This window comes from Saimiri boliviensis, chromosome 6 (assembly GCF_048565385.1).
Source record: "Saimiri boliviensis isolate mSaiBol1 chromosome 6, mSaiBol1.pri, whole genome shotgun sequence".
In the NCBI taxonomy this organism is placed as follows: domain Eukaryota; kingdom Metazoa; phylum Chordata; class Mammalia; order Primates; family Cebidae; genus Saimiri; species Saimiri boliviensis.
The window spans coordinates 37757214-37893242 of NC_133454.1; the positions used below are offsets into that span (position 1 = coordinate 37757214).

The 136029-nt window shown below is 37.5% G+C and overlaps 2 protein-coding genes across 8 annotated transcripts; one reads left to right on the forward strand and one right to left on the reverse strand.

The window, feature by feature from the left end:
- Positions 1–6543: 6543 nt before the first annotated feature.
- ANGPTL5 (angiopoietin like 5) lies at positions 6544–23550 on the reverse strand. Its single transcript, XM_003923781.2, has 8 exons — positions 23436–23550; positions 22723–22867; positions 21088–21191; positions 20144–20237; positions 17989–18089; positions 16133–16253; positions 10939–11124; positions 6544–6981 (listed from the first exon to the last, which is right to left on the reverse strand). The coding sequence occupies exons 1-8, from the start codon at positions 23529–23531 to the stop codon at positions 6662–6664; spliced, it is 1167 nt and encodes a 388-aa protein (XP_003923830.1). The 5' UTR covers positions 23532–23550; the 3' UTR covers positions 6544–6661.
- Positions 23551–30523: 6973 nt separating this feature from the next.
- On the forward strand, positions 30524–121437 carry CEP126 (centrosomal protein 126). Of its 7 annotated transcripts, XR_012518015.1 has the most exons (12): positions 30524–30922; positions 38493–38612; positions 56718–56863; positions 61117–61228; positions 70912–71110; positions 75386–77540; positions 89291–89403; positions 92760–92835; positions 98040–98249; positions 104903–104967; positions 119161–119310; positions 119499–121437. XR_012518015.1 is itself a non-coding variant. In XM_003923780.4 (11 exons), the coding sequence occupies exons 1-11, from the start codon at positions 30795–30797 to the stop codon at positions 119541–119543; spliced, it is 3369 nt and encodes a 1122-aa protein (XP_003923829.2). In that variant the 5' UTR covers positions 30524–30794; the 3' UTR covers positions 119544–121436. The 7 variants fall into 7 exon arrangements, 6 of the variants coding, with proteins under 6 accessions (XP_003923829.2, XP_074256571.1, XP_074256572.1 ...); XM_003923780.4 differs by lacking the exon at positions 119161–119310 and having other exon boundaries at positions 119499–121436; XM_074400470.1 differs by lacking the exons at positions 89291–89403; positions 92760–92835; positions 119161–119310 and having other exon boundaries at positions 119499–121436.
- Positions 121438–136029: the final 14592 nt, after the last annotated feature.

The window sequence follows — 136029 nt, forward strand, 5'->3', positions numbered from 1 at the left end:
GCATGCTCATGTAGAATTAAAAGTTTAATTCAAGCACTCTTCTCCAGGTGGTACAAAACTGAATAAAGTACTTAATTTTCAGATTATCAGCTGCTTTGATATTTTTTTATTTATGGTAGTAAGTCTGTTTACTTCTTATAAGTCTGGTAGGTTTTAGGAGTCCTTCGTGCTCTCTATGCCAGTTTTTTAAAGTGTTTTTTGTAATAAAATGTTTCTCTAAATGTGAACTACAGTATTATTAAAGATATAAATTAAATGTTTTCAGACGTGTTTCTAAGAAATGTGTACCACTTGGGAGAAATCAAAGTTTTCATCATTCCATTTGTTTCACTTTCAGAAGACTAGCCTTGCTGAAATATAAAATGTCTCAGGCATTAGTAGAAAATGAAACATCTTATTTTATTCCCAGCTGCTTAATGCATTAAGTTCTTAAGCACCATGAAACAAGTGTCTGACTTCTTAAACTCTACTTTTATAGCAAACAAAAAGCATGAATATATTCATTGTATAGTACTCTGAACAATGAAATGAAAATAGCCATTTCCTATGCTTTGATATTACTGACTTTTCTCATTTCTATTTTTCAAAGCTTTTCTAGTCATGTTTATTTGAATTGAAAGCACATGTGAGCCTCTTAAATCATTCCTTGGATAGTGAGCAACAGCTATGAGCCTGATGGCAAGCCTGATTTAAGCTAATTTCAAGAGACAATAAAGTTTTGGTGTTTTGGTTTTGTTTTCACAAAACTTAACTCTCTATCTCCTGCTCTTACTCCTACCTAAACACCTAACTACCTGTCACCTGTTATTATATCACCATATGGCTTTGCAAACTCTTTCTTTATAACATCACTGAAAACCTATTTTAGAACTCACATAAGGATTCACTTGTCCTTAACTTATAAGAACATTCACGGCATAATAGCACAATAGGGACCACTAGTTAGAAGCAGCTGGAGCAGAGCGAGCCATATGGGAGCCACCACGCTGCCCACCACACCTGGCTGTGTCAGCATGGTAGATAGAGTTGAAAAACCTGAGTTCAAACGCCAGTTCACCTGTACATAAGTGGGATTGCTGTGGTTATAAATTGGATTCAATTGTCTTCCTCAGAAAAGTGAGAATACCTAACTCATAGGATTTTCTAAGGACTAAATGAGATCCATGCATAGTATTTAGCACAGTGTGAGGCACAGAGTAAACGCTAAATGTTAACTTTGATCGAATATTCATAATCATGTGTATGTGGCTCTGTTATATAAAATTGGGATAAGCTGTTTTCTCCTGGCTATTCCTCAAAGCTAGAAAAATATCAAATGTATCCTTCAACAAGGTTGTCTCAATTTCAATTTACATGACAATAAAAGTATGAGTAAGCCCACTTCTTGGCTTCTGTACAAACACTGAGTACTACCTCATGGAAATGCTGACATTAGATCTTATTTTTTATGGTAACTCATGAGATAATTTTATGTTTATTGACAATTATGCCAATTGCTGTTCATGTTGTTTGCATCTTTTGTAAGGATGTTCTTTCTTTATATTTTAGGGTGCATCATATATAAGAAATAGAATCTGTCACTTGTTCAAATACTTTTTCTAGTTTCTCCCTTATCTCTAATTTTCTTTACAATGTTTGGGGTATATGGAGCCTTCAAATATTCAAGTAATCAAATGAAATCTTTCTGCCTTTGAAATAAAAAGATTAACTCATATGTTTGCCTAATACTAATTTTGTTTTTTAGTGTATTTAATCGATCTGTAATTATGTTTTATGCAATACAGCGTTCCTTTTTATTTTCAAGTTTTTAATAATTTTCCCAATTACCATTTATCCATTTTTCTCTTCTCCCACTGATGTAAAACTCTACTTTTTCTATATTCTACATAACATATTTCTATCAAGTTATATATATAATCAAGTATTTTAATGACCTTTCTGTTCTCATTACACATATTTTAATTTTGTGCTTTTACTGTGTTAAGCAGAATTCTAAGATGAACTCCAGTAGTTCTGGCACATTACATATACACCAGTTATTCAATCAAACAACAATCATATACTGCCTTGGAGGAATATCCAAATGTAATTAGGTTTCCAAATCAGTTAATCTTAACATAGGAGGATTATGCAGGTGACGTGACCTAACCACATGAGCCCTTTAAAAGCCACCAGTTTTCTCTGGCTGATCTGGCTGGCAGCAGAGGTAGTGGATAGACAGATGTGTTCTGGCTGACCTGGAAGAAAGCAAATATTTATCTTGTAAACTGGAGATCCCATGTTACGGAACAGCGGGCAACTTCTAGAAGCTCAGAGCAGTCCCAGCCCACAGTTAGATAAACAAGGTTCTGAACCTTATAGCCACAAGGAAATGAGTTCTGCCAACAAATGAGCAGGAAAGAGGACCCTGGACCCAGAAGAGAACTCAACCTGAATGACACCTTGATTTAGCCTCATCATGCTCTCAGCAGAGAACCTACACAACCTTTGCTAGACTTCCGAGCTTCAAAACTGTAAGCTAATATCTGAGAGTCCTTTTAAGCCAGTAAATTTGTGGTAATCTGTCACACAGCAATAAAAAAAAAACTAATGTTTATAGTATACTTTCACAACCAATATAACTGAACACCATCAATTCCTATTCCATCATATTATTTGTTCTTGTTAATCACACTTACAAGACTTTTAAATTTCTCAAAATTAAAAAAAAATCCTATTGATCTTTCATGCTAAGTGTACGGATTACGTTGGAGACAGATCCAAGTAGCCTTGGAGGCTCATTGTCCCTCGTTTTGGAAGCTTACCAAAGAGCGTTCTCCAGGGATCTGTTGTGGTTAGACAGAAAGAGCAGCCTGCTATCAGCCACTGCACTTCACTGAGCTCCTCTTTCAAACCAAGCCACCCCCTCAATCACAAAGCCCATACTGCTACAAAACTGGCCCCCTCCAGAGCACAGTGCTCATTAAGATTAGTGGACTCCGTTAATGACAGACTGGATAAAGAAAATGTGGTGCATATACTCCATGGAATCCTATGCAGCCATAAAAAAGAACAAGATCGTGTCCTTTGCAGGGACAAGGATGGAGCTAAAGGCCGTTATCTTTAGCAAACTAATGCAGGAACAGTAAACCAAATACTGCATGTTCTCACTTATAAATGGAAGCTAAATGTTGGCTACACACCGACACATAGAGGGGAACAACACACGCCAAGGTCTATCGGAGGGTGAAAGGTGGGAGGAGGGAGAGAAGCAGGGAAAATAACTACTGGATATCAGGGTTAATACCTAAATGATTATATAATCTGTATAACCAACCCCCATGACAAACATTTACCTATGTCACAAACCTGTACATCCTGCACATGTACCCCCTGAACTTAAAATTTAAGTTAAAAAAAAATAGTGGGCTCTCCTACCTTCAAGTCATTTATTCCACACAGTTATTCCAGTTACACACACACCCACAAAAAAAGAAACCTGTTTCCTATCTACCTAGGATGTTGCTGGGGTGCATCAGCAGATCGTTAAGTAATACCCAAATCATCCTACGCATTGTTCCTGCATCTTCAAACCTCCCTTGGTTCTCACACACAACTCAACATCACACATCCGGAGTGCTTTGCATCAAGTCTTCTATTTCAAGACTATGATGTGTGTTGCTACTTAAAGTTATTATGTTTTTTTCTGTCATGTTTCAGAAATATTTTTCAATAGATCATCACTTGCCTTTAGTCTACCTCTGAGTACTATAGCTCCCAAAGCTATTATGAGTAAGTTAACTTTTTTTGTTTATAACTAATCTATGCTGGCATAGAGAAAAGCTATTGAATCTGTATATTTCTGGGATTTTTTTTCCTACTGGACACAGCGTATTTACTAATCATTAAAGTGTAAGTGGATGAAAGAGTAAAGCATTCGTATTTTAAAACAGGACCAGTTAGCCAGAGAAGTCTTCCGAATCTGAAAGAATGACTCTATAATGATGTCATTCAGACTAGGAGCATGTGACTGATACCTACTATGCCTACTTCTGAGGTACATGTGCATGCTATTGGGGAAAGAAGGAAGGAGTGAGGGAGGGAGGGAGGGAGGGAGGAAAGAAGAAGAAAGAAAGAGTAAGAAAGAAAGAGTAAGAAAAGGGAGAAAGGGAGGGGAGAGAGAAAGAGAAAGAAAGAAAGAAAGAGAAAGGGGAGGGAAAGAAGGAAGGAAAGAAGAAAAAAAGAGATAAAGAAAGAAAAAAGAAAAAACAAACAGACAGTGTCCCTTATCCCTTAATATCTCCTAAGAGTCAAATCTAGGTATCTGAGGCTCAGGATTATGACCTGAAATATATCTTCTCCTTTGCAATAAGGTTTGAGATCTCTTAATTATTTTATAGCTTCTCATAAGGCATCCTGGAAGTAATGTTGTCCATGGTTAGTCAATCACAAGTCAAATATGTCTTCCCATGCTAAAGCCCCCCAAAATTAAAAATTCTTACTGCTCTCTGGGTCTATCTTTCTCTTGAATATCCCATTGATTCCCATTCTGCTTTCATCCTCAATTTTTTCCAACATCTTCATAGCCTTTATGATGGGATGACAATGTGAAGTCCCTATCTCTTGTGGTACCATAAGGGAGACTGCCCCAGTCCCAGCTCAGCAAAGATTCAAGGCCCAGATTTGAAACAACAGATTGGCTTGCTAAGTGACAAAATTGCCTTAATTTGTAGGGGAATTTGCCCTGTGGTGCTATCATCACAGGTATAAAAGTCAGTACTAGGGCTGGGCGCAGTGGCTCATGCCTGTGACCCCAGCACTTTGGGAGGCTGAGGCGGGCAGATCATGAGGGCAGGAGAAGGAGACCATACGGGCTAACACAGTGAAACCCCATCTCTACTAAAAATATAAAAAATTAGCCAGGCATGGTGGGATACACCTGTAATCCCAACTACTCTGGAGGCTGAGGCAGGAGAATCACTTGAACCCGGGGAGGGGGAGGTTGCAATGAGCTGAGATCGCACCACTGCACTCCAGCCTGGGCAACAGAGCAAGACTGTCAACTTAAAAAAAAAAAAAAAAAAAAAAAAAAAAAAAAAAAAAGTCAATACTGTGCTCCTCCAACCTGGCAGGCATCTTACTCCACTGCCAAGACACAGAACCTCAGCTGTGCCCCATGATGAGCATTGGAGACCACGAGAATCCATGTGCACTCTCCTGCAGTCTTATCTCATGTAATCCTGTTCATGATTTATTCACTGCTTTGAGAGGATATCAAAGTGAAATCACCTTAAATAATGACTTTATTGTCATTTTAGCCCATCCCTGAACCCAAATCAGATTCTGTGTTCTATTCTGGGCTTAGCTTTGTCAAACTGACATCTATATCCTCAAACCTACTTTTAATTCAATCCTCTTTCCACCTAATTTTTCAGCCACTTTTCCCCTCCTTTGAGTATTATATAACCCTGACTCTGGACAAAGCACTTTCTATTCAAAACTAATTCTTTTTTTTTTTTTTTTTTTTTTGAGATGGAGTTTTGCTCTTGTTGCCCAGGCTAGAGGGCAATGTCGCAGTCTCGGCTCACCACAGCCTCTACTTCCTAGGTTCAAGCAATTCTCCTGCCTTACCCTCCTGTGTAGCTGGGCTTACAGGCATGTACTGCCACATCCAGCTAATTTTGTATTTTTAGTAGAGACAGGGTTTCTCCATGTTGGTCGGGCTGGTCTCGAACTCCCGACGTCAGGTGATCCACCTGCCTTGGCCTCCCGAAAGTGCTAGGATTATAGGCGTGAGCCACCATGCCCTGCCTTCAAAACTAATTCTTAATCATTTCCGTTGTCTATCTTATCAGTAACTGACACTTGGCCTTGTATGTTCCCTGCTGTTCCCTATGGAATTCTTACCATCCAATTCCCACCACCTTAGTAGACAAAGTAGAGAGGACCAGCTTTCTCCTAGCGTATATCTAGAACTGATTCATCACTCTTTTACCCACCATCCTTCACTTAAACTTCATACCATTCCTACTGGTTTAAAAAGAGTTCAGATATAGACATATTTTAGAATGCAACTGATAGGATATAAAAGTATAGTATATTTATTACAGACAAGAACCACGATTAGATATAAAAACAAGAAAAACTATTTGGGCAGCAAACACTAACAACTTTTAAAATGTTATGGCATCACCTAGAAATAGTAAGGTTTTTAAACCATATGTAGTTTACATATTAATCTGCATTAAAGTTATTTGTTGTAACTGTCTTCAGTAGAAATTATCTGTTGATTATATAATCATATAAAGTAAATATAAAATAAGTGAAATAGTCTCCTCAATTTTCCTAACAACTTATTATGGTTTTAAAATGCTTCAAAGAAAAGGCAAAATCCTTTAGAAACACTACGAATTTTAGGAAGACAAGTTGCAATTCACTTGAAACAAATTTCATTATATATTGTTAATATACTTAGAAGTAAAAACATGCAATGAGTCATGTTTTCTTTTATAGAATACTACAAAATTGAAATTTTCTTATTAAATCAATAACACCTGAATGCCATCTACAGTTAAATTTTGCCTAATATGTTTGAAACACTAAGTCAAAAGATAAACTTTCAAAAATCTTTAATATACTATCACAAATTATCGTAGAACTTGCATTACCATGTTAAATGAGATTATTTAAAATATGGATTATACATTCTTCTAACTTTCATTGAAACAGATTTAATCTTGACAGGTGAGTTGTTTTTGGTCCATGTGCCCCATTGAATTCCAGTTGCAAGCAATTTTCCAGGGAAATGATGAATGCCATTTAGATTTGCTAGACCGCATTGGTTAAACCACCAGCCGGTCTTGTTACTGAGGTGACTGCAGCTCTTCACAGACTGACCATTGACCAGGCATGCAGGGAGACATCCATCATTATCAACATCCGATGTGCTAAAAGGCATTGCATTTTGATTATCTTCTTTTTTGAAGCCCCGGAATGCATCACCTCGGAAAAAAAAATTTAATGATTAAATTTAAAGGAAATTTCTATTATTTTAATTAACCATCACCAGCATATTAGGCAAGAGCATCACATCTGGAAATAAGGTTTAAATTATTTTTCTACTGTTTATCATGTTAAAATCCTCCTACTCGAAGATTCAACATGCCAAAATCTGGTTATGAGTTCCGTAACATGACAGGCATCTTTAAAAGAATATTTGATATAAAAGTCACAACCCAAAATGGAAGTTTTGCTGTGTAGATATAACCAGATAATTTAGACCAAAAATTAGAGTGTGCAGACCTGTCATGTACTCTCTAATTGGGCAGACCGATATGATAATTGACAATTTAGGAAAAGAAAATAATTTACACAGGGTAGGTTTTCATACCACTACCATTTATGTCCCTTTAGCTAGAGAAACTTCTACCTTTAAGAAATTTAGACTTACAGCTGGGCATGGTAGCTCACGCCTGTAATCCCAGGACTTCAGGAGGCTGAGGCAAGTGGATCATGAGGTCAGGAGTTCGAGATCAGCCTGGCCAATATGGCGAAATCCCATCTCTACTAAAAATACAAAAACCAGCCAGGCATGGCTAGTTTTTGCATTTTTAGTAGAGAGGGGTAGCATGCACCTGTACTCCCAGCTACTCAGGAGGCTAAGGCGGGAGAATTGCTTGAACCCAGGAGGCAGAGGTTGCTGTGAGTCAAGATCACGCTACTGCACTCCAGCCTGGGCAACAGAGTGAGACTTCATCTCAAAAAAAAAAAAAAAAAGAAGAAGAAAAGAAAAGAAATTTAGATTTACAATTACAAAAGTTGGTTGTTTTTTTTTTAAGGGACCATCAACTTTATATAGAATACCAATGCCCTCAAGAAAAATTCAGGTATATTTTTGAGGTGTACCTTTTCTTCATGGCTCTTCACATGATTTATGGACCAATTGGATAGTAGTTAAAACAATACCATATTTAAAGAGCTTCTATTGAACATTGTTTTATTTTATTTCGTTTTGTTTTGTTTCTGAGACAGAGTTTCACTCTTGTCCCCCAGGCTGGAGTGCAATTGCATGATCTCGGCTCACTGTAACTTTCACCTTCCAGGTTCAAGCGATTCTCCTGCGACAGCCTCCCAGGTAGCTGGGATTACAGGCATGCACCACCACACCCAGCTAATTTTTGTATTTTTGGTAGAAACAGGGTTTCACCATGTTGGCCGGGCTGGTCTTGAACTCCTGACCTCAAGTCATCCGCCCATCTCAGCCTCCCAAAGTGCTAGGATTACAGGCCTGAACACTGTGTGTAAGGTATCCGTCGTATTTACAGTATCCTCGCAATGAAGCATCTTGGCCAAGATGACCAAGTTAGCTCAGTGGCAGGAGCGGGAGTGACATTTTGTTTCATAAAACTCCATAAAGGTAAAGATTCTAAGTAAACCCATAATACCTACATTTCACCTATATGTAAACTTTGGCTAGTGTTTGAAACACTAATTAAAAGAGAAGCCATATAAAATCTGTGGAGAAACCCAAGGTCTGTGTTTCTTTCATTATTTCCAAATGTTGGGCATCTCTTAAGATAATCTTTTGAAGAGTCTGAAGAACTTCATTAGCAGTGGTGGCCTATCCCCAGCTCTGCTTATCATTAAAGTCTCTGACTGTGCACTTCACTGGAAACAAAACACATGCATTGTAGGTATTACAGAGAATATATAATCTCCAATACCCACACAGTGTAATACCTTTCCAAAGTTCCAGTGAGAGAGACAATATTCATGGAGCATTGCCTGAACAATGTGATCATTCCATGGATACTCTCCCTAGATAAAGTCCAACCAGAAATAAAATCTATTGAGGATCCTGGACCATACAACACAACACGTAAGCTCCTCAGTAGATCTTATTTAGCTCACTGAAAAAATATATGCATAGGTATATTTCCTTAAAAATAGCCTATCAAAAATACACCCAACATGTTTTCTGTGAGAGTGTAGTTGGAGAACACGACACTTTTGTTTTCTCTAAGAATCCAGAGAAATTTATCTCAAGTCTTATAATCAGGAATAGCTGTGACTCTCATGGAACAAGTATGTTACTCAAATATTCAAATTTATATTTCTATTTTTTTCCCCAAGCTCAAAGCCAAATTTGTGACCTGCCTCTAAACACACGTGATTACATTAAACCCATTGTTTTTTATCTGTATTTCTATTGTTACATTCTGCTCACACCTTTTTCTTCATTCCTTTGATTGTACTATGTGATCAACATTTGAAGTTACTTAACAACTTTGTTGGGAAAATGTAGAGTACAGTATGGCAAAGTTTGAGAGTTCTGTAAGGAAAAAACTTATGTCATTATCAAGTTTATCCTTTAATTAGATCCTAGTCATCTTTCAGAGAAACCCCACATAAACTCTTCCTAATATAGTATATTCCATCTTTAGATAGTTCTTCACACTTTTAGAGAGGAAGAATTGAAAATCCTATACTGTAACTCTTTAAACTTTTCCCTATAAATCATGATTTGGGTTTCAGGCTTTCACCTAGTCTAAACTCCTCAGGTATCATAGATTCCAACCATATCAGACAACTTTCTGTGCCCTATAATTTTCCTCCTTGAGTTATGCCTTAACTCAAGCTGCTCTGTTTATCAATCTTCATTTGCCAAAAGCCTATCCATTCTTCCAAGACTAGATCAGTGCTTCTCAACTGCAAGTATGCCAACATGTCCATTTGGCTTAAAATAACTGAATCAGATTCTGCAGAAATACGTACTTTTAAAAAGCTTCCCAGGTTGAATCTGATATTAACCGCTTGTTGAAAATTGCTCTTCCATGAATATTTTTTGGGTGAAATCAATTGGAATCATTCTCACCCTCTTTCTGACCCCAAAAGTTCCATAATTATTCTGTATTTCCAGTGTTATTTATCTTCTCCTTTATACTGGGATCAGTTAAAGAGCTGGGAACATATATCATTTCTTTTTGTTGTTGTTGTTGTTGTTGTTGTTGTTGTTGTTTGTTTTTTGACGGAGTTTCGCTCTTGTTACCCAGGCTGGAGTGCAATGGTGCGATCTCGGCTCACCGCAACCTCCGCCTCCTGGGTTCAGGCAATTCCTCTGCCTCAGCCTCCTGAGTAACTGGGATTACAGGCACGCACCACCATGCCCAGCTAATTTTTTGTATTTTTAGTAGAGACGGGGTTTCACCCTGTTAACCAGGATGGTCTCGATCTCTTGACCTCGTGATCCACCTGCCTCGGCCTCCCAAAGTGCTGGGATTACAGGCTTGAGCCACCTCGCCCAGCCATATCATTTCTTTTTTTATTTCTAACACTAAATATACATAATGCACAAGTACCACAAACAGCAACAAGGGAGTTGAATTTAGTATTTTTTAACTCAAATGCCTTTACATTTTCAGTATTAAAATGCAAGTTTAACATCAAGTATTTGAAGTTCTAACAAATTAAATTTATTTGGAAATGAGTAGATGCATCAAAGTATAATGAAAAGAACATTAAACCAGCTGTTCTGTCAGCCTAGATTCTTGCCCTGGCTCAGGTGAGATGATCTGCGAATCTTGGGCAAGTCACTTTGACACTCACATTTTTTCACCTGTAAAGTGAGAAGACTACAGATCATCTCTAACATTCTGTCACATCTAAATGTCAGCCTCTCTGAACATGAAAAGGAAAATGCCTTCACAGCCTACTCTGCAGGCTCTCTATCCAAAGAATCAACTGAGATTACATATGGCAAATTGTTTCAGAGACTTCAGAAGCATAAGGTGGTACAATGATCACAGCAAAGTTTCAAAACTCAACACTTGGCCAGCTTTCTTATTCGTAATCTATTCTGTCATGTGTTAAGTATAAAAACAAATGCATTTTTAATCTTTGCTTAATAATGAGACAGTTATAATTTAGATCTGATAATTTTATGAATAAAAAAAAACTTACCAGCATTTCCTGAATACCGTCCTAAATGCATTTTAAAAAATCTTGTTTCATCTTCTAGCCAAAAATTATCATATGATGCATAAGCAAGTGTGTCATCTTCAGATTCCAAAGACACATACAGCATAAAACTGGTATTTTTCTGATTTACTATATAAAAAATCTTTTTTAGTCCTAGCCAAAATTCTCCTGTTAAAAAAAAATGCTTAGTTTTAATGTATTTTAATACAAATTAGAATAATGCTTTATTATTGAATGTTTGGTCTTGTTTAACATTTCAAAAACTCAGAGATGGCTCACATAAGTAATTAAGGGCACTGGATGGCCTCACTCAAATTATCAGTGTTTGCCTATTTGATAAAAGAAACAAGCTTCCTACTTCTACTTCACCAGACTGGAGAATATTAGACCCTTTTTCTTTATCATCTCCCCAAATTTTACTTAATTTGGGGAGAGGAGATAATAATGATCTCCCTAAATTTCATTTCCCAAAATTAAATTGGTCTTAATTTAAAGATTAAAGTAGAAAGTCAACTTTCACCTTAAGGCATGTCAACACAAAACCAACTGAAATATTGTGGCAGATAACCAAACGTTACCAGTAAATGTAAAAGGTTTGACTTCCAAAACAGTGGCTCCTAAAGAAACATTTCCTAAAATACTCAGTTGAAATTATTTTTTTCTGTCTTGGAATACTTTCTTAACAAACACTTCTTTGTTACAATACAGCTGTTCAATTTCCTATGCCTGGAACATTATGTAACAAGATGGGAATATCCCCAGGTTTAGGATCAATATTTCCAAGACGACTATAAATTCAGGATGAAATATAAAGCTCCTCACCTTAGACTGCATACTACTTGCTAACATATTTTAGCCAATGGCTTTCTAACTCTCCCTACCCACGTGACATAACCCAAATGAGATATATGCCTCTATTTGAATTATAAAATTATTAAAGAAAGTAAGGGTCCAGTCAAGACAAACTTCAGAGTTGGAGGATAATGTGACAGCATTCAAACTCTTAAAATTATAACTAAGATATTAAGTCCTTCTTCAGAGCTGACGGGGCAGACATTTTAGCAACACATTCACTTAGAATTAAAAAGTACGGAGAGAAAGTGGACCCAGTAAGAGGGGTCCATAGGGATCCATTGAGTCTCACACAGTATATAACACTTCAGTTCCCAGTACCCCACCCTCAAATTTAATACTTAAAAATACATTTTCTGTAATTCCGTATTTATTTGTTTGTTTATTTTTTTGTTTTTGTTTTTGGTTTTTTTTGGTTATTTTTTGAGAAGTCTCTCTGGCCCACGTTGGAGTGCAGTGGCTCGATCTCGGCTCACTGCAACCTCTGCCTCCCCACCCCTTTTCAAGCAATTCTCATGCCTCAGCCTCCCAAGTAGGTGGGATTACAGAGGCATGCACTATCACCCCCAACTAATTTTTGTATTTTTAAAAATTATACTTAAGTTCTGGGATACATGTGCAGAATGTGCAGGTTTGTTACATAGGTATACATGTGCCATGGTGGTTTACTGCCCCCATCAACCCATCATTACATTAGGTATTTCTCCTAATGCTGTCCCTCCCCTTGTCCCCCACTCCCACAACAGGCCCCAGTGTGTGATGTTCCCCTCCCTGAGCCCATATGTTCTCACTGTTCAACTCCCACCTATGAGTGAGAACATGCAGTGTTTAGTTTTTTGTTCCTGTGTTAGTTTGCTGAGAATGATGGTTTCCAGTATCATCCATGTCCCTGCAAAGGACATAACTTATTCTTTTTTATGGCTGCATAGTATTCCAAGGTGTATATGTGCCACATTTTCTTTATCCAGTCTATCATTGGTAGATATTGGAGTTGGTTCCAAGTCTTTGCTATTGTGAATAGTGCTGCAATAAACGTACATGTGCATGTGTCTTTTTAGTAGAATGACTTATAATCCTTTGGGTATATACCCAGTAACTAGAAATGGTATTTCTAGTTCTGGATCCTTGAGGAATTGCCACGCTGTCTTCTACAATGGTCAAACTGATTTACACTCCCACCAACAGTGTAAAAGTGTTCCTATTTCTCTACATCCTCTCCAGCATCTGTTGTTTTCTGACTTTTTAATGATTGCTATTCTAACCAGCATGAGATATTATCTCATTGTGGTTTTGATTTGCATTTTTCTAATGACCAGTGATGATGAGCTTTTTTTATATGTGAGTTGGCCACATAAATGTCTTCTTTGGAAAAGTGTCTGTTCATATCTTTCACCTGCTTTTTGAAGAGGTGGTTTGGTTTTTTCCTGTAAATTTAAGTTCCTTGTAGATTCTGGATATTCTCAGATGGATAGATTGCAAAAATTTTCTCCCATTCTATAGGTTGCCTGTTCACTCTGATTATATTTTCTTTTGCTGTGCAGAAGCTCTTTAGTTAAATTCAATCCCATTTGTCAATTTTGGCTTTTGTTGTCATTGCGTTTGGTGTTTTAGTCATGAAGTCTTTGCTCACACCTATGTCCTGAATGGTATTGCCTAGGTTTTCTTCTAGGGTTTTTATGGTTTTCGGTCTTAAGTTTACATCTTTAATTCATCTGGATTTAATTTTTGTATAAGGTATAAAAAGTGGTCCAGTTTCAGTTTTCTGCATATGGCTAGCGAGTTTTCCCAACACCACTTATTAAATAGGAAATCCTTTTCTCATTATTTGTTTTTGTCAGGTTTGTCAAAGATCAGATGGTTGTAGATGTATAGCATTGTTTCTGAGGCCTCTGTTCTGTTCCATTGGTCTATATATCCATTTTGGTACCAGTAGCAAGCTGTTTTGGTTACTGTATCCTTGTAGTATAGTTTGAAGTCGGGTAGCATGATGCCTCCAGCTTTGTTCTTTTTGCTTAGGACTGTCTTGGCTATATAGGCTCTTTTTTAGTTCCATACAAAATTTTAAGTACTTTTGTCTAAGTCTGTGGAGAAAGTCAATGGTAGCTTGAAGGGAATAGCAGCAAATCTATACATTTTGGGCAGTATTGCCATTTTCACAATACTGATTCTTCCTAACCATGACATGGAAGGTTCTTCTATTTGTTTGTGTCCTCTTTTATTTCCTTGAGCAGTGGTTTGTAGTTCTCCTTGAGGAGGTCCTTCACATCCCTTGTAAGTTTTATTCCTAGGTATTTAATTCTCTATGCAGCTATTGTGAATGGGAGTTCACTCATGATTTGGCTCTCTATTATTGGCGTATAGTGATTTTTGCACATTGATGTGTACCCTGACACTTTATACAAGTTCTTAATCAGCTTAAGGAGTTTTTGGACTGAGACGATGGAATTTTCTAAATATACAATCATGTCATCTGCAAACAGAAATAATTTGACTTCCTCTTTTCCTATTTGAATACACTTTTTTTTTTTTTTTTTTTTTTTTGCCTGATTGCCCTAGCCAGAACTTCCAATACTATGTTGAATAGGAGTGATGAGAGAGGGCATCCTTGTCTTGTGCCAGTTTTCAAAGGGAATGCTTCCAGGTTTTGCCCATTCAGTATGATATTGGCTGTGAGTTTGTCATAAATAGCTCTTATTATTTTAAGATACATTCCATCAATACCTAGTTTATTGAGTGCTTTAAGCCTGAAGTGGTGTTGAAATTTATTGAAGGTCCTTTCTGCATCTACTGAGATAGTCATGTGGTTTTTGTCTTTGGTTCTGTTTATGTGATGGATTACGTTTAATGATTTGCATATGTTGAACCAGCCTTGCATCCCAAGGATCAAGCTGACTTGATCATGGTGGGTAAGGTTTTCAATGCACTGCTGGATTTGGTTTGCCAATATTTTATTTAGGATTTTTGCATTGATGCTCATCAGGGATAATGACCTGAAATTTTCTTTTTTAGTTGTGTCTATGCCAGGTTTTATTAGAATGATGCTGGCCTCATAAAATGAGTTAGGGAGGAGTCTGTCTTTTTCTATTTCTTGGAATGGTTTTAGAAGGAATAGTACCAGCTCCTCTTTGTACCTCTGATAGAATTCGGCTGTGAATCCATCTTTTGTCTTTTTATAGAGACATGGTTTCAACATGTTGGTCACCCTGGTTTTGAACTCCTGGTCTCAAGCAATCCATCTGCCTCAGTATCCCAAAGTGCTGGGATTACAGTCCTGAACCACTAAGTCCGGCCCCAAATTTGTTTTCAAAATACATTAGTAAAAAGCAGGCTCAGCCTGCATGCAGTATACCTGCCTGAAGACCTGGTTAGTCAAAACTCATATTTTTTCCCCATAGAAATGAACTTGAAGGAAGGAAGATGGCAATTCAAAACCTGTACGTGGATATATAACTATTTAATTCAAGAAGCACTCAATGAAAAATCAAGAAGTAATGCTGAGAAAATGCAAGTATATTAACTACACTCCACAGCACGGCAGTTACCTGGGTATAAGTCAAATGGCTTCTAAAATTACTGGCATTCAGTTGCTTTTTAACACTAGGACTAACACCACCACTTACTGAATCCGTGGATGACATTATTATGAGAGGTTAAAGATTTAAAATTATAAAAACAGTAACTGTTAAAATAGCATAAACATTCACAAACTCAATGGCAAAAGTTCCAACTAATGTAAAACTCTGCAAAGTCCAGAAATATTGGTGTTTCTGTTTACCAGCAAAGGTGATGCTGCCATGAGGCAATAATGTAAACAGATTTTACATTCATCTAGGGTTGCAATTTTCAAATTTTGAACATAATGATGTTTACTGACATTTTAATAATATGCTCAGTTTAAATAATCTGAATTTGCATAAGCACACACTGTATTTCACCGTTTCACTAGCTTGTATAGATACAACACACATCTCAAGAATTTTAAGATCTTGAACAACACTCCCATTCAGTTTTTTCGTTCTGCAGATTGTTGGTGAGCACCCGCCAGAACTCTGCTGGGTCCATAGTAGATACATAATACATATCCCATGTAGAATTGTCACTCAAATCACATTTCATCAGATAAATCTTTATTTCACCAAATAAAGATTTCCAGATCTCAACTGAAGATCTACTTATTTCAAAAATTTAGCATATGAAAAGAGGGTGATTTAAGCATATTTTGAGATTTGCAAGCATCTGCTCTTTACTAAAGATCTAACCAATAGAGACTCTATAGATATAATACCAAAAAGAGTAAAAAATAGTAGAAATACAAAAAATTAACCTAAAAGGTCGCCAAATCCATCCAGATAATCACACCACAACCTCTGGAAATCAATTATCCCATCAATCCTTTTCTGTATCACAGTCCATCCACCTCCTCTGTAATCCATGTCACACATTACCTAAAACCAGCACAGGAAAGACCAAAATATACACTATTATTTTTATTATTTGATAATGTACCATTCATGCTTCATTCGCAAACCTAGAAAAAGAGGAGATACTGCCACTGAGTTTTGAATGCAATCCTATGCCATTAATTTATTGAGATTGTTTTATATCTCTAGAAATAATACTGTTTATTATAAAACAATCCTGTAATTAACCTAAACAATACTGTTTATTATAAAAGAAATTTGTAACTAACCTAATTACAGTCCCTATAACAATCATTTTTTAAAATATGTATTTGCAATATTTTAAGGTTATCTTTTTATTTCTCAACTTTATAAATATTCTTCAGTTTGTATAACAGTATTGCTCTGATGTGGCAGAGCAATGTATTTCTTTATAAACTAAACTTTTGAATGAGAAAACGTGTGTGTGTGTGTGTGTGTGTGTGTGTGTGTGTGTGTGGTGTGTGAAATATGTTCATGTGCTCGCCTTTGCTCTTTTATTCCACAAGCCTAGAAGGCCTGTGTTCAGACTGGCATTTTCAGAGAGAAAGGCATGATCTGTACCCACTCAGCAGGTGCTCATAGGCACATCTGTTGATGCTGTGTAAAATGCCCCTTAAAAGGACCCCCATAGGGGACTCATAGAAGTGATATAGGGAAGAAATCAGAGCCAAAATCTCCATCAGAAACTTCCCGCACTGAGACAGAGAAAAGGCAGTGTGGAGGAAGTTAAGGAACCAGCACTTTCCCACAAGAGGTGATTATGCATCCCACTCTTCACAAAATTAGAAGCCTTCCTTTTCCACATCTGTTCAGATCCAGTTTTGAATTTGTAGCTGAAGTAATTTAGGTAATTTTAAAATTACTTCCCAGCTAATTTCCAATTTTTTGACATCTTGTCAATAGATTTTATACAAAATAATGGTAGTAGCTCTAAGAAGAGAAACTAGCAGAATCTACTTAGGAAAAAAGTGACTTTATTATGCAATAAAGACTATCAATAAGGTATAACTATTATAAACTTTCTTCTGTACAAAGAAGTATCCATGAAAATATATGTATTATATGTTTTTATAAACATTATTTCTATAAATATTATTATATAAATATATACACACACAAATATATTTCATCAGTATGCATAGTCTCCAATAGAAATTTCTGTTAGATATCCTTGCAGAGAACTACTAACGATAGACATAAGAGTAATTTATTTTATCAATTTCAGAATGAATCAGCTTCTCAATCTGCCTTGCACCCCACTGAAAGGGTTTTTAAATTGTTAATTTCTTATATGATCACATAAAACCATCTATCATCAAAAGAAATTATAACCATATATAAGAAGGGAAATCAAAAGTGTTTTTAGTAAGCTCCAAGGCAAAGCACATAATTATTTTCTAATATCTAAAGGCTAATTAAAGCAAGCAAGTATTTATATTACATATTTCTGCCTGCTATAGTGCTGCCTATTATAAGGATAATAATAAGCTTTTACATCAAATGGATTTACTTTAAAGAGTGTAACCATGGAAACGCAAATAGAAAAGGGAAAGACAGACTCTAGCTCTTTTATTAATTCATGTTTTGGGCATTAGAATTCTACAAAACCAAAATTTTGAAACTAGAACTTTACCTAATTTATTTAAAATTTTCCAGGAAAAAATATTAAAACAATTTAAATTTTAATATAAATTAAATTGGTTGAATATTTATCCCACATAATAAGGGAAAACTTTACCTCAAATGGGTAGCTAGATCCTTCTGGGTGGATTATGTATAAACCACTCGGTGTTTTAGTGACAGAGCCAATGGTGTCCTTAATATCAGTGCAATCTAAACCTAGAAAAGCAAAATTATTTAATTGGGATTGTTTTCAAGTGTACATTTAAGGTAATCATTTTACTATAGAGAATTGATAGTGCTATTATTATCATTTCTATTAAAAATATTATTTTAACTTCTTCAAAATGAAAAATGATCACAATTTTAGAAATAAGAAGAAAATATAAGGGATTAAAGAATTTATGCTGCAATAAGCCTTCACTTATAATAGCACTGTTAGTGGTAAATTTTCTATACTGCTTAAAATTTTCATTTGGGATCTACACTTATTAAACATATTTTATAATTACACATTCTCTTTACCAATAAATAATGCCCTTTTAGAAATTTAGGTTTATCTTAGAAGATACAATGTGTAAAGGAAATCTACATAAATCAGGAGGAGAAAATTGAAAGCAATAAGCAGATGAAGCACCACAGACACATCTTTCACCATTTTATTCCCAACTTCAGAGACTGATGTGTTTGGGACCACTAATACCAGTAGCCAAAGGAAGAAAGGGGAAAATCACTTTCTCCACCAAGAAATTATGCCTGAGGTTAGAGCCTACTCTGTTTACAACAATTAGAACTATAGCACCCCATAATTACCCTCTCCAAAGCACTCATCTCCCCAGGATTATAAACATGTGTATGTTGATACAGATATTACATTTTCTGGAAGATACTCTACTCTGTAGGGTCTTTTATAAATGAAATAAATTCAACCCTTAGAGTGTCCATTATCCAAATGCCTGTCTTAACATCCTATTCTACTCCTACGACTTTACTTCATAGTGTTATGCTAACTATTTACATAGTAAGGTATTACATAAAGCACTTACCACCGTGCCCGGTACACCCAAACAATGCAGAAAATGCCATCTACAAAAAGTTAGCTATAAAAAGTCATTTGCTTTTTCCTTCATCTCCAGGAGACATAGATTTGTTGTCAGTGTCCTTAATTGTTAAGAGACAGTCTTATAATGACTTTATGTTCAGAGACATGATAGAAGTTCACACTGAAGGACTGATCTTGGTTGAAGCATCTGCTTTATCACTATCTTTCAAATTAAAGTGAACAGATTATTTTGGTATTTCTAGGTTAGATATTTCTTATCTGATGGTCTCGATCACAGCAAACCTTTATATTGCTCTTCCTATGCATCGGGCAATATTTTAAGAGACTTTCCTGTATTTTTTCATTTAATCCTGACTTCAACTATAAGAGGTAGGTGCTATCAGTTTACTGATGAGAAAACATATCAAGAGAGCAACAGGTCAGAAATTTGAAACCAAGGATTCTGACATCAGAGGCCATCCTCCTGACTACCACGTTATAGCTGCTTTCAGGCAGTTATGGGAAATAAATGAGACATAACAATCAAATTTTTTATAACAAAATAACGTTGACAAAGTGCCTATCTTCCTACCTACTATGTAGAAGATTTTCAGGCACTGTTAATTCTCTTCTTTTTCGAAGAAGAACATGAGGATCATTTTCTAGGCCCTCAATAATATTTATTTGCTTGAAACATATTGGAATAAAGTCATATTTCTAAAATTTATAGGGCATTTTTCTTAAAAGCCCAAGCCTCTAGGAATTAATATGCTGTATTTTAGTATGAAAAGTGCTAACTTTCAGTTTATTCTTGTCTTACATTTCTTTCTTTTCAAATTTTATGCCCCAATTTGAAACATTTCAAGCATGTCAGAAACATTTTTTACAGGTGGGAGGAACTTTGAAACTTTCTTTTCTATCTGAAGATGAATTATTAATAAGATGTAAACCGGGATCCCAGAATAAAGCTACAGAAAGCTATGCTATTTTCAACAGTTTCAGGATATCTTTATACAGCCACGGCTTTCAAATGATTGAAAAAGTCTCCCATTTTAAGAAAGTACACACTGTGTGGTGAAATTTGCTTAATGGCAGGTATTAGCCCTCCAGTCTGTTAGAGAATGATGAGCTGTATTTTTTAAAACAAAACTTTTAAATGCATCGACCTGTCCAGGAAAATTTTAAGCACTGAAAGACAAACATGAAAAGGCTGCAAGACCAAAGTTCTCACCATGTGACTGAACTGGTCTGTGAGGAAAAGGATCCAGTTGTTTTCTAAAAACTTCTGTAGTCAAAAGGAGAATGCGATTCATGAGCTCGTTCACCTAAACACATGCATACACATTTAAGTAAATTTATATTTTAAGAAATTGCCATCTGTAAGCCTCTTATAAACCCAGCTCTGAAATAGATAATAGTAATTATGTATTTCATTTTTCTAGATTGATTTCTTACTGCTTTAACAAAGAATAAAGGCAAAACTAAATAGTAATCATTAAATGTTATAGTATCTACCTCCTTAACATTGATTTTATCTACCCCTATTTCTGCCTTTGGCTGCTCTTGCACATCTGTCTTTCATACCTTGCCCAAACTATTGCTGTAGTTTCTTACCTCCTCCCTTGGCTCTTCCTCAAGTCATTCGCCGCACAAGTTGTTGATCAGATTGTGGCATTTCCCTGCTTAAACACTGCAGTGGCTCCTTGGTGTGGTATGATTTGGTTCCTGACAATTCCTATAGTCAGTTTTCCTTAATTACTCAGCCTCACCAGCCACTCCACCCTGCACCAACTCCAAGAAGTCTCCTCAGAATGGAATGTTCTCTTCTCCTTACCAAACTTTTATGACTTTTAAAACATTTATTCATCCTTCATGAACGTTCACAGACTCTCCTCTAGGAAGCTTTCTTGCATCTGAGAGTTCTCTTTTGTGCCATTCTAATAACAACCACAATTTTTTCATATGTTTTAATGCTCCACTAGACTGCATACCCCTTGAATGAAAGTTGACTTTTTTATTGCTTTTTGTTTGCCTGAAGCTTACTATGGTACCTCTAACATAGTATGTGCTAAATAGATATCTGAACATGAATGCATTAAAAAATAAATTATACCTCCAGCTAACTATACATCAAAGTGCACATACAATAATGATGTAATATTAAAACATCTATACCTGATTAGATAAATAATCCAAGGAAGCTTGTTGCTCATCCATCATATTTCTTAGTAATTTTTTGGTACTTCTTGTGTAGGAAACAATAGAACTTTGCAAATTTCCTTAACCATAATAAAAAGTGGCTGTTAAAGATTATATTGTTATAGAAAATGCTTGCAGTGAAAAATAGTGCATTTTACATGATTTTGGATATGTATGTTAACTCAGTAATATCTCAGTTTATCTTAATACTCAGAATTACATATTTGAGTTAGTATACATTTTGTTTAACTCAGGATTAACCAAGGAAATGATTGTCTCAATACTTCTTAATGAAACTATGCTTCCCACTAATATAGATTACCCAGAATAATTAATCTGTTATTATTAAGAGACAATGTTCTGATTATAAAGTCTCACTTTATAAGATGAGAAATACAGAGGCAGGAGGTATGGGATTTATCAATTCTTATTATATAAGAAAGTTAATGGTAACAATTTTATACCAGGCAGTTAATTTTTAAAATACATCTTTATTTTAATTTTTCTATTAATATTATATTTGTATATAATTAAATTGCTAGCACATGCACATACATACACAAAATAAATCTTAGTCAAAGATTTTGGTTATCTGGTTTCTGATTAAGCATTTACTATACATTTTCCTTTTAAAAATGTTTTTATTTTAAGAGAAAATTTCTTATAGAAATGTTGCGATAACGGTACAAATAAGCTTTTCCTAATGCCTCTGAGACCATGTTGCCATGATGTACCACCATGCTATCTCAGTGTGTAGTTCTTACACCAAAGACATTTCTAATAAAGCAACCATCAAAATTAGGAAATAAACATGGACTACCTGTATCTCTCAGAACCTATGCGAGTTTTACCCAAGATAGCAATAATGATGCCCTCTATAACAAAAGGGCCCCCACGTTATTACATATGTTATTCTTTTTTTTTTTTTTTTTTTTTTTGGAGACGGAGTTTCCCTCTTGTTACCCAGGCTGGAGTGCAATGGCGCAATCTCGGCTCACCGCAGCCTCCACCTCCTGGGTTCAGGCAATTCTCCTGCCTCAGCCTCCTGAGTAGCTGGGATTACAGGCATGCACCACCATGCCCAGCTAATTTTTTTGTATTTTTAGTAGAGACGGGGTTTCACCATGTTGACCGGGATGGTCTCGATCTCTCGACCTTGTGATCCACCCGCCTCGGCCTCCCAAAGTGCTGGGATTACAGGCTTGAGCCACCGCGCCCGGCCATATGTTATTCTTTACAAATGTATTTTCCTTCTAAATTTCTTTCCACCAGCAATAGAATCATATTAATAAATCTTGATATTTTAAATTCTACCTCATTCATCTCTCACTTTCTATTAGTTTTTTCCTGAATTTAGACATCTGTCTTAATAGGCCTAGAGCCCCATTCGTTTATTTGAGAAGCCTGAGACCCTTGTGCTACACATAGAATTAGTTACATGGGGAAAGGATCCATTCATTTACCAGATATTTATTAAGCAGCTATTATTGGCCAAACAATAAAGACAATAAAACTTCTGGCCTAGGATGATGATGTGTAGAACTTTTCAATGTGCACCATAAAAAAAAATAAATTATGTAACCTTATTATTGTGTTTATTTTAATACTTACTACACATGAAATGCTTTTCTTCGCGTGCAATTTTTTTTTTAACATCACATGATTCCTCACAGTCTTCCTTACAAACAGTATCATTACTTTTACTTTCATCATTTGCATTAGATACATCTTCTACAATGCTAACTACTGGAGAGTCCTTTACCTTAAAAAATAAAAATAAGAAAAAATACATTAAACATGTTATATGACCTAATACCTAATAAATAAGAGGACTATAGGGAAAAGCTTAGATTTCAGGAAAGGCAAGGCTTATCATTAGAGAAAAATGAGCTGTTTAATTTAAACTTCCACAAATAAACCTGATAAGTAAATAAAACATAATGAACCAGTTTCTTAATTTCCTAGGTAGCCACTCACAGGACGATATTTGAAATATGAAAGTTGTGGAAAGCTTTTTTTTTAAGCAAAGTGATTTTTTATTACCCATCAGATATTTCATCAAAAAGTTGTAGGCTAGTTTTTAACCTAGGCCTGACATACCTTTAAAATTTTTTCATAAGAAATTTGTTGAGTCAATCCTCGGTATTTTATAGTTTCCTTAGTTTAAAAATGGTAACACTTAAGCAATTTTTCAACATTTCTAAATCAATGTTTTAATTGTTTCATAAATTATATTTGGTAGTATAATCTTTTCAAAATTCTAATATATGTCTTGAAAGCTAATCATGCTTTCCTAGCTAATATAATATTGCTAAAATTCTTACCGTAGAATGATGTACACAGTTACCTTGTACAGCTTCTCCACAAATAAAAATACATACATTTAAGAATAAGAGTGAGGCTTGGGCTAGAGACATCATATTTTTCTTGGATGGATGAAAACACTTCTTCAAATATCAGTCAGCTCTCTGTGCAAAGAACTACAGAGCATAGAGTCTTCAGTTAAAAACCTCTGGAAAGCGTACAACAAAAACAGAAGCCAATACTTACTAGTTTCCATGCCCTCGTTTGAAACAACACCCTTCATATGCTTCATATGAAAAACAAGGTAGCCTCTGGAGATCCTGATATTTTAACTTGCACAATTCCTTCTTTATCATTTCATGTCTGCATTGGGAATCCAAGCTTTTGTAATATAGGCAACAAATAGATAAATAAGTAAACAAATAAATGATAAATGTAGATAGATAAATAAAGCATGAATTTATAAATTCATCCAATTTTGGGGAGCCAGTCTTTTTTTGCCTTGGGAAAAAAATGCTTTTGAAAAGCTATTCATCAATAACTGCAAACTGCTTGCAAAAAAAAATAGGAAGTAGAAATGACTGATGGAACAAGAAAAAAATTACCTTGGAACTATTTCTAGAAAATGCTAAGTAGAAATTTGATCAAGGTGGACATCCAGAGCATATAATTCAGACTTAAAATATACTTTTAAAATGCCAAATTTCTAGGACTGTAATTAATCTGTATGTTTTACACTGTATTGTTGAAACTGTAAAAATTCTGGACATCAGAGAAATAATGTTATTGAAAATGACCACTCTTTGAAGGTTGATAGATCAATGTCTTCAAATTTTCCCTTTCAATGTCTCCTTCCCTTCATTCTACAAACATGCCTAAGTCTTCATTATCCTAAAATTAAGAAGCAAGGCAAAACTTTCCTGCATCTTGCTCGGGTTCGAGATATTATTTTCTCCATCTCCTTTCCTAATCTGAGAACTACCATAGTTTTTATATTACTAGTACAATGCCTGATACACAGAAGCACTCAAATATTTTCTTTTTTTTTTTTCTTTTGAGACGGAGGCTTGCTCTGTCACCCAGGTGGTATGATTTCGGCTGACTGCAACCTCCACCTCCCAGGTCCAAGTGGTTCTTCTGCCTCAACCTCTCGAGTAGCTGGGACTATAGGGGCGCGCCACCACACCCAGCTAATTTTTGCATTTTTAGTAGAGATGGGGTTTCACCATATTGCCCAGGATGGTCTTGGTCTCTTGACCTCGTGATCTGCCTGTCTCAGCCTTCAGAAGTGCTGAGATTACAGGCGTGAGCCACTGCACCTGGCATCAAATATCTTAATGAAGAAACAGCTTAAAATAATTATCTGCTCTCTGACTTGACATCCTCACCACCTACTATTTAAACCTAAACAATCTTATCTCTTATTTGTGGCAATCACTTTCTCAGAGTTTCTCCAGTGAGACAGTATGAGATGGTTGGGAGTGCGGCCCTGAGACCAGATTGCCTAATTTAAAGATTAGTTTAAACACTTCCTTACCCTGGAATCTTGGACAGTTACCTAATATTGCTACAGCTCAATTACCTCCTTTGTATTATGGAAATTGTTGTATGAATTAAATGATTAATATATGTAACATTGCTGACGATATTGATGACCTTTATAATTTATATTAGTAAACAAATACATATGTTTTAATCTTAAATATCCAGTTGAAGACTTAATAAAATTGAAGTGAAAGTGGCAGAACTTTAGCAGAAGTTGGCAGAACTTTAAATCAGCCAGATGTTAAAATTCTTTGTTCTTTCACAGCTTGCCCAGAGACCAATTCAGGAAATTCTTACTTGAGCAAGAAAATACTTCAGCAGAAGATAGAAAAAAAATATAGCCTCAGCCAAGACAAGAGCAAAAACACAAAAAATTGTCCATCAAAGCTGCCACATGGTTACAATACTTGTTGAATTAAATAAGCAGGAGGCCATTGCCCAAGGCTGTCTCTGTACTTTGAGTTCCTCTGTAGCAAACTGCAGCCTGACTTAGGAATATATTTTTTGTAACAAATAGCTGAGTTTCAACCAATCATAGGCAGCCAACTAATCAGAGCATGCCCAAATGTGATAAACACCTAGCTGTAGTCAATCACATGATTCCTCTGCTTTGCTTCTGTGTCCTATAAAAGCTTGCTTCTCAAGCTGCTGGGTGGAGTGCTCTGAACTTCTTCTGGTTTTGGGTACGACCTAATTCATAAATCATTCTTTGTTCAAATAAATTCTGTTTAATTTCTGTTCTAGAGATTTAAAAAATAATATTCAAAGTAGATAAGTTATGGGAATATGCCTTATAACCATAAAGGGGTTATTACTCATTTCCTTTGTTAATCAGTTTATGACACCACATTAATGAAATTGCATATCTAATAGACATCTCACATTTAACATGTTTGAAGCCTAATTCTTATTCTTTATTCTACCCCTACCTATTCTTTCCCATCTTAGTAATGGCAATACACTTTATCCAGTCGTTCAAGCTCCAAATCTGAGAGTCACATTTGACTTCTCTCACTTACTGCAACCATCCATCAACACATCTTACTGGCTTAAGGTTCAAATTGTAAACACTTCTTGCCACCTCCATTGCTACCATCCCTGTCCAAGTCTACCATATCTCACCCATCCTGCACTGATAATCTTCTAACTATCCTCATTGTTTCTGGTCTTATCTCCTATACTCTGATTTTCCCTGCAACAACTAGAGGATCTCTTTAAAGGTTAAATAAAATCGTGTTACTCTTCTAATCAAAACTCTTCAATGGATTTCCTTTCACTGAAAGTTAGCTTTTACTTACAAGTCCCCTCTAAATCTGGGCCGTGTACTTCTCCAATTTCATCTGTTCACACACTTCCCCATGACATGGTTTGGATCTGTGTCCTAGCCCAAATTTTCTTTTTCTTTCTTTTTTTTTTTTTTTTTTTTTTTTTTTGATGGAATCTTGCTCTGTCGCCCAGGCAATGCAATGGCGCAATCTTGGCTCACTGCAACCTCTGCCTGCCAGGTTCAAGTGATTTTCCTGCCTCAGCCTCCCAAGTAGATGGGATTGCAGGCACTTGCCACCATGTCCAGCTAATTTTTGTATTTTTAGTAGAAATGGGGTTTCACTATGTTGGCCAGGCTGGTCTTGAACTCTGGTAACCCACCTGCCTCAGCCTCCCAAAGTGCTGGGATTATAGTCGTGAGCCACCATACCCAGCCACCCCATCCAAATCTTATGTAGAATTGTAACCCTCAATGTTGGAGGTGAGACCTGATGGAATATGATTGGATCGTGAGGGTGAATTTCCCCACTGATGTTGTTCCCATGATAGTGAGTGAGTTCTCATGAGATCCACGTTGTTTTAAAAGTGTGTGGCACCTCCCCATTCTTTCAGTCCTGCTCCTGCCATGTAAGAGCCTGCTTCCACTTTTCCTTCTACCATGAGTAAAAAGCTCCCTAAAGCCTTTCCAGAAGCAGATGCTGCCATGCTTTCTGTACAGCCTGCAGAACCATGAGCCAATTAAACCACTTTTCTTTATAGATTACCCAATCTCTGGTATTTCTTTATAGCAATGCAAGAACTGCCTAATACACCCTACCTCTCTCTTCCAGCCACAGTGGTCTTGTGCTGTTCTTTGAGCACAACACTGCAATTCTGTCCTCACAGCCTTTTGAACTCACAGCCCCCTGTGGCTTTATTCTTCATCCAGATACTTGAACGGCAACTTCTTTCCTTCATTCAGATGTCTGTCCTCATTTCCCTGCTTTGGGGGCCTTTCCTGAGCACTCTCTCACAGATAGGACTGACATTGGTCTCTGTCCACCCCCTCCAATATCCCACTTTCCATATAGCACTTTTCACTACCCTAATATGTTCTAGTGGGGAAGAAAAATAAATATAAGCTTCATGAACATAAGGACTTTGAAGTTTTATTCACTGTATCCCTAGCACCTAAGAAGTCCTTGGCACATAGTAGGTGCTCAATGTATATTTCCTTAACAAAAGAAGGCATTGTTTTATGGTTTTAAAGTGTGAAAGAATATAATATATTTAACTCAGATGCCCCTTTTGATAAGATATAGGGATTTTAGCGTAATATTCTTCTTTAATGCTTGAATCACAATTGCCTTTCCTGTCAAGAAATAAAGTTTATAAAATCCACAATTTTTTTATTATCCAAATATCTAATCCTAAAGCCTTTTCCCATAAGTAACACTGACAAAAAAGTCATGACAAAATCAAGAGTTACAATGCTCAGAGCCCCTTGGGCCCTGCCTGCCTAAAAGAATCTAGGACTATACAACTTAAATAGAAAGTGGAAAACCTGCTTAATATTTTGAAGAAATAAAGAACTTAAAGGTTAAAAAAAAAAAAAAAAAAAAAAAAAAACTATTTTTTTTAAAAGCTGGCAACATTGTTTGATACTTCTTTTCTTGTTGGTTGTTACTGTAAAACAATATTTGAATAAAGAATAATTATATAAGCCTAAACTGAAATAAAATCCTAACTCCCCCCCCCCCACTGACCGAATAGAACCCCTCTTGGCCAAGAAGACCCTGAGAAAATATTAAAACCGAGTTCCCTGCCATAATAGGATGAGAGGTTAGATACATCTCATTATATCCTCTTTCTTTTGCAGTTTAGGCACAACTGACCAGCATTAATGTCAAAACAGAGAGGTAAGACTGGCAAAACAGATGCTTGGTAGCAATAATGTATCAAATTACAAATAGGACCTAAGGCCATCCCAGGCAAGGGTTAAGTCATGCACCCCTACACTTAAAGAATAAACTATGTTTTAACTGCCACAAGGTTTCTGTTTTTCTCTAGCAGGTAAACAAACACTGGCCTTGAGATAAGCAATAGTAAAACAAGGTAGCTCACCACCAGACACTAACTGACCCCTGTTCCACAAGCCATAACTACAGCTTTGGTTGGACAGGAGACTGATTTCAATAACTTTCTCTGATAAGAAGAGCACTAACCATGAGGTGGCTCTGGACGGTCTAAGGGCACTGCTCTCTTAAGAGCATTTATGTTCTAAAAAATTTAGATGTAAGGCGGTGGCTCACACCTGTAATCCCAGCACTTTGGGAGGCCAAGGCAGGTGGATCATGAGGTCAAGAGATCGAGACCATCCTGGTCAACATGGTGACACCCCGTCTCTACTAAAAGTACAAAAAATTAGCCGGGCATGGTGGCGCGTGTCTGTAATCCCAGCTACTCAGGAGGCTGAGGCAGGAGAATTGCTTGAACCCGGGAGGCGGTGGTTGAGGTGAGCTGAGATCGCGCCATTGCACTCCAGCCTGGGTAACAAAAGCAAAACTCCGTCTCAAAAAAAAAAAAAAAAAAAAAAAAAAAAATTTAGATGTAATAGGGCATAATTGTAATGCAGTTAAATGTTAAATCTCTAGGCCAAAATGAACATGAATCATATGTTACATTCATGTTTGTTCAATACATATGCATCAGAACTACCTTCATAAATATTCATAGCTTCTCCTATAACCTATGAATTATGCATGGTTAGCCAACTTTTTCAGCATAAATCTCCCACCTCAGCCTCTCCTCCTTCAAAGTACCTGCCTCTCTAGGCTTCAGGCTGTAACCTTTTCGTCTCCTTTCTAGATTTATAAATTATGTGGTTTTTTAATTAACATAAGCAAGGATTTGTAGGCACTGAGAAACCAAATTATGCTTCTTAGTGCTAATATAACAAACGACAAAGCAGTGCTAATCATGCCTAAATACTCCAAATAGCAACCCTATATTCTCATACTCATCTGTACTTTGCACTGCCCTGCTTTGCTCAGATCAGCCACGGGGAGACAACTCGTGATGACAGCCTTGGGAATAGAATCAAGGCCATTGCCTGTGGCCAGGCCAATTAAAACCTTGCCAAGATAGTGAAGTGTCCAATTGTATACATTTAGGTTTTCATGTCAGAATTGTATGTTTTATCCTGTTAGTGTAGAGACTTAATGTGTTTTGTGTCTTAAATCGAAACTGGATTTGTGTGGCACTTTAAAATTTGTCCCCCGAGTACAGTCCAATTTGAGTCATTGCAACCAAGTTTGCAAAGATTGTTTTAAATACTTTCAACTGGAAAATTTTATTACTTGAACTCTAAAAATGAAAAAAATAATTCACAAAGGCAAAGACATTAGAATGGTGGGTGAATGATCTTTATTTGGTCTATACATTCTGCTTCCAATCTGGGAATTTTCCCAAGAAAAACTGACTGAAATACTGTCAGAATTTACATGTGCATTTACATTAGGCTCCAGCAATCAGATTCAGCCTTTTTCAAAATTTTCACTTGCATAGCCATTAAACGAGTGGCTCAAAAATCCATTTAATTTTCCTTACTTCCCAAAACCATTTCGATGCGATGCTCTCTTTTGGCATATCTTCCCAAGACAGTGCTAGGTTTGGTGTGATGGTCCATTTCCAGAACCTGGCAGCAAGGCAAGAACCATCAGGAGGCTTTGAAACGTAGACCTTATAAGTAGGGCAAAGGCAAGAAAGACGACTGCAGAAAGGGGATGCCAGAAGCATTACCGAGTGGATGAGAAAATGCAGAGAAGGAAAATTTCTACTTCACAAAAACATTTTAAAGAGACAGTGTTTGGGGATAGTGATGCCACCGAAAGACTCACGACTCAAAATGTCACGACAGGATTCAGTAGTTTAACAAATTCACCAAAACGTAAAATGCAATTAAAAAAAAAAAAAAAGAAAGAAAAAAAAAAAAACAAATTCAACTCCAAATTATCCCCCATACAATCATTGCAGAATCCTCCCGGGGGCAATTGCGTGCATCTGAGGATTTCACATCTCCCTGTCTTTCGTCGCTGTCCATAATGCCACAAAAACACTCTCATAAAAAGGGGCTAGAACTGGATCAGGCTCTAAAACACCGCTCAGCTCACCCCACCCTCCACAACGCGGGTCCCTAGGGATGCTCGGGCTGCCACCGGCCACTAGAAGCTCGCGGGGCCGCCGGCGCCTGCGATTGGCTTCCTCGGGCACATGGTCCCGCCACGCCCTGTAGCTCCACCCAGGTTTCCGTTGTCAAGGACGCAGCGTCGGTTGGTAATCAAGATGGCGGCTGCGGGGTGGCTCCCGCCCCTTCTGCTATTGCCAGGCAAGGTCGCCGCTGCCTCAGCTGCCAACGCCACTACAGGCACCGGTGCCGCTGCGCAGGAGCTCGGGCTCTCGCGGCCAACCCTTCCGTGAGGCGCGGCCTGAGAGACGGAGTGTGGGGAGGGGCCGAGCAGGAGGAGGACGCCAGAGCTGCCATGAGGCAGGCGCCGGGGGCGAGCGGGGAGGCGGCGCTGAGGTGAAGGATGCTGGCTGGGAGGCCCGGCGCCCGGAGCGCGGTCGGGGGACTGGGCACTGAATCGTCGAACCACCTCGGCAGAGCCTGCCTCGGCCCGCGGGAGGGCGGCGGGCATCACCGACCCGGCGCTTACCTGTATCCTTCCCGGCTTGTGGCGGCCAGTGTAGCGATGTTGAAACCGGGGCCCATCTTTTTTCCAGTTCGAGTCCCATTACCTTTGACGCAGGGTCATCAGAACTAGCAAGTCATCTTAGCGCAGGTATTTGCTTCCGCAACTGACGCGGCTCACCTTAGACCTGAAATCATGCCGTTTTCTCCAATTCTGTGGCTGCTTCCCCCACCACCCCGTTATCCGACTCCCGTTCTTCAACTTTGTCACGTTTTTGTGAATGTTAAAATACATCAACTACGTATTCTATGGGGATTATTTTTTACCTTCGAGAATTATGCCATTATGTTCGTTACTTACATATTAACTACTTCTAATTTATCGTACTACTTAGAGAAACTGCACAAATAAGTAAAATGTTTTGCTATCTTAAAGGGTCCATTTTAACAGTTATCCTAACATAGCCCTAAATCCCTTTATCAGAGCCGCTAAAGCCTACACAGTTTGGTACGTTGTTTTGTTTTCCATCTCTGCCCAGTCTGTTGTCACAGCGACAGAAAGGAGGAAATGAGAAGCAGGGGACCCGGACGCTTCACAATCTGGAATTTCTGACTTTTCTCTAAGAGTTAGTGAAGCCCAACTTTGATGTTGCTGTTGGTTGCACTGTAGAAAACGCAAAGAGGAGAACTATTTTGTTCTCAACATCTGTAAGTCATATTTATTCTTTTAGAGACCGTTATGATGATTAGAATTTAACCTTTGTATTCCCAAAGGATTTGATTGGCAACGATGGTGTTGGTCATCATCTTCATTCTTGTCAGACATGAATGCCTTCTCTTTCCAAGTTAACCCTGTTTTCTTATCCCCTTTGTCTCCAACTTCTAGGATGTTCTTTGTACTCTGTTACAATTTTAGCAGCAAGTCAGCAATTTGTATTGAGTGTCTGCTCCTTGGCTGACTCTGTTCTATGTTCTAGGGATATAGATCTAGTGAGGAAGACAAATATGAATAGAGCTTCACTAAAAGTAAAATATCTCTCCTCCGATCCTGCTTTCTTCAGGCCTCCATCCCTTCAGTCTTTTCTTTCTTGGGGCAAGTTCTCAAAATGGTAGCCTGCAATAGCAGCTTTTAGTTCCTCAGATCTATTCATTATTAACCCCATTCAGTTTGGCTTTTGCCCTTGCTACTCCCCAAAACTGCCCTCTTAAAGATGTTCTCAAAGAAACACAATCATTTTCTGTATGGATTTAATTCTGGCCCCTTGACGTTATATTTTCTTGGACACAACTGCTATTACACTGACCCTGATTTATATCTAAACCAGAAAATAGGGAAATACGGTAAATGGCTCATTGAGAGTGCATTTTCTATTATTTTCATTAATAAAATGGTTGTAGGCTTCATTTTTTAAATTTTATGTGGTATAAATTTTGATACAAATGCCAGATAAAATATTCATAAATAGAATCAAGCAATGCTTTGAATGAACATGAGCAAATAGACTCTATTCCAGAATTAGAATGGCATTTCCTATAAATAAATGTAACACTAAAAAAGATACTTAAAGTCCAAAGGTATAGTTAAAATTAAGCAAATTATAAATGATCATTTTAATAGATGACCAATAGACTTTGATAAAATCCAGCTGTGTGTGTGTGTGTGTGTGTGTACTGGTTTATGTATTTTTTTTGCTAGTTTGTATATGTGTATATATAAATATATAAGTTTAGATAATATATATTTAAATTGGAAGAGGAATTATTTTTTAACATAATAAAGATTATAACACTAAATCAAGAACATTACGTTTACTTGTTGGAAAAATACTAAAGCACCTTTTATATAAGTTTATGTGGAATGTTCTTTTTGTCTATAATGTTTCCCGTTGGATATCTGGTACAGAGTAGGTGCTCAAATTTACATGACTAAATGAAAAAAAAAAAAAAAAAAAAAAAAATGAAAGGACCATTGTCTTAAAATAAGCAAGTACTGTTGTAACATTTACATTTTGATTTTCAAATATCAACATGATACTCAGAAGCCATCTGGCTTTCTGTTGAAGATGGGTTCTCACTGGAGTCAGAATTTTCTGACTCTAAATTTAGATTATAAAACAACAAAACCTCATAAATTTTAATTAAAATTAGCTAAAGTTCTATCATTTCAATCTCTTGTGAGAGTTCAAATAGAAATAAAGATTAAAAAAAAAAAAGTAAGATCTCTCATGTCCCTTTCATAACTGCCGTTTTTCCCTCATAATTATCTCCAGTCTTCAACCCTTCCATTTCATCCTAGCACCCAACTTGCCTCTCCTTCTTTCTTATCCAGTTTATGCACTATTCTTTACTATTTGAACTTTCTCTCACCAACATCTTTGGCTATTTTTACCCCAATCATTCTGTCTCATCCACTCAGTAATTACTATAGTCCTGCTCCTTTACTCCTTCATTTGAATAATAATAATGCTGTCAAAGAAAAATGTACAAGAAAAGAGAAATTAGATCATAGAGGTGTAAGTAACTGATTTGAAGGCTAGCAGGCAAAAAGTATGGTATTGAATTCTGCTTCTTTGTCCTTTGTCTAGAATCATCTTTATGGCTTTAATTAACCTGTCTTCAGAATAATACTCCTTACTTGGTACTTATAACTTGACAGGATTACAGAGAACGGCCTTTAATGATGGCCACTAAAGATTGATGGTTTTCAGCTTCACCTAAACAGGAACAGGGTTCTTTCTTAATCCTATCAATGACTCTGCCATACCTTCTACCACACTCAATGGACTTACTACTTCATAAGACCTGGATGCCGTGAACTCCCTCAGGTCTCTTCCAACAAACAGCACAAACTCACACACTCCCACCCACTTGTCTTTTCTCCCCAAAGCTCGGTGATGGAATATTACTTTTACTGTAGAAAGTGAAGTGAACCCATTCAGCTGGGCACGGTGGCTCACATCTGTAAAGTACTTTGGGAGGCCATTGTAGGCAGATTGCTTGAGTCCAGGAGTTCGAGACCAGGCTGGACATAATGGTGAAATCCTATGTCTACAAAAAGTAATAAAAATTAGCCGGGCACTGTGATGCATGCCTGTAGTCTCAGCTACTTTGGATGCTGAGGCAGGAGGATTACTTGAGACTGGGAGGTGGAGGTTGCAGTGAGCCAAGATCATGCCACTGCACTCCAGCCCAGACAACAAAGTGAGACCCTGTCTCCAAAAATAAATATATATTATATTTTGCTAATGCATACATAATAAAACACAATTTTGTATCTTGTCTTTCTAAAAGATACTGTCCCATGCTCATGGGATTTTGAACTTATGTACATAATACATTTCTAGTGGCATATACATTTGTATGACCCCTTTAGGAGCCAATTTCTATAACACATTAAAAGCTATAAAAATGCATATGCCTTTTGTCCTCTTATATCTACCTTAGAGAATTTTCTCCAAGGGAATAATTCAGCTGGTTTTTATTAAATCATTACTATATTCTAAGAACCATGCCAGGCGTGAGAGGTACAAAAATGTAGAGAAGACACTGAGGATGTAGTCATGAAGGTTTCAAGTCATCTAGCGGAGGTTATAAAAGGCGTCAAGGGAAGGAACTGCTTGAGGTGGCCCTGAAAGGATGAGGAGACTTAGCCAAGCATGTGCCAAGAGATAATGGTATGGTACATCACAGCTTGTTTTGTTAATAATCATCTTAGTGTGTCTGGGCATAGGATTCATACAAGAGAATGTTGAGAAATGAAGTTGAAAAAACAAACTATATTAGAGAATGGTTCATATACAAGTCCAAGAACTTTGGAATTTTTCATGAAGGTGATAGGGAGCTTTTGGAGAACAACACAGAGAAACAATCAGATTTGAGTTTAGCTGGCTTTGTGCAGGTCAAGTAGAGGATGGCCAGTTTTGGAGTAAGATGAGTCGGAGGAGCACTGCGGTAGTCCAAGCAAGGAATTTAGAGCACCCGAGTTGAGGAAGATGGTACAGTAGAGGAGAAATAAAATCAACATAGCTTTAATAGATTTGTGAAGAAAATGGGTTATATAATACATAGGTGTTTGTGATGGTCACATTTTAAACAACCTCATTGGAGAAAGACTAAGTTGGGAGAGGTAGAAGTGAGGACAGAATGGGGAAGAATAAGCTATGCTTTAAATCACATGTTATAATCCATAGTATTCTTGTTTTTTTTTTTTTTATGTTAAGCATATAAAAAGTTCCCTTCTTTTGGACAGACATTTAGCAGTGGTTTTTACGAAAATACCTTCCTTTACCATACAGCTGTGTAAAAAACAAAATTTAACCAGCCATCTAATCTTTTTAACTTGAATACTGTGAAAAGATGCAAAAGCAGCAGGATTCTGTATATTAATAATAATTCGGGAAACCCTTATACTATGCTATTATACATATATAGATAGTAGAAAATCATTTAGTTAAATGGAAGACTATAGTTGTCAGATCATTACAAACATTACATTTGTGATTTTCTTTATACTCTCATGATAAGACTTGAAACGTGTCAAACAAAGAACAGAACTGTCTCCTTATTTTTTACATAAATCAAAGCATCTTCCTTCCCCTCAACCTCACGTTGGCCCTGTGTACCCTGAAAGGAAGTTGCACTTTACTGCCAAGTTGTCACTTTTAATACCTAACCATCTTGTTGAAGTCTGGCTCTTAATATTCTACCAAAGAAAACAGCTTTTCCCTACTAGCAAAAAAACAAAATTTCCTCCCTTTTGGTTAGATTTTTATAAATCCTTAAAAGAAAACTTTAAGTAAAAATGTGTGTGTGAGTGTGTTTGCGTCTTTGTCTTAAAGTAGTGTAAAATTTTATGTAAAATGAAGGTAAAATGAATTATGGCCTACAATATAAAGACAGTTAAATAGCAACATAAAAGAAAACAAATAATCCCCATCAGCAAAGGTCTAAACAAAATGTTCAAATAAACCTGTTACTCTAAAATATGTAATAATAGTTTCTTGATAATACTGATGCTAAAGAACTTTAGGATCCTGAAATTAAAACATGTTGAATTAACAAATTTATACCACATAGTGTATTATTGAGTGTATTTCTTTATTGTTTTACCATTAATAATCAATTTATGAGATTTTAAAATTCCTGAATAATGCATCTTCAAAGATAATTTTGAATCTCCATTGTAGAGTAAAAAGTTTTTAAATAAGCTGTTTATTCTAAAAAAGACAAGTAGATATACCCTACAATCTATAACTTCAGTGTAATCTCATTTATGTCTACATCTAATGATGAGGTACTAAATGTGATTACATGGTAATTGAATAAACTTTCTTTTTTTTTTTTTTGAGACAGAGTCTCACTGTGTTGCCAAGACTAGAGTATAGTGGCACATTCTGAGCTCATTGCAGCCTCAAGCCCCTCAAAGCTCAAGCGATCTTCCCACCTCAACCTCCCAAGTAGCTGGGGCTACAGGCATGTACCGCCACACCTGACTGATTTTTGTATTTTTTTTTTCTTTTTTTGGGATGGAGTTTTGCTCTTGTTACCCAGGCTGGAGTGCAATGGCACAATCTTGGCTCACCACAACCTCCGCCTCCTGGGTTCAAGCAATTCTCCTGCCTCAGCCTCCCAAGTGGCTGGGACTACAGGCATGCGTGCGCCACCATGCCCAGCTAATTTTTGTATTTTTAGTAGAGACGGGGTTTCACCATGTTGACCAGGATGGTCTCGATCTCTTGACCTCGCGATCCACTCGCCTCAGCCTCCCAAAGTGCTGGGATTATAGGTGTGAGCCACTGCGCCCGGCCGATTTTTGTATTTTTTGTACAGACAGGGTTTCACCATATTGCCCAGGCTGCTCTGAAACTCCCGGATTCAAGTGATCTGCCCACCTTGGCCTCCCAAATTGTTGTGATTACAGGTGTGAGCCACTCTGCCCAGCTAAATGAACTTCTTTTAATTCAAAATCTTTAAAAACAGAAAACTCATTAAAAACAGAAAATTACTCTGACAAATTTAATAAAGCTATTTAATAATGTCAATTAAAACACAAATAAATTGGAGAAATTACTCATATTACAATAATTTATTTAAGGAGAGTTTAATTTTATAAAATAAATTTCAAATGAATAGATGATTAGAATAACCAAAATATTCCTCTTTTTCTCTGACAACCTTCTCGATACACAGATGACTATGCATGGTTTTCCTAGTGATTTTTTTTGGTAATCAATAAGTAAATAATAAACTGTATTCCTAACCTTTCTAATTATATTGATATTTGATTGTTTAATATTTGAAAACGAACTTTCTGACTGTAGATTAAGGGATCTATTGAAACATTTACTTCATCTACTTTCTGTTAGTGAAATATAACCTTTTTATTTCATTTTCTTATATTCATGGCTAAGAAGGCAACTTGTTACTGAGTACTCAAATACCTATGTAATGAGGCTGAGCGTGATAGCTCACACCCGTAATCCCAGCAGTTTAGGAGGCTGAAGCAGACAGATCACCAGAGGTCAGGCGTCTGAGACCAGCCTGGCCAACATGGTGAAACCCTGTCTCTACTGAAAATCCAAAAATTAACTGGGCTTAGTGACGCCTACCTGTAGTCCTGGCTACTTGGAAGGCTAAGGGAGAAGAAACACTCGAACCCAGGAGGCTGAGAGGCTTAGTTGAGATCAGGCCATTGCACTCTCGCCTGAGCAAGAGAGTGAGACTCCATCTAAAAAGAAAACTGTGTAATGCATAATGATATGCAGTCTTCTTATCTGAGCTCATGATTTCTTTCTTTCTTTTTTTTTTTTTTTTTTTTTTTTGTAAGAGATGGAGTTTCATTCCTCTTGCCCAGGTTGGAATGCAGTGGCGTGATCTCAGCTCACTGCAATCTCTGCCTCCCAAGTTTAAGCAATTCTCCTGCCTCAGTCTCCCAAGTAGCTGGGATTATAGACGCCCACCACCATGCCTGGCTAATTTTTATATTTTTAGTAGAGACAGGGTTTCACCATGTTAGCCAGGCTGGTCTCGAACTCTTGACCTTATGATCCACCCACCTCAGCCTCCCAAAGAGCTGGGATTACAGGCATGAGCCACCATACCTGGTCCAGAATTTTTTTTACATAAAAATGTTTGCCAGTCATATACTGCTGTGGGCTCATACTAATTATTCCACACAAAAAAATCATCACATCAGGGCTGGGCGCGGTGGCTCAAGCCTGTAATCCCAGCATTTTGGGAGGCCGAGGCGGTTGGATCATGAGGTTGAGAGATCGAGACCATCCTGGTCAACATGGTGAAACCCCGTCTCTACTAAAAATACAAAAAACTAGCTGGGCGTGGTGGCGCGTGCCTGTAATCCCAGCTACTTAGGAGGCTGAGGCAGGAGAATTGCCTGAGCCCGGGAGGTGGAAGTTGCAGTGAGCCGAGATCGCGCCATTGCACTCCAGCCTGGGCAACAAGAGCGAAACTCTGTCTCAAAAAAAAAAAAAAAATCATTACATCATTTGCATGAGGCTGTAATTATATTTATCAGATAGCACTGACACTCGTCCACTAAAGATGTAAACCATTGTTCTTAACTTAATGCTATCATTAGAGATATGAAAATCCATCTGGAGAAGAATTTAGAAGAAGAGCGCCAGATATTACTGCAGCAACAAAAAATATGCCGAAATCGAGCACGTAAATATTTTGTGGAGTCAAATCGGAGAAAAAAGTAAGTAATTGCACTTTATTCAGAAGTATAGAAATTCAAAGTTAATATAAAGTAATAATTTCTCCACTTTGTAGCACTTAGATTTATGAATCTAAGTCATGGCAGTGTTATCTGTGAAACACTGATCAAGATTTGTGTGGCTTTGTAAATTTTATTATTGATTTCCTTCCCAAAGCCACAAGGATGGTGGTATATTATCTAGTTCTCTGACCATAGCTGTCATTTTTTCTGTGGTAGAACAGCTTATTGCATTGTCATATAAACTTTTTTAAAATGACTATGAAATGTATTATTTTCTTTGTTTTTTGTATCATTTCATGATGATCTTAAAATTACAAATTAATATTTAGTCTCTATCGGTATAGAGGAAGTCTGTTTAATGTCTTTAAGCCTCTGTTTTCTCATTTACGATTGGAATTAATAAGATCTGTTTCAAGGGATTTTTGTTTAGAGCAGAAAGGGTGGAAATAAAATGGAGTATTTGAGAATACATGTAAAAATATCAGTGTCTAACTCATAGCCTTCTTATTATTCATAAATGTTTGTCAGTTGTTGGTTTTACAATAATCGACATGCTTTGCGTAATAGCAAGCCTTACATGGAGTTTTATTCATAAAGTGTCTATTTATATTCTCTCATCAAATGTAATAATTTTGATGTAGAAAATAACAGAAAAGAAATTTTGGTTTAAAATTCTAAGAGGCAGGACATTTTCCAATACAATTTTATTGTGTTTTATTTTTCTCTTACCCTAAAAGTGCAGTTTCAACTTTCTGCATGTGGCTAGCCAGCTTTCCCAACACCATTTATTAAATAGGAAATCCTTTCCCCATTGCTTGTCTTTGTCAGGTTTGTTGAAGATCAGATGGTTGTAGTTATGTGGCGTTATTTCTGAGGCCTTTTTTTATTGTACTTTAAGTTCTGGAGTACATTTGCAGATCATGCAGGTTTGTTACATAGGTATAAGCACGCCATGATGGTTTGCTGCATCCATCACCACGTCATCTTCATTAGGTATTTCTCCTAATGCTATCCCTCTCCTAGCCCCCTACCCTGCAACACTCCCTGGTGTGTGATGTTCCCCTCCCTGTGTCCATGTGTTCTCATTGTTCAACTCCTATTTATGAGTAAGAACATGCAGTGTTTGGTTTTCTGTTGTTGTGTTAGTTTGCTGAGAATGATGGTTTCTGAGGCCTCTGTTCTGTTCCATTGGTCTAGTACTGTTTTGGTACTAGTACCATGCTGTTTGGTTACTGTAGCCTTGTAGTGTAGTTTGAAGTCAGGTAGAATGATGCCCTCCATCTTTTTTTTTTTTTTTTTTGCTTAGAATTGTCTTGGCTATGCGGGCTCTTTTTTGGTTCCATTTGAAATTTAGGGTGGTTTTTTCCAATTCTATGAAGAAAGTCAATGATAGCTTCATGGTGATAGTATTGAATCTATAGATTACTTTGGGCAGTATGGCCATTTCATGATACTGATTCTTCCTAACCATGAGCATGGAACGTTTTTCCATTTGTTTATGTCCTCTCTTATTTCCTTGAGCAGTGGTTTGTACTTGTCCTGGAAGAGGTCCTTCACATCTTTTGTAAGTTGTATTCCTAGGTATTTTATTCTCTTTGTAGCAATTGTGAATGGGAATTCCCTCAAGATTTGGCTCTCTGTCTGATATTGGTGTGTATGAATGCTTGTGATTTTTGCACATTGATTTTGTATCCTGAGACTTTGTACAAGTTGCTTATCAGCTTAAGGAGATTTGGGGCTGAGACAGTGGGGTCTTCTAAATACACAATCATGCTGTCTGCAAATAGAGACAATTTGACTCCCTCTTTACCTATTTGAATACCCTTTCTTTCTTTCTCTTGCCTAATTGCCCTGGCCAGAACTTCCAGTACTATGTTGAATAGGAGTGGTAGAGAAGGCATCCTTATTTTGTGCCAGTTTTCAAAGGGAATGCTTCCAGTTTTTGTCCATTCAGTATGATATTGGCTGTGATTTTGTCATAAATAGCTCTTATTATTTTGAGATACGTTCCATCAATACCTAGTTTATTGAGAGTTTTTAACATGAAGTGGTGTTGAATTTTGTCAAAGGCCTTCTCTGCATCTATTGAGATAATCATGTAGTTTTTGTCATTGGTTCTGTTTATGTGATAGATTACGTTTATAGATTTGCATATGTTGAACCAGCCTTGCATCCCATGGATGAAGCCAACTTGATCGTGGTGGATAAGCTTTTTAATGTGCTGCTGGATTCGGTTTGCTAGTATTTTTTTGAGGATTTTCGCATCGATGTTCATCAGAGATACTGGCCTGAAATTTTCTTTTAGGCCTATTGCACAACTCACATCCCAGAACTTTCCTTTATTGCTCTTGAGGGTTGGAGCCATAATTTTTTGCCTCCCATAGCATCCCTTGGTTGGTTTGTTGTTCTTTGCATTCCAGTGGTTTGCTAGAGTACATCCTCAAGTTACTTTCTAATATGCTTCTTTGTAGACCAAGCAATTTTAAGATACACACACACACACATGCTTGAACCTGGAGGTGGAGGTTGCAGTGAGCTAAGATTGTGCCATTGCACTCCATCCTGGGCAACAGGAGCGTAACTCCGTCTCAGGAAAAAAAAAAAAAGATACACACAAAGGAAATAAACTGGCTTGTTTCTCTTTTGGTAAATAGGTGAATGGCATTTATTCACTCAACATGGAGTTAAGTGAGCACAAATGATTCAACATTATGTCAGGAAAATAGCTGATTTTGTTAATCTATTCTACCGTTAAACTTTAGAAAATGGCAATAATCTGATTTATTGCAACTTCGTAAGGCAAAGAAATTGAAACAAATTTTAAAAAGTAAAGAGCTCAAAGGGAGTATTCAGTTTTAAAACACTATAATGTGGGCCTATAAAAGCTCAGATGATGAGACAAAATTCCTATATAATTAACTGGCAGAATAAGAGAAAAACACGACAAAATGGGGAAAATTGCACAGTGAAGAAGAGGGAAGAATACCAAATAACAGATAAGGGACAAGTACTTTGGAATGGCCACTAAAATCTACAATAAAAAAGACTCCTTAAATATCCTGGAGGCAGAAAAAAGTACTTAGTAAGTCAGTGAAATATTTGGTGGACATGAAGTGTGGGGTAGCTGCATTATCTGTTTATGAGAATTATAGAGTTTGGAATTTCTCATAAAAGTATAAAAATGTACTCTAGGGCCGGGCGTGGTGGCTCACGCCTATAATCCCAGCACTTTGGGAGGCCGAGACGGGCGGATCACGAGGTCAAGAGATCGAGACCATCCTGGTCAACACGGTGAAACCCCGTCTCTACTAAAAATACAAAAAATTAGCTGGGCATGGTGGGGCATGCCTGTAATCCCAGCTACTCAGGAGGCTGAGGCAGGAGAATTGCCTGAACCCAGTAGGCGGAGATTGCAGTGAGCCAGGATCGCGCCATTGCACTCCAGCCTGGTTAACAAGAGCGAAACGCCGTCTCAAAAAAAAAAAAAAAAAAATGTACTCTAAGAGTAATTAAGAAGGAATTATATGTTAAACAGTAACACATATTTATTGAACATTCATAGATATATATGCTATAAGCCAAAAAATATAAATAGATTCAAATTATTTTACATATCAATTTAAACCTATCAATATCAATAGGTCTAAATATCTATGGGCAATACATGCTATATATATTTTTTGTTTGTTTGTTTGTTTTTTGAGACAAAGTCTCACTCTGTTGCCCAGGCTGAAGTGCAGTGACACGATCTTGGCTCACCATAACCTCTACCTCCTGTGTTCATTCTCCCTGCCTCATCCTCTGAAGTAGCTGGGATTACAGGCACCTGCCACCATGCCCAGCTAATTTTTGTATTTTTAGTAGAGATGTGGTTTCACATGTTGGCCAGGCTGGTCTCGAACTCCTGGAATCAAGTGATCTGCCCACCTCAGCCTCCCAAAGTGCTGGGATTACAGGCCACCGCACCTGGCCATCCATACTATATTAAAGAAAATTTGGATATTTTGAAGTTATCTTTGACTACTTAAAATGTTGTTATGTAGGACAGTCATTTATCCACTCAACTAACATTTACTAGGAAACTCCAAGGTTTCATGTTCCAAAGGATTCATGTTCCAGAGCAGATAAAGGATAAAAAAAAAAAAAAAGCATGATTTCTGCCCTCAGAGTTTGATCATTCACTTATCAAAGGACATGACATCTCAGTCTGTGTCCAATTTGTGGCTATTATAAAAGTTGATTTAAAAACATTCACATATAGATTTTTGTATAAACATAAGCTTTTATTTTTCTATGGTAAATGACCATGCATCCTCTGATTAGGTCATATAGTAGTTGCACATTTAATGTGTTTGAAAACTGCCAGCTGTTTTTCAGAGTGTAAGCATGATCCAGCTTTTCCTCATCCTCACTAGCATTTGGTATTGTCACTATTTTTTATTTTAACCATTCTGACAGTTGTGTAGTAATATCTCATTATTGTTTTTAATTTGTATTTTCCTAATTGCTAATGATGCAGATTATCTTTTCATGTTTTATTTACCATTTGCTCTCTTTAATGAAATTTTCTTTGCATTTGCATTCATTTTTAATTGGATTGTTTGCTCTTTTATTGAGTTTTGAGAGCTCTGCATATATTTTAGATACTAGTCCTCTGTCAGATATTTTATTTGTAAACATTTTCTCCTACCTTGGAGAATGTTTTTCTATCTTCTTCTTAGAGTCTGTTCCAGAGCAGAAGTTTTGAATTTTGATGAAATTCCGTTTATTGGTTTTTCTTTTTATGGACTGTGCTTTTGGTATAAAGTCTAGGAACTCTTTGCTTAGCCCTAGATTCTGAAGATTTTCTCCTATTTTTTATCCTCAAAGTACTGTAGTTTTATGTTTTACAGTTAAGTCTGTGATCCATTTTTAGTTAATCTTTGTATAAAGTTATCAGATGTGTTTCAAAGTTTGGAGGTTTTCATAGTTTTTTGGGGGGTTGTTTTGTCTCCAGATGTCCAATTAGTCCAGCATTATTTGTTGAAAAGGCTAACTTCCCTCCATGAATTGTTTTTGCATCTTGTTAAAAAGCAGTTGAGCATATTTGTATGCACTATTTTGGGGTTCTTTATTCTGTTTTACTAATTTTTCTGTCTATTCTATCAATATCCCACAATTTTGATTACTATAGCTATATAATACGTCTTCAAATCATGTAGGCTGATTCTTCCCACTTTAGTCTTTTTCAAAATTGTTTTAGGTATTCTAATCTTTGCCTTTGAATATGAAATTTAGAATATATCATCTAAACCTGCAAACATTATTGCTGAAAGTTTTATAGAAATTACATTATGCCTGTGTATCAATGTGGGATGGGAGAAGACTGACATCTTCACTGTGTTGAATCTCCTAATAATCTACTGAGCTTTTAATTTCAGTTGCATTTTTTAATTTGAATTTTTTTATTTGATTCTGCTTTATATTGATTATTTACATCTTCTATTTATTTTCTGAGACTATTTTTTCATCTACAAACATGCTCATTGAAGCATTTTTATCATGGCCGCTGTTTAAATAATTGTCAAATAATTGTCAAAAAATTGTCAAATAATTCTAACATTCCTGTCATCTTGATGGTGGCATATGTTGATTGTCTTTTTTTACTCAGTTTGAGACCTTCCTGGTTCTTGGTATAATAAGTGATTTTCTATTGAAACCTGAACATTTTCATGTTATATTATGAGATTCTGTGGCTTATTTACACCTTCAACTTCGGCTGGCTCTCTCTCACACTGTTCTAGCAGGGGAAGGAGGGATCCTTAGATAGATGGAGGTAGAAGCCAAGGTTCATCACTCAGCCTCTGTGGACCCCAGACGAATAGGAGGATTTCTTTTTTTTTTTCTTTTTTTTTTTTTTTGAGACGGAGTTTCGCTCTTGTTACCCAGGCTGGAGTGCAATGGCGCGATCTCGGCTCACTGCAACCTCCGCCTCCTGGGTTCAAGCAATTCTCCCGCCTCAGCCTCCTGAGTAGCTGGGATTACAGGCACGCGCCACCATGCCCAGCTACTTTTTTGTATTTTTAGTAGAGACGGGGTTTCACCATGTTGACCAGGATGGTCTCGATCTCTCAACCTCGTGATCCACCTGCCTCGGCCTCCCAAAGTGCTGGGATTACAGACTTGAGCCACCGCGCCCGGCCGGAGGATTTCTTATTACTCCTGAGCAGTAGCAGGAGTTGAAGCTTCTCACATGGTCTCCATTGATAAGGAAGTGGCCTTATTTATTGCTGTATGGTGGTGAAAGTGATGTCTCTCTGTAGGCTTCCTCAGATACCTAACTAAGGAGAGGTAGGGCACCTCTTCCTGCTGAGTAGGTGCAAGTCCAGACTCACCACATAGTCTCTGCTAAAACTAGGGTGAGGAGAAAACCATGTTACCACCAGGTGGAGATAGAAGCCAGGTGTTCTACTCAGCTTCTCTGACACCATCCCTATAGGAGGGTTAATGGCACAATGTACAAGGGAGGCAAAGGCAGAAATCTAAGCTCTACATTCAATCTCTTCTGGCTGGATGGGAGCGGAGGCACAATTTTCAGTAGTGTTTGGATGGAGTAGCAGGATTATTTCTTAAGTTTTCTGTCTATCTAAATTGATCTTTTCCTTATCCTGAGGCTAGAGAGAACAAGCTTTAGTTGGGCCTTTTTATTTATTTTTATTTTTTGTCTAAACTTGATGCTTCTGGTTTCCAGTTTTTTCTCTTCTAAGTCTGGGGTATATAAAGCAAAAAGAAAACCCAGAGGATTTAAATCACCATGTCCTTCCCTAAGTCCCAAGGTCCCTAGCCTGCTGACCTCCTCTTCTTCACTTCTCAGGCTCCTCTTATCGGGGGTGGGGTGTGTGTAGTTGTCCATTGGTATCTGCTGGGGATTGGTTTCAAACTCCCAGGGATACCAAAATCCACAGATGCTTAAGTCTCTTATATAAAATAGTGTGGTATTTGTATATAATCTGTGCACATCCTCTCATATGCTTTAAATCTTCACTGGATGACTTAAAATATCTAATACAGTATAAATGTTATATAAATAATTGTTATACTATATTTTTATTAGTATTTTTATTGTTGTATTGTTATCTTTTACTGTTTTTTTCACAAATATTTTCAATCCAGGGTTGGTTGAATCTACAGCTATAGAACCCACAGATATGGAGGGAAAACTGTATATATCATACTCAGGAGTTTTAGCTGTACTTAGTGGGAGAAACAGAAAAAGTATGTCTACCTCCATTTTCCCAGAAGCAAAATTTGTTTCTTTTTGATGTTAGTATTTCTCCTTCTAGCAGCTCCTTCACATTTTTTTAAATATTTATAATACATTTTTACCTACTAAATAAAGGAATTTTGTTAGAACTGAAATCTAAGAATAAATGTGAGAAAGGACCTAAGGGATCTTGTTACTAAATTTTTGAGCTTTAGTTAATTGATATGTTTCCTTTCACTGAAACCTCAGCCTTTAGAGAAATGAGATACTTTTATATTTTTCCTTTGTGTGATGTACATTACTAATTCTATGAATCTTTATTGTTTGGGTGTTTTGCCTTGCAGCAGTGTATTAACGGTAATTTTCAACTTTTCATTTGTTTTCTTTTCCAGTCAAGTGAAAGACAATCTGTTAGAAGATATAATTTTCAATATATTCTTTTAGGACTTCAAACAATTTTAAGTCTCGGAAAGCACAGGATTGTAATCTGGGACACATGTTTCTTTGACAGGCAATGAAAACTCACAGTATATTACTGGATTTAGTTTTATTTCTTATAGGCTTCTTGTTGGCATTATTGTTTGTTTAAAATGGTATATTTCATTTCTAAAAACAATTTCTCCAATTGCATTCTTTAATTTGCAAGAAGAATAATTTATCCTCATTTTTAATTTTTGACTTCTAATTATCTCAAAGTATGTTGAGCTTTACAGTTTAATATTATCATATCTCTAGAAAGTTGTAACTACCTAAATCTGAAATATGGTTCCATCCGAAGAAAGAAACATATCACAAAGGGCAAGTTATTCAGTTCTGCATTTGTCTCTTGTGATCTCAGGTACTCTGAATACAACATCCTAGGTTCTGTTGTTAAACCGTTACCATGATGGTTATTTGCTCACTTCTTAAGAGTATTCTGAGCAGAGGAAAATGATACCCATAGCTGTAAACTCCTGGGAAACTAGAACAAATAGTTTGGCACATAGCTGTCATTTGATGAGTTGGCTCATATTAAGCCAAGGTGCTCTACATGTTTTATGAGGCAGAACTGCACATGTTAAGCAGACCCTTCAAAAGTTGCTAAGACAGACTCTGTTTCTTCTGTGAAAAAGACTAATTCCAGGGCAAATAGGAAACAAAAATGTACTTTCCCAACTCTGAATTCTACAATAGTAGAGAAGCTTTCTCATTTTTATTGCCAGTTTCTTCTATTCTCACAGCACTTACCAGTGCCTGGCACAGAATAGTATAAAAGGAGCTCTGTAAATAGCCATTGAGTAATGAAAGAAGTATAGTAATCATCACGATAATTGCTTATTAAAACTTTTTATTGTTGGCCTATCATTGAGTTCAGGAGTGGAAAATTCTGCTTACTGGTCACACTCCATCCCTGGTTTAATGTGACTCAACCTAACACCAGCTTTATTTTCTACAGTCCCAGAAGGTACTGTATGAAATTATTATTACTTTCTGTATACATTTTAGCTCAGAAAATAATATGAAATAATGGTGATTATAATTTGCTATCAAAATGACTTTGGGATAATAACAAGGAAAATATCACCTCTTAGCTTTGGAAATTTATCATCCATCATTGCCAAACATTGCTGAGCTGGTAATTAGTTTCTCAATTTCTCCAACATGCTAAGTTTTTTTCGCTCTCAGCTCATGGCCTTTGCATACTGTTTTTGCCTAGAGCACATTTTGAGCCTTTTGATTTTTTTTTTAATTTTTTTAATTGTACTTTGGGCTCTGGGGTACATGTGCACTTCCTACATCCTGCAGGATTGTTGCATAGGTATATACATGCCATGGTGGTTTCCTGTCTCCATCCCTGCCTCCCACTCCCCACCATCACCTACATCAGGCATTTCTTCCGGTGTTATCCCTCCCCATCCTCCCTGCCCCCCCAACTGTCCCTCCCCTCCCCCACCTCCACCAGTCCCCCTACCTATCCCTGGCAGTGTTTTTCCTTTCCCTCTGCCCAAGTGTTCTCATTGTTCATCACCCGCCTATGAGTGAAAACATGTGGTGTTTGGTTTTCTGTTCTTCTGTCATTTTGCTGAGAATGATGGTTTCTAGATTCATCCATGTCTCTACAAAGGACATGAACTCGTAGTTTTTTATGGCTGCATAGTATTCCATGGTATAGATGTCCCACATTTTCGTTGTCCAATCTATCATTGATGGGCATTTGGGTTGGTTCCAGGTCTTTGCCTGGAACAGTGCCACAATGAACATACGTGTGCATGTGTCTTTATAATAGAATGATTTATAATCCTTTGGGTATACACTCAGTAATGGGATTGCTGGGTCAAATGGAATTTCTATTTCTTAATCCTTAAGGAATCACCACACTGTCTTCCATAATGGTTGAACTAATTTACACTCCACCAATAGTGTAAAAGTGTTTCTATTTCTCCACATCCTCTCCAGCATCTGTTGTCTCCAGATTTTTTAATGATCTCCATTCTAACTGGTGTGAGATGGTATCTCAGTGTGGTTTTGATTTGCATTTCTCTAATGACCAATGATGATGAGCATTTTTTCATATGCTTGTTGGCCACATATATGTCTTCTTTTGGAAAGTGTCCGTTCATATCCTTTGCCCCCTTTTGGAGGGGTTTGTTTGTGTTTTTTTTCTTGTAACTCTGCTTTAGTTCTTTGGATTCTAGATATTAGCCCTTCGTCAGATGGGTAGATTGCAAAAATTTTTTCCCATTCTGTTGGTTGCTGATTCACTCTAATGATTGTTTCTTTTGCTGTGGAGAAGCTCAATTTAATTAGATCCCATTTGTCTGTTTTGGCTTTTGTTGCCATTGCTTTTGGTGTTTTAGTCATGAAGTCCTTGCCTGTGCCTATGTCCTGAATGATGTTGCCTAGGTTTTCTTCTAGAGTTTTTATGGTGTTAGTTCTTATGTTTAAATCTTAAATCCATCTGGAGTTAATTTTTGTATAAGGTGTAAGGAACGCGTTCAGTTTCAGCGTCCTGCATATGGCTAGCCAGTTTTCCAACACCAATTGTTAAACAGAGAATCCTTTCCCCACTACTTGGAAGGGGTCCGGTTTCAGCTTCCTGCATATGGCTAGCTGGTTTTCCCAACACCATTTATTAAACAGGGAATCCTTTCCCCATTGCTTGTTTTTGTGCAGTTTATCAAAGATCAGATGGTTGTAAATATGTGGCATTACCTCCGAGTGCTCGGTTCCGTTCCATTGGTCTATATCTCTGTTTTGGTACCAGTACTATGCTGTTTTGATTACTGTAGGCTTGTAGTGTAGTTTGAAGTCAGGTAGCATGACGCCTCCAGCTTTGTTCTTTTTGCTTAGGATTGTCTTGGATATGTGGGCTCTCTTTTGGTTCCATATGAAGTTTAAAGTGGTTTTTTCCACTTCTATGAAGAAGGTCAATGGTAGCTTGATGAGGATAGCACTGAATCTGTAAATTACTTTGGGCAGTATGTCTGTATTCACAATATTGATTCTTCCTAACCATGAACATGGAACGTTTTTCCATCTGTTTGTGTCCTCTCTTATTTCCTTGAGCAGTGGTTTGTAGTTCACCTTGAAAAGATCTTTTACATCCTTTGTTAGTTTTATTCCTAGGTATTTTATTCTCTTTGTAGCAGTTGTAAATGGGAGTTCATACATGATTTGGCTGTTTGTCTGTTGTTGGTGTATAGGATTGCTTGTGATTTCTGCACGTTGATTTTGTATCTCGAGAATTTGCTAAACCTGCTTATCAGCTTAAAGAGGTCTTGGGCTGGCCGGGCGCAGTGGCTCAAGCCTGTAATCCCAGCACTTTGGGAGGCCGAGGCGGGTGGATCACGAGGTCAAGAGATCGAGACCATCCTGGTCAACATGGTGAAACCCCGTCTCTACTAAAAATACAAAAAATTAGCTGGGCATGGTGTCGTGTGCCTGTAATCCCAGCTACCCAGGAGGCTGAGGCAGGAGAATTGTCTGAACCCAGGAGGCGGAGGTTGCGGTGAGCCGAGATCGCGCCGTTGCACTCCAGCCTGGGTAACAAGAGCGAAACTCCGTCTCAAAAAAAAAAAAAAGAAGTTTTGGGCTGGGACAAGGGGGTCTTCTAAATATATGATCATGTCATCTGCAGATAGGGACAATCTGACTTCTTCTTTTCCTAATTGAATGTGCTTTCTTTCTTTTTCTTGCCTAATTGCTCTGGCTAGAACTTCCAATACTATATTGAATAGGAGTGGTGAGAGAGGGCATCCTTGTCTAGTGGCAGTTTCAAAGGGAATGCTTCTAGTTTTTGCCCATTAAGTACAATATTGGCTGTGGGTTTGTTGTAAATAGCTTTTATTATTTTGAGATACATTCCATTGATACCTAGTTTATTGAGAGTTTTTGGTATAAATGGCTGTTGAATTTTGTCAAAGCCTTCTCTGCATCTATTGAGATGATTATATGGTTTTTGTCTTTGGTTCTGTTTATGTGGTGGATCATGTTTATAGATTTGCATACATTGAACCAGCTTTGCATCCCCAGGATGAAGCCTACTTGACCGTGGTGAATAAGCTTTTTGATGTGCTGTTCGATTCAGTTTGCCAGCATTTTTTTGAAGATTTTTGCATCAATGTTCATCAAAGACCAGAAATTTTCCCTAACTCTTTCTATGAGACTAACATCATCCTGATACCAAAATCTGGCAGAGACACAACTAAAAAAGAAAACTACAGGCCAATATCCAGAACACCTTTTTGTGCTAGTTTCCTTTTTGTGCTAGTTTTTTCCCATCTTTGTGGATTTATCTCCCTTTGATCTTTGAAGTTGGTGATTTCAGGAGGAACCTCTAAGTGGACGTCCTGTCTGTTGAGGTTGGAGCTATATCCTTTCTGGCCTGTAGAGGCGCTTCTGGGCTGTCTCGGATTCAGTCATTTTGCTGGGTGGGTGGTCCTTCCCTGGAGTTTGTTTACAGGTGAGATTAGCTTCCCCTTCCCAATGGCATCTCTCCTTCCCCTAGATTGCTCTTCCTGGTTGCGGTCAAACTTGTGTGTTTGCCAAGCTCTCTAGCCTGCGGGCTTCAGTATGAGTTTTGCAGTTGTAGGGCCTGAGAGGCCTTATGGCCTGTTTCCCTGCTTTCAACTCTGCCTCTTTCTATGGGACGGGTCGTTCCCCCTGGCGTTAGTCCAAACTTCGGCCAACAATTTGCCGCACCTGCAGGTGCCATTGCATCGACAACCCAGGGCGCCTCTCAGTCTGGTGGGGCTGCTGTGGGACTGTAGGTTGCAGGAGGGATGAGGTAAGCACAGGATCCAAATCAGAGCACCAAGGGGGTAAAGTCCCTGACCCTCCAAGTCGGCTGCACTTTCCAGGTGGGGACGCGCCCTGCATTGTCTCCCGTTCACCCTCACTGGGCGGCTCTCCCCGGCTGACTCTCGCCCTGCAGCTCTTTCTCTGGTCTATTTTTAGTGCCCTACCAGTCCCACTGAAGAGAATCCAGCACCTCACTTAGAATCATGAAGTCCTCTAGCCCTCTCTCTGCCTCTTATTCCCTGCGAGATGCACTCCGGTGTTGCCTCCTCTTGGCCATCTTGGCACACCTTCCTTTTTCCCCTTTTTTTTTGAGACGGAGTTTCACTCTTGTTACCCAGGCTGGAGTGCAATGGCGCAATCTTGGCTCATTGCAACCTCCGCCTCCTGGGTTCTGGCAATTCTCCTGCCTCAACCTCCTGAGTAGCTGGGATTACAGGCACGCGCCACCATGCCCAGCTAATTTTCTGTATTTTTAGTAGAGACAGGGTTTCACCATGTTGACCAGGTTGATCTCGATCTCTTGACCTCGTGATCCACCCGCCTCGGCCTCCCAAAGTGCTGGGATTACAGGCTTGAGCCACCATGCCCGGCCCCTTTTTCCCCATTTTTAAGGTGATTTGCCCCTGTGTATTTGGAGTTTTTGTAGCTTAAATATCACATCTCCAGAGAAATATTCCCTGTTTACCTTATTTAAAGTGGGTTCCCCTGGCTCCCTATCTCAAACTAGAGTTTCTTTACTTCCTAGCAATTATAACAATCAGTAATTCTTTGTTTACTTGATTTTCTTAGCTTGCCTTACTAGATAATAAATAACTGGATGAACCATATCTGTTTTATTTACTTTTATGTCCTTAACAGATATATTATTAGATAAAAATAATAGATAACTGCTTTTAAAAGTGCTCTGATTATATTTGAAGTTGAAATATGGTCAAACATTTATTAAGCAATTATTTATTAAGCATCCAGGTGTAAAGCATTGTGTTAGGAACAGGAATTCCAGAAATTAAAATTTCAGTCTCTTGCACTCAGTGAACTTAGAGAGTATGATGGGGAAGACAGACAGTTAAAATGCAATTAATTCTTTCATTTGACAATGCTATTGCATGCTGCCATGTTTCAAGCCCTATGCTATGTGCTGACACAGATACTGAACTTATGATACTTAGCATCTGATAAGCAATTCAGAAAAGTAAATAATTACAATTTAGTGAGGTAAATCCAATGGTAAGGTTAAACTTAGAATTCCATGGGAAAACAAATTTATTTTTTGTATTTTTTAAAATCCTGGAACAGACATCTCTGTTTTAAAAAATTCATAGGTATAAGTTGTTTTATGCAGTTACATGCTGCACTATCAGCGACAGTTGCCTAAGTTGGCAGTTGTAGTGCACTGATACTCTGAAACTGAAAAATGCATGGCATAGTACTGTTTACTAGAAATATTTTAATGTCAAGACACTAATTTCTAAGATCAGAAAAAGTTTTATTCTTCAGAAAAGCATATATATAATAAATGGATGTAATCCATTTTAAATAACATGAAGAAGAAAGTAAACAATTTTTGTTAATAAATATTTTTCCCCATGTCTACCAAATAAATGTTAACTGGTTTTTAAAATACTGACTTAAAGTTACTCTTCTGGTCATTTGCTTCTATATAACAAACCACCTTAAAATGTAGTAGCTTAAAATAATTTATTAAAAATCTGTGTTGAATGGTTGAGCTGGACTTTCTTGGAAGTCTCATGCTATTGCATTCAGATTTGTGCTGTGGTTGGTGTTACCTGAAGATTCTACTTCCTTGGACATCCAAGATGGTTTCTTCAGTCACATGTCTTGTGCTTGGGCTGAGAAGGCTAGAACAGTTGGAACCAAGCCAATTATCTTTCTCCATCCTGTCTCTCCTGTTAGCTAGCTTGGGCTTCTTCAGTACAGTGCTTTCAAAATCACTGAAATTCTTCTATGGGGTCTGGCTTTTCCTGGAGTGAGCATTCCAGAAGACCAGGTTGGAAGCTGCAAAACTTCTGGGCTGGGAAGTCATGCAGTATCACTACCAAAACATTCTGCTGGTAATAAGAAAGTCACAGGGCCAGAATGATTAAAGGGGAGGGAACTACATGATCATGCTTCACTGGACATTATGTTTGGAGACTGACTATGGCTACCAGAGGAGTGCACTCATACTATCTGCTTGACACATGAGCTTAATCTCAAGAGCATATGAATGTAGAATTTGGAACTTTTTGAGTTGACTTTACCAGCTTCTGCTAAGCAAGCTGTGATTTCTTCCTCCTAACAGAAAATAGAATACTCTATTGTGACTCTATTTAATCCCTTTTGTTTTCTCTGTCTTCAAAGACTACATTAAGTACATTCACATTGTTGTACAACCAATATCATTATCCATCTCCAGAACTTTATCTTGCCCAACTGAAATTCTGTACCCATTAAGCACTAACTCCCCATGCTACCCTCCCCACCAGCTTGAATTGGTAACCCTCATTCTGCTTTCTTCTCTATGAATTTGAATACTGTAGGTACCTCGTTTAAAATGAAATCATACAACATTTGTCCTTTTGTGACTGGCTTATTTCACTTAGCAGAGTATTTCCAAGGTTCATTTAGGTGTAGCACGTGCCAGAATTTCCTTCCTAAGACTGAAAAATATTCCATTGTATGTATATGCCACATTTTGTTTATCCATTCATCCATTTATGGACACTTGGGTTGCTTCTACCTTTAGGCTATTATGAATAATGTTAACTATAAAAATGGGTATACAAATATCTGTTTGAACCCCTGTTTTCAGTCCTTTGGGATATAGTCCCTAAAGTGAAATTCTTTTATCATATGGTAATTCTGTGTTTACTTTTTTGAAGAACTAGCATACCAGTTTCCACAGCTGCTACACCATGTTACATTTCTACCAGCAATGCATAAAAGTTTCAGTTTCTCTACATCCTTACCAACAGTTCTTATTTTTTGTTTTGTTTTGTTTTTTTAAATAGTCATTCTAATGGGTGTGGTGTGGCATTTCATTGTGGTTTTAACTAGCATTTTCTTAATGCAATTTAACATCATTAATGATTAATGATATTGAGCATCTTTTCATGTGTTTGTTTGCATTTGTGTATCTATCTTTAGAGAAATTTCTATTCAAGCCTTTTTCCCATGTTTTTAAATCAGGTTGTTTTGTTGTTGTTGACTTGTTGGAGTTCTTTTTATCAATCCTTATTAGATATATGATTTGGAAATATTTTCTCTTATTTTCTGTGTGGCCTTTTCACTCTGTTGATAGTGTCCTTGGATCCACAAAAGTATTTAATTTTGATGAAGTTCAGCTTCTCTATTTTTCCTTTTGTTTGTGCTTTTAGTGTCATATCAAGGAATTATTGTCAAACCCAATGTCACGAAGCTTTTCCTATGTTCTGAGTTTTGTTTTAGTCTTATATTTGGATATTTGATTCACATTTTGATTCACATATATTTGGATATTTGATTCACATATATTTGGATATTTGATTCACATTGTAAGGTGGTTTGTTATATAGAAGCAAATGGGGTAATTTTTATATGTGCTGTTAGGTAAGAGTCCAACTTCGTTGTTTTGTAGTATCTGGGTATCCAACACTATTTTCTATAAAGATTGTCCTTTTCTCATTAGAGGGTTTTGGCATCCTTGTGGAAAATCATTTGACCATATATAAGAGGGTTTATTTCCAGGCTCTGTAATCTCTTCCATTAATCAGTGTGGCCATCTTTATGCCAGTACTATACTGCTTTGATTACCATAAATTTGTAGTAAGCTTTGAAATAAGGAAGGGTGAAACATTCCATTTTGTTTTTTTTTTTTAATATTATTTAGCCTATTCAGTGTTCCTTGACATTTCATATAAATTTTAGAATGGATTTTTCTATTTCTGCAAAGAAAAAAAAATGTCATTGGGATTTTGAAGGGATTAAATAGAATCTGAAGATAGCTTTGAGTAGTGTAGACATCTTAACAATATTTTAATTCATGAACATGGTATGTCTTTACATTTATTTGTGTCTTTTACACAATTACAGTATAAATATAGTGATGTTTTACAGTTTTGGGTATATAAGCCTTTTACCTTCTTAGTTAAGTTTATTCCTAAGCATTTTTGTACTATTGTAAATTGAAATGTTTTCATTTCCTTTCTGGATTGTTCATTATTCATATATAGAAATGCAACTGGTTTATATGTGCTGATTTTGTATCCTGCAACTTTGCTGAATTCATTTATTAGTACTGGTTTTTGTGGAATCTTTGGGGTTTTCTAAATATAAGATTATGTCATCTGTGACTAGAGTTAATTTTACTTTTTCCTTTCCAGTCCAGATGCCTTTTTTTTTTCTTGCCTACTTACTCCAGCTACAACTTCTAATATTATGTTCAATCAAATGGTAAAAGCAATTTCTTATCATGACCTGGGGAAATTCTTGAAGGAGATTGTTTTGGGAACTAAAAAATCTCCCCCATCTCTGGCACTACATCACTATGTTCTACTTATCTCACGTGTTGAATGACTTGGAGATCTATAGTCCTCTATCACCTGGAAGTATATATAGTTCCCTTAATCTGAGCTATTCAGAGTAGAATATATTCTAGCCAGGAGAGGTCTTTAGAAAGATGGTTAACAGTAACCTATGGCACTAAAAATTCTAAAAGAGTTTTTACCAACCATCTCCTAACCCCATGCATTCTAAGGAGGTCCTTTTGGAAGTTTCTCTACCAGTGATTTGTAGGCTTCCCTTTTCATTTTTCTCATTTTCTAGCAAATAATTATTGAATCATACATGCATACACATGCACACACACAAACACATACACCACACACACACACACACACACACACACACACACACACAAACACACACAGTCTTTCAAGGACAAAATTGATTTTTTAAACAGTACAGTTTAGAGAACATAAATTCAAGTGTCAGAGGGCAATCAGAAATAAATAAGAAATTTAAGAAAAATAAGAATGGCAGGGATTAGGGGCAGGTGTTTGGAGCTGTGTGTGATTGAGAGCCCAAATTCGCCAGATCTTCCAAACTGGAAATCCACATTTTTATGTAAATTTTCTGAATTTTTAGCACAGTTCCAACTTAATATGACACAATTTTAAACTTGTGATCCAAAAGACAAATAAAAATATACAATATTTTCTTGAATGCCTCATAATTTTCAAAGCTACTTCTTTCACCAGTACGGAAAATGGCATAGTTTTTTTTCGAAAAGGCTTTTTCCACAGCACAGTTTGTGAGGTGAGAATAGGTATGCAGACCTGCCAGAAATCAGAAGGGGCTACATAGGAGAATCTTCTCTTTGTTGCAAGAGACTTGGATGAAGTTCTGAAATTGCCATTTACAAAGAAGTAAGTCTTTGCCAACTGCCTGTTTAAAAAAAATTTAAATTTGTTTTTAAGTAAAATTTTGAAATATGAAAACATTATTATATAAAAATGCATCATTTTGAAACTATTTCCTAAACTTACTACCTATTTCTGTTACCTACTTTGTCTTAAATATAGAGCTTTTGAGGAGAAACGAAAAGAACAAGAAGAAAAAGAACACCAAATTAGAGAACAGATACTTCAACAAAGAAGACAGAAGTTTGAAGAAGTTACTGAAAAATTCCAGCGTGCCCATATTCCTCTTTCACAGCGGAGGAAAGCAGGTGCCTTAATTTCTAGAATAATATGAGAACAAAAATTAAAGTTTTAATCTCATTTGACTTGAGTATACAATAAAATGATAAATGAATAAATGAAGTGGAAACAAACTAAAAAGACCAATATGACTTTTGAGTAAAAGCACTTTAACCAAATGAAAAATAGTCATTTGATTTAGGTTTAATTTGGAGAATATTTTGTTGGCTGTTTTAGGTTTAATTCTGAAACTCACAAGTTTGATTTGACTTCCAGCTGGTTACAATGTTTTGTCTTTTTAAAATTGACTTAGTAAGTAGCTTAGTACAAAGAAAATTTGACTTTTGAGTTCAGAAAATTAGTGTCACATTTATTCTAGCATTTTTTAACAGTTTGGTTCAAATTCATATTTGAGACACTGGCAGAACAAAAAGAAAGTCTATAGAGTAATATAATCCAACAATATAACGACCTGGAACGAGTTAAGAATTTAAGTATGATTATGGTTGGTTCTTTTGTATTATATCTACATTTTTATACTTTAAATAGTAAGACAATTAACAACAATATGTCAGAGCTTCATAAAGAAAAGTGACAAACAGATCCTTTATGTATTCAGCAAACATATGGTATACTGTGTTGTACTTAGCCTTAGGCTAAGCTGAGATATAGATAAATCTAATTTCATTCTACCATTCAAGATTTCACAACCTGTTTTGGAGATGAGAGTAGTATAAACAATGTCAATAATGTAATGATAATTGCTATGGTAGCAGAGTATGTAAAGTGCCATGAGAGCATAGAGGAAAGAACACTAAACCTATGTCAGGACATCAAGGACATCATTCTTGGAAAAACGACTTAAGTCAGATCTTAACAAATGAGCATATTGCGAAGCAGACAGAAAAATAAAAGGACATCCCAGGCAACAGGAACAGCTTGTACAAATAAATTATGTATTTCAGTGTATCTGAAGCATAGGATGGTTGGGGAGAAGAAAAATGGATGTGAAGCTAGAAAAAATAAGAGGTAGCCAGTTCTCAAAGAGCTTTATATGTCATGCTAGAAATTTCATCCTTATGCAAAATCCAGTCCACTTACAGTATTTTTTAACAAGAAAGCAAGCCATTGCTGTGTTAGTAATAAATAGGACTGTTAATAAGGGCAACTAGTGAAACTGCACAAAACAACATTAGCTTAAATGTGTGTGATAGGAGTTTATTTTTCTCCTGGTTTTGAGGAGAAAACCAGAGCTGGTTTGATGATTATACTAAGCTGAGAGACAGAAGGATCATCTGTCACTTGGCTCAACAGTCTTTAGTGTACGGTTTATACCCTCACTGTCATGGTCATATGGTAGCTGCTAGAGCTCAACCATTATACCAGTGTTCTAGGCAGTAAGAAAGAACAGGAAAAAATGGGTGCACTTCTGAGATCTCCACTTGGCAACTTTATTTGCAAGAAAGTCTGAAAAATCATTTTTTTTAATGTGAGTATATTGCTAAGCCTAATTATATAGGGTCTGTTACCAAGTAAAAAAGGGAAAATGAATATTAGGGAGGGAACTAGAGGGCTCTGCTATAGTTAGATTTGTTAGAAAGATAATTATAGTTACAAGATGGACTATAGACTGAAGTAGACACTTACTAAAGTTAGTAGACTAGTAGGAAATTATTAAGTAATTATGGTAAGAGATGTTAAGCTCCTAAATTAAAGCAGTCCATTGAATGTAGAGATAAGAGATACTATATTTATTCTTTCTTTTTTTTTTTTTTTTTTTGAGATAGAGTCTCACTTTTCTCACCCAGGCTGGAATGCAATAATGCAATCTTGGCCCACTGCAACCTCCACATCCTGGGTTCAAGCAATTCTCCTGCCTCAGCCTCCCAAGTAGCTGGGATTACAGGCACCCACCACCATGCCCAGCTACCTTTTGTATTTTTGGTAGAGATGGGGTTTCACCATGCTGGCCAGGCTGATCTCAAACTCCTGACCTCATGTAATGTGCCCACCTTGGCCTCCCAAACTACTGGGATTACAGGCTTCAGCTACTATGCCTAGCCAGAGATACTATATTCAAGAAATATAATCATGGCCAGCTGCACTGGCTTATGCCTGTAATCCCAGCACTTTGGGAGGTCAAGGCAGGCAGATGGCTTAAGAGCTCAGGACTTCAAGACCAGCCTGGGCAACATGATGAAACCCCATCTCTACAAACAATACAAAATTAGTCAAGCATGGTGGTACATGCCTGTAGTCTCAGCTACTGTGGAGGCTGAAGTGGTAGGATCACTTGAGCCCAGGAGGCAGAGGTTGCAGTGAGCCGAGATCACACCACTGCACTCCAGCCTGAGCAACAAAAACAGACCTTGTCTCAAAAAAACAAATAGATAAAATCAATAGGATTTATTTACTAACTTGATTGAGAGTGGTGAAAGAGGCTGGGCATGGTGGCTCATGTCTGTAATCCCAGCACTTTGAGTGGCCAAGGTGTCTGGACAACTTGAGATTAGGAGTTCGAGACCAGACTGGCCAACATGATGAAACGCTGTCTCTACTAAAAATAAAAAAGTTAGCCAGGCATGATGGTGGTGACTGTAATCCCAACTACTTGGGAGGCTGAGGCAGGAGAATCGCTTAAAAACCCAGGAGGTGAAGGTCAAAGTGAGTTGAGGCCACACCACTGCACTCCAGCCTGAGCGACAGAGCGAGACTCCATCTTAAAAAAAAAAAAAAAAGTGGTGGAAAAGAGGGGAGAAGGAAAGAGAACAGTGCCTCTATAAATTAGCAGAAAACCTTATTTTAAACATTCAATAAATACTTTTTAAATTAATTGATTACTTTGATAGACGCATCCTTTATGATGCAAGTATCAGCAGACTATCCCATAGCTTTGCATTCTTCTTCATGTAATCACCAGTTGATTAGGAAGTATATTGTCTCTAGAGTTCACATTTGAACTAACCCTTACATAAAAACATAATGTTTTTGCTTAAACATTTTAAGTAAATTAGAAATATTGTAATAATGGAAAAGTCTTATGACATGTTAGTGTTTTAAAGGAGAAAAGAGGAAAATAGTTTCGAAGTACCCATGAACAGCTAAAGCCAGAAAGTCACCCTAGGCCTTGAGTTATTCATAGTATATTATATACTGTAGATACCATGTATAGATAGTATAGTATATTTATAGTATATGATGGGAGGAAAATAATGTCTCCATTTGAGAGGGCTGTAGGAGAATTAATGTCCTTAAAAGACAGCTATGTTTCAATTTGAACAAGAAGGAGAAGACAATATTTAGAGAGAAGTAGGGGAAAATAGAGTATGTTGAGTACCAAAGTGCACAGTGGAAGGCTTTGAGAAAGTGGATATATATAGGACATAGGGTTATATTAAAGGTTGTGCAGGACAATATATGGATGAGTGTCCATAATAATATATGACCTTGAGCAAATTACTTGCCTTCTTTATGACTTTGTTTCCTCAGTTGTAAAATTCAAACATACCTCATAGGCCATAGTGAGGGTTAAAATAGTTTATGTGTATTAAGTGCTTAAAAATAAGGCCTGTGGCCGGGCGTGGTGGCTCACGCCTGTAATCCCAGCACTTTGGGAGGCCGAGGCGGATGGATCACAAGGTCAAGAGATCAAGATCATCCTGGTCAACATAGTGAAACCCCGTCTCTACTAAAAATACAAAAAATTAGCTGGGCGTGGTGGTGCGTGCCTGTAATCCCAGCTACTCAGGAGGCTGAGGCAGGAGAATTGCCTGAACCCAGGAGGCGGCGGTTGCGGTGAGCCAAGATCACACCATTGCACTCCAGCCTGGGTAACAAGAGTGAAACTCTGTCTCAAAAAAAATTAAAAAATTAAAAAATTAAAAAATAAGGCCTGTAACTGTTAGTGCTCAGTAAATGTTAGTTGTTGTTTTTGTTGTTCCCCTTTTCTTCATAGGAATATTTATAAATTGTGTCAGAAATTTGTGGGACTAGGAGATCAAATATAGGGGAGTTTGCATGCCAGGATGAATAGCCTGTACATTTCTCAAAGTCTCTTTTTTCCTGGTAAATATTCTTAAAATTGATGATGAAAACTTTGAGGTAACACATTCTCTTTTGGAAATTGGATGTCAAAATTTAAAGTATTTACACTATTCTGAAAATATTTTCTTTTTATAAAAGTTTTAAAGTAATATTTTATCATTGACCAATTAAATAATATATAAAGAGACCATTGAAGATAAAGCGATTCTGTACTATTTGATCTTTATTATCTGTTCAGTTCTCCGAAAACCAGTTCCTCCATTAGAAGAGGCCCTCACACAAATTCAGGAATCCAACTTAAAATCAGAAACAAACCTTCCCTTTTCCCATAGAACAACAGTACACTGGAGGTAAGTAATTTATGATTATTGTACATAATTATTACAATAATTGTATAACCATCTAGTTGCTGTGCTTATCAGCCTTTTCATCAGTTACTCCTCACCTCTGTTTTAAAGTTTATTCTTTTATTTTCACAGATTAAATTGAGGTACAATAGAATGTAAATTGCTCCAAGAATGGTCAGAATTCCAATTTGTGGTCCTGAAGTCTTTGGTATTACAAAATACTATGTATGTTACATAATTTTTTGTGGCACACACCATCAAAACTCTTTAAATATTGACACTGATATTTATAATATTGATATCTTTACTGAAAAGAGAAAATTATGTTGAATTGTAATATATTTAGGTAAAAACGGTAACTTTATGGTAGAAATGGGTTTTTCCTCACTGAAAATCTTTCCTGGATGTCTTGAAAAGACTACAGAGTCTCCTGGTTCTTCTACAGGATGGCATAAGTGAATCATCTAGAAGTAATAAGATGGACCAATCAACCACTGGGTACTCTCAGACGTCCTGTATCTTTCATTTATTTATTCCAAACATTTGTTGACATTACTATATGCATAGAAGTAAATCAGGAATTGTAAAAAGATATGGAGAAGTATGTATTATTGTAAAATATAATCCCTAGGGTATAATCTAAAAGATAAGTGAAATAGTGCTTCAGAAATATAGAACAATACCAAATGAGTAATTACAATAATATTTAAAATTCATTTATACAAGTGCATCTATTATGTTAATATTTTACCTGTGCATAATGTTACTCTGTTTTTAGAGTATCTGTGGTCAATAGTTCCCTTGATTAGGACTAGGAACAAGTAAATGTATCCTCTCAATCCTAATTAGGAAAGACCTCATGGAACAGAATTCTTCAGCAAAGCTTTGAAGAAAACAGTAGTTAATTGGAACAAGTGAGTGGATGGCAATTTAGACAGAGAGGTGGGCATGCGCAAAAGCCAAGGGCAATCAAAGGCATGATATACTCTACGAGTAAGAGTATGTGTAGATAATAGAATGAAAAATACAGATGGCTTTGCTAGAGACAAGATTTTAGAGGTAAATGCATCTGTATGCCAAGAAATATAAACTTTATTTTGAGTGTTTAAGAGGAGTCAGTGATAATTTTAGGCAAATAAGTGATAAGATGAAATTTCCTTTTTAAACATATTATTCCAATCCATTGTGAACAATTGTGGATAATGGATTGAAAGCTGGGGATATTCCAATAAATGTGGAAATTATATAGTCTAGAACTCAAGAGAAAGATTTAGGCTAAATATATTTGAAGCCAAGGTAATGGATATGGTGAACCATGGAGAATATGTGTGTGATGAGCACTGAAGAACAGCAACATTTAAGGAAGTGGAAAAAGAAGAGAAGCTTGCAAACAGAATGGCTACAATGGCTCATATAGGACTAGGAGAGATCAGTATCATGGAAACTAGGGAAGGATAAATTTTCATGGGAAAAAAATAGTTTGCAGAGATGAAATGGCTTCTCAAGAATCAGATACATAATGTCTATTGGTCAGGATCCTGGCAGGAAACAGAAAGCACACTTAAATGAGGTGACTGAGAGCTTAAGGGACTACAAAACCAGCAAAGGATAGTAAAGCACCCCCAGAACTGACACAAAGTCAGTATTACCAATACAAACCTAAACTGAAAAGAGCTATACTGTAGAAGAGGGAGCCTGGACAGGTCCTGTGGTCCTAGGGAGAGAAAGAAATGTAAGCCACTGCTAAACCAAGCCCAGCAGGGAGGAAGTCAGAGGAATAAGTATCAAAAACCTCTTTCTTCTGTCACCCTGCTTTCTCTTTCTGGTACCTTCCACTGACCAAACTCAGCCATAAATCAAAGAGCAAGGGATCATTCAGTCTCTTGGAGAAGAGTCAAGTTGAGAAATGTGGCAAATGAATCTGGAGGGGCAAAGAGAGAATATCCAGCATAGAAGCAATGTGTCCACTGTATTTCACAACAAAAAAGTTACTGGCAACTTTTGGCAGACCAATTTCAGTGGAGTGGTGGGGGCAGAAAATAAATTGCGATAAGTTGAAAAATGAAAAGCAAAAAGATTTAGTTTGATTGTGAAAGTAAAAGAGTGATAGGACAATAGCCAATAGAGATGTACAGCCAATTGATGGCTTTTCCCTTAAGAGAGATCTTGTGATATTTCAAATATGAATATTAAAGTGATGAGCAACAGAATTGCAGTCTAGAAAGGTATAGTAGGATAAAATTGTAAGTACTAATTCTGTGTTAGACATTAATTAGCATGGGTTACACATATGAATGAGATATGGTCCTCTGCCTAGCAAGGGTTTGAAATTACGTTATAATACTGTTTGTTGGTCTTTACAATGTAATACACATGTAATACTGTATAATGGGGATTATTACAGAAATATTAGCAAAGTAATAAAAAAGTGCAACATTGAAGGTAGAAAGTAGTCTTAAAGAATGAGTAAGATTTATCAGAGAAGCATGTGTTGGGTTTACACATGTGCAGGGTTACAGTGTTGTGAAAGGCATAGACCACTGAGGAAACAAAACTTATTCAGAGAGGCAGGACTATAGGATGTATTGTTGATGGGACAGGGGATGATCTAGAAAAAGGGATAGATCCTTACTACTTAAACCAGAACAGTATTATTTTGTATGGTGAAGAAAGGATGGATCTGATAATAAAAGGTTTTGAGTGGTGAGAGGATGAGAGAAATGAAAGAATGAAGATAATATGCTTTCACATTGCAAAGAAGTAGCATAAAGAAATAGGAGTTTAAGGATGTTGATCTAAGAACTAAAGTATAGTCTGGGCATAGTGGCTCGCACCTGTAATTTCAGGCTGAGGAAGGAGAATTGATTGAGGCCAGGAGTTCAAGACCAACCTGGACAATATAGCAAGACTCCATCTCTACACACACACAAAATGTAAAAATCAGCGGGACATGCTGGCACACACCTGTAGTTCTAGCTACTCAAGGAGATGACATAGAAGGATCACTTGATCCCAGGAGTTGGAGCCGCAGTGAGCTATGATCACACTACTGTACTCCAGCCTGGGTAATGGAGTGAAATCCTGTCTCAAAAGAAAAAGGAGAAGGAAAAGGAAGAAGAAAAGAAGATGAGGAAGAAGAGGAGGAAGAGGAAGAAAAATTAGAGAATAGACAGAATAGAAGCAGAAAGAAAAGATATTTTATGAAAGGAATAGATGAGTTTGGTATATGATAGGATAAAGGAAATGGAAAAAAGCAAAAAAATCAAAAACAGCTGAAATTTTGGGTCTTAGTGATTAAGGGAATGTGATTAACTTTTTAAAATTCCCTTTGAACCTTCTGAATTGAGGGGATAAATAACCATGTAGTAATGTGTAAAAACAATTTAGCCAAAGATGAGGTAAGAGGCCAGGGCTATTGAAATAGATTTGCAAGTTACGATTGTATATATTGTTGCTTAATTTTCATGCATACTTTTGTACCCCAGCCAGATTGTAATATTCTGAAGGACAGTGTCTCAGTCTTACATATGCTTATAGTGCTTAATTCAGTGCTATCATGTTGGAGGTATTCAATAAATACTTTGAATGGAAAAATACCACTGACATAAATGCACACTTATCAAAATATAAAAATGACCTAAAGTTGGATAGATGAGGAGGATTTTCATCTGAGACGAACACTGGGAAGAAACTTGAACCCAGAAGGAATACTAGCATATGAAAAGGCATAGAATCATAAAAGGCATGTTGTATTAAGGGAGCTACAAGTAGCTCAATTTGGCTTATGTTACAGTGAGAAGACAGTTGTGAGCAGTTAGGTTGGAAAGGAAGCCATGAATTAAATCATGAAGAGCCTTGTTAAGGATTTTGTTTTAAAAACAATTACTGCACGATTTGAAGCAAATACACAATATTTATATGTTGACAATATTGCCAAAATGGAAAAGAATAGGGGAACACTAAAAGTAGAAAAATCAGGTAAAATGGCACTTTAGTTGATGAAAATGATGACTTCTTGAGAGCTATTTAGAAGTTAGAATCAATATGCTTTGGTAACTGTTTAAGACCTGAAATGCTTGGAAGAGTCAAAGATGACTACAGAGATTAGATTTGGTCTGTGAATAAGTGATAAAACCATTTATCAAAATAAAGACCGTGAGGTTAAGAGGGCAGAACTCATGTTAAGTGTTCTTCCCGCAGGAAAAAAAAAAAAAAAAAACTGATGAATATGAAAGAAGAATAAACAGATATAGGGGAGGGAGTAACTGGAAGGAGAATTATATATTGTAAGTTTGAGACACTTAAGAGATATTCAAGAAACTGACACAAGAGCAGAAAATCAAACACCACATGTTCTCACTCATAGGCGGGTGTTGAACAATGAGAACACATGGATACAGGGAGGGGAGCACTACACACTCGGGTCTGTTAGGGGGAAATAGGGGAGGGACAGCGTGGGGTGGGGAGTTGGGGAGAGAGAGCATGGGGAGAAATGCCAGATATAGGTTAAGGGGAAGAAGGCAGCAAATCACACTGCCACGTGTGTACCTATGCAGCAATCGTGCATGTTCTTCACATGTACCCCAAAATCTAAAATGCAATAAAAAAAAGATATTCAAGAGCCAATTTCTTATAGTTAGAAATCTGGGTCATGAATATAGATATGACAGTCATCAATGAGTGAATAATGTTAAAGCCATGGCAGTATCCACCAGTGGTAGTCTTAGATTCAGCTGAACAATCAAACTCCCTTAACTGCAGTAGGCTGTTTGGCTTCAATTAGAGAACAGAAAACACTGCATGCCAACTAGGTAACATTCTTCATTAGGACGAATTCTTATAGAAAGCCACAAAGCAGTTGAGGGGCTAGTCTTTGCTATGTTTCTACCCTCTACAAGTGACAGCTCAGCATTAAGGCTCATAATGCTTACATTATCACAGTGGGTGGGCATCTATGTACTCTGGTTAAGAGGCCCCTTGTTCTAAAGAGGAACAAATGTTTTTTGTAATCGCTCCATATGATTAGCTTCCATGGAAGAGACATATCCAATAATAAGAATTATCATACTTAGGCAGACTCAAAACTATAGCTTTCTAGCAGGTATCTATGGTTTATTTGCAGTCCTCTCAGTTCAGATGTGGTTTACCAATGAAGGGCCATTTTTACGATAATCGGTGTACCTTGTTACACAGCTTAAATCCTAATAATTATCCAGAAAAATAGATTTATAAAGTTAACTCAAAGTTGAATTGGTTCATAGGGAAGGAGAAGATTTTATTAACCCTTTACTCACAAACTAATATAAATAAGATCACATCGGCAGTATAAGTAAGATTACAAAGAAAGTATGGGTATAGATAAGAAAAAAAGAAAATCATATAACTCAAAAATGTCAACATATAAAGAACAGGCAAAGAAAGAGGAGCTCAAGAAAGAACCTGAGAAGGAACAACCATAGAAGTAAGAAAATAAACAGGAAATGTGATGATATGGAAACCAAGGGAATGAAAATCAAGAAAGATAGTAGTCAAGAAGTACCTATTTTTGCAATTATTAGGTCACTTAGCCGCAAGCAAAGCAGTACATTGAAGGGGTAGAGGTAGAAACCAGATAACAGTTTAAGAGCCAAATGGAAGTTGTGGTAGTAATATAATTTACTACCACATTATATGTAGCAGTATAATTTTAGAGTACTTTATAGAAAAGCTTATCTGAAAACAGATGACAAACAATTAGAGGGAGTCCCAGGATTTATTTAGACTAATTTAAAAAATTCTAAACCAGTTAATATAGAAGTAATGTACATTTTTTATACAGGGCTTCTTTACTTTCAGGTTATTTTTTTCTATCAGTTGTTATACTTTATGTTAATTGGATATTTTCAACTGTAAAAAAACTCTTGTACAGTGAAGAAAAGCGTAGACATTGTTTTTCTTGTTCACCAGTGTACAGTTGCTTGAAGTCTTAGAAGAGTTAAACTGTCAGAACAACTTTGCTTTCCTTATAATAAACATGTAGATATGTTACAGCAAGTCTATGCTAGAATCATTAAATAACACATCATCTTTGTTTTATGAGAAATGATCTTCATTCCTCATTAGAATACCTAGTTAGTTTTCATGTCATTTTAGTATACTATTTTGACTGTGACTTCATGATATCTGTATCTATGTATGTGTATGTTTATATATATCACCTAAATTTTATGTTTTGGAAAACAACAAGTATATACAATGTATAGTGAGAGCACGATTATTAACTTATTAAAATGTTGGACTTTTCTCCACAGATAACCAACAATATTAAGTAATGTATATGAAAGTGCTTTGTAAACTATGAAATTCTATACAAATATGAAATATTTGAATATTAAGAATCAGGTGTTAGGTTAATGGACATATTTTTATTTATTGAAAATATAATAAAGCTGAAAACACTGATAAGCTACCATCACATTAAGAATACATTTTCAGTGGAATATAAACCTAAATGTGCTAAGACATAAAGTAATGCCAAGAAATAAGGGACTTACAAAGAAGCAGAGGTATATCAGTAAGATTATTCTAATGTGGAAAATGTTATTGGTAGATAAAAATAAAATGTTGGCAATGTAATAATCTCAAAGAGAAAAAATATATATGATAAAGTGCAGGGCATTTAATGCTTAAGGCCCTCAAAAAATTAGAGAATATGTTCTCATGAACATAGAAGCTGCTTCAGCTTCTATATTCTTATATCAGTGAGGTATAAGAATATTAATAAGTGACTAAAATTAAAAATATAAGTAATAATTAGTCTTCTGTCACCACCAAATCCTTATCATAAAGCTAATATGCTTGACCATTCTGGAAGGTGTAAGGTAAAAGGAGATACATTATCTCCCATATTAAATGGTTAAACTTTAATAAAATGATACTGTTAGATATCTATCTCCAATATCCATGTATTTGTGGTGAGGCAGTTGATCCTGAACCACGTGCTACACTGAGAAATCTGGCCAGAGCTGAGTAGTTATCTACTGACCTCTATTTCCCCTTTGAACTCATGCTTTAACCCAGATTTTCCAGCCTATGTTCATGTATCTGTATGAGTAAAAAGTTTCTGAGAAGTGAAAATACTCCAAGAGCCAGGAATAAGAAACGGCAAACTTGATTAAGCTATGTACATTTTTCAGTCCATATGAGAGGACACTGGTTGATCAAAGGAAAATCATGCATGGACCCTATGGACAAAAAAATAACATGAATTAAAAGCCTAGAGACAGCACAATAAACCAAAAATAAAATCTTAATAAGGCTGTCTCTCTACCTGCCTATCCAAATGCTTTTCCACCTGTGCAGATCCATTCCTACCTGTCCAGCCATCTCCACATCTGACCCCTATTTACCTGATCAGCTGTCTCCTTCGCGGGTCCCATTGTGGTCCCACCGCTCCCAAATTCTTCCTAGCTACCCAACTGTTTCTCCTACCCGCCAGCCCCATACACTGCCTATCCATCCATCTGTCCCCTCTACTCTTCCAAAGACCTTTGCACCAGCCCCATTACTGTCTTACCCAATTAAATATCGTCCTCATCCTCCAACCCCAGCTACTTCCAACATTTCTAGCAGTTTAGCTCATCTGCCAGCACCAATTCCTTCTGGCCCACCTGGCCATCTACCCCACCCACCCCAGAGTTCTCCAATCATTCCTGACCCTGACTCACAGAACAAGTTATTTTACAAAACTTTCAGACCCAAACATTTCCTTCCAGCACAGCCTTCTACCACAGCCACTCTAATGCCTGCCCTTGTTCATCGTTCCCTTCCAGCTCCACTGGTTGTTTCCACAACCCCTTTGGAACCTCTCCCTGTTTTGAAGCCTTCCTGTTTATCCAGTCATCCCCCTTATCAACCAGTCCCCACTCTTTCTTATGTCACTCCGTTGCCTACACATCCTGCTAACGTGGATCCTTTTCAGTCAGTCCAGCAAGCTGTTCCACAAGCCACAGCATTGTCAGATCAGCCCCAGGCCTTTGTAGATCATCCACCAGCCTCAGTTCTCTCCCTTGTACCTCCTTGTCATTCTCCATCTTCTTCTTTGCCTTCATCTCCTTCTACTTCCACATCCTCTTCTTCAGCCTGTATACCGTTTTCTTCTTCCTCATCCATTCTTTCCTCTTCTTTGACTTCCTCTTCTACTTCTCCATCCTTACCTCCTTCATCTATCCTTCTTTTTTCCTCTCCTTTGCATTCATCTTCCTCCCCATGTTTGCCTCCAACTTATTTAGCTTTTCCCTCTCCAGTTTCTCCTGTTACTTCTTCATGATTTCCTCTTCCTTTCCCCCTATTCTTCACTCTCCCTCTGTTTCTACCTCCCCATCTCCTTTTATTCCTATCCACCCCTTCAATCCTCCTCACTGGGGGAAGAAAGTAGAGAAGAGAAGAGAAGAAAGTGGAGTAGAGAAGAAAGGAATAGAGAAGAAAAAAGTTGAGAGACAACAACTTTAAAGGTAAATAAATTGAGTTTACTAGATATTTTGTAGATATAGCAATATTTTGTTTGGGAAGGGTGACTGAGGGGGAAGGATTATGTAAGAGTAGAAAAATATAAAAGGAAGAGACAGAAACATATCCTCAGTGTTCAGGAACTTGTATCACATACATTCTTGCTCTCCCTCATTAATGGGTGATCACATAGGGATAGTTAAGAATCTAGTAATCATTGACCTTGACTACTCCAGTCTGTCCAAATAAAGATATATATGGATATTGGAGATAGTTAATAGGTATATGTCACATGTGGCCATTGTCAACTTCCAAAACATTTTTATCCTCATCGAAGTGGAAATAATATAATTGAATTAGGAATAAATGCTCTTGGGATTCACACTGCCAGACCCAGTGCAGCAGCATTCAGCTATATAACAGTGTCATCCCCATTCTATTCTCCCCCAAAAATTCTCTTTAGTTCTTTGCTTTCATTTTGTATATATACTGAAATGTAACATGCTGTAGGTTTGCAGAAGATAAGAAATTCTAATAGAAGATGAGGTCATGCACTGAAAATGTTTAGGTGGCCCTTTAGCACAGTAAAGGTAGACTCTATATGAAAGGTAAACTTCTGTGGCATAAAAACCATCCTGAAACAACTGAAAATAAGTGAATACATGGCCTCCATTGAGGAATATCCAGGTTCCCAAAGCCAGATAAATAGGGTGAAAATTCCTGTTGACCCTGACAGGCAGTTTTTATATTTTCTATCTGCTTGAATCTTCAGCCAACACTAATAGGGGTATAGATTTTTTCCTAACTTACTATCCATTATGTCATCTCAGAAAGAATGGTAATGCAGCATATTATTATCCATATAAGAATGCTCTTAAAGAACTGAGGGCTAACTCTACACAGGAATTACTTCTACTCTTATCCCAGATGAGAGAGGGATAGGTTATAATAATCAAAACCATGAATTACTAGTCATTCCTATATGAAGGTGTTCTTTATTGGCACTTTAGTCTCACAACTATTTTTATTCTGTTGATTGCCTTAATTTCTCATTCTAACATGTCTATATTTCTCCAATATCCTTATATGTGGTTATCTGGACAAACACACATATTACACAAATGTGTCATGTATATACATATAAAAAGAAGGTAACTTTATTTAAATGTAGTAAGCACTTTTTTATGTCTGTTTGACAGAGCTATAGATTCTGCCTTGCCTTCAGCTTTATCAGAAAATGATTACAAGCATCAGAAACAACTCCTGTCAAAAACCAATTGTGATAAAGAAATGAATGAAAATATGAAGGCAACTTTGGCTACTAACAAAAATGTGTTCCAGCTTAAACTGGAGGAAACTCAGAAACTCCTAGAAGATCAGCATCTAAGCAGTTTGCAAGTATGAAACTATAAAGATGTTATTAATATTTTAATTCCTAGTACTAATTCTGCTCCACTTTTGTAGTGTTCTCCACTAAAGAAATATGTTACAAGCTGAGAATAGGCCATGAAAGAGAATGTGGTTGAATCAGCACAAATTCATCATAGAAACTACAGAATAATTTTTTAGTTTTTTCCTTACCTTTGAAAGTACAATGTAATGTATTATTGTTAGAGGCTGTATTATAAAAAGCAACCAGAAAATTATAATACATGTAGATATTAGTTTCTTAATGGAAATATGGCAGAATTCACTAGAAATGATATTTCGAGTCTATTAGGGCATATACTTTGTTAACAGTTTTTTCTACAAGTGAATATAGATTTCAACTGATACTCCTACATGTCCATCCATGAACTTTATTTTCCATTAATAATTATACACATTTATGAGATTTTTAATAAACCAATATCAAGATTAAATTCATAACATTGGCCTGATTCATCCAATAATTAATCAACCATGGTAAGGCTAAAAAAGCAAAACAGAAGATTCCTGCCAGCTATGATGATGTGCCTTCCTGCCATAAACAACTATAATTATGAATAAAAATATATAAAACAACTGCTTTTAGACGTGGGACAGAGGTAGTACAGGATATGATCTTGAAAAGGGGAAAGAAATGATGTAAGCCTTATGATCACCTAGGCTTTCTACCTAGGTATATTGCCTGAATAAGCCTTAAAAAGATCTACTAGTAACCTAGCTACCCATTAAACAAAAAAACTTAACACTTTTTTTTTGAGACATGAGTCTCGCTCTGTTGCCAGGCTGGAGTGCAGTAGTGCGATCTCGGCTTACTGCAACCTCTGCCTCCTGGGTTTAAGCAATTCTGCCTCACCCTTCCAAGCAGCTGGGACTGTAGGCATGCACAACCATGCCCAACTAATTTTTGTATTTTTAGAAGAGATGAGGTTTCACCATGTTGGCCAGGATGGTCTCAATCTCTTGACCTCATGATCTGCCCACCTCAGCCTCCTGAAGTGCTGGGATTATAGGCGTGAGCTACCGCTTCCAGCCAACACTTTCATAAAGAAGACTATGAAATCCATACATTCAATAACATAATGCTCACAGTTGCAGCATTCAATCAAAACTTACTAGACATATGAAGAATCAGGAAAATATGACCGTAACCAGGAAAAAAGTAGTCAGTAGCAGACAGAAATAACAGAAATGATGTAATTAACCAACAAGGAATTTTAAAGTATTTTTATAAATATTTTCAAGGAATTAAAGTTAAAATGTACGTAAGAAAGACAGTTTAAAAAATAAACAGACCTTCTAGATCTGAAAATTATAATATCAGAAATGAAAAATTTACTGGATGGGCTTAACTTTGCAGTCATTGCAGAACAAAAGATTAGTGGACTTGAAAACATAGCAATAGAAATTATCCAAGCTGGCTGGATGCAGTGGCTCATGCCTGTAATTCCAGCACTTTGGGAGGTTGAGGCAGATGGATCACTTTTGGTCAGGAGTTCAAGACCAGCCTGACCAACATGAAGAAACCCTGTGTCTACTAAAAATACAAAATTAGCTGGGCATGGTGGCACATGCCTGTAGTCCTAGCTACTCAGGAGGCTGAGGCAAGAGAATCACCTGAACCCGGGAGGCAGAGGTTGCAGTGAGCCAAGATCACACCATTGCACTCCAGCCTGGGCAACAAGAGTAAAACTCTGTCTCAAGAAAAAAAAAGAAAGAAAGAAAGAAAAAAGAAATTACCCAAGCTGAAGCTTTGGGAGAAAAAGGCTGGGAAAAAAATGAGCAGTTGTTAGTGACCTGTGAGAATATTATAAAGCCATCAACACTTCTTTTTTTTTTTTTTTTTTTTTTTTTTTTGAGATAGAGTCTCGCTCTGTCACCCATGCTGGAGTGCAGTAGTGCAATCTTGGCTCACTGAAACCTCCACCTCCTGGGGTGAAGTGATTCTCCTGCCTCAGCCTCCTGAGCTGGGACTACAGGCAAATGCCATCACACCCAGCTAATTTTTTTGTATTTTAAAGTAGAGACAGGCTTTCACTGTGTTACCCAGGATGGTCTCAATCCCCTGACCTTGCAATCTGCCCACCTCGGCCTCCCAAAGAGCTGGGATTACAGGCATGAGCCACTGTTCCAGCCAACACATTTAATTAAAATTTAAATAAAATTTTACAAAGTGAGAGAAGATATATTTAAAGAAACCATGTCTGGAAATGTTTCAAATTTGGTGAAAATTATAAATCTACAGTCTCAAGAAGTTCAACAAACTCCAAGAAGGATAAGTGTATGCACATACACATACCACAGAAAGGCACATAAAAATCAGGTTAAAGCCAGAGGGAAAAAAGATGTGTTACATGCAGGGCAATAAACAGAAGATGGACCGCTAATATAACTTACACAAGCAAAACTTGAAGTTGATCATAATGTTTCATTATTTAGTGGAAAAATTTCTGAAGAAAAGTATTGTTTATGAAATCAAAAGTTGCCAAACTTCTTTTGAGGTGTTTTGGGAGAGGAAGCAATCACAGACTTATGCAAACAGAAATCTTAGAGTCATGGATATCATACATACTTATATCTACAAGGATCTTCTAACCGAAATTTCTGTGTCTGACTAGACAGAACCTCAAAGGATGCCTTCCAGGCCTAATTTCATCATCATTATCAGTTAAAATAACTTAGTTCCAAGAATAGGCATCGAAGTAGCTGTGCTTTATTTTGTTCCCCTGTTTGGGTTGAGTGAGTATCACTTTAAGAAGAGTGCCAAAGGATGTGATAAATAGGGGCTAAATGCTAAAAATATAAAACTCTCATGAATAATTTTCAAAATGTATTCCGTAATACTAAATCAATAAGGATTAGCTGTATAAATTAAAATATTTTTTTATTCTGTAATTTATTTCCTTTATTTATTGATTTACTTTCTGAGCTAGAAAAATAATGTACTGTTTATAAATTTACATATTTTAGATAAATCTAAAATGTATGATAAATCTTAAGGGATATCAATTTTCTTTCCATTCAGCATTTTGACTATATATACAATTTAATGTCTTCAAAAAATCTCTATGTATGTGATATAGATTAATACATTCTAGATATGTATGAGAAAATAGAAATATTTTCAAACATTTACCATACTTTGAAGTAATTTTGAAATTTTATTAAAGACTGATAAATTTCATGTAATTTTTTGTGAAATAGTGATGAAAATGTCTGGAATTTATGGAAGCTACTACTATGCTAAACCTCCAAAAAGGAGTCATTAAAGTCAATACATTTTGAGCCTAAACCCCATATGAGAATTACCTAGGGAATTTAAATAATAACAATATATGGACCTTATCCAAGTATTAAATCAGCAGGACCCATAGTTCTTTATGTAATTTTACATAGTTCTTTATGTAATTTCAGTATGTAGCTAGAATTAAAAACCTTACTACAGTTCACAGAATTGAGTTTTATAAAAAGATGTAGTTCCTACTAACAGGAAGCTCACTTTAGAATCACAGAGCTTTTAGGCTCTGTGAATGTTTCAGGAAAAAATACAATTTATAAATAATTTTTTTTTCAGAATTTCACTTGCTGTTACTAAGCTTTCAAGAAACCTCATATTCTAAATGGAATGGCAATAACAAAATTATTTTATAAGTTATAACTGTGGCTAGAATAAGTGGGTATTACTTTAGAAGCTGAAGTCAAAGCAAGCATACTTTATTATAAGTCTTTGTTACCTCCCTATTTTTTACCTTGAGGATTGATGCAGGGATAAGAATTACTTATATACCTACAATATTTATAGTCATTTTCCTCTATATGCAAGGAGAATTGGGCTCAGTAACAATGGTATGTTGAATCATTGATACTGGCATTTAAAAGTTTATAAACTGCTGGGCACAGTAGCTCATGCCTGTAATCCCAACACTTTGGGAGGCCGAGGCAGGTGGATCACGAGGTCAAGAGATCGAGACCATCCTGGTCAACATGGTGAAACCCCGTCTCTCTACTAAAAATACAAAAAAAAAAAAAAAAAAAAAAAAAATTAGCTGGGCATGGTGGCAGGTGCCTGTAATCCCAGCTACTCAGGAGGCTGAGGCAGGAGAATTGCCTGAAACCAGGAGGCGGACGTTGCGGTGAGCCGAGATCACGCCATTGCACTCCAGCCCGGGTAACAAGAGCAAAACTCTGTCTCAAAAAAAAAAAGTTTATAAACTATAAAACAATGTTGGGGTGTTTTTTGTTTTTCAGAAATTTTGTGATGAAGTTAATCAGATAACCAATTCTGAAACCCTCTCAAGTATAGACAGTCTTGAGGCTACAGAACATGAAGAAATATATTTAACACTTAATAAGGAACATTCTACATCCATCCAGCGGAATATCATTTCCCTCAAATCAGCAGATCCTCAATCAACTAATCTAAGCTGCTTTGATGAAGATAAACTGGCATTCTCTAAAGCTCAACATATAAATAATTGGCTTACAAATTTAGATGCTTCAAATACTCAGAATGTCACACCTTTCTCAGATATTTTAAATAAATCTAATGTTCTACCTTCATGGGAATGTTTTAATAGTAAAGAAAAAAATCCATCTCCTTTGAATGGAACAGTGGAAAGAGCCACAAATACCGCTAATAATTCAATAACCTTTGTATCTACCCCACCCATATTTGTACTAGATAAAAAAAGTGAAAAGACCTCTGAAACTAGCACTCTGAGGACAACTGATACCATGTCTGGAGCATTCAAAAGGGAGAGGCCATTAGTTACTGAGAGCCCAACATTTAAATTTAGCAAATACCGAAGCACTTTGGATTCTCTAACCCAGGAAGTGGCTACATTTCCAGATCAAGAGAAATATTCTGAATTAAATCAAGAAAATGGAACTACTTCAATTCCTACTTCATGTGTACCACTGGCAACACCTTTCATTTTGCCATCTAATACACAGTCAGCTAGACCTTTAGCAAAGAACAGTATACACATAAAAGAAATTGATGCAGTGCAGTGTTCTGATAAGCTAGATGAATTGAAAGATGGTAAAGAAGAAAACATAAAATATTTTAATTGTCATAAGGGAGAGTTGCCTTTATTTTCAGACAGTTTTCAAGATGCCTATATACCTCACAATCCCGATTCAAAAGATGAAAAACAAAAATTAGCTGAAACATCATCCTTGTCGAATGTAACTTCTAAATATGACTTAGTTGGCCAACAAAAGAAAATGAAATGCAACATCCATGAGAGAAATGGTGTGAGATTTCTTAAAAGTATTTTAAAGAAAGAATCTAAATATGAACATGGTTATCTTAAGGCATTAATTATAAATCAGAGCTTTAAGTTTGGAAATCAAAAAGCAGCAGCTATCAGAGATAGTATTGAATTAACAAAGGAAAAGGAAAAAGGTCCAGAAATTCCAAAGACTATTAAAAAATTGAGGTGGTTTGATGAAACTGCTCATATAGAAAACAGTGCTGAAGACAATCATTCACTGAAGAATAAAACAGGAATAACTCAGCAGCATTCTCAACAATTCCACATTGAAAGTGGTGCTGGAAGCAACGTAATTAGTGTTTCTGCTTGTGCTGTAAATTCTGCTGATAGAAAGAAGTCCAGGGAGGATTCTGTCTCTGAAAATGTTATGACTCTAGAAGGATCTGGAGCAGACCATGTGCCTTTGAACTGTTTTATACCTTCAGGTTATAACTTTGCTAAACATGCCTGGCCAGCCTCAAAAAAAGAGGAAAGTAAAATCTTTGTACATAATAATGATTCTAAAACTCAGCAAGGTAAGCCACAAAGAGGTGTAGCAAAAATAATTAGAAAAACAGGATCTGCATCTGCAAAAGTTCAATCAGGCTTTATATGTACAAACAGAAAAGGCACTGTCATTCAACCACAATCTGCAAGCAAAGTCAACATATTTAAACAGCCTCAGGGAAAATTAATTATACCTCATCCTTCTCCTCAATCTACATCAAATATTAGAAATGGTGAAAATACACAAGTGTCTCAGTGTCAATCAGTAACACCTGAAAATCCTCAAAACATTATGACACATAACTGTTTTAATTTAAAACATGTGCTTCCAACAGAACACAATTTGAACCAGTGGAATCAAGAAAGTAGTTCTCCACTCTCAAATGCTTATTCTGACCTAGTCACTGTGATACCATCATTGCCGTCATATTGTTCTTCAGAGTGCCAAACTTTTGCAAAAATAAATCATTCAAATGGCACTCGAGCAGTTGCCCAGCAAGATGGAACATTATATTGCACCCAAAGAAGTCCTGTTTGTGAAGAAAGTTATCAGTCTGTGACTCTTAGAACTACTGAAGAAGAATCTGTTCCCTTATGGAAAAGAGGGCATAATATCCTGCATCAAAATAAGAGGGCTGCAGGTAAGAATAAATTTGTATCTTTTTATAGATAAAATGTACACCTTTGTTAAATTCATGTAAAATTTTTTCTATTTAGGTATAGCATACATACTACCCAAATATTAAACAATAGCTTTATAGAAATAACTTACCTCCAGGCCAAGCTCAGGCAGGCGGATCACTTTGTGGCCAGGAGTTTAAGACCAGTCTGACCAACAGTGAAATCCCATCTTTACTAATACAAAAGTTAGCCCGGCATGGTGGTGCGTGCCTATAGTTCCAGCTACTCGGGAGGCTGAGGCAGAAGAATCCCTTGAACCTGGAGGCAGAGGTTGCAGTGAGCCAAGATCATGTCACTGACGGTGGCTCTTGGCTATAATCCCAGCGCTTTGGGAGGCCAAGGCAGGCAGATTTACTTGAAGTCAGGAGTTGAAGACCAGCCTGGCCAACATGGCAAAACCCTGTCTCTACAAAAATACAAAAATTCGCTGGGCATGGTGGCACATGCCTGTAATCCCAGCTGTGTGGGAGGCTGAGGCAGAAGAATCACTTGAACCTGGAGCCCAGGAGACAGAGGTTGCAGTGAGCTGAGATGGCGCACCACTGCACTCCAGCCTGGGCAACAGAGCCAGACTCCATCTCAAACAAAACAAAACAAAACAAAACAAAATTGTGACATTAGTAGCTGAAACTTTTAAGAGAATGACCCAAACTGTGCTCAGCTGAAATTAGAAACTTCTTCCAGCCTCCATTTTTTTCCATGATGTTTCCTGTTTATTTCTCTTTTTTATTTTTTTATTGCATTTTAGGTTTTGGGGTACATGTGAAGAACATGCAAGATTGTTGCATAAGTACACACGTGGCAGTGTGATTTGCTGCCTTCCTCCCCTTTACCTATATCTGGCATTTCTCCCCATGCTATCTCTCCCCAACTCCCCAGCCACCAATGTCCCTCCCCATTTCCCCTCAACAGACCCCAGTGTGTAGTGCTCCCCTCCCTGTGTCCATGTGTTCTCATTGATCAACACCCGCCTATGAGTGAGAACATGTGGTGTTTGATTTTCTGCTCCTGTGTCAGTTTGCTGAGAATGATGGTTTCCAGGTTCATCCATGTCCCTACAAAGGACACGAACTCATCGTTTTTGATGGCTGCATAATATTCCATGGTGTATATGTGCCACATTCTCCCTGTCCAGCCTATCATCGATGGGTATTTGGGTTGGTTCCAGGTCTTTGCTATTGTAAACAGTGCCAAAATGAACATTTATGTGCATGCGTCCTTATAGTAGAATGATTTATAATCCTTTGGATATATACCCAGTAATGGGATTGCTGGGCCAAATGGAATTTCTATTTCTAGGTCCTTGAGGAATCGCCACACTGTCTTCCACAATGGTTGAACTAATTTACACTCCCCACAACAGTGTAAAAGTGTTCCTATTTCTCCACATCCTCTCCAGCATCTGCTGTCTCCGGATTTTTTAATGATCACCATTCTAACTGGCGTGAGATGGTATCTCAATGTGGTTTTGATTTGCATTTCTCTAATGACTAGTGATGATGAGCATTTTTTCATATGTTTGTTGGACTCATGTATGTCTTCTTTTTAAAAGTGTCTGTTCATATCCTTTGCCTACTTTTGAATGGGCTTGTTTTTTTTGTTGTAAATCTGTTTTAGCTCTTTGTAATTCTGGATATCAGCCCTTTGTCAGATGGGTAAACTGCAAAAAGTTTTTCCCATTCTGTTGGTTGCCGACTCACTCTAATGACTGTTTCTTTTGCTGTGCAGAAGCTGTGGAGTTTGATTAGGTCCCATTTGTCTATTTTGGCTTTTGTTGCCAATGCTTTTGGGGTTTTGGTCATGAAGTCATTGCCTACACATATGTCCTGAATGGTTTTGCCTAGATTTTCTTCTAGGGTTTTTATGGTGTTAGGTCTTATGCGTAAGTCTTTAATCCATCTGGAGTTAATTTTAGTGTAAGGCGTCAGGAAGTCCTGTTAGTTTAAAAGAGGCAGGACAAAGAATAGGATCTGATTTTTCGTCCCATATTATTCTGTCATTACTAATGTAGTCAAATATTCCATCAAAGTAAGCACAGTGAAAAATATTGTTTAAATTATTATAAACAAGTGAATACATGTAGTTTTACTTTAAAATGTTTGTTAAATTGCTATAAACTAATATTAATTAGAGGTACCTAATTCTCCCATTTTCTTTCCCAAAGTGTGGCAACTCTGCTTTTATCTGCTGACTATTGGTTTTTATGAGAGCAAAAAAAAGGATATCATTGCCTTGAAATATTTTTGAAAATTAATTCTCTATAGAATGCCATTGCCCTTACTAGCTGGTTGATTCTTCATAAAGTTTCTCTCCTCCTATGAGGGAATAAACTACAAGGCAATACATTTTCCTGCCAATAGGAAACAGTTGCATATTGAGAAAAAGTTAGGACTGGAGTCTGAAGGCAATCAGAAAAACAACTTTTTCCAAAGGTACGAATAAATACTGATATATAATGAGAGTTAAAATTTAATATTCAAAGTCAGCTTCAATCAAACCATGAGTTTTTAAGGACAAGGGACGTTTGTGTAATTCATCACTGTATTCGCAAATTCTAACAGTGCCTGGCACTTAGCAGTCACCCAGACTCTACTTGAATTTAATGGATAGAAGCCACATTAGTAGAAGGGAAGCTAAATGCAGACACTATAATCTAAAAATCTTCAATACTTGTCTACAAAAATCTAGGTTTTAAAAAATTATTTCTCTCACTAAAATTATGATTTCTTATCCAGTCATTTCAGAATGTAACTTTAGTTTTCACAACACTTTAAAAAAAATGAAGGTGTTGTACAGATTAAATATTCTAAAATAAAAATGATGTTTACTCTCTTTGAGTTTCTACCTTGTACCAGTCACAGGACTAAGTGTTTTATACTTACTTTCTTATTTAAATCTGATAAGAATACTAAGAAATAAATATTTTTAAAAACACTGTTTTGCAAAGAAGTAAGCAGAATTGCCCAAGGTCAAGAGCTAGTAAGTAGCAGAACTGGTATTTTGAGCCAGATCTCTATGGTTCCAAGTCCTGTGCTTCTTCTACTAAAGCCATATAGTAAATATAATTATTAAGCAAGTATCATATATCATACTCTGTTAACTGGGAAAAATATTAGGAAACTTATAAAGTTTCCCAATAGTTTTTGTACAAAAGAGTAGCATATTAAAATTATCTGATCCTCTGATAAAGGAATGGGATATGTTTATTTATCTGGAGAAACCAGTATTTTCCTGACGTTTAATCAAAGGAGGTAGTTCTCCCCTTCTCAAATCCTAAAACATTTCCACCAAACTTATCAGTTATTCTAATTTGTTTTCAATTCTCTATTTGGACCCAATTACATATTCAGGAATCGTATCATATTTCTAGGGTAAAATACATAGCTATCCATTAGTAACAGACAGTGCTAAGTTCTTTCTCTGTCCGTGTCATTTTCCTACAAAATTTCTCTCAGTTGACACCTTTTCCCTTAAGGTTTGTTTATATCTTTATCTCAGCCCCCGGTGGGCTTATTCTTTAACAATCTCTGTTCTTTTTTAGATGAGAAAGCCTGTAAGTTATGCTATGAGGAATTGATTTGCTCTTCTAGATATGGGCTCATATAACTTAAGTGTTTCCAGGCATGTTACTTTCTTTAGGCTTTGTAACTTCAAGCAATCCTTTTATCATTAGTCAACAATGTTTTCCAATCTCTCCCCCTCTTCACAAAGCTCACTCTTCCAGTCCTGCTCATTTATTCTAATTAATCTCCCAAAAATTGACAAAATGGGGCCATGTGAATGCCTTCATCTTTTCCTTCATCCACCTCCAAGCATCTCTTATTTCACTTATATGCTTAAGTTTTATCTCAAAGGAAACAAGCATGAAGCTATATAGAGTTGAGATAGTGGAGCAGAATCTCACAGCAAGAGAATATTGAATCAAGAATACCAAAAGAGGATTTACTTTTAGAAATTTAATCCATACATGGTTTCTTCTATTTCATTCATATTTTAAACCTTTTCTTCCCTACTAGATCGTTGCTCTAAATCTAATCTCCCACCAAAAAGTCTCATAGTTCTGCTATTCAAGTCAATGTCATAGATCTTACCCTTAATGGCTAAACTACTTGAAGAGAATGGCTTATACACATTGACACTGCATCCTCCTTGTTCATTGTGTATTAAATTGTTTTTATTTAAAAATATTTTTAGCATAGCAAAGAACATATATTGTACAAATCTCTGTGTATCAAAGTTGCTGCATACGATATAATATAAATGATGCTATCTGGAGTTGTGCAACTGTATGTAGCAGCCCTGTGTGTAACCCTCCCAGATCCTGTTCATCTTCTTATCTCCCCAGAGATAATCACTATTCTGAGTTTGATGTTTGTCATTACCATTTCTGCTTACTTATGTTACCCATGGATATATCCATTAGGCATATAGTACTGTTTTACATATTTTAAACTTTTATATGAGTTTATTAATGTATTCTAACTACAACTTTTCCTCCAATTTTAGAAATTTATTTCCATTGATATATGGTTTGAGAAAAATGAGCAGTGAAAGTATTTTATGAGGAGAGAGAAGTGGGGAAATTCGATGTTTGGGGAGGATGTTTGAAATAATTATTTCAAAGGAAGGAGAGTGAATTTATGAGAGAAACAGTAGGAATACTCAGTAATGTCAACCATCAGAAAATGATGATCATAAATCTACAATAGAGCCAATATACCTGGCACATTGGTGTGAATTTTCTGTGCTAATTAGAAGGAGGCAGAGGAAAAGCAAATATTTTCCCCCCGAGGGAGGGAGAGTTGTTTGATTGTTGTGACAAAAAGACTAAGAGGCAAAGGGTTCAGGATACTGGTAAAAGAACTATGGCAATGATGAACCTGGCCAGGAAGGGTGGCTCATGCCCATAATCCCAGAACTTTGGGAGACTGGGAAGACGGCTTGAGTCCAAGCGTTTAAGACCAACCTGGGTAACACAGGGAGACCCTGTCACTATATAAAAAAAAATTAGCTGGGCATGGTGGTGGGCGCCTGTAATTCCAGCTACTTGGGAGGCTGAGGCAGGAGAATTGCTTCAGTCCTGAGGTGAAGATGGCAATAAGCTGAGAACATGCCACTGCACTCCAGCCTGGGCAACAGAGCAAGACCAGTCTCCAAAAAAGTAAACTAAAATAAGAAAGAAAAGGAAAATCACCAATACCTACAAAGCCCCATATGTTCCTTCCCAGTTGCATCCCGTTCCTCTGCTACAGATGTGAACATCACAAAGAATTTCATGTTAATTATTCCATGATTTTCTTTATAATTTTGCCACATATGAATGTATTGCAAACAATATGTCATTTTGTCTAGTTATGAAACTTCTTAAATGGAATCATTTTATCAGTGTTCTTCTGGGATTTGCCTTTCCAATCAACTTTGTTTTTTAGATTGATTAGGTTAGCTGTACTTCATATTCATTGCTGCATCACATTCAATCATATGAATGTTCAAACATGTTTTCATTCCCCTATCATTGGACATTTGGGTTACTTCTAGTTTCTCCCTTTTATGAATAAGTCTTCCAAGAACAGCTTTGTACATCTACTGATGCACATGTTGCTGAGCCATATGGTATATGTATTTTCAACTTTACTAGGTAATCCAAGTTGTTTTCCAGAGTAATATACAAAAGTCCGCTCTACTACATCCTCACCAAAAGTATGATAGACTTTTTAATGTTTTTCAGTCATACGGTATGAAATCGTTTCTAATTATGTGGTACATATACACCATGGAATACTATGCAGCCATAAAAAGGAATGAGATCATGTCCTTTGCAGGGACATGGATTAAGCTGGAAGCCATTATGCTCAGCAAACTAACACAGAAACAGAAAACCAAACATTGCATATTCTGAACAATTAGAACACATGGATACAGGGAGGGGAACACCCACTAGAGTCTTGAGGTGGGGAGGGGAGAGCATCAGGATGAATAGCTAATGCATTCAGGGCTTTAATATCTAGGTGATGGGTAGATAGGTGCAACAAACAACCATGGCACACATTTACCTGTGTAACAAATCTGCACACCCTGTACATATATCTTAAAACTTTAAATGTTAAAAAAGCAATAAATTAAGTTTTAATAATAAAAAAGCCTTAGAAAAACCTTAGCTTTATTTGTCAGGAAACTCACTATAATAAAAATACAAATGTATGCCTTAAAAAAAGTTTCTAATTGTGATAATTTGTATTGCCCTGATTACTAATTAGTTGAGCATTTCATATGTGCATCATTTGCATTCTATCTTCTATGAAATGTCTGTTCTTGTCTTTGCCTATTTTTATATATTTTTTTAAATTTCTTATTGATGGAAGTTCTTTATATATTCTACATACAGATCCAACATGGATTATATATGTTGTGATTCTTTTCTGCGAATTTGTGATTGGTATTTTTACTTTTTAATGACTAAAAGTTTTTTTTCGGTGTGGCCTGTTTCTTTATGGTTGCTTGTATGTATTTAGTCTTTTTTAGATCAATTTTATACTTCCAAGAAGAAAGATAGCAGTCTTGATAACTCTTCTTTGTTAAAACACACACGCATGCCGGTGCACACACACACCAAACAAAGAAAAAAAAAAAAATAGAAGTTTACCAGAGCTGTTACAAAGTCAGTATAATTTTAGACAATAATTTTAGGCAATAACAAGCAGATCTTTAGAAGTTCTGATGTATTCTATGTCATTTTAGTAGATATATTTTAAGAGCTTTATAAACAAACCGGGATTACCCAGGGCTATGAGCGGAAAGGTTCAGTCTAAAAGTCAATTAAAGAAACACAAGCCTAAGAGCCATGATAGCTGTGCACAAATATTTGAAGGTTTATAACAAAGAAGAAGGAGTAAACAGAACTGAAATGAAAGGGCAAAAGTTGCAGAGAGGTTTTCAGCTCAGCATAAGGAAAGATTTGAACTATCTAACAAAGGAAAAGGATGCCCCATGAGGTAGTAGCTCCTCATCACTATACCATTCAAGCAGTGGTTGTCCACCTGCGAGTAATTTAGATCCAGGGGTTACATGTTGAACTAGTTAACTTCTAAGATTTTTTCCAAAGCCATAATTCTAAGAACATCTCCAGTATTTTTTCTTATGTTTACAATTAAGAATACTACAGATTTTTAAAATTATAATGCTTTATTGAAGATTAGTAGTTTTATTTTGAGTTTTGGTGGTGAAACTATCATATCTAGAATTTTCATATGAAACTAGGAATTTGGCCAGAGATACCAGTGCAAGCTACATTATTTTTGCAAAAATAGCAAAGTGCTCAGTTATTGTATTAATTGCTAGATAATATTTAAGCACATGTATGTGAATAGAAAAATACATAAACAGTTTTAAGCATATACTGTGTCTTTTCCTGCGATCAATAATCTACAATCCACAAAACTACAAAGAACACAAAGAATGGGACTCCATATTTGGATCCCCTTCCATGAACACTCCCTTCATGGAAGCTGTTTTTCTCTATCCTGGATTTCCCTTCTGGAGTCCCCTTCCACACTCTCTTGTGGAAGCCTGTCTTCCCCTCCTAAACTCCATCTCTCTCTCTATTCCCTTCCACTCAGTGTGGAAGCTGCTTTCCTCTCCTGGATTCCATCTTTCTGGATTCTCTCACTCAGGGTGAGAGTTAGCTGTTTCTTTCTCCCTCTCCTGTTTGTCTCTCTCTTTAAAATAAATCACTTTCTACAAACCAAAAAAAGAACACAAAGAACAATAAAGCACAATGATAAATAATTCAATCAAGAAAGTACAAAAGTGACTTCAGAAGATTGATGAGCAGACTGAGGGATGAGATAAAACCTTGACACAGCAGTTACGTGAACAAGAAAATTTTTATGCAAGGTGTTTAAAGCTTTTTAGATAAAGTAAAATGAGGACTTCTCAAGATTTGGAGAAAGAAAATTCCAAGAACAGAAAACAACATAGAATCTATATTGCTGCCCAAATTATCTCACTGGAAACTATAACATTTTGCATATATAGCATTTAGTATATCAGTACAGGTGGAAAAAACTGGTAACTAGTATTTTTTAATGAAGCCTAATTTTAGAATTAGAATATTCTAGAATGGAAACTACTAGAAGGTATCATATGTTGTGAGGATAAGTATATATTATAAAACTACATATGTATCCAAGGTTACAATGTAAAATATATTTCTGTGAGACACAGTCAAATCAGAATGAAAATTACTACCATATGGGTAAGAGCTAGAAGTTTAGATTTTAGAGCCCAACTAATTGGAGATGAATCCCTAGCTTGTCCCTTACTGGCTCCATGATGTTAGGCAAGTTACTTATCCTCCCCCCACCCCCGTGCCTTAATTTATTATTTTGTTTCTTTTTTTAACTTTTAGGTTTGGGAGTACATGTGCATGTTTGTTATATAGGTAAATTGCATGTCACTAGGTTTTGGTGTAGAGATTATTTTGTTACCCAGGCAATAAGCATAGTACCTAACAAGTTGTTTTTCAGTTCTCACTCTCCTCCCACCTTGAACCCTGAAGTAGGCCCCAGTGTCTGTTGTTCCCTTCTTTATTACCAAATTTTAGCTCCCACTTAAAAGTGAGAACATGGAGTATTTGGTTTCCTTAGGTACTTGTGTTAGTTTGCTTAGGTTAATGGCCTCTAGCTCCATTCATGTTGCTATAAGACATGATCTTGTTCCTTTTTATGTTTGCATAGTATTCCATGTTGTATATGTACCACACTTTTTTTATCCAGTCTTCCATTGATGGGCATTTAGGTTGATTCCATGTCTTTGCTATTGTGAGTAGTACTGCAGTAAGCATACACATGCACGTGTCTTTATGGTGGAGCGATTTATAAAACAGAAGTTAAATGGTACTTCTACTTTAAGTTCTTTGAGAAATTTCCAAACTGCTTTCTACAATGGCTGAACTAATTTAGATTCCCACCAGCAGCATATAAGTATTCCCTTTTCTTTACAACCTCACCAGCATGTTAATTTTTGGCTTTTTAATAGTAGTCAGTTGTTATTCTGACTGGTGTGAAATGGTATCTCATTGTGGTTTTGATTTGCATTTCTCTAATGATTAGTGATGTTGAGCATTTTTTCATCTTAATTTTTTATATGAAAGAATAATGATGATAATAGCACCTATAGCGCTTAGAACAATACCTGCCAAATTATAAACGCTAAATAAATATTAGTATTACGTTATTATTTCTTACTCTCAGATGTCAGGTATTCAGTTACTAGCTTACTTTCTTGAAAGATAAAGTCTTTTTTGTTTGTTTTGTTTTGTTTTGAGACTGAGTTTCACTCTTGTTGCCCAGGCTGGAGTGCAGTGGTGCGAACTTGGCTCACCCCAACCTCAGCCTCCCGGGTTCAAGCGATTCTCTTGCCTCAGCCTTCCGAGTAGCTGGGATAACAGGCATGCACCATCACACCTGGCTAATTTTTTTGTATTTTTAGTAGAAACGGGGTTTCTCCATGTTGGTCAGTCTGGTCTCAAACTCCCAACCTCAGGTAATCCACCTGCCTCAGCCTCCCAAAGTCCTAGTATTACAGGCGTGAGCCACTGCGCCCTGCCAAGTAAAGGCTTTTTTGTAAGGCTCTTATCATTAAGCACATGCACACATTTCCATGTATTTCCCAAGACATGTAAGTGCTTACACACGTGCATATCTATGCCCCAGACCAAATGAATTTTCACCCTTGGCCCCACGAAACTTAAATATGTGTCATCATTACGCCTTTATACATAATGTTCTTTCTGACTCAAAGTGTCCTTTTAGGCTGGGTGCAGTGGCCCACACCTGTAATCCCAGCACTTTGGGAGGCCAAGGCAGGTGGATCACCTGAGGTCAGAAGTTTGAGACCAGCCTGGACAACATGGTGAAACCCCAACTCTACTAAAACTACAAAAATCAGCTGGGTGTGCTGGCACGCACCTGGAATCCCAGCTACTCAGGAGGCTGAGGCAGGAAAATCACTTGAACCTGGGAGGTGGAGGTTGCAGTGAGCTGAGATTACCCTACTGCACTCCAGCCTGGGCAACAGTGTGAGATTCCATCTCAAAAATAAATAAATAAATAAATAAATAAATAAATAAATAAATAAATAAATGTGCACTTTTATTTGTAAACTTACTACTAACTTTTTTTTAAAAAACAGGCCCAGAAGGTTAACTACTCCTTTAAGACCAAGCTCAGACAAACTTCATGAAACCTTTCCTTATTCTTACGTAGTCACTGTACCCTCTGTACTTTCATTTAATTGTTTATAGCTATACATCCAATTTAAGTATTTTATGGTAATAATTCATTTATATTCATTCTTCCAGATCAATGGATTCTAAGCCTTTTTATTGTACTCTAATAAAGAATTTTGAACACATATATAGCATATACATATATTACTGTACTAATATATTCATTAAGAACCTTAATCAGGTGGCTGGGCGCGGTGGCTCAAGCCTGTAATCCCAGCACTTTGGGAGGCTGAGGCAGGTGGATCACGAGGTCAAGAGATCGAGACCATCCTGGTCAACATGGTGAAACCCCGTCTCTACCAAAAATACAAAAAATTAGCTGGGCATGGTGGCGTGTGCCTGTAATCCCAGCTATTCAGGAGGCTGAGGCAGGAGAATTGCCTGAACCCAGGAGGCGGAGGTTGCGGTGAGCCGAGATTGCGCCATTGCACTCCAGCCTGGGAAATAAGAGTGAAACTCCATCTCAAAAAAAAAAAAAAAGAACCTTAATCAGAAATTGGTTAAATATAACATAAAGTAAAATTTTACATTTTGTATGGTATAATTAGCTAATATCTCACAGCACAATATACATTTAGAGTAAAAGTTACTGTTACAATTATTTGATAATTTTTGAATTTGTGATGTTACTGTCATTATGTGGCAAAGAGTTTGTAATGAGAAAAAGAAATGTGTTAGCCTTGCTGTTGTTTACCTATCTTTGCATTATTAGTATTATTTTGATCTGTGATTTTGCAAGAATATGTTTTTAAATAGTCATAAAAAAGCAAAGAAAAATATGATAAACATTCATGTACCTACAACTCACCTTAAATAATAAACATCATAGATATAGTAGGAGCCCTACAAAAGTTATTCTAGCCACTTTGTTATTTTGTGAGGACTTGTTAAGATACTATAAGATATGCATAAATTCACTTACCTGTGCACACATAAATTTTAGTACATTGCAGGAAGCTAAAGAGACCTAATGAATGATGATACCACTGTCAAACTCAAGCTTGCAACCTTAACTCGTCTAAGATAACTGAGTTTACTTCATGCATTATATGAGCATCTACCTTGCAAAATAACCAGGGTGCCAGTGTCTATCATGTATTACATGAGTAAAGTTTAACTGCTAATTTTTAGATAATAAATATGAATTAGAATTCTAATATGTTCTTCCAGCACACCAGTGGATTATCTTACGCAACCTTCTGGTGTTCTACATCATGCTCTGAAGGTTACTGCTCTAAACTATAAATCCCTCAGAAGCAAGGATTTTGTTCAATTCATCATTTTAACTGTACCATGCATAGGACATATAAGAGGAGCTCAATAAAGTATGCTGACCGGATGAATTAAACTTACAGAGTTTTCCTGATGTTAGTAACTACTCAACTTGCATAATTTTTGACATTGTGCTGGCATTTGCTCAAGGGTCTACTGTTATGAGAAGAAAACGAATTGTTGAAACTAAGCGGAGAAATATTTCAGAGCAGAAAAGACAAAACCCTGGATCTGTAGGACAGAAGTACAATGAGCAAATTAATGTAAGTACAGTAGTCATCAAAATCTCTATTCAGTATTGAAAAATTGCTTGGAAAACATAGGTTCTTAAAGGACTATGCTGTGCCTGTAAACTGTATACCACAAGATAAACATAATTATAGCCAAAGTCATTTGTGAAGCAATCTTAGAATCTTTATGCTAGATTATTGCACTATATCTACTTGCTGTATTCCAGTAACTGACTGTAAAATCAGTTACTAGTGAAAGTTTTAAACCAACTTTAAATCACCATTATTATTTTATTTGTTATTATTGATAGCCAATGCTGGGAAAAAAAATAAGGTCTTTCACAACAAAATTCAACAAAGTTAAATATATACTTTAAAAAGAAAGAAAAGTAAATTAGAGACACAGATTGAAGAAACAAGTATGCTAGGCCGGGTGCGGTGGCTCATACCTGTAATCCCAGCACTTTGGGAGGCCGAGGTGGGTGGATCACCTGAGGTCAGCAGTTCAACATGAGCCTGACCAACATAATGAAACTTTGTCTCTACTAAACATACAAAAAATTAGCCAGGCATGGTGGCAGGCACCTGTAATCCCAGCTACTCGAGAGGAGGTTACAGTGAGCTGAGATTGCACCATTGCACTCCATCCTGGGCAACTCCATCTCAAAAAAAAAAAAAAGTATGCTAACTATAAAGACAACTATAGTTCCATATGACCTACTTGTGTCTGAGCTTCTGGAAGACATGGCAAAAAGGAAAATTAGATGAGTTACATAATTCTCAAGGGATATTGATGATGTGGTTTGGGATACAATTTTTAAAACATTTCCCATTGAAGACCTTTCATAGGGAATTTTGAAATACATAATGAATAGTTCCTAATAATAGTTCCATAACAAATGAATAAAGAGTTTGATATGGCTGTTCAAGATAGAGATCGTCAATAAAACTGAAAAACATAGTAACAATTTTAAAATAATGGCCAGGCATGGTGGCTTATGCCTGTAGTCCCAGCACTTTGGGAGGCCAAGGCAGGAGGGTTACTTGAGCTCAGGAGTTCAAGACCAGCCTGAGCAACACAGCAAGACCTTATCTCTGCAAAAGTAAAAATAATAACATTAGCCAGGTATGCTGGTGCATGCCTATAGTCCCAGCTATTTGGGAGACTGAAATAAGAGGATGCATGAGCCCAGGAGTCTGAGGCTGCAGTAAGCTATGATTGTTTCACTGTACTCCAGCCCAGGTAACAGAGTGAGACCCTGTCTCTCAAAAAAATTAAATAAATTAAGTCTAAAGTAAATGGAAGTAATTCTGTAAGATCTAAGTAAATGAAGTCAAATATGGCATTTTTCTAGAGGTCTAACTTGATCCAAGGATTGACCTTAGAATATTAAAAGTCTAGATAGATAAGTAAATAGCATTTCACTTGGAGTTTCCACTTTAAATATCACTCTGACCTTTTTAATAAAACTGGAATATTTTTAATAGAATGCCATATGAATAATTTATATTCCAAGTTATCAGTTGAGGGTCCTATGATTTGTACATTATAGGAAATACTGATTTTTATATGGATAAGATTATTAATATGGAGAATAATCAATAATTATCTCATCAGCAAAGCAAGTCATTTAGTTGTATATTTATGTAAATAAAGTTAATCTCATTACCCACATATTTTCATTGCTTAATAGCATAATGGTTAATTACAGACATAACTTCCTGATTACAAATACAATAATGCCTAATAAAGCCTTCCATTTCAACTGCCATGTTCCCATCAAACATCTCAAGATCCATAATGCAAAAACATCCTTACCCTTAATTTTTCTTTATTTTTATTAATATATTATAAATTTAAAAGTAATATGTAGTTGTTATAACCAAGAAAATGAACAAACAAAATTTTAAATGCCTGTTATTAGTGCCCTCTATAAATTCATTTTAATTTTGCTATGTCTTATTCTATTCTGTCTCTTGATCTTTTGCATTCTGTCTTACTGTATTTAGAGTCCATTTGTGTCCTTTTCAGAAGTCTCACTTCCCCTTTCACATACAGATCTTCCACTCACACATCCACTTACACATCTTCCAAAGTCTTGTTAGCCCAAGAATAGGTCAGTGTTCCTGAACCAAATTTTGTCATCCTTGTTATGTTGTCTCATTTTGTTTTTGTTTTTTATTCTAAGTGTAAGCGAGGGTTCAGTTACAGCAGTGGCCTTGTCACTTTGTATTAAGAAATGCATGTTACCATACTGGATTTTCTCCAGCCCGTGACATCTTTATGGAGAAAATCTCAAAGAGATAAGTGAAAGACAGAAAACTTACAGTTGCCATTTTGCACCAGGGTTTCAGTCCAAGGTATCTCACATCTGTAATGGAGATCAAACAAAACTATAAGATCTACTGAAGGAGAGCTGTTGCAAAAATCTGCAGTTTCTCCTCAGATCAGACTGAACAAAAGCTATGTTATAGTCATAGCCAGGCAGTTTTATCTGAGAGAAAACAATTATCTCTAAGAGTGAAACAAAATGGGAATAAAGAAGGCGGTAAACCATATTCAGGAAAGGGAAGTTGGTATCTCTCAGAAAGTGCTGGATGCATACACTTTTTGCCAGTGTTCTGAGACTTCCATTTTTAAGGTTCTGTGCAGCATTGGGGCACCATTTGTTTTTTGTCACCTAAGCTATTTACCTATCCTTGACATTAACTGTAATCAGATGCTTTTGACTAATAGTTGTGATTCACCCTTACAATGATAAACCAACTAGGTTTTAAACTTTAAGGTAATTTCTTGCCTTTTATTTAATTCATATTTTTTTTTCTTTGAGATGGAGTCTCACTCTGTTGCCCAGGCTGGGGTGCAGTGGCGAAATCTCAGCTTACTGCATCCTCCGCCTCCTGGGTTCAAGTGATTCGCCTGCCTCAGCCTCCTGAGTAGCTGGGACTTCAAGCATGTGCCACTCTGCCCTTTTTAGTAGAGACAGGGTTTCACCGTGATAGCCAGGATGGTCTCGGTCTCCTGACCTCATGATCCACCTGCCTCAGGCTCCCAAAGTGCTGGGATTACAGGAGTGAGCCACCGTGCCTGGCCTAATTAGCACTTTTGATTATCATCCAACTTACTTTACCTTTTCCAAATATCCAGGACAGTAACATAACCTGAAAATTTTTTAGTGGACATAAAACATTTTTCATAATACTCAATTACCATAGAAAATCTTTATTATAATAATTCTTGAATTCAGCTCAAAAATGTAATATACAAGTTACATGAACAATTATAGCTAAAAATATATACAGCAATTAAAAGTTTTTTTAAAGTTCATGTACATATTATGAATTTTAAATATGGAAATATGTTTTAATTCAATATTCTATCTTTGTAGAATTTTGGACAAAGTGTCCAGCTAAGTTCAAGTGAGCCAAAACAAACTACAGGGGGTACTTCTTATATTGAAGAAGGTATGTTTTAGTTTAAACATTTTCTTCTGATCTTTCTTCTCATTGACTTTTTTTTTTCTTGTATGCCTATTCTCAGATGCTAACGTATTATGTAATTGTTAAACCACCATTTAGAACCTGAACTCTCCTCCCCCTTGCACATCCAGGTCATCGTCAGTGTTTCTTTATTCTAAATAACAATATATTATTGAACATCTTTCTACATCAAGTTATTTTCTGATTTTTTACTTATTTCTGTAGAAATAAAATTATAGTAACTGACATGTAAATGCCACCCAGTAAATATTTATTAAATTAAACTCTGTGTATTAAATGAATACTGGATCAAAAGAAATAAGCATTGATATGGCTTTTCATATATACTGCTAAAGTATTTTCCAGAAAAGTATTATTTAAAATTTTTCTAGTAGTATATGTCTAATGACGTATGTCAACTTGAGGTAGAATCTTTTCTTTTCATATTTGCTGTAGACAAAAAAAGTATTATATTAGTTTTGACTTCTATACCTTTCATTAATATTATGCTTAATTGCTTTTCTGTGTATTTTTTTGTGAACTATTTCTTTGTACTTTTTTCAAAGAAATTTTTGAAATTTTCTTACTGATGTTTACAAATTATTAAGCTATCAAGGACTCTAATTCTTATATGAGTTGAAGATGTTTTCACTACTTTACTATTTGCATGTTATTCTACTTATATTGTATTTTCACGTTTTAATTTTTATTTGTTCATCTAATAAGTGATTATTGAGAGCTAATTTTCAGCTTATAGGTAGCTACTGGATATACAGGTTGAATATCCCTAATCCAAATATTTCAAAATCAAAAATGCTCCAAAGTCCAAAACTTTTTGAGCACTGACATGATACCTCAAATGGAAAATTTCACACCTGACTTTGTGTGATGGATCACAGCCAAAACACAGGTTCATACCACACAGTTTCTTCAGCATCCCCAAGGGGATAAAAAGATCTTCTCAACCCTCTTCAGCTGTGCTATATCGTTTCCATCCACACCCAGATTCCCCCATGTAAGCATGTTCACAAGGAGTAATAAAATGGTACATGTACCAATGGCAGATTCTCCATGAGGCCCCACAGGGGACCAACTTACATGCATTACTCACTGTATTTTTTTTTTTTTTTTTTTTTGCTTTTTCTCTATTTTGTGATGTAAAGATACTGTTGAAAATATCAAAAAGACCTGAGGACACCCCTGTGGGTAGCAGTGATAAGAAAAAGAGGAAACTTTTCTGTTTATTGATAGCCCAGAAAGTCACACTGTTGGAGAAACTATACCAGAAATGTAAGTGTAAAATGTCATATAGGAAAGGATTGTGTTGGAATGACCACAATATATGACCTGAAGAAACGGAAGGATAACTGTTGAAGTTCTGTACTGGAAGAGAACAGAAGTTAATGTAAAATGTAAAAACATTGCATAAAGTGAAAAATGAACATTTGAGTCGTGAGGTGGAAGAGTGGATCCAGCAGCGTGGCAGTGAACATGTGCCACTTAATGGTATGCTGATCATGAAACAAGCAAAGATCTATCATGATGAACTGAAAATTGAAGGGAACTATGAATATTCAACAGGCTGGTTATAGAAATTTAAGATACAGCATTACATAGCATTATTTTTAAAGATTTGTGGTGATCAAGCATCTGCTGATTACAAAGTGGCAGAGAAATTCATTGAAAAGTTTGCCAAGGTCATTGCTGATGAAAATCTGATACCAAAACAAGTATATGTTGCTGATAAAACATCACTGTTTCGGTGGTGTTACTCAAGGAAGACATTGACTATAGCTGATTAGACAAGTCCCTACAAGAATTAAGAATAACAGGATAGGCCAGGCGTGGTGGCTAACACCTGTAATCCCAGCAATTTGGGAGGCTGAGGTGGGTGGATCATAAGGTCAGGAGATCGAGACCATCCCGGCTAATACGGTGTAACCCGGTCTCTACTAAAAATACAAAAAATTAGCCGGGCATGGTGGCACACACCTGTAGTCCCAACTACTCGGAAGGCTGAAGCAGGAGAATCGCTTGAACCTGTGAAGTGGAGGTTGCAGTGAGCCAAGATTGCAACAGTGCACTCCAGCATGATGACAGAGCAAGACTTGGTCTCCAAAAAAAAAAAACAGAATAACTGCTGGGGTGTGCTAATGACTCAGTCACACCTACATAAACTTGCTATGATAGCAAAAGCTTGTGTCCTCACTGTTTCCAAGGAGTGAATTTCTTGCCAGTCCATTAATATGCTAACAAAAGAGTTTGGATCACGAGGGACATCTTTTCTGATTGGTTTCACAAACATTTTATATCAAGGAAGCTGGATTGAATGATGACTGCAAGATTTTGTTATTCTTTGACAACTGTTCTGTTCATCCTCCAGCTGTAATTCTCATCAAAAATAATGTTTATGCCATGTGCTTTCCCCCAAATGTTACTTCATTAATTCAGTCATGTGACCAGAGTATCCTTAGATGAATAGTATATATAAACAGTTTCTTGAACAGCATACCAGCAACAATGAACAGAGGTATGGGTGTAGAAGGTTTTTGAAGCAAGTTTATCATGAAGGATGCCATACATGCTGTTGCAAATACTTGGAACACAGGGACTAACGACACAATTGTGCATTCCTGGCACAGTCTCTGGCCTGCAACTATGTTCAGTAACAGTGAACAAGGTAGTGACTGAATGATTCCGTATGTCAAGTGAGGAAAAATCGATGTCTGATCTCATTACATAAGCAAAAAATATACCTTCAGAGTCCATAGTAAACTGGAAGAAGTGGATACAAAGAAGTTGTTAACATCGATAAGATTCCAGGGGTTTTCATTGACCAATGGTGAAATAGCCAAAAGAACTCTGAATTAAGATGATTATGTTAATAGTGATAATGACATTGTTATCACTGCAAAAAAAAAAAAAAAAAAGGTGCCAATTGTCAATATGATGAAAATTGTGTGAGGGGCATATTGAACAACAAGAGCAGTGTACACACATAGCAAAAAGAAATTATGTCTGTTCATAAAATCAAGGAGAGGCTTCTAAGACAAAAAAATTGTAAATGAGGCAGAAGACTAGAAGAAACATTTTAAAGTCATCTAGCAGAGTCTTTCCTCATCCCTAGAGGACCAACTTTTTAGTGCCTCAGCTGTTTCTGATACTTCTTCTCACCTAAAAAAATAAAATACAGTGTACAATAACCATTTGATCAAAGTGTAGCATAATACCTAAGATTGGAACCCTGTCATTGTTCCTTGTTTGCTGTTGTTGAACAGCTGACAGGTATTCTGGTGATATTACCATGCTGCTTAGTTGCCCTGAACACATTATTTTCTCACTGTATAAATGATACATCATATTTTTTACTGTTAAGTACTTATGTGTGAATAGGTGTAAGAACATTATTGCTTATCAGTAGCATATAAATTTGGAGTCAGGAATAACAGTGATCCAAACAACCACAAGTCATCCACATAGGTTGCTGATACAGCAATGTCTTTGCTTTCTGATTGTTCAGTATAAACAAACTGCATTTCATGGACAAAATTATTTAAAATGTTATATAAAATTACTTTCAGGTATGTGTATAAGGTGTATATGAAACATAAATGACTTTCATGATTTTTTTTTTTTTTTTTGAGGCAGAGTCTCACTCTATCACCTAGGCTGGAGTGCAGTGGCACAGTCTCAGCTCATTGCAACATCTGCCTCCCAAGTTCAAATAATTCTCCTGCCTCAGCCTCCCAATTAGCTGAGACTACAGGCATGTGCCACCACACCTGGCTAATTTTTAATAGAGACAAGGCTTCACCATGTTGGCCAGGCTGGTCTTGAACTCCTGACCTCAAGTGATCCACTGACCTCGACCTCCCAAAGTGTTGGGATTACAGGCATGAGCCACTGCACCCAGCTGAGTTTTTTCATGTTTAAACTTAGGTCTCATTGCCAACACATCTTATATATATGCAAATATCCAAAACTCTAAAAAAAATCCGAAATCTGAAATACATCTAGTCCCAAACATTTTGGATAAGGAATACTCAACATTTACAATAATGAACAAAATATACAAAAGTATTGTATATTTAAAGTCTCTTCAGAAATTTAAAGTCTATTGGGGAAGACTTGCTTTAAATAAACATGTTTTAGTCTTTTCTTACTGATTTCTCCATTACTTTTAAACTTTGTCAAAGAACTTTCCCAATATAGAAATTTAGAAACATTTGTTTCATTTTCTTCTGGGTTGCTTTAATTAATGGGTTGATTCCTTAAATTTGTCTTTAATTTCTTTGGAATTTGTTTAAACAAACAGTGGGAAATAAAACTCCAAATTGACTTTTTTTTTTTTTTTTTTTTTTTTTTTTTTGAGATGGAGTGTGTCACCCAGGCTAAAGCACAGTGGCATAATCTCAGCTCACTGCAACCTCCATCTCCGGGTTCAAGTGATTCTCCTGCCTCAGCCTCCCAAGTAGCTGGAGTTACAGGCACTCACAATAACACCTGGCTAATTTTTATATTTTTAGTAGAGACAGGGTTTCACCATGTTGGCCAGTCTGGTGTCAAATTCCTGACCTCAAGTGATCCTCCCGCCTCAGCCTCCCAAAATGCTGAGATTATAGACATGGGTCACTGCATCCAGCCCAAATTGATTATTTTATAAGCAACAACTAATTTGTAAAATCATCTTTCTCTTCTGTCAAGTCTTTGATGCTTCTTTGTTCACATGTTCTTATATCTAATTGGGTCTGTTTCTAGGACGTTGGTTCTGCTCAGCTGATCACAAAAGTTTCTAATCTTTCCTTAAGTTTTCTTCTCTTTTATTTATAATTCATTATAACTGATATCATCTCCTTCATCTTCTTTTTGTACTACCAGTGAATAACAAGCATATGACAAAAACTATATACATTACCTATTTTTTTCTTTAGTTCAAGTAATACACTGGGAATTTTTATTAACTCACTGCCATCATTTTGAATATTCTTTTTTTCAAAAATGAAGGATGGGAAAATGCTAGATAGAGGATCCTGATAAATAAAATCCAAGTAGCAGATATTTACTGGGATTCTGTTTGTAATATGAACACATACAGACAGTTAAGTATGTATAAGTATATGTAAGAATGCACAAGGGCTGATCTCAAAGACAAAAGGGGATCAAAGGATAATTTATGTAAGTTTCTGTAGTTTCAGATAGTACTTCTGAGTTTTTGATGGCTGAAAACCTAGTGAAAGCATCAGCACCTGAGGATGAGATCCTGACTGTCAGAAATAGCAAACAGATACAGAAATCAAATCTGCCTTTAAATAAAACTCAGCAATTCAACATCTGCACAATATCAGCTGAAGAACAGAAGATTCTCGAGTCCCTTTATGATCTTAATGAAAGACTACATTGTAAGTATGGAAGAACACCTCTTGTAAGAAATATTGAATTTTGTACTTAGACAATTTAATTTAAACTTTAAAAATTGAAAAGAAAAATACAAAATGTATTCATATTACCAACTACTTAATTGAGTGCATAACAATTCAGAATACAGTAGAATGCTATTTCAAGTATGCCATATCATTTGTGCTGATATCAACTTCTGTGGCAGATTTATCTGTCTTTTAGAAATATATGAATAGACTTCTGTTTCTACAATGGACAGGCTACGTGTCTATACTGACCATCCATCAAAACAACCATAGATTCTTAAGTATTTTTAAAACCTGCAATATAGTGATGAGCTAGTAAGAATGTAAGAAATTCTTGAGACCAATAACGAAATGTAGATAAGAATTCAGAAAGATAAGGAGAGTGCTGCAGCTAGCTTTTGTCCTGAGGGTGTTTAACTCACAGAGTGAAATTAAACTTTGCTTTTCATAGCCTCACAGAAAAAAGGGAACAGGCCTACTCAAGATGAGTAGTTTCATAGAAGATCCTTCCACCATAAAGCTGGGCCACCCAGAGGGTGTTTAACTCATAGAGTGAAATTGAACTTTGCTTTTCATGGCCTCATAGAAAAAAGGGAACAGGCCTACTCAAGATGAGTAGTTTCATAGAAGATCCTTCCACCATAAAGCTGGGCCACCCAAAGAGCTGTGCACCACACATATATACACAGAGGAGGCAGCACAGGGAGAGGGAACTTTTTTCTTTTAAAAGAAAAAAAAAGATTGCATTTTTTTTAAACTTCAGTAGTGAGCAGGTGACAGAGGAAAAATGATCCCTGAGAATGTAGAATCACAGTCTAATACAAGTATCACCAATTTACAGCTCATACTCATATTACTTGAGTAGTTCGTAAGATCTCAAACAAATAATTTAATTTAGTATGATCCCAAACTGGTAGTATTCCAAAACATTTGGGAAAAGTACATTTATATATCCTCTGGACCTATATCCAGTCCTCAAAGAATTACCACAAGTGAAATCCAAAGAAAATGAGCAGCCCACAACAAAAAAATAAAAGTAAATAACTTAATCCATAAGGAAAAAGGCACCAGGAAGAAAAAAAGTCAAAAGAATCCACAGGCAGAATAAAAAGACCCAGAAAGGATTTAGATAATGAAATTACCAGGCACAAACTATAAATAACTATACTTATATGTTCTAAAGTTATCAGAAATGAGATTTAAAATGCAGTCATTTTCAAAATTAAACATGCAAGGAATAAGAAACTATAAAGAAAGAGCAAACAGATGTGAAAAGGGGCCCAAATAGAATGCCTGCAATTTGAAAATATAATAATTGAAACACAGAATTCAGTAGATGGTTTAACCACAAGATTACAGACATCTGAAGAGAGAATTAGTAAACTAGAATATGAATCAAAGAAATTCATCCACAATATATTTTAGAGAGATAAAGAGAGACAAAATACCATATAGAGCTTAGAAGACACAAAAGAGTAGGCCGGGCATGGTGGCTCATGCCTGTAATCCAAGCACTTTCTAGGCCAAAGTGGGCAGATCACCTGAAGTTGGGAGTTCAAGACCAGTCTGACCAACATGGTGAAACCCCGTCTTTAAAAAAAAGAAAAAAAAAAAAAGACACAAAAGAGTAAATAAAAAGGTCTGAAAGGTCAGAGACAATATCTAAAGTGATAATGGTTAACAACTTTTTCAATTTGTTGAACATTACCAACCTACAGATTCAACAACCCAACACATTTCAGAGTTTTACGAAATGACCACTAAGATACATCACAGTTAATTTTAATCAGCAACGAAAAAGGCAGAAAACCATGAAAAAAATCAGGAGATAACGACAGTGTGTCCAATGCGCTGAGAGAAAGTAACTTTCAAATTTAACACCTTCTTAACATGAAAATGTCTCTCAAGAAGGAAGGTGAATTAAAAATATGTTCAGACAAAAACCAAGAGACTTTGTTAACAGCAGACTTACTAAGGAAATTCAAACTGCACTTCACCAGACAGAAAGTGCAGTTAACCTCAGATGGACAGTAGGAGAGAGTAAATTTCAACAAACATTGCATAAAACAATAAATATAATAAAGTAGTATATGTTTCAAAGAGAAAAAGCTTAGAATGAAAATACCTACCAATAATAATATGCAAGTTGGGAGGGCATAAATGAAGTTAAAGTATACTAGGATATTTGTTAGGGAATTATTTAAAGTCATAGATGAATTTTAGATATTGATAATTGAAGTATGCCTGTGATAATTAGTAGAGTCACAACTAAAGGACTAGAAATGTAATATACAACTTCCAAACTGGTAGAGAAGGGAAAGTGGTGTGTAAAAACTGAAACCAATCAGAAATAAAGCAACAGAGGAGAGAAAAATAAACATAGAAGAAATACTATAAAATTATATGTACAAATATATTTACAATACCTGTAAATGTAATAACTGTTACAATTAAAAGAGGTTGTTAAATGAAACTTTACATTGAAAGTATATTCTGTTGATAAACAATACATTTAAAGCATAAGAATATTAAAAAACTGAAAGTAAAAAAAGATGGAAAAGGTATGCCAAGCAAGTTCTAACCAAAGGAAAGCTGGGTTGATTCACTTTTAAGTAGAAAGGATTATTAGAAATAAAAAAAGAGCACTTTATGATGAGCAAAGTTTTAATTCAGAAGAAATACATAAGATTTTTATGGGCCGGGCACGGTGGCTCAAGCCTGTAATCCCAGCACTTTGGGAGGCCAAGGTGGGTGGATCACGAGGTCAAGAGATCGAGACCATCCTGGTCAACGTGGTGAAACCCCATCTCTACTAAAAATATTAAAAATTAGCTGGGCGTGGTGGCGCGTGCCTGTAATCCCAGCTACTCAGGAGGCTGAGGCAGGAGAATTGCCTGAACCCAGGAGGCGGAGGTTGCGGTGAGCTGAGATCGCGCCATTGCACTCCAGCCTGGGTAACAAGAGCGAAACTCCGTCTCAAAAAAAAAAAGATTTTTATATGCACTTAAGAACATAGCCTCAAAATATATAAAATATTTTTAACCATGGTGAGTGATTTTAACATGCCATTATCAGTAATTGATAGAACAAATAGATTTTTAAAATCAAGTAGATGTATAAAAATTGAATATGATTAACACACCTGATCAGAGGGACACGTTCTTTGTAAGTACACATACAACCTTTGTAAAATGAACCATATATAAGACCACAAAACAAACCTTAACACATTTCAAAGATTGGAGTCACACAGACCACATCCTCTAACCACAATGCAATTTACCTAAAATCTAACCAAAAGATAATTATTAAGAAACACATTTCTAAATAAAACATGATTCTGAAGAAAAAACATCATAATAGGAATTTTTAAATATTTAGATGTGAACAATAATAGAAATGTTTTATGTATCTCTCAGGGTTTCTCCACATCTGCACCGCTGACATTTGGAGCTGGATAATTCTTTATTTATTGTGGGGGACTGTCTAGTGCATTGTAACATGTTCAGCAGCATTTCTGGCCTCTACTCACTAGATGCCATAACACTTCCCTATCATGACAATCAAGTACTCCCAGACATTACCAAATTTCCCCTAGGTGGCAAAAATAACTTATTGTTCAGAGCCACACACATACTATATGTCTGTGTTTTGTGTGTGTGGATTCTATTTCTGCTTAAAATGTAGAAGGCCAGAATGTATCAATCCTTTTCTAAGAACAATAACAGATAAATGACAAAAGTATAACTTGCCTTGAGCCAATTGCAGAGCTGAGGTCACATCACAACCAAGTAGTCTAGCATCCAAGGAGAGACAGAAACATCTAAAGAGAGACAGGTCATGAATATTTTCTCACCCATGGGAGAATATGAGAGAGAGAGGTGTCAAGTTCCATACAAGCTGATATTAGAAATTCTGTTTAAATTTTCAACAAATTGCTAAAAGATGAATGTGGACTACAGTGAGGATGTAGAACCTCTGGGAGCCATAGGCACAAAGGAACTTCACACCTACTCAGATTCTTCTCCATGGATCTACACTGAGTATTCATGAGAAAAATTGGAGGCAGAGCAGAAGACAAGAGAAACGCTTTCTTAGTAGTGCAGGCCTGACAAAGGGCAGCAGCCGCTGTTGTAGGAAAGGCATGAAGTAACCCCGCGCCACCCGCCATGCAGAACTGTTCCCCCTGCAGTATAAGACCATCTGGGACAGAGGAAGCATACCTTGTTAATTGCTCTCAAGGCACAGGTGAAGAGTTAGTGGGCATAGGGAAAAAGTAAAGGAAAAAAGCCTCTACCCCTGGGAGAAGGGTAAGAAACATTTCTGGACCAACTATTAGAGGTATTCTACTCTTGGAGGAGGGGGTCTAAAATTCTCTTGCACAAAACCTGCCAAAGATACAAGGCAAAGTTAACTGTCATGGGAAGGAGGAACAGGAGAAAGGGAGGGCACACAGGGTCTGCTTAAGATTGAGCCTGGACCAGGACAAGAGAAAAATTACCCTACTTTCCCACTACCCGACCAACAAGTACAAAGTAACAAATAACAGAAGTCTACTACTGGGAGATGGGCAAGAGCATAGAGAGAGATCCCTTCTACTGTGCCCACATGCAGGAAGGCCAAAATACAAGAACAGAACAGGAACATTTCAAGGGATGGAGGGACTCTCCAAGACCCCTGCATAAGTACAAAATAACACCAAAGGAATTTGAAGTTAGTAATGTACTGTAGTTGGCTACAGCAACAACAAAACCCAAACACACTCAGGGAGGCTGAGGCAGGCAGATCATTGTAGCCCAGGAGTTCGAGACCAGCTAAGCAACATAGTGAAACCCTGTCTCTACAAAAAAAATTCAAAAAAACAAAGATCAGCCAGACACAGTGGCACATGTCCACGGTCCCAGGTACTCCAGAGGCTGAGGTGGGAGGATAACCTAAGCCCAAGGAGGTCAAGGCTGCAGTAAGCTGTGTTCATGCCACTGCACTCCAGCTTGCACAACAAAGTGAGAACCTGTCTCAAAAAAAAAAAAAAAAAAAAAAAAAAGGCAGCTCAAATTCCCCCTACAAAGTTTTTAAACATCTATGCATACATACTACATACACACATACACTCCAGTGAGCTAGCAGAAGTGGATATTTCCAGACACAAATATTATCTACTTCCATTCCCAGTATTCCAAAAGTCATATCCAGCATTCAGTCAAAAATTATGAGACATGCAAAAAGAGTAATTATTGAGAAGAAAAACACTATCAAGGGACAAAGCAATCAATGAGATACAAAGATGATCAAGATGTTAGAACTATCAGACAGGTTATTTAAATAGCTATGACTATGTTAAACGTTATAGTGGGAAAGATGAATAACATGAGAGAGACAGACAACATGCATGAACAGATGGAGAATTTCAGCAGAGAGATGAAAACTATAAGAGACAGATATGTGAGAAAGAAAAGTGCTATAACAGAAATGGCAAGTGTTATATGTGTGTTCATTATTAGACTCGATACCACTGAGGAATCAATGAATTTAAATATAGGTCAATAGAAATTTTCCAAACTGAAGCAGCAAGAGAAAAAACATAAAGAAAATAAACTACAGCTACACACGTGTTCATTGATGAATCTAAAAATATATAATTTGGGGCAAAAACAATGTAAATCACAGGAGAATAAAGACAGTACAATTCTATTTATGTGAAGTCTAAAAACAGGTAAAACGAAATACTATTTTGCATCCTTGCAAAATAATATGTGCTAAAATGACAAAACAAAGCAGTATAGTGGGTTAATTACCTCTTTGGGTGAGGGAAGTGAATGAAATCCATAGGGCATTATGGAGGCAGGAAGGGACAGGAAGCTTCTAAGGTAGTGATAACGTTCAAATTTCTTAATCTAGGTGGTGACACAGACAGTAGCTTTATGATTATTAATTAAAATATGCATATATGTTTTAAATACTCTATGTATTTTTAAATTAAAACCAAATTTTAAAATAACATATTAATAAAAAGTAGGGAGCTACAATTATGAAAGCAACAGGGAACTAAGGCTAGGAGTTTAAGATGTAAAGTTATGCAGATAAAGATTTAAAAATTTAAGTCAATAATTGGAGAATTTTTTAAATTTTTGTTTGATACATCTACATATTTAAATCCTTCATGTAAAATATTCTGCCTGAATTATTTTTCTTTTGCTCGGATGCTTGCTATTATATAGACAAAAATCTAAAAATTGAAAAGGCAACCAAAATTACTCAATTTTTTATGCATCAATAACTAAATAAACATCTCATTTTTACAGAGTGACTCCAAGGATGAAATTAACTTTTTTTAATTAAAAAAAGAGAAAGGAAAAACAAAACATAACATTTGAATGAAGATTGTTATAAAATAAAGTACAGGGAATTCTCTTTTATCAACATAAGCTTTGTAATTGTTTCTAATCAAATTACTTTCATTTTTGGATATAATAGAAGCATAAAGACTATTTGTGGGGGGTGATAGGAAAAAAGGTTTTTATTCAGTTTTGAATATTTTGATACATCAGAATTTAATATTTGCTTCTTTAGTCATTCTATTTCAATATATGTAACTACATTATTTTGGTATTTTGGTATAATTATTTCAGATGTTCAAGAAAACATTTGCAAAAACCCATCCATCAAAAATACTTTACAAATAATACCACTTCTGGTAAGTATTTGAAGAAGCCCTTTTTTTTTTTGCTTTCGGAAACTTCTGATTTTATATACATATCAATACAGGTAAGAATCCCGTGTTAATATTTCTTGGGATTGGTTAATAGACGTTTTCTCCTCAATCATCTTTTTATATGAGACTGTTCATTAGAATTATGCAACTATTCTCTCATTTTAAAAAATTTAAAGGTTAGAATATTAAGTTTTTTTTAACTTTTAGGTTCAGTGGTACATGTGCAGGTTTGTTAAATAGGAAAATTGCATATCACAGGGGTTTGACATACAGATTATTTCATCACCCAGGTAATAAGCAGAGTACCCAATAGGTTGCCTCCTCCTACCTGTCATGGCCTCAAGTAGGCCCCAGTGTCTGTTGTGCCCTTCTTTGTATTCATGTGTTCTCAGAGTTCAGCTGCCACTTATAAGTGAGAACATGTGGTATTTGGTTTTCTGTTCCTGTATTAGTTTAAGATTATGGCCTGTAGCTCCATCCACATTGCTGCAAAAGACATAATCTTGTTGTTCTTTATGGCTGCATAGTATTCCATGGTATATATGTACCACATTTTCTTTATCCAGTCTACCTTTGATGGGCATTTAGGTTGATTTCATGTTGTGAATAGTGCTGCAATGAACATATCCCTGCATGTCCTTATGATAGAATGATTTGCATTCCTTCAGGGGGTATACCCAATAATGGGATTGCTGGGTTGAATGATACTTCTGTTTTAAGTTCTTTAAGTAATCGCCACACTGCTTTTCACAATGACTGAACTAATTTGCATTCCCACCGGCAGTGTATAAATACTCCCTTTTTTTCTGCAACCTTGCCAGTATCTGCTATTTTTTGACTTTTTAGTAATAGCTATTCTGACTTGTGTGAGACACTGTCTCATTGTGGTTTTGACTTGGATTTTTCAAACAATTAGTGATGTTGAGCTTTTTTCCATATGCTTTTTGGCCACATGTATGTCTTCTTTTGAAAAATGTTTCTTCATGTTCTTTGCTCACTTTTTATTGGGGTTGTTTTTTGCTTGTTAATTAAGTTCCTTATAGATTCTCCATATTAGGTTAGGCATGGTGACTCACACCTGTAATCCCAGCACTTTGGGAGGTCAAGGCTAGCAGATCACCTGAGGTCAGGAATTCGAGATCAGCCTGGCCAATATGTTAAAACCTTGTCTCTACTAAAAATACAAAAAATTAGCTGGGCGTGGTGGCCTGCATCTGTAGTCCCAGCTACCCAGGAGGCTGAGACAGAAGAATCACTGGAACCTGGGAGGCAGAGGTTGCATTGAGCCAAGATCACACCATTGCACTTCAGCCTGGGCAACAAGAGTGAAACTCCATCTCAAAAAAAATTTTTTTAAAGATTCTGGATATTAGAACTTTGTCAGATGCATAGTTTGCAAATATTGTCTCCCAGTATTTTGGAAGATTGTCCATTTACTCTGTTGATAGTTTATTTTGCTGTGCAGAAACTCTTTTGTTTGTTAGGTTCCATTTGTCATTTTTTGCTTTTGTTTCACTTGCTTTTGGTGTCTTCATCATGACATCTTTGCCAGGGCCTATGTCCAGGATGGTGTTTCCTAGGTTACCTTCCAGGATTTTTATAGTTTTAGGTTTTGTTTTAAGTCTTTAATCCATCTTGAGTTGATTTTTGTATATGGTATAAGGAAAGGATCCAGCTTCGATCTTCCGCACATGGCTAGCCAGTTATCCCAGCACCATTCATTGAATAGGGAATCCTTTCCCCATTGCTTGTTTTCATCAACTTTGTTGAAGATCAGATGGTTATAGGAATACAACATTATTTCTGGACTGTCTACAGAAAATAAACATTTTAATATCCAGAGTATTTTTGTCAGTCATGGGAGCAGAAACGGGTATGAGTGTACGAATCTTCAAATAATTTTAGATGTGTATCCTAATTGAAAAACTGCTAAAAAGTGTACATTGGCAAGGATCCATATCTTTTCCATGTCTTGAGAGGTTTTTGTTATTATTATTATTATTATTATACTTTAAATTCTGGGATACACCTGCAGAACATGCAGGTTTGTTACATAGGTATACAAATGTCATGGTGGTTTGCTGCACCCATCAACCCATCATCTACATTAGGTACTTCTCCTAATGCTATTCCTCCCACACCCCAACAGGTCCCGGTGTGTGATGTTCCCCTCCCTGTGTCCATGTGTTCTCATTGTTCAGCTCCCACTTATGAATGAGAACATGGGGTGTTAAAACTAGACGTTACTGAATCTTTTTTTTGTCTTCGCACTGGGTTCTGGTAAAAATATAAATGAGTATCAGCACTACAGTTACGAATTGTCAGTCTAACACAGACAAAGACATACACATGGATAGTATTTATAATAATTATAATACAAGGTAAGATAAGACTATGTGAGGAACATTCTTAAGAAATTATAGACGGATGAAATGTTATCTAACTGGAGGTTAGGACACAAGTTTATAAAAGAGAAAGGGTGTCCTCACACTTATTACCTGTACTCTCACAATTCTTAGTTTTGGTATTCAATAAAGAAATGTTTTGTTAGAGACTTAATTAGATATTTCCTCAATTGTTTTTCATCATGTGCCCACAGTTCCAAAATTTTGAAAGGAAAAAGTAAGATTATATAAGAATACTATGTCTCATATTACCTGGTTTTACACAAATATTTCTTACCTGTGTTTCAGGGTCTTGCTATGCTCTGTGTAAAATAGTGGATAATAGTAAGAAATATGCTGTTTCTGCTCTCATGAAGCTTATTATTATGTACTGGCTATGGTTGTGAAACATAGTTTTTGGAAATTTCTAATGAATTCAATTACATTTTCATCCAGTGGTATAAAAAGTTTGTGATTAACAACATCCCCAGCCGGGTGCGATGGCTCAAGCCTGTAATCCCAGCACTTTGGGAGGCCGAGGCGGGTGGATCACGAAGTCAAGAGATCGAGACCATCCTGGTCAACATGGTGAAACCCCATCTCTACTAAAAATGCAAAAAATTAGCTGGGCATGGTGGCGCGTGCCTGTAATCCCAGCTACTCAGGAGGCTGAGGCAGGAGAATTGCCTGAACCCAGGAGGCGGAGGTTGCTGTGAGCCGAGATCGCACCATTGCACTCCAGCCTGGGTAACAAGAGCGAAACTCCATCTCAAAAACAAACAAACAAACAAACAAACAACATCCCACATAATTAGTAAAGCTATGTGTTAAAGTCTTTGCAGGGTCTCTATACTCCTGAAATGTTACTGGGGTCTTAACAACTCTGCATGTTCAGCAATCAGTGTTACCATTTTTTCCAGGAGCAATTAGTCTGTAAAAAACTGACCACACTAGCAACTCACAAATTATTAGAATGGTAAAAATAAAAAATAAGCTGCAATCCCACCGGATTACTTGATTTGCCTGATCAGTATGTTCTTTTCCCAATAGGAATGTCTACTTGGGAAACCAGATTTATATTACAGATTTCCTTTTGAAACATAGAAGCAAAGTCAAAAGTTGTATGATCTTAAAAATTTATTTCATACAATTATGATAGCCTCATGCATACTTTTATTTTTTTCCCCAACTATTGCTACTTCATGCTCTTATCTGGACTATTTTAAGCTGAATTTCTTACTTACAATGGCATATCTAAAGTGTGAATGAAATGGCCAGGGTGAAAACCTATCATATTAATCCCATCTAAAAAATTTTCAGAGCTTCTCCTTCAGCTACTGAAGAAAATGTATACCACTTAGCATGGCATATAAAGCTCTTAATATTTGGGGTCCTTCCTGCACACATCATCCTTATCACCTTTCCCACCATACCAGTATTCCAATAATCCAAACTAATTATGGTGTCCTAAATAAAACCTGCTGTTTCGTGCCTTTTTGCCTGTACATACACTATACTATTGACTTGGAATGGCTCCCCGATCTCACACTCTATTTACATCTGTGTGATGTTATTCATTCTTTTAAATCCTATTCCAGTTGAACTTTCTCCGTTTTTTAAAATAATCCTCTCTACTGCCTCTCTATATAAATTATGTTCTGAACTGAACGTATTTGTGTGCATATATGTCTTTTTTAGATCAAGAGCTCTGAAAAGTGGAGATTGTCATTCATTTCTGTACTCTTAGGAATTAAAATAGTCCAAGCACCTACATAGTGGCAAATCAAAATAATGAATAAAAGAGAAAGTAGTCAATCACTCAGTGTATCAAGCCTGTGTCATGTGATAAGTACCATTCTATGCATTAGGTAAATAATAGAAGATAAAAACAAATTTGCCATCATGGAGCTTATATTTAAGCAGGGAGTACAGGTTTTAAATATATATAAATATACTTTCAGGTCGCTATAAGTGAAATGAAAACTAGAGCACAGTAGGGGGATAGAGAGTGATGGGAGTGCTGTTTTAGATAGAGAGGTAGAGTGGTCAGAGAAGGTCTCTGAGAAGGTGACATTTGAGCAGAGATCTAAGTGAAGTAGGGGAGATAACTTGGGTGGTAATTAGAGACCAGCATTCTACTTAGAGGGAATGAGCACAAAAGACCTGATACAGAAGCATGCTTAATCCTTTTAAAAGAATCACCCTGTATAGTGTCTGAAGAATTCACCAGGGGAGGGAAGGAGATGTCAGGTATCTGGAGAGGAGGACCAGTTAAAGAGCTTTTGCAGTAATTTAAGTGAGAGTTTATGGCATGGAACAGATTAATAATGTTGATGATAACAAGAAGTAGGAAAATACAGATTTAGTTTTCTTTGTAATTTTGAGTTTTATTATAGATTATAAGGGGTACATCCGTAGTTTTGTTACATGAGTATATTGTACGACACTGAGGTTTGGGGTACAAATGGTCCCATCATCCAGGTAGTGAGCATAATACCCAGTAGGTGGCTTTTCAGCCCATGTCTACCTCCCTCCCTCATCTGGTAGTCTCCAGTGTCTATGTTCACATCTTTATGTGTATTCAGTGTTTAGCTTCCAGGTATGAGAACATGAGGTATTTTGTTTTCTTTTCTTACATTAATTTGCTTTGGATAATGGCCTCCAGAATATATTTTGAAATCCTTATTTTTTGCTAGATTGGATATAAAGTACAGAAAAAAGGAGGAATCGAGGATGATTCCAAAGTTTTTTGCCTGAGTAGCTGTGTGAATGATGGAACCACTTACTGACATAAAGTATACAAGGGGAGGAGCAGGTGGGTGTTGAAAATCAATTCTTAAGTTTTGATATGCCTATTATCCACATAGTGGTGGTGATATTGAAAAGGAAGTTAGGCACACAAGTCTGGAATTCAGAGGGGAGACACTGGCTGGAATTATAGGCCTATAAATGGTATTTACAGCAAGGAAATTGGATGAGATCACCTGGAAAAAGAGCATAGATTGAAAATAATTCTGAAGAATCAAGCATGAAATTGTTTTTAGAAGGAGAGAGGACTCAACTGGGTCAGAAGCTGATAATAAATTTGAGTTAGATGAAACCTCAGAATTTCCTATTGGATTTGGCTACCTGGAGGCCATTTATAGCTTTGACAATAATGGTTTCAGTAAAATATTGGGGCAAAAACCTGATTGTAATGGGCTTAGAAGAAGAGAGGAAAATGTGGGAATGTTTGGAGCTCCCTAGAGACTAGTTGAATGGCTTTGCTCAAAATGCTGATAGTGATATGAGCAATAAGGTCCAGGCTGAGATGGTCTAAGATGGAGATGAGGAACTTGTTGGAAACTAGAGTGATTCTTGTTATGTTTTAGCCAAGAGGCTGATGGCATTTTGCTGTTACCCTAGAGATTTATGGAACTTTGAATTTGAGAAAGATGATTTAGGATATCTGGTGGAAGAAATTTCTAAGCAGCAAAGCATTCAAGAGGGACTTGGGTACTGTTAAAGGCATTCAATTTTATAAGGGAAGCAGAGCATAAACGTTTGGAAAATTTGCAGCCTGACCACATGATAGAAAAGTAAAAGTCATTTACTGTGAAGAAATTCAAGCCTGCTACAGAAATTTGCATAAGTAGCAAGAAGACTAATGTTAAACCCCAAGACAATGGGGAAAATGTCTCCACGCCTTATCAGAGACCTTCACAGCATCTCCTCCCATCACAGGCCTGGAGGCCCAGGAGGAAAAAGTGGTTTTGTGGGCCAAACCCAGGGTTCTCGTGTTGTGTGCATGGGAACTTAGTGCACACAGGGACTTAGTGCCCTGTGTCCCAGTCACTCCAACCTTGGCTGAAAGGGGCCAATGTACAACTTGGGCTGTGGCTTCAAAGAATGGAAGCCCCAAGCCTTGGCAGCTTCCACATGGTGTTGAGTTTGGGGATACACAGAAGTCAAGTATTCAGGTTTTGGAACCTCTGCCTACATTTCAGAAGATGTATGGAAACTCCTGGATGCACAGGCAAAAGTTTGCTGAGGGGCAAGGCCCTCATGGAAAATCTTTACTAGGACAACGCAGAAAGTTGGAGTTGGAAGCCCCCACACAGAGTCCCTACGGGGCACTGCCTAGTGGAGCTGTGAGAAGAGAGCTACCTTTTTCCAGAACCTAGAATAGTAAATCCACCAGCAGCTTGTACCGTGCACCTGGAAGAGCTGCAAACATTCAACACCAGCCCATGAAAGCAGCCGGGAGGGAGGCTGTACCCTAAAAAGCCACAGGGGTGGAGCTGCTCAAGACCATGGGAACCCATATCTTGCATCAGCATGACCTGGATGTGAGACCTGGAGTCAAAGGAGATCATTTTGGAGCTTTAAAATTTGACTGCCCTATTGGATTTCGGACTTGCATGGGCCCTGTAACTCCTTTTTGTTTTGGCCAATTTCTCTCATTTGGAACAGCTGTATTTGCCCAATACCTGTACCCCCATTGTATCTAGGAAGTAACTAGCTTGCTTTTGATTTTACAGGCCTATAGGTGGAAGGGACTTGCCTTGTCTCAGATGAGACTTTGGACTGTGGACTGTTGGGTTAATGCTGAAATAAGTTAAGACTCTGAGGGACTGTAGGGAAGACATGATTGGTTTTGAAATGTGAGGGCATGAAATTTGGAGGGGCCAAGGGTGGCATGATATGGTTTGGCCCTGTCCCTAGTGAAATCTCAACATGGATTGTATCTCCCAGAATCCCCATGTGTTGTGGGAGGGACCCAGGGGTGGTAATTGAATCATGGGGGCCAGTCTTGCCTGTGCTGTTCTCATTGTAGTGAATAAGTCTCATAAGATCTGATGGGTTTATCAGGGGTTTCCACTTTTGCTTCTTCCTCATTTTTCTCTTGCAACTGCCATGTAAGAAGTACCTTTTACCTCCTGCCATGATTCTGAGGTTTCCTGAGCCATGTAGAATTAAGTCCAATTAAACCTCTTTTTATTCCCAGTCTTGGGTATGTCTTTATCAGCAGCATGAAAACAGACTAATACATAGAAGAAGGAATCCCAGCCAAGGAATACAGGTGGTCTATAGAAGCAGGAAAAGGCAAAGAAACAGATTCTCTCCTTGAGCCTGTAGAGGTAACACAGCCCTGCCAACACCTTGATTTTAGCCCAGTGAAACCCACTTCAAACTTCTGACTTTCAGAAATGTAAGATAATAAATTTGAGATGCTCTAAGCCACTAAATTGTAAGTTGTTAGAGCAGCCATAAGAAATTAATATGCTATTTAACATATTTCACAGGTTGTGGGTATTAAAAGGTGAACATTATCAGTCATTTTATTAGCATGTTATCTGCCTATAAAATCTGGCTGTATACCATAATCCACCCTCTGGCTCCTAAAGATATATATCCATCCCAAGTATGAAATACATTAACTTCATCGCAAGGTCTCTGAAAGTTTTATCCCTTTACATTATCAACTCAAAATTTAAAAATCCCATCAGATCAAAAGTTCTAAATCTCATTTGCTAAACCAGGTATGTATGAGGCTGTGGATATAATCCATCCCAAAGCACAGTTTCTCTCTATCTAGGTACCTGTGAAATTTAAGAACCAAGTTACTTGCTCCAAAAATACAGTGGCAGGACAGGCATAGGGCAACAGTTACGGACATTTGCACTTTAAAAGAGAGACAGTGAAAGACAATGTCAAAATCTCTCCAAACTTTTTTGTTTCCAAGGTCTGGGAATGATGCTCTGTTGTTCAAGATATTACCTTTCAGCTCTTGGCTCCACTCTCTGGGCCATCATTTCTTAAAATAAATAAATAAAAGGTAGCATATGTTTACAGAGGAGTCATTAGCTTATCTGCCGGTAGAATTTTGAGTATCAGCCTTCTTTTATACTGTCTGTTCTTTTTGGCTGAAGACGACAGTGTTTCTGATTATATAAAGTTTTCCTAAACTTTGTGGGTCTCTTAAATATGTTATAGGAATTCATTAGAAAAGAGGGCCATCTCAGATTGTCATACCTCTATATTTGGCTCTGCTGAGATCACTGAGGTCATCTATAAGTCATACTAAATCTCCTTAAGGCCTGTTTGGTAGCTGAACACTCTACTAACCTTTTGATCTTTTTGTGGTATTAGCAAACTTTATAGCCATAACCTTGGCTATTTCTAATCTGACAGTGAATCTCAATTTTAGCATCTTTTGCAGTCTTTTTAGGCTGGGAATTTCTGAGATCATCAAATCATATATCCTTTTCATTTCACAGTTCTTCTCTCAATCTATCTCTTCTAGCATTTTAGTATAATCAGCAAGAAGAAATCAGGGCCAGACATGGTGGCTCACGCCTGTAATCCCAGCACGTTGGGAGGCCAGGGCAGGTGGATCACAAGGTCAGGAGTTCAAGACCAGCCTGACAACATGGTGAAACCTCATCTCTACTAAAAATACAAAAATTAGCCAAGTGTGGTGGCGCATGCCTGTAATCCCAGCTACTCAGGAGGCTGAGGTAGGAGAATCGCCTGAACCCAGGAGGTGGAGATTGCAGTGAACCAAGATCATGCCACTGCACTCTGAGGTTGCAGTGAACTGAGATCATGCCACTGCACTCCAGGGCAACAGAACAAGACTCAGAAGACTCAGGAGCAGGAGGAAGGAGGAGCTGGGGGAAAGGGAAGAAGGAAGAAGGAAGGAAGAAAAAAGGAAGAAGGAAGGAGGAAGAAGAGGAAGAAATAATAATAATCAGGCTGTATCTTCAATACTTTGTTTATAGATATCCTCAGCTAAATGTCCAATTTCATTGTTTACATAACTACAGGGCACAATTTCACTAGCTTTCTGTCACTTTATAACAAAAGTACTCTTTCGTCAATTTTCCATTAACATTTCTCATTTTTTTCTATGCCTCACTAGCAGTACCTTAAACATCTGTATTTCTACCAGTAGTCTGTTCGTGATGACTATGTATTCTCCAAAATGACATTTTTTTTCTACCATGCTCTTCACTTTTCCTGAGTCCTTACTAGCAGAGTCATTAACATCAACATTTCTACTAACAATCTTTTCAAGGCAATCTAGGTTTTTTTTCTGTCATGCTCCTCAAAATTCTCTTAGCCTCTTCCCATTGCCTAATTCCAAAGCCACATCCACATTTTTTGGTATTTATTACAGTAGCACCCCATTTCCAACACAAAATCTGTATTCATTTCCTATTGCTGCTATAACAAATGACCACAAACTTAGCTGCTTTTGAAAAATACAAATAGTATTTTTTTTTTTTTAGAGTCTTGCTCTGTCACCAGGTGCCAGGCTAGAGTGTAGTAGCACAAACTCAGCTCACTGCAACCTCCACCTCCCGGGTTCAAACAGCTATCCTGCCTCAGCCTCTCAAGTAGCTGCTACTACAGGTGTGTGCCACCATGCCCAGCTAACTTTTGTATTTTAGTGGAGATGGGGTTTCACCATGTTGGCCAGGATGGCCTCAATCTCTTGACCTCATGGTCCGCCCACCTTGGCTTCCCAAAGTGCTGGGATTACAGTTATGAGCCACTGTGCCCGGCCACAAATAGTATTTTTGAATAGTTTTTTTCAGTTCTGGAAATTAGAAGTCTGATACTAGACTCACTATACTAAAATCATTGTATAAGTAGGGCTGTGGTCCTTTCTGGAACCTCAAGGGGAGGATCTGTTTTCTTGCCTTTTCTGGTTTTTAGAGGCCACTTACACTCCTTGGTTCATGGATCCTTTCTTCATCTTCAAAGCCATTAACAGTGAGTCAAATCATTCTCAGTTCACTTTGATCTTCTGCCTTTCTCTTCCACTTCTAAGGATGCTTATGATTATATTGAGACCCCCTGGATAATCCTGGATATCTGTCTTAAGATCAGCTGATTAGCAAATTTATTCTACTGGCAACCTTAATTCCCCTTTGCCACATAAACTAACATAGTCATAGGTTCTGGGATTAGAAAGTGGACATCTTGGGATGGAGGAGTGGGGGAGGTTATTCTACCTACTATGAGAACTTAATAGTCAAGGGAAATTTGGGGGACAGAGACTGCTAGTTGTCCTCTAATATTCATTCTTGCCTTTTTTCTAGTAATAACATCTGTTTTACAGGTTCCTAGCTACCAGAATTAAAACAATGTTACTCAGCCTCTCTTATAGCTAAAATGGCTATATGACTAAGTTTAGAGCTGTGGAGAAGAAAAAATGCCCTTTTCTCCTTCTACTTCTTTCTGCATACTGGGTGGAATATAGACTTGAGGTACATCACTGTACTATGCAGTCATAGGTCATAGCTAGGGCTGGTACAAAAGCGAGCTAGATTAAACCTGGGACCCTGCTGACATTATAGAGCAGAGTAACCACACCGGCTAGAACTTTTATGTGAGCAAGAAATAAACTATCTTATTTAAGCCACTTTTAATCTATGTTGAAACAATCTAACTTAAATCCTAGCTAAGACTTTTTTTTAAGGTGGGAGATATTATAATGTTGTAACTCCTTTTTAGAAGCAGATGGACTCATACCCAAAATCTGGTTCACATATAAAGACTAATGAAACCACACACACCAAAAGAGTATGAAAAGCTTTGTTACTAACATAATTGATGTCCTTGGGGACAGTAGGTCAGGCCTTCACAGCAGGTCTGAAATGGCTTGAGAGAGCAAGGAAAGGAGACTGGCCTGGGTCTTTTTATTGCAGTTAGAAGCTACATAGGGGCAAGCTGAGGATTCCTAAGTGCAAGCTGGGGCTTGATTCTCCTGATTTGAATCCCCTGCCAAAGCCAACGGAAAAAGCACTTGGGCTTTCTCATTCGCATGCCTAGATGTAAAGCACAGGGGACGAGAAAGGTGAGGCTTAAAAGCTGTCAGAAGTCAAAGATCAAAAATTGAATCTGGCTGGGTACGGTGGCTCACGCCTGTAATCTCAGCACTTTGGGAGGCCAAGGTGGGTGGATCACCAGAGGTCAGGAGTGCAAGACCAGCCTGGCTAACATGATGAAACCTCATGTCTACTAAAAATAACAGAAGTTAGCTGGGTGTGGTGGCACATGCCTCTGGTCCCAGCTACTTGGGAGGCTGAAGCAGGAGAATCACTTGAACCCAGAAGGCAGAGGTTGCAGTGAGCCGTTACCATGCCACTATACTCTAGCCTGGGCAAGAGAGTGAGACTTTGCCTCAAAAAAATATATACATATATTAACAGCATAACTATGTGTAATTAAAAGTGATCAAGAGAGAGAACCATATCTGTAGGAGCAGTCTTTGTGTAGGTAATGGGAATTGAGCTTTGAAAGTGGAAGGGGAGAAACTGGCCTCACATAGAACTAGGGAAGGAGGACAAATCTGTGAGTACAGAAGCAGGTAGATTTAAAGGTATGGTAATAGAAATATGGAGAGGCTCTCTTCTAGTAGCTTTTATTTTTGGTTAAATAAGCAAAGTAATCAACTGAGTCAGGGGAAAGAAGATGTGAAAGTTATCTCACAGAGCTGGGCAATGAATTGTAATAGAGAAACTTGAGGTATTTGTGTTTTGCACTACCCTTTGTCATTTCATCTAAAAGAGTGGTTAGATATGATCAGGGTTGAGTTTTTACCAAGAGTCTCAGCCTTGGTTTCTCAGAAAGCAACCTGTGATAAGGAACTTATGTACTATTATTGGAATGACAAGGGATATGAAGCAGGGAAGGAAAGATAAGATCACTGAGGCCAAGAAATTGAGTTGCTGAGGTATTGGATGGATTGTCTAGAAATGAGTAGAAATGGAAATAAGCAAAATGCCAGCACAGTCACTCATGCCTGTAATTCTAGCACTTTGGGAGGCCAAGGGGGCGGGTTGCCTGAGCTCAGCAGTTCGAGACCAGCATGGGCAATATGGTGAAACCCCAATTCTACTAAAATACAAAAAATTAGCCAGACAAATCTTGCTTTGCTTCTCATTTGCAGGGTATAAATGGTCTTCCATTTTCTTCTTTCATTTATTAAATATTAAGTACTGTCTGTGTACCAGAAACTTTGCTACATTCTAAGAATACATCATGATCACAAAATAGCCAACTTTGCTAAGGCTATGATTCACATTTCTAGGTTAGAAATTTTGGCCACAAAGGAAGAAGGCAGAAGTGACCAGAAGCCATTATTGTTGGAAGATCACCATAGTCAGTCAGTGATGGGCAAATACAAAGGTGCCAGCAGCTCACTCTTCTCCACTCTATAGCATCTTCATGACTACAGACTCTGCTGACCAACAGCAGCCCCAGGCCCACCACCAGGGACTAGGCTGCAGACCTGAAGACAATAGCTTCAGAAAAGCAGTCTTCCCACATTCAGCAGTTTTCATAGATTTCCCTAGCAAGCTCCTACTTCATGGCTCCACTTCAGCAGCTTGGGCACACGTGGATTATCAGATTCCCCTGCAAGCTTCTATTTATTTACTCACACCAGTGCTTCAAACAGCCTGCTTAGTCGTTTCTCTGATCCCGACTGGCACTCCACAGTAAAGCAGGCTAGATTTTTATCCCATGCCGTTTATACTCTAATCCTCCAACTTTCCTTTTCCAGACCTTCATTTTCCCAGCTCCTCCCATGTTTGGTAAAATATAATTCCTATAATAAATACCTTAGTCCCACAATTCTTACAATGGCTTTGTTTTCCTGATGGATACAGTCTAATAGAGGAAATGTAAAACTAAGCGGTCTCTTATAAATCAGTGTAAAAAGTGCTAACTTCACAGGTGTAGAAACACAGGGGAGATGAGCAACATTCTGAATTCTGAAACAAGCTTCAGAGTTAGCCAAATGAGTACTATTTCATAGATGGAAGAGGAGAAAAGAACTTCCAAGGCCTAAATGAAACAGATTCAGGATGAAGAGGGAGAGGGAAGCAGGGGCTAACATTCCCATACGTTTCCTTCTGACATGCCTAACTATGTGGGTTCCCAGCTCTTTCATCATTAGTTCCATCAGACATTGTTTTCACAAGTTCATACCCAAGAACTCCCATTTCTGCTATACAACACTATAGAGATTTCTTGGTACCTAGAATTTATCTAGAAGAAAATGTAAAATAAAGAGCTTTATATGCAGGTGCAAATAAGTTACAATTTATCATTTCACTTTGAACCCTCAATTTTTTTTTCAAGACGGAGTCTTGGTCTTTCGCCAGATGCAGTGCAGTGACACGACCTCGGCTCACTGCAACCCCCATCTCCCAGGTTCAAGTGATTCTCCTGCCTCAGCCTCCCGAGTAGCTAGGATTACAGGCATACCCTGCCACCACGCCCGGCTAATTTTTGTATTTTTAGTAGAGATGGGGTTTCACCATTTTGGCCAGGCTGGTCTCGAACTCCTAACCTCAAGTAATCAACCCATCTCAGCCTACCAAAGTGCTGGGATTACAGGTGTGAGCCACTGCACCTGGCCTGAACCCTGATTTTTTTTTTGTTTGTTTGTTTGTTTGTTTGTTTGAGATGTACTTTCGCTCTTGTTGCTCAGGCTGGAATGCAATGGCTCAATCTTGGCCCACCGCAGCCTCCACCTCCTGGGTTCAAGCAATTCTCCTGCCTCAGCCCCCCAGTAGCTGGGATTGCAGGCATGCGCCACCATGCCTGGCTAATTTTTGTATTTTTAGTAGAGACGGGGTTTCTCCATGTCAGGCTGGTCTTGAACTCCCGACGTCAGGTGATCCGCCTGCCTCAGCCTCCCAAAGTGCTGGGATTACAGGCGTGAGCCACTGCACCAGGCTGAACCCTGAATTTTTTTTTTCTTTCTTTTTTTTTTTTTTTTTTTTTTCAGATGGAGTCTCACTCTGTTGCCAGGCTGGAGTGCAGTGGCACGTGATCTCAGCTCACTGCAACCTCCGCCTTTCAGTGAATCCTGAATTTTTAATGAAATTGTAAAATTGGACATTTTCAAAATGGGAATTTTACCTCTTAGAATACAAAGGTACTGATGAAAATAACGTAAGTGTTGAAGTAAATAATCTATAAAGTCCTCTCCAACCTTAAAATCATTACCTGAAAGAATTATATCAGGATGTATTGAATATGCCACTATTTGACATGCCAGCCTGGTTTGTGGCTGCAGTGTTTTGGCATGTGTTTGCATTTTTGTGTCTTCTTTCTGATTTCCAGGAGAAGAGAGAAGATAGAACCAGCAGTTGCAGAGACAAGAGATAATTCCAGCCAAATCCATCTGAGAAGACCTTCCATGTACTTCTCTAGGACTAGACGCATACTGTTTTGTGAAAACCAGCCATAGGAAAACATGTGAGCAACAACCCCCATGAACAGTCATCCTAACCCAGATTTTGTGAGCAGTGACATTTAACAAAGCAGTGAAGTTTAACAGAGTTCTCAGAATACCATGAAATACATTATGCCTGCCTGAACAAAAATCAGGACATCACCTAGCTCTGAATATATGCCACAAGGATGAAGCTTGTGAGTAGAACAAATAAACATTTTTCTGAAGAATTCACAGTGCTCCTCTGCAATTTATAGATTCCATGTTGAAATATATGTTAAATAAAATTTCTGTTTATTAAAATTCTTGATTTCTATTAACTTGCTGATGTTTATGAAGTATGGCATATTTTGATTTTTTAATTGCCCATATCAGTGTAATAAATACTCCTAAAGTAACCGCATCCCACAAAATGGCCCTTGGTGGCAGCAATCAAGCAAAGGTTACCTTTTTGTATGGTGAAAGGAGGCCTTTCTATGGCTGTACAATTACATTGACTCTTCCAAATTTCATACATGGCACTTTGGCATACAGAAAAAACATGAAGTTTTTCATTAAAATGCCATGAATCAAGCCAGGGGCATTGGCTCATGCCTGTAATCCCAGCACTTTGCAGGCCAAGGTGGGCTAATCGCTTGAGCTCAGGAGTTCAAGACCAGCCTGAGCAACCCTGTCTCTAGAAAACATACAAAAATTAACCAGGCATGGTGGCATGCACTTATAGTCCCAGCTACTTGTGGAGGGGTGGTTCTGAGGTGGTAGGATTGCATGAGCACAGGAGGATTACTTGAACCTGGGAGGTTGAGACTGCAGTGAGCTGTGTTTCACCACTGCATGCCAGCCCGGGTGACAGTGTGAGACCCTGTCTCAAAAAAAAAAGGTATTGAATCAAATTTAGAAATTAAGAGTTTTGGGCCGGGCGCGGTGGCTCAAGCCTGTAATCCCAGCACTTTGGGAGGCCGAGGCGGGTGGATCACGAGGTCGAGAGATCGAGACCATCCTGGTCAACATGGTGAAACCCCCGTCTCTACTAAAAACACAAAAAAGTAGCTGGGCATGGTGGCGCTTGCCTGTAATCCCAGCTACTCAGGAGGCTGAGGCAGGAGAATTGCTTGAACCCAGGAGGCGGAGGTTGCGGTGAGCCGAGATCCCGCCATTGCACTCCAGCCTGGGTAACAAGAGCGAAACTCCGTCTCAAAAAAAAAAAAAAAAAAAGAAATTAAGAGTTTTAAGAAAACATGTTATGTGGCCTTTTATTAATAAGACTACTGAATTTTGGTTCCTCCCCATAATTAGTTTTGAAACACTTGATGTAGTGAGAAATGCATTAACATGTTGAATGCCTACTATGTACCAAATGTTGTGCTTGTATTTTTTATTTAATCTGACCAGCCAGCCAAACCATCGGTATTTTTGTCTCCATTTTCCAGATGAGAAACTGGTGGCTTAAAGAAATTAAACTTGCCCAAGGCTACATAGCTACTTACGGTAACAGAATCAAGATTCAAACTCAGGTTTATCTGGTTCCAAAACCCATGTTCTTTCTGCCACTGCAGCTTCCACCTCCATTTTGGTAGAAATGGGAACTATTCAATGAAATGAGAGAAAACAGAAAACGAATTCACTTTTAAATGAAGAAAATTAGTGCAAAAATAGACCCAGTGAAGGAAATATTTGTGCTTTCCTTTATTTTTAATTATGAAAGTAGGATTTAGGAAGGCAACAGAAAATTTAGTGCTTAGACTTTTAAATAGAAAGTTGTGTGCCCCTGTAGAAAATATTTGAGAATTTTTTATACTATCTAGAAAAAATTCTGTGAAATAAGGTGTAATTTATGAAATAACATTTCAGGCCGGGCACGGTGGCTCAAGCCTGTAATCCCAGCACTTTGGGAGGCCGAGGCGGGTGGATCACGAGGTCAAGAGATCGAGACCATCCTGGTCAACGAGGTGAAACCCCATCTCTACTAAAAATACAAAAAAATTAGCGGGGCATGGTGGTGCGTGCCTGTGATCCCAGCTACTCAGGAGGCTGAGGTAGGAGAATTGCCTGAACCCGGGAGGCGGAGGTTGCGGTGAGCCGAGATGGCGCCATTGCACTCCAGCCTGGGTAACGAGCGAAACTCCGCCTCAAAAAAAGAAAAAAAAAAAAATTTCAATGGAGGTAAGTGGGCCAGAAGAGTGTGCCAAGTTGTTTGTGAATCATTCCAAGCACATCAGGTGAAAAGTCACTTTGACTTAAAAACAGAAAAAAAGACCAGGGTTTATATTCATATACACTAGTATATATGTACACAGCAGCATCCTGCATGCCAAACTAGGTTCACTGTTAATAATCCCTCACTTTAATACCTCTTACTTAGGAGCCAAAGAATGCCTCTACAAGCAAAAGATAGTTGAAAATAGTTAAAATCCAAAGTCAGAAGAGGCCAAAAAATAAATAAAATAAGCCTAACTAGTAAGCTGGTGAAACAAGGTAAGATTTGCGTTTTACTAGAACTTGCACATTAATGACATTGTCCTTTTATGAAACTGTGGTATGACCAGAATTCTTACACAATTCTGCCCATGTCTCCTTCAGAATTTTAGTAGATACGAGGTGAGCTCATTAAAAGTGACAAAAGTGGAAAGACAAAGAGTAAAGATCTTTTGTGAATTAAAGTGAAAGAGAAGAGCACTTTGCATGCTATAAAAGTGAAAACTGAAAATGTAATAAAAATAACATTTTTTTGGCTGGACACAGTGGCTCATGCCTGTAATTCCAGCACTGTGGGAGGCCAAGGCAGGAGGATTGCTTGAGACCAGCCTGGGCAATGTAGCAAGACCCCATCTCTATATAAAATATAAAATTTTTTTTTTTTTTTTTTTTTTTTTGAGACGGAGTTTCGCTCTTCTTACCCAGGCTGGAGTGCAATGGCGCGATCTCGGCTCACCGCAACCTCCGCCTCCTGGGTTCAGGCAATTCTCCTGCCTCAGCCTCCTGAGTAGTTGGGATTACAGGCGTGCACCACCACGCCCAGCTAATTTTTTATATTTTTAGTAGAGACGGGGTTTCACCATGTTGACCAGGATGGTCTCGATCTCTCGACCTCGTGATCCACCCACCTCGGCCTCCCAAAGGGCTGGGATTACAGACTTGAGCCACTATGCCCGGCAAAAATGTTATTTTTAAAAAATAACTTTTTTTAGGCCAGGCGCAGTGGTTCACGCCTATAATCCCAGCCGTTGGGAGGCTCAGGTGGGCGGATCATGAGGTCAAGAGTTGGAGAACATCCTGACCAACATGGTAAAACCCCCTCTCTACTAAAAATACAAAAATTAGCTGGGCACGGTGTCGCGTGCCTGTAGTCCCAGCTACTCAGGAAGCTGAGGCAGGAGAATCAGGAGGCAGCGATTGCAGTGAGCCAAGATCACCCCACTGCACTTCAGCCTGGCAACAGAGTGAGATTGTCTCAAAAAATATATATATTTTTTTAATAATATAAGAAAGAAAAATGCCCTTTCACATTGCATCTTCAACGTCTAAGGAAAAAGAGTCTGCTTTCAAATGTGAAGAAGTAAATTTAGAGAAAATCAAAGAAAGCATCACTTTCCTCGGTGGAAAAACTTACGAAATTTCTTATGAGAGAGTAATCTCAGGCCGGGTGTGCTGGCTCATACCTGTAATCCCAGCACTTTGGGAGGCTGAAGCAGGTGGATTGTTTGAACTCAGAAGTTCAAGACCAGCCTGAGCAACATGGCAAGACCCCGTCTCTACTAACAATACAAAAAAAAGGGCCGGGCACGGTGGCACAAGCCTGTAATCCCAGCACTTTGGGAGGTCGAGGCAGGTGGGTCACGAGGTCAAGAGATCAAGACCATCCTGGTCAATATGGTGAAACCCCCTCTCTACTAAAAATACAAAAATTAGCTGGGCATGGTGGCGCGTGCCTGTAATCCCAGCTACTCAGGAAGCTGAGGCAGGAGAATTGCTTGAACCCAGGAGGCGGAGGTTGCGGTGAGCCGAGATCGTGCCATTGCACTCCAACCTGGGTAACAAGAGCAAAACTCCGTCTCAAAAAAAAAAAATTAAATTAAAAAAAAAAAGATAGGTGGGCTTGGTGGTGCATGCCTGTGGTCCCAGCTGCTGGGGAGGCTAAGGTGGTAGATCGCTTGAGCCCAGGAGGCAGAGGTTGCAGTGAACAGATATCATGACACTGCACTCCAACCTGAGTGACAGAGCGAGACAATGTCTCAAACAACAACAAAAAAGGGATAGAATCTCTTGGGCAGAAGGTATCAAATAATCAAAAGAAAAATTTAAACACATTTGTGAGAGGCAGGGCTTCTAATAATTGGTCAGAAAAATTTAGTCCTCATTTTAAAATTGACATCAGGGAGGATTACCATGACGTTATTTTAAATCCATAGTGCACCAGAATGACTATGTCTGTGTTTCTTATGAATGTTGAAGCTGTTTGCAAAAAGTGTGCTATATACATATATAAATATACACACACATATGTATTTTGATAGCTATTACATGTACTAAATTTTGTCAATGTCATGTAAGTTACCCTTTACAATAAAAATGATTCATTACGCCAGGTGCGGTGGCTCAAGCCTGTAATCCCAGCACTTTGGGAGGCCGAGGCGGGTGGATCACGAGGTCAAGAAATCAAGACCATCCTGGTCAACATGCTGAAACCCCGTCTCCACTAAAAATACAAAAAAATTAGCTGGGCATGGTGGCGCGTGCCTGTAATCCCAGCTACTCAGGAGGCTGAGGCAGGAGAATTGCCTGAACCCAGGAGGCGGAGGTTGCGGTGAGCCAAGATCGTGCCATTGCACTCCAACCTGGGTAACAAGAGCGAAACTCCGTCTCAAAAAAAAAAAAAAAAGATTCATTAAATGTATAATTAAATGTGACTTAGTTTTTGTATCTCTGTAAATTTTTAAAATAAAAATTCCCAAAATGTTTATTTGTATCTTCTTTGACATTGAGAAACCTGACATTCATTAGTCACAATTCATGCACTAATTTAACTCTAGTATACATGAAAATTCACTTCAGAATTGCTAATCCACATACCTAGGAGGAAACTACCAACTAAAGTACAGCATTTATATCATTCTTTTCATCCCCAATCTTACTTACACAGTCAACACACAGTTTTCCAAAGTTATTAAAGCCAGCTCCTTTCTTCCCATCCCCTTCACTGTGGTAGGGTTTTGTTTGGTTTTTGTTGCTGTTTTTTAAGAGTTAGGGGGTCTTTTTTTTTTTTTTTTTTTTGAGACAGAGTTTCATTCTTGTTACCCAGGCTGGAGTGCAATGGCGCGATCTCGGCTCACCGCAACCTCCGCCTCCTGGGTTCAGGCAATTCTCCTGTCTCAGCCTCCTGAGTAGCTGGGATTACAGGCACACGCCACCATGCCCAGCTAATTTTTTGTATTTTTCGTAGAGAAGGGGTTTCACCATGTTGACCAGGATGGTCTCGATCTCTTGACCTTGTGATCCACCCACCTCGGCCTCCCAAAGTGCTGGGATTACAGGCTTGAGCCACCGCGCCCGGCAAGTTAGGGGTCTTTACTTATATACATTACTGGAAAAAAAAAAAAGAGTTAGGGGTCTCATTTTATCACCCAGACTGGAGTGCAGTGGCAAAATCAGCTCACTGCAGCCTTGAACTCCTGGCTCAAGAGACATGCCCACCTCAGCCTCCCCAGTATCTGGGACTAAAGGCATGCACTGCAATCTCCAGCCTTTTTTTTTTCCTGTTTTTTAAGAGATAGGATATCATTGTGTTGCCTGGGCTAGACTGGAACCCCTGACCTCAAACAACCTTTCTATCATAGCCTCCTAAGTCGTGATAGTTTACTAACTTTATTAATTCACTCTTTGTAGAATTGTGTGTAGATGTTGACATATGCATAGTGTTGTATACCTACCACTACTGTACCCTGAAGAACAGCCCTATCATGCCAAAAATTCCCTCATACAGCTCTGAGCAACCACTGATCTGGATTTTGTTTCTGTTATTTTGCCTTTCCCAGAAAGGGGGAATACTAGAATAAAACTTGTGGTGCTAGATTGAAGTTGGAGATATAATATACAGAGAATTCTTATAATTTTATGTTGCTCAGCATCCATTTTGAATATGTTTAACTTTCTCATACCAGAAGCAGGGCTCAGTCATCTCTGGCACAATTTCCAGTTCTACATTGCACCCAAATGGCTTGAAGCTGGTGGCCAGCAACAAGACCTTAGAAGGATCTCACCTGAGCCCTGCTTCCAGTATGAGAAAGTTAAACATACATATGTCAACACCTACACAATTCTACAAAGAGTGAATTTATGGTATGCAAATAAGAAAAACATCCAGGATGCTGGAAGAATCCAACACGGAATGCAGATTGTGACAAATGAATCTGACTGTATTAAAATTAATAAAATTGGATCCCAAGGTCAGGAGTTCAACAGCAGCCTGGCCAATATGATGAAACCCCGTCTCTACTAAAAATTATCCAGGTGTGGTGGCTGGTGCCTGTATTCCCAGCTATTCGGGAGGCTGAGGCAGGAGAATTGCTTGATCCCGGGAGGTAGAGGTTGCATGGGCTGAGATTTCGCCACTGCACTCCAGTGGAGACCTGTCTCCAAAAAAAGAGAAGAATTGTAGAATTCTAATAAAGTTTGGGCTAGGTGTGGTGGCTCACACCTATAATCCCAGCACTTTGGGAGGCCAAGGCAGGTGGATCACTTGAGGTCAGGAGTTCAAGACCAGCCCAGCCAAGATGGTGAAACCCCGTCTCTACTAAAAATACAAAAATAACTCCCTTTTATTGCCACAGTGGAAGAAGAAAAAACCATTAAGAGCTGATTATTTGAAAGGGAAAGAAGTCTATATGCCAAGAAAAAAAAAAGATTTTATTTTGCAATAAAGACTTCCTGTAACAACAGCTAACGTTTCTTGAAAGCTTATAATATGCCAAGTCTTGTGCAAAGCTCTTTATATGCAGGATTTTATCTAATCCCCCAGCAACCCAATGAAATAAGTAATATCATTACTATGTCCATATTCAAATAACGGAACTGAGGTGTTATGAGGTTAAGTAATATGCCCAAGGTTGCAAAGGTGGGGAAAGATATATCCAGGAATCAAACCAAAGTCCATCTGTCTTTAGATGTAACATAACCTCTATCATGTACAACTAGGTTTCTTTTTCGAGACAAAGTCTCGCTCTGTCACCCAGGCTGGAGTGCAAGGCACCATCTCGGCTCACTGCAACCTCTGCCACCTGGGTTCAAGTGATTCTCCTACCTCAGGCTTCTGAGTAGCTGGAATTACAGGCGCCCACCACCATGTCTGGATAATTTCTGTATTTTTAATGGAGACAGGGTTTCACTATATTGGCCAGGGTGGTCTCAAACTGCTGACCTCAAGTGATCTGCCCACATCGGCCTCCCAAAGTGGGGATTACAGGCATGAGACACTGCACCTGACCAAGGTTTCTTTTCAGAGCAGAATTTTCCAGATGATTATGAGCATAGGCTTATTTACAAGATTTAGAATTCGCTAAATATATATATATATATATATATATATATATATATATTTTTTTTTTTTTTTTTTTTTTTTTTTTTTGAGACGGAGTTTCGCTCTTGTTACCCATGCTGGAGTGCAGTGGCATGATCTCGGCTCACCACAACCTCCGCCTCCTGGGTTCAAGCAATTCTCCTGCCTCAGCCTCCAGAGTAGCTGGGACTACAGGCGTGCGCCACCATGCCGAGCTAATTTTTTATATTTTTAGTAGAGACGGGGTTTCACCACGTTGACCAGGATGGTCTCGATCTCTTGACCTCTCGATCCACCCACCTCGGCCTCCCAAAGTGCTGGGATTATAGGCGTGAGCCACTGCGCCCGGCCTAAAAATATTTTTTAAACTTTTTACAAACATGACTAAGGTGAACATATAACAAAAACTTTTATAAGCAAATGCATATACCAATTTGGTGGAGAATTATTTAATTTGCCATATGAGCACTTAGGAAATACTGAAACTTTAAATCTTTTTAGCTTTTGTAGACCACAGTGGAATGTACTAGGCACACTGTCTTCTTTTTTTTGAGACAGAGTTTCACTCTTGTCACCCAGTCTGGAATGCATTGGCACAATCTCGGCTCACTGGAACCTCCACCTCCCAGTTTCAAGCAATTCTCCTGCCTCAGCCTCCATAGTAGCTGGGATTATAGGCATGAACCACCGTACCTAATTTTGTATTTTTAGTAGAGATGGGGTTCACCATGTTGGCCAGGCTGGTCTCAAACTCCTGACCTCAGGTGATCGTCTGCCTTGCCCTTCCTAAGTGCTGGGATTATAGGCATGAGCCACTGCACCCAGCTGGCACCCTGTCTTCTTAATACCAAAGGAGTAAGCACCATTAGCTGCTAGCCAAATAGCAAACAAAACTGCTTTACTTACTTGGCCAAGTAAATATTGCTAATATAAGGAAGGGATGGGAAAATAAAAGTTGTTTAGTCTTAGCTATTGTATTCCTAAAGTAAATATCATCTTGCAAGTCATCATGGGGGAAATACTAGGGAAATCTAAATTATCCTCCAAAATTACCTTTCCCTTTCACATTCAGTAATGCCTAACCCTCCCTCACCATCAATAAGTCAAACACTCTGCCTTCGGTTTGCTTTGGAGGTTGAATAGCTGCTTTGTTAGTGGCATATACAAAATGAGAGGGTAGAAGGATCAATAGGGAGATTATGTAAGGAAGAAACTCATTATAGTATCTGTTTGTAGCACTTTTATTTGCTCATTGACTAAATATTTATGTTAAGCACTGTCTATGTGCCAGGCACTATACCCAGCTACAGAAAAAGAAAAAGAAATGAATGACATATCCCTTGCCATCCAGTAGTTCAGTTTCCTGGGGGAATGAGACATAAGTAATCAAGTGTAATAGGGCTAAACTTGACCCTAAAGGAGTGAAGTGAAAAAAGCACATAATTTGTTCTGTCCAGGATAGTTAGGATATTGGGGCTTAAAGTGTAAGTTGGGGTTCACCAGGCAGAGAGGGACACAAAAATACTCCAGGAAGACAGAACAGTATGTTCAAGGCAACTACAAGTAGCTCAGCATGATTTCAGTTCAGGTTGCAGTTGGGGCGTGGCAGGATATGAGGCTAGAAAGGCAAACATAAACCCAAATGGCATGCATAACTGCCTTGTAATATCACACTTACCTTCTCACTGCATTATAGAACGTGTCTTATTCACCAACGTCTCCCTTACTCAGTGTGTCCCATGAATAGATCTTCAAATAACAGTACATTAACAGTCCAACAATCTTTTCAAATGTTATTTTATGTCATCATAATCAGTTGCAAAACTAGGTCAACTTGTATTAAGCTGCTAGTTGGCCTTTTTTTAAAACTGATGCAATGACTGCCCTCTGGTGGTTATAAAACAATAAACGTTTCTATCAGTCAATACCTGCGGCTTTCACTCTTTCAACTACGAAAAATAAGGGATGCCCTTTGATATTTTTATATTCTATTGTTCTTTATTTTAAAACCAATGTTGGTTACAAGGTGTAATATATCATCACTCACTGATAGCTTGCCATCCAGTTTGACGATGAGTGGTCTCTGACAACACGGTTTGTTTTATTATTATAAATACGTCTCATAGACTATGGTTTATGATTTAACTTATTCTGAAAGTAGATATGATCTCACTTTTTTAAAATAGCTGCTTAAGTTTAATAATACAGATAATAATATAAATAATACAAATTAAATTCCCCATACACTAATTATACCTAACAAATATATTACCTTTTCTACTAATAAATTATATACATTTCACATGTATTATCTCAAAGAAGTCTCTGCTACAAACCTGTGTTTATTTTCATTCTTAAGAGTTACAGAGCCAGGCGCGGTGGCTCAAGCCTGTAATCCCAGCACTTTGGGAGGCCGAGGCGGGTGGATCACAAGGTCGAGAGATCGAGACCATCCTGGTCAACATGGTGAAACCCCGTCTCTACTAAAAATACAAAAAAATAGCTGGGCATGGTGATGCGTGCTTGTAATCCCAGCTTCTCGGGAGGCTGAGCCAGGAGAATTGCCTGAACCCAGGAGGCAGAGGTTGCAGTGAGCCGAGTTCGCGCCATTGCACTCCAGCGTGGGTAACGAGCGAAACTCCGTCTCGAAAAAAAAAAAAAAAGAGTTACAGACTGAATTTCCTCAGGCATAACAAGACTTACAATAAAGTTATGAAATATAGCTTGTTGCCGTAATAGAAAAAATTTAAAAACACTCTAAGATGATAAAGAGAAACTGTTAAATTACATTACATTTATATAATGACTATTACATAACCATTAATATTATATTTTCAAAGAATATTTAATGAATTAAAGAAATAGCAATGATTCATTGCTAAGTGGAAATAGAGGGACCTGGAGCTATACTTAGAACATCTCAACCACGGGCGGAAATAAACACTTCAAGAAAGAAAAGCCAGGAAAGTAACGCAACCGAACATCAGGAGTGCTGGTTTCACTGCAGTAGAATTCCAGGTGATTTTCATTTTTTCTTAATACATTTTTTCTTTTTATTTTTATTTATTTATTTTTTTTAATAGAGACAGGGTTTCACCATGTTGGCCAGGCTGGTCTTGAACTTCTGACCTCACGATCCACCCACCTTGGCCTCCCAAAGCGCAGGGATTACAGGCGTGTGCCACTGGACCTGGCCCTTAATACATTTTTTCTATGTATTTCATACTATATATACTGTGCATGTGTAACTTTAATTAGAGAAGTCCAAAAAAATTAAAAGCAAATGAAATTGTCTCCTTTGATAAAAGTGTACACATGAAAGAGAAGGAATGCCCCTCAAAGTCTGCCTTTCCAGATGCCCTGTATAACTGAATTACAGACCCTGTAATAGATTTTCTATACTGGAGGGTGAGCTTACTTGTCACAAAAGCATCTTCCAGGGTATTCCTTACCTACAGATATTCTTAAAAGGGGCCCCTGGACCTTCAGAATCAGAAGATGAGTAAGTACAATTTTGCTTTATCTCCTGTATATAAATATCAATCAAAACAAACTCTCCAAGAACTTTCCCTTGGAAAAGTTACATCAGTCTGAGTTTTGTTCCATTGGACGGCCCTTTTTAAAAAAACGTTTTTAAAGAGATGGGGTCTTGCCATGTTGCCCAGGCTAGTCTCAAACTCCTGGGCTCAAGCAATCTCCCTGCCATCCAGGCTGGGTGCAGTGTCACTTTTGACTGCAGAGTATGAAAGCACTAAGAGTATTGCACTACAGAATGGTAAATTTGATATGCAATTTTATATTAATTTATATTCAAAGATTGCCAAAGTTAACAATTTGCTTATATTTCCTAAAATGGATCATGACCTAAACAATGTTTATGAACACCTAAAACATTCTTTAAAATCTCTTTTCCATTTTTAATATTTTATCCTCATATTTAGTTGTATATGCAGTAGTTGTCAAAATGCCTTTCTTCTAGAGATTTTCTACAATGCCTTTTTTTAAAGATTAAGTAGAAAACTTTCCAAGAATTTCAAACAATTTTAAAGAAATAAATGTGTACATTATCCACTCCATCTTACTCTTCATATTAAAGATGAAACCCAAGTGCTTTTTGAATGGCATTGGTTAAAGCTTCCAATGTCCATGAAAATAAAACTAGTATTTAGCCTTTTTTGGTTTCTTCAGCCCAGCAAAGAAGAACAAAAATTATATCTGCAGAAAGTGAGAGCTATGTAATATGTATTCACTCAATACAACTTTATTGAGTACCTCTTAAATCATCTTTATGCTTCGGATGAGGAATTCCAACAGAGATCAAATACAATCCCACTAATCAAAACATTTAGCCTGTGAGATCTTAAAGACTGGTAAACAGGTAACTACAGCAAAATGTGACAAGGGCTGAACACAGATTATAACAGATTGTCTAAAAGAGCCATCTAATCCAGACTTGGGCTCTGAAGACAGGCCTTCTGGAAAATGTGACTACCAAAGGGAGAGCTGAAGGATGGGTTAGACCAGCTGAAGGATGAAAGAGGAAGTATTTCAAGCATTAGAAACAGCATGTGTCAAACTCAGCCTGCCTTGCTTTACTTCATAAATCTCCAAAAAGTGCTTCCAGGCAAGAGAGCAATTGGAAGCACACTTTTATTACACCTCTGCTCCTTCCTGAAACCTACTTAAATGACAAGGTTAAAAAGGAGAGATCTCAGGTGAGCATGGGGGCTTATGCCTGTAATCTCAGCACTTTGGGAGGCTGAGGCTGATGGATCATCTGAGGTTGGGAGTTCGAGACCAGCCTGGCTGACATGGTGAAAAACCCTTTCTCTACTGAAAATACAAAAAGAATTATCCAGGTGTGGTGGTGGGCACCTGTAATCCCAACTACTCAGGAGGCTGAGGCAGAAGACTCGCTTGAACCCAGGAGGCAGAGGTTGCAGTGAGTTGAGATCATACCACTGCTCCCCAGCCTGGGTAACAGATCGAGACTCCGTCTCAAAAAAAAAAAGAAAAAAGAAACAGAGAGATACCCTAGATGTCTCAATTGTTGTAAAAAAATAATAAAATAAAAGGAGGAGTACAAGGACGAAGAGAAAAGAATGGAAGACAGCGCCAAAACTTTGAAGGTCAGAAAGCAGGTAATGAAGTGGTAACTGATTTAGATAACCAAAAAAAGCTAAAACCTATGCTGGTAGTAGGGGAAGCCTAAAGCTAGCCAGTCTTTCCTGAAAAACCAGACAGGCCCAGGTTTGAAAGACATCCAGTAGTTCTGGAAACTAGCGGGAAAGGTAAGACTGAAACAGGATTAGTTGGAAGTCTGTTAGACAAACAGCTAAACCCCAGATGCAAATGTCATACAATACAGCTGGGCCACTCTCTTTCTTTTACCAAAGCAGGAACATTTAACTGTAAAACTAAGAATAAAAGAGACGAGCTGGGCCAACATGATGAAAACTCGTCTCTGCTAAAAATGCAAAAAGTTAGCCTGGCATGGTGGCGCACGCCTGTAGTCCCAGCTACTTGGGAGACTGAGGCAAGAGAATTACTTGAACCCGGCAGGCGGAGGTTGCAGTGAGTTGAGATTGCCCCATTGCACTCCAGCCTGGACAAGAGAGGTAGAACCCATCTCAAAAAAAAAGAAAAAAGAATAAAAGAGAATTTCCTTTTTTTTCTTTTCTTTTTTTTTTTTTTTTTTTTTTTTGATGCAGACTCTGATGTAAAAAGAGAATTTCTTTAACCTGTTAAAAGGCATTCAGTGATTGCTGAGGGCTTGCTGCTGAGATAGCCTGGTCAGGACCCAAAGAGTCTTTCCCCAGCTGACGGGAACGTTGGCGGCTGACAGTTCTCAGCTGAGTCACTCTCCAGGCATTTCCCGCAGGCCCAGAGCTCCTCACACGGGGCCACACCCAGTCCCTGAGGGCCACCCTTATCCAATGTCTGGTTGATGTGGGGTATAAAGTCCTGGCCCCTTTGCCTCAAGGTAGGACCATTTTGAAAGGCATGACTACTCCCTGGTAAGAAATGACCAAAAAACAGTTGTAACTTTTTAAAAGATACTATTTACAAAAATAAAATTTAAAATACCAAGGATGAATCTTTAAAAAGATGTATACAATTCTTTTCTGGAAAAAAAGATTACATATTGAAAAATATTTTAAAAGACTTAAATAAATGGATGTATATACCACATCCTTGGATTTGAAACTCAATATCATGTCAGTTCTTCCCATTGATATTCAACATTAATGCAATGCCAACTAAAACACTAAAGGGCTATTTGTGGAACTTGACAAGCAATTCTAAAAAATTATGTGAAAGAGGAAAGAACAAGAATAGCCCAGATACACCTGTGTCTGAAAACTAATGTAGAGGTCCTTGCCCTATCAAATAACAAGACTTTTTGGGTTTTTCTTTTTTTTTTTTTTTTTTGAGACAGAATCTTGCTCTGTCACCCAGGCTGGAGTACCATGCAACCATCTTGGCTTACTGATTCAAGTGATTTTCCTGCCTCAGCCACCTAAATAGCTGGTATTATGGGCGTGCATCACCATGCCAGGCTAATATTTGTATTTTTAGTAGAAACAGGGTTTTCCCATGTTGGCCAGGCTGGTCTCAAACTCCTAGCCTCAAGCGATCCACCAACCTCAGCCTCCCAAAGTGTTGGGATTACAGGCAAGAGCCACAGCAGCCAGCAAAAGCTCTTATAATTAAGATAATGTGGTGCTGGCACAGGATACGTATCAAAATCAATAAAATACATATTAAAAATCAAATACATATAAAAATCAATAAAAACTCATGCAAATAAATCTGATTTACAGCAAAGCAAGCATTGCAAACCTGTCAAGCAACAATAGCTATGGTAGCATGAACATGCACCACTCAGATTTCCTTTCAAGAGTTAACCTGGGCCAAATCCCTACCTGCTGTACTTTCTGCCTCCACCATGGTGTTCACATCAATGCCTTTCTCCCCCTAGACTGCTCCTAGTGACTGAAAATTGTGGAAGACTGTGGAAAATTATGGGTGTACTAGAAACAGACAGTTCTTACCCAGTAAGGTACTTCTCTGGTGGGCTGTCTTTACTTAGGGGGGCCTCAATAGGGTTGGACAAGATTTCCTGTCTCAGAACTACTTCCTCCTTCCCATGCTCCTTTCACATGTGTCAGACTCACATCATCATAACATCATAATATTTATCCTTCACAGGTGTTTCTTCCCAATGCATCTCGTCCACCTCTAATTCCATCTTGATACCTGCTTCTCGGAGGAACTGAACTGACATAACTGGTACCATGTCCAGAAAGCAGACTGTAAGGTGGAGATTGGGGATGGGATCACTCACTGGCAAAGAAAACTCCATGCTGAGTGGAAAGTGGGTCACAGATTGTTCCTAGCTCAAGGTAGTGGCTTAACTGCCACTATTTCACAGGTGACGACCTGGGGAAACATCCCCTGAGAAAAACAGGCTTGCCCATGCAAGAATCCAGGCATTTAAAAGATGCAGTGGGGACAATACCTGCAAAGACAGCACCTAGTTATTACTAAGTTGAATTGAAACCCTTCAGAGTGATGAGAAACTAAGAGCAGTTAACAACTAAAGGTTAGGTGTGAGAGCCAGGATGCCCTTGTGGTGGTACTGCTTACAAAGAGATCTTTATCACCCTGCAGTAGAAGAGAGCTCAGCTGGGGAACAGTCACAGCACTTAGAATGAGGAGTTACAGAGGCATTTATGAGGCAAGGCAGGTCTGTCACACAAAGTTTAGAGCCCTGAAATATCTAGGCGGGTACCCCCAAGAATTCTGGGTCGCCAGATTCCCAAATCTGTGCCTGTCTCTCCTGTCCTATCTTTAGTCCCAGACTGCAGGAGCCAACAAGATCTCAGTGATGCTGCTGCTGCCTCTCCCTGCAGATCCTTCAGACCTAGAACTTCCCCAGGTGCATTGGGCTGGGATTTTACGCTAGTTATCTGCTTGTCAGCAGACACGGGGGTAACTGGGAGGGGTTTCTGGCTGCCTCGTGGTAGAAAGGCCTGAGTAGGGTCTTCTCACGTGTGGTAAATACTAGCTCTTAACAAGGAGGAGTGAGAGAGGGGTACCGATATTACTAAGAACCTCAGTGTTGACTCTGCCCTGTAGGCCAGGATTCGAAGGTATGAGAGGAGATCAGGCCTCTTCTATTAAAGAGCTGGGCTCCTTAATTGTAGTGAGCATGATGAGCCCCCAGAGTAGGAGAGACCAGGTAACTGCCAGAAGCCAGGGGCTACAGTTACCTTAACAACCGCAAGGTTAAAGAAGCAGCAGAGGGGGCTTTTCTGTCAGACAGCTGTAGAAATAATGAGTACAATTTGGAGTTTCTAGGGTCAAAACAAGTTGGCACCTTACATCTACAAACAAAACAAGTAAAGAATGGAGAAGTAGGTAGTTTAGGACAGTGGTCCCAATAAAAATTACAATATCTTGCTCAGTTTCTAGACCTGAGCCTTTTTTTTTTTTTTTTTTTTTAAGACTGAGTCTTGCTTTGCCAGTCACCCTGGCTGAAGCACAATGGCGACCTCAGCTCACTGCAACCTCCGCCTTCCAGATTCAAGCGATTCTCCTGCCTCAGCCTCCCAAGTAGCTGGGATTATAGGCACGTGCCACCACACCTGGCTAACTTTTTATATTTTTGGTAGAAACAAAGTTTCACCATGTTGGCCAGGCTGGTGTCAAATGCCTGACCTCAAGTGATCCATCTGCCTCAGTCTCCTCCCAAAGTGCCAGGATTACAGGCATGAGCCATGGCACCCAGCCTGAGCCTATTTTTCATCTAAAACCCATTAAATGATAAGATGGCCCAGAATCGGGGAAGAAGGACCCTGTAG

What these genes read in the sequence shown, in the direction of transcription:
- ANGPTL5 (XM_003923781.2), bottom strand. Translation starts at nt 23,531, where the DNA reads ATGATGTCTCTAGCCCAAGCCTCACTCTTATTCTTAAATGTATGTATT. An exon ending in TGGATTATTTATCTAATCAG is followed by an intron (nt 20,238 to 21,087) that starts GTATAGATGTTT and finishes GCATGTGTTTAG; the next exon opens with GTGAACGAGCTCATGAATCG. An exon ending in TGGATTTGGCGACCTTTTAG is followed by an intron (nt 11,125 to 16,132) that starts GTTAATTTTTTG and finishes TTTTTTTAACAG; the next exon opens with GAGAATTTTGGCTAGGACTA.
- CEP126 (XM_003923780.4), top strand. Translation starts at nt 30,795, where the DNA reads ATGCTGGCTGGGAGGCCCGGCGCCCGGAGCGCGGTCGGGGGACTGGGC. An exon ending in AGAACAACAGTACACTGGAG is followed by an intron (nt 61,229 to 70,911) that starts GTAAGTAATTTA and finishes TCTGTTTGACAG; the next exon opens with AGCTATAGATTCTGCCTTGC. An exon ending in TCTTAATGAAAGACTACATT is followed by an intron (nt 98,250 to 104,902) that starts GTAAGTATGGAA and finishes TAATTATTTCAG; the next exon opens with ATGTTCAAGAAAACATTTGC.